Raw genomic sequence first — 103,963 nt, 5'->3', positions numbered from 1 at the left:
GTCCTTTTCTTGCATCGGATTAATGAACTGAGAAAGGTAGGTATGTGCTGTGGTGGAAATCTGAATACTGGGTGGCTAAGGTAACCCCATGCTTCAGAGGATTAACACGGGAAATGTCTAATCCTACAAGGTCTTTCATAAATTGTCCCTGGTCATTCTATGTCATGTTTTGCCTAGTCAAATACTGAGATGATAGCTCAGCCTAATAGTCCACACGTGTGACAACATCTGTGACCAAGGTGTGGAGATGCAACTGTCGCAGAGGAAAGGATGGAAGAGGGGGAAGACTATCCCAAAAATATTTGCTGGTAAGGATCCCTGCTTTATTTAGCAGAGACGAGGAAGGTATTCTCTCAGCCATTAGACAGCATGACATCGTAGCTCCTTATCATGGCCAAATTAATCAGCAGTAATGCAGTAGGGCAGAAAAGGCCAGAGCTTTATCGCTTTCAGCCAGCCTACTCACTCACACTTGCAGAAGGACCTCTCAAAAGACTCTTTACACTCAGATGTGACCACATGCAAGTTTGAAAGGCTAGTTGCTCACTAGACAGTAATAACTTATTGGTGGAGTGTGCATGGGTAGGAAAAACCAGTAGTTCTATGTTTTTGCTTTTTTATTGAGCAAGGGAAATGACATTATTCCTGAGAGTGTTTTTTGTTAGAGTTGATGACTGTGGATCAACTTGTGATATGATGGAGAACCCAAGAAGTATTAGATTAGTATCTCCAGTGAGAGCCGGGAATCCTGAAGATACTGCAGTTAATAGCACTTCCACACTGCAGTGTTTTGTTTCCTGTGTGTTTTTCATGGTTATTTTAGTCCTTTGGCAAAATACATCTCCCACCTTTTTAACTTGGAGTATCTCTAATGAAAACAGTACAAACTTGGAAGACACCTACTATTTTTTGAACCAAGTAGATGAAACAAACCCTGTTTTACTTTGTTCTTTTCAAAGGAAGCATGGTAGCAAAATAGTCTTCTGTCTGGCATTTTTGTATAATTTCTGTGGTAGTTCCCAAATAACTACCATGTGGCATAAATGAATCACAGACATGGCTGACTTTTGTGATAATGTAAGTGGTACTATTTATGAGGCCAGAATTATTTTGGATCCTGGAAACGTGAATCCTGTGGTACAGTGTGGCACGCTGCAGTTTCAGACTTACTATTTTGTGAGAAAAGATTGGAATTCCATTTTCTAAACCAATCTAATTCAGGGCAAAAATTTCTTCCAGACTGTGCATATGTGTGCATGTATGCAAAGATACTTTGCATAGCCCACAATGCCCCCAAATCCAAAATGTGGCTTAGAAGACAAAGCCGGAGTTTGTAAGTCTGGAGAGTTACAGAAAGTGGGGGTCTTTTGTGTCAAGCTGATTGTTTTTAATACCCTGCAGCAGTACCATGCTGCAGGAAGAGGCAGCTGCTTCTATATACCATTGAACAGAGGAAAAAAGGGATAAGCATTCCTTCATTCCTCCTCAGTCACTGTGCTTTGACCCAACCCAAGATAAATATTGGTTTAATTTTTGTTCTTTTAGCAGTCTAGGTGCTCAGCTCAAAGGCAGCAAGTTTGTTCTGGGCTTTGAGTCCCCAGAATGAACCCTGGTGGTCCCGCTGGTAGTATTCACAGTGAGTAAAAAGAAGCAAATTTGTAGTTCCACTCATTTTGTGATCAGGGTAATTGTGCTCTTCGCAGCATGCCTTGCACAAGAACTAAGCATTTTGGGCATGTTAAGTTCATGTTTAAAGGAAAAATAATGGTCTGCTCTCTGACTTCTGTTTCTCTTAGCCAGGTTCATATAACTCACCCTGTCAACAATACACGTAAGGCACCTTGTCACTGATGTAAACATCGCTGGCCTAAAACTTTGCATCTCAGAAAATTCTTCTTAAATGAACAAAACATGGTTTTTACTGTCCATATAAATTAGCCTCTGATCTTACGTGTATTAGTACTGAATCTGCTTTTTATACGTAGAGGTACAACACATAAATTAACAAATTTCTTCAAAGGTGGAAATTTTTATGTAAAAGGCTGATCATTCTTTGTTCTATTTTCAGCCGGTCTGGTGGTGTCACTTCCTTTCAAAGGAAACTGTCAAGTAGGCTGGTTTTGTTTATATAGGGTTTTTTTTAATACTTTCATAATATGAAGCAGCTGCTTAAAAAGTTAATGAGAAATACCTTCCTTTCCCTGCTTTGCTCTTTGGCCTTACAGGAAATTTCTATAGCTTCATAGCTGTCTAGACTGCAAGATCTATAGAGCAAGCAGCACCACCACCCTTCCTGCAGGAGCAAAAAGCAGTGAAGGGATGAAGCAGTCTGATGGGTTTTCATGCTGGTATAGCTATTCCTGTGCTGAAATATGGCAGCAGTGTGCTAAGAGGAATCCAAGATAATGTGATGCACAGCAAGAGGGCAAGGTGCACACGACAGGGACAAGACTTCGTTCCTGTTGACGGCACTGCTACAGGCATTGCTGCTTAGCCTTGTCAACATATTTTTGTCTCTATACAATAGGAGAAAATAAAAAATAAATTAATTCTGACCCTTCATCTCTTCTGTTTCAGGTGTTGTAAAACACCTGGATCAAGTCTTGGTCAGTTTAAAAATAACTGGGGTTTAACATAGAGTGGTTTCGGTTGTGGTCCTCTTGTGAGTAAAAAGAAATTAATTTGAACACTAAAGTGCAGCTTAAATACCTGCCTGGAAATTGCATCTTTAGCACACTGACATGACATTTCACTGTGCAGACTAGACTGGCATAAAATTTGGATAAAATAGTCCCAATAAAATTAATCTTTCTGTTTGAAACTTGAGAAAACTGTTCAGTAGGGTACTTTTTCCTCTGTTCTTTTTGCTTTCCTGTCCTTACAAATATACACAGCCTTAGCTACAGTATAAATATACACAGTCAATTTTATTGTAAAATAATTGCCACACTTTTTTAATTGGTACAACACTTTGACCAAAAAGGGTTATTAAATAAATACTACAAGCAAACAAACACCTGGTTTCTTCCTACCCAAAATGATTGACTTGGAGCTCCAGACTACCCACTCAGACAACACAGGCTAAAACTCGTCTATACTGGTTTATGAGAGCAGAACATGTAACCAGGGTGCCTTCTTCATTTCTCCTCTTGAAGAAAAATAATTCTCCATTAGCTGGAGAAGGAAAAAACTCATGCTTGTGGTAGCCAGAAAGCAACACTGCATTTGACTGCAGGCAAACTGGTGGGGCTGGTCACCCCGCTGGTGCTGTGCCTGCCCTTGCATTTCCAGGGTTCTGCTCTGCTCACAGTGAGATGTGGGTAAAAGCAGAGTGGCCATAACACACTCTGAGGTGGTTTGCTTGGGAAGTCTAGTGCCTGCACAGCACGGTTTCCAGACATTTCTTAAAAACAAAATAAAGAATGACCAGCTACCTAACATAAATTCTTTGTTCTATGGTGCATATGGCGGAGGCTTTTCTCCAGGCAAGAAGTAAGTCGGTGTATAGAGGGCTGGAGCATTGGGGGGAAGACCATAGCTGGAGCTGGACTGAGATGGAGGCTGAGTTTCTTCTGATAAAGAAATGTCAGTTGATGATGTTCCTGGAAAATTGCTGGCAGGCTGTATATAGACAAAGAAAAATACTATCTTCAGTAAAGGATTACAACCCCATTTGCAGCTCTGCATTAAGTGTTTGCCATGTAAGTGTTATATAATAAGCCCCATGATTAAATTTCTAATGCATTACAGCACCATCGCTTCAGTTTTAAAGCACTTGCTGAAGTGTCACAATGATGGTGCCTAGTGAGACAAGGCAGATTCCATCTGTAACCCAAGTAATTTTTAACAGACACTGCACGTGCAGCTGGGCAATAGAGCAAAACAGGAATTTCTGCAGGAAAAGACACTCTGGCTTCTGGGGTGAGGCACTGCACCTGACTGGCTGATTTGGTTACATGTAGCTGCTTGTTTCCAGGCATCGCTGTGAAATTTAAATTATCTTGGATGTAATTAATCTCAGTTATAATACTTGCATAAATGCAAGGTCTTATTCCTGTGTCAAATGCAGGCTCCTCTTAAGACAAAATTTTACAGGTAGGCATGTGTCTCCTGTAGGTCTTTTGCTTTGGCTGTCTCGGCCGTAACGGGGCTTTGGCCGAAAGAGGCAGGAAAAATAGATAGAGCTTAGGAAGCAGCCCATGTTCGGGAACAAGCAGAGTTTGTTAAAACAAAAGAATGCACGTAGGGACTAATGCTCTGGATTAAATGCTACCACTATTTTAAACCAAGTCTTGCCACTGATTTCAAGAGGGTCAGGATTTCACTCCTCCTCTCATATGCCAACACATGCCAGTCCATGGGCTTCATCAGAAGAGTTGTGCTCAGCTCTCCTCAGGTTCAGACCTAAAGTACCCAGAATGTAAAAAACAAAACAAAACAAAAAGTAGTAATCGGGGCTCTTTTTCAAGGGAAATCAAACAGCCGCACAAGCGAACGCTGCTCTCTGCTGCTTGCTAAAAAAATTAATAGTTGCCATCTAGAAGGCCAATACCAGGGCTGGCACGTGGACAATGGCATCTCAGAGCTGGCCAGGGCTGGCAGACCCCATGCCATGGTGCCTGCCTTCTCCGTGGGGCTTTGGGTCAGTGGGGACTGCTGCCCTGCATCAAACCCCCATGGCAAGGAGGAAGTTATCCCGCATTTGTACCACAGGGTGACTTAGTGAGTGCGAATGGGGCTGTCCTGATGGGAAGGTTGATTATGCCCTTCAACTCTCCAGGATGCAGTGCAGGTATAGTGACAGACCTGGTAGCTAGATCAGCTCCAAACATAGTTGTTGGGGTTTTGGGTGGTTTGGTTTTTGGTTTTGGGTTTTTTAAATTATTTATTTATTTTGGAGTTGTTGCTTCCCTCCCTGCTCAAACTGCAGCAAATGTTTCCATCTGGATGCCTGGAATTGCTTCTGTAATGAGTTCTCCTCTGGCAGGAATGACTGGCACAACCCTTACTGCTGTCATCACCACCAGTCCCTACACAGCTCATCATTTACCTGACCATTTGGCAGGCCTGTTACCAAGACTAGTTGTGACTGAACTGTACCAGTAAGGGATGAATGATTTTGTTAGCACATGCCACAGTAAACAAAAAAAATACTGGTTACATCCTTGTCAAAATGCATTCCTTTCTTTTTTGCATTTGGCTGATTTCTGCCTGTGGACAAGGAAGGATGAGGTGAACTGAGGAGCATTTACCACCGGCTCAGGTGGTGATTTTTTTTTATAAAGACTTTGTCTGCCCCTCCAGCAAGCAGATATTCAGTGAGATACTGGATTCAGCAGAGGACTAGGAATGAATCTGCTCAATGGTGGGAGCCACAGGTGAACTCAGGTCCATAGCCTTTGAGCTAATGGCTGTGGATTTCCTCTGGTTGAGGTGAGAGTTCAAACTAGAGTTATGAGTTGGTAATTGATTGCTAACTCCTTTACTTCATTAACTGGCATCAATTCACTTCCCCCCCCCAACCTCTTAGCTGAAGAGGGTCTTGTTCCTTTTGTTGTACTGAACCACCGTGTGTGACCCTGCCTCAACGGGTGGCAGGTGCAAGGCAATGTGCCATGCAAGGGCTTAGAAACAGTGTTTAGCCAAAGCTTTGGTGAGCCAAAGGGAACACTGAGAAGAGAGGTGCGTCTTGGGGCCCTTATGTGGAGCTTGGTCTATGTGGAAGCAGAGACATTACGCCTTTTGTGATGCCCAAAGGCACCCTCTGCCAGCTGCTCCAGAAATATGTGTAAGTCTCACGTAGACCTTGGCCCACATCAGCCAGCCCTGTATGGATGTCTTGAGAACATTAGGCCATCTCAGATGCCATATCTTTAGATAATGGACTTACAGCCCTAGGATACAGGGTTCAATCTCAGATTTTGATGTCTCAGTTGAAGGCTCAAGAACATAGATATCTAAGCACACAGTACAGTGACATGTAGCAACTGAATCCCACCCACTAGTCAGTGGAAAGGCCTTTAGTCTGAGATAATCCATATGTGGCTCTCTCTGCACACTCTAAAGGGTAGACCGGATCAGGCAGGGTCTCCTACACTATAGACAGCTAGAGCTCCATTCAGTTGCACACATGTAGGTGTCCAGCCCTTCTGGGATGCTATGGGATATCCCAGACATCCACACAGCTGTGACACAGGGACAACAGGACCTGGACCCTCCCAGAGTGGTACCAGGGGCCAAGTGGCTACCTGATCTTATTATCAGGCAGCACTAGGTCCCTACGTGCCAACAGCCCCTGCCTTGGGCCAGATGAATCCCAGCCACAGGGCCTGTAGTTCCCTTAAGAACTAGGACCAGCTGAGCAGGGCTTGTGAAGGCCTGAATCCAGCAGCTGGGCACTGCTCGGAGCACTTAGATGGGTCATGAAGATCTCCATGAAGCCCCAAGGATTCAGCCCACAGCTCTCAAGTAATGGGAGTGGATGATGGTCAAGCTTCTGGCTGTTCCTAATTAGGCCTGCTTCTAACATTCACCATTTGTAGCTTTAAGTAAGCTTATTATGATTTTTAACTCATATACTGATGCAGAAATCACTTCTCACCAAACTACAACATAATAAGCTCATACATGCAGGAAGGCGCCTTGCTTCTTTTTTTCCATTTTTTCCAGGAAAAGGATTAAGCACTTTCCCTTTTGGAGCCCAGTGCTTCTTGCTAACCTCTCCTGGCTTTGGGACAGCTGATGGTGTCTGCCTCTGAATGTTATGAAGGGGAGAGAAGACGAATACACTTCTTATAAAAAGTAGACATCTAGGAGAAGAATTGTGTTTATTTTGGAATGCAGTTAAGAATTTGGGGTAAATATGATGTATTTCTGTTTCTCAGTGGACAGAGGAGTGAACAGTTACAACTGACCCTCATGACTACTTACATGCATCTTTTCAGCTTAATTGCTTTCTTTCGTCTGTTTTTATCCCCTTCTCTCTCTACTCTTGGCTACGTGCTAACTGAACTCTGCAGAACAGCACAGCTTTTCAGCTAAAAGCAAACAAAAAGAGATGTTCTTTTTTTCCTCTCAACCCATGGCCTCCAAAAGTGCCTGGCCCCATTTATGTTAATAAATAAGACGTGCCAAGGACTGTTCTCTGGCTGTGAAGCCAACTGGCACAGCATGTATCACATCCCTACAGCTGAACTCTTGCCACCAAACCAGTGTGACTGTCTATATGCACAGTACCTACTAGGAATGGTCCACTGCCCTTGCTATCTTCTGACCCCTTCCTGAGCGTTGTTGGGAAACTGTTAGGTGGTCTGGGCCAAACCCATACCAGGAGCATGCTAACAATTCAGTGGTGTGGATGATCATCATGCCCCAGTACTTGTGGCTGGTAGCTTATTGGCCCTGAATAGATGTAGCTCAGGAGGCAGTGGGGAGCCAGTCCACGGCTAGTTCATGCTAAACATGCAGTGTTTTCAATTAAGAAGTATTGCAAAACTTGCGGTACCCACTGGTCTACCACTAGACAGCCAAAGTATAACAAGCCACTGGATGAAACAAAACAGTCTCACTGTGCTTTAAAAAACTCTAAAAACTCCTATGATTGCTCCAGGGTCTCGGTACATTCAGTTATTTAGCAGCTCACCCTGTGGTCTTCACCTCACTCTGGGGCAGAAAAAAAAGAAGACAAACACCATCCTCAGCAACACTCCCTGCACTTTCCAGGCCAGCTCTGGCTGGATGCAGCACAGGCTTGGAGCACGACGTGCACTTCATCCTTCTGAAGGAGACCAAGCAGCGTTGACTCAGGTCATGTTGTATTCCCTCGCACAAGGGGACAAAGCTACATCTCCAGGCCAGCTGCCTCTGGTCCTTAAGGCTCACCAACCTCTGCCAACTGCCACAGCAGCACTCGTCTCCCAGTGGTGGCCTGCAGCAGATGCTTACAGGAAGCTAAAAGAAAAAGGCTCCATCTTCTGATGAGGCCCTGTAGGTTCTTGTGGCAGGCAGCCATTTGAGGACTTGCTGGGCTGCAAGTGGCACATGAATCCCTGTACGTAACAGCAGTTGATGTTCCTAACCCCTTATTTATACTCTTCCTTGCTTTGTTTCAAACCCCCTGGAGCCAAGATCTACCACTGCAGAGTTTGTCCTGAGTAGCAGCTTATGCTTTTCTGATGGGCTAAGATGGGTGCTGGTTTTGTACTGTACCTGAAGAGGTAACGGGTAGGATGGATACGTAGAAATAGTTGCTGCAGAAGGACAGAACCCAGCGTATGTCAGGATCTGCTGGGCAGGATTGTACAGGATCTGAGGAGGAGATGCAGCACTGAAAGCAATTTGGGACAGAGGTACCTGTTGAGCACAGAAGACAAGAATATATCAGCACAGCGCAGAGGGGACTGGAGCAGGAACTGGTCCTAACACAAGCAAACAGGCAATTTAACAACTTTCTGTTTTCCAGCACAATACCAGTACTACAAAAAATCAAGCAGACAGAATGAAAGAAGGGATATCTGGAGTGAATTTTTTGACCAGAAAAAGCACAGCTATTTGAATCTTCTTCCCTTGGAAAGACTGCTGGTGCTTCCCTAGCACCAGTTACAGAAGCACTGGCAGGACTCCAGACCCAAGACACCCTGAAGAGCAGAGCCTACAGCTTTGACCACCTCTTACTCACTCCAGCACCAAACACCCAGTCCTTTGCAATTTGCTGCAGACTCTTTCCAATAGCAACTACCTGATGCCCTCATGTCTTTTCGCTCCACTTTCCTACACAGATCTACAAAGATCTCCCTTTCCAGACCACCTGCTCTTCTTTCACAGCTCCCTCTCACTTGTGAAATGGAGTTTGCTGCTGGCTGTCCATTAGTACCCCCCACGTGCATATATTGTTCCTACTGCATAAATTCCTTCATCATATCCCGTGGCTTTATTGGTATGTCTTTTAACTGTAATGTGAGATGACATTTGCAGGAAGGAGTAATAGCTCATATTAAACTTGCTAATAAAACTTGGGGGGAAAAAAAACCCAAAACAAAAAGCAAAAGCTAAACATGAAAGGGGGCTTGTGTTAAACCCTAAAATCCTGTGCTATATAACCATTTGTGAAGGACAGTAGAGATCTGTAAAAGATTTTCATGTCCCTCTGCTTTGCAAAGCAAGACAAATCCAGTGGTTTCTTTTCTCTCCTTTGTTTTTATTAGCAGATTCCTGCACATGAGAGCATGGAATTTTCATTTTACTGAAATAATAAAATATGGTGGTTGCCAGACAAATGGTGAAAGCAGCAGCCAGGATTTTTTTTTCTTTTTTGGCATTTCCTTTCAGATTTATCAGTAAGAGATATAAACCACTGCGTTGTCTCGAGATAGTGTCAAATCTCTCTGTGACTGACAATTAATGTACACACATTAGTTTTACTTGTACATGGAAAACATCGTCTAGGTCACTCATATACCACGAGGTTACCTGACAATCTAGGCCTTAGCTCTCTGGACAAGCTTAGCACCCCAGGAGCTGGCACAGAGAAAGGCTGGGGTAGAAAGCAGAGAGCCCATTTCATGGGAGAAGGCAAGTCTCTTCTTCAAGGTACGCTCCTCAGAACACCTCCTTTCTACCCACCCTGCTGGGTGGTTATGGTGGGGAGAAATGGAGAGACACTGCCTTTCAGACAGGAGTAGCAAAAAGCAGCTAAAGAGCTTGCCTTAGACCCAAAGGTTTGGTGCCAGCAACACAGCTCACCCCAGCCAGTCCTCCTTCCTTGGAGGAGGGAGGCTCTGGTGTGATCAGATCCTTCTGGCTATGAACATAAACGTGGCAAGAAACACTTTGTTTTGTCCAATGTGAAACACACATGCCTGTTCTGCATCTGTCACCAGCTTTCTGGTGTGGGTCCCTTTAGGTGCTGTTGTCCTTCTCCCAGGACCTCCTAAAATTTTTTTTTGCAATGAGGGTGGTGAAACACCGGCACAGGTTGCCCAGAGAGGCGGTAGATGCCCCATCCCTGGAAACATTCAAGGCCAGGCTGGATGGGGCTCTGAGCAACCTGGGCTGCTTGAAGCTGTCCCTGCTCACTGCAGGGGGGTTGGACTAGGTGACCTCTAAAGGGCCCTTCCAACCCAAACCACTCTATGATTCTATGATTCTAATCTCTCTAGTCCTCTTATGTTCTCTCCATCCATATCAGCAACTCTCTCCAATTGCTAAGGATGAACATCACAGCAGTCCTAGAAGACAGCTTTGGGGAGTCATCCATCCCAAATCCACTGATCAAAGCACCTTATTATCAGGCTAGCTGGTCTCAGCCTGGAGCCAGCAACGATTTGCAGGTATTAAATATGTTTAGATGCTTTTATCATGTATTCCAGTAATGACACTATGTTAAATTAGTCACATAGAATACAAGGGTAGGTGGAGACATTTTAAACTGAAACACCACCCAAGTCAAAGAGATAAGGAGCTGTGAACTAGCCAGGGAGTGCTGCCAGTGCCATGAAGGCACCTCGGGTCAGGGAGTGTGGGGAAACCAGGCTGTGGCCAGAGAGGCTGTCTGGCCACCCCCCACCCAGCCACACAAGCTGCTGCTCACTGTGCGGCCGCAGAGCAAGGCACGTCAGCTCCCTGATCTGACACGGATCACTTATTTCTGACCTATGACTATGACATTAATGTCAGGATGCACCTTTAGTTGCATGAGTGCTAAGGAATGAACCTCAGTAATTAGGGGTTCGTTTTGTTTTCCTTTTTATGTCAGGGTGAGGGAAGAGGAGAGGGGATAAGGGAATGATATTTACTCTGTTCAGATTCCTTGAGGACTCCAAGAAAGACTAATGGAAAATTAAAAAAACAAACCAGCAACCCCCTCAGGGTAGCAGTTCTGATTAATGCAACCGTAAACTCAGGGCAGGCAGATTCCTTGGCAAGGTGTGTCAGGAGAACATCTACAAGTCATCAGATGAATACCATGGCAGGGAAGGGAGTTCCTAGATTAACTCTTAGTACCAACAAGTGAAGTTTTCCATGCATTTCTTTACCTCTGCCTTCTGTAAGAAATAATCACGGTGTTTCACCATTTTGGATACTCCAAGTACATACTTCTATTTACATCTTAATCTGCTTTTTGTTAAATGTGACTTTAAGATAACTGCCTAGCTGGCATCCTATATCCAAACACACTGTAGACCTGAAAAGGAAGGTACTGCCGTAACCACTGCAGTTCCCTCAGCACCCAGCAGATCACAGAACGGCCCCACAGGTGACACAGGGGCCACTGAGACCTGACACCCTTGGGGTCAGGAGAGGATGAAAAGTTTCCCACTGAGCCAGCACAGCTTTCTGACAGGCAGCAAAACCACGGGGAGCGTGCCAGGGTCTGCAGGGAATTTGCCACAGGAAAGAAAACCCACACCAACCAAAGCAACCCTTAGGGTTGGGTTTTTTTTTCTGTCCAGGAAATTTGATGGGTTTAGAGGCAACAGCGCTGTTTTGCAAACTCTCCCCTTTGTAACAAGTTTTGGCTGCCAGTGTTCCCCAGAGATAAACAAGATGGTTTTTCTTTGTCTAGTCAGCCTGGCCCCCTCTTTTCTGGAAGTCAACCTCGGAGCAATGCCCTGAGGCGTTTCAGTGGGCTTTGCAGCTCTCCCTGCAAAATGCCAGTGAGCATTTCTGTGGGAAGGTGACATCCTGAAAGAAAGAAAATTGGTCTCCTACACATTTTGAAGGATTTTTTTTCTTATTTCAGTCCCATGCCCCTTTCTCTCCCTCTTCTGCTTGATGTTTTCTTGGCCCCCATTTCTCCCAAGAGTTACTCTTTTTGTAACGAAGGCGAGCAGCAGATTAGCAAACCAGCTCTGGTACGTCACTCAAAAGGACTCTGAAAAAGCACAGGCAGGAGCAAGGAGCGGTCACTGCATTTTGGATTGCTGCTTTAGTAACACTTTCACAAGCATACCATGGCTCTTGTGCTGAGGTAACTGACACAAACTCATTTTACCCTTAATCTAGTGAGGGATATTTCCTGTTCCTGCTGCAGAGGAGACTTTAAACAGCTTATTCAGATCAGGTTTTCAGCTGGATCCCCAACAGCCTTGCTCCAGCCAAGCCTGGGGGAAAGCTGCACGTCCACTCATGCTGCAATTTCCTTGCACAGCTTTACACCGCACAGTTAGAGGACCCAGACCTTGACCCAGGCTCTGCCTCCCAGCAAGGGAATGTGTCAGGTCATGGAGACCCCAGTTCTCCTAGGAATGTCTCCTCAGCTTGGCATCCCTCACAAGCAGTGCGGCGATGGCCTCTGTGCAGCACAGAGGTGTGCCTGGGCTGGAGCTTGCCCTGCTATGAAGCATCAGCCCAAATCCCATATAGGCCTTAGTTTGCGCAAGCCAGATTAGATGGACTCAGGCTGCCTCTTTGCACCCTTCCCCACCTCAGGGGAGCACTAGCAACTCCCACAGCTGCCCTTGGTGGAGGCACTTGCACCCATCTACTAGGCAAGCGAAAATACTTAGCAGCACTGGAAAGCTACAGTGCTCTACCAAGGACGTACTGTAGATGATGCCTGCTTTCCATTCCTCATGTAGTTGCTCTTCCCCTCATTTCCCGCTGTGGTTGTTTCTGCTCCCCTTCTGTCATTGCTCCTCTCACAGGGAAGGGATGAATTTAGCTGGGAAAGCTGCTTCCACTCCCTCCCAGGCAGCCGCAACTCTTTACTGGCTGGCTGCTATTTGTTATCAATTCCTTGCAAGAATCCCCTCACACAAAGTACAGTTCAGCTGCACATTTCTTACATGCGAAGGCTCAGTGTGCTTGTTTGCCTTCACACAGAATCACAGACTCACAGAATCACAGGTTGGAAGGGACCTCAGGGATCATCTAGTTTGACCTTTCTAGGAAGAGCACAGTCTAGACAAGATGGCCCATCTCCCTGTCCAGGTGACTCTTGAAAGTGTCCAACGTGGCCGAGTCAGCCACTTCCCTGGGGAGATTATTCCAATGGTGACTGTCCTCACTGTGAAAAATTTCCCTCTCGTGTCCAATCCGAATCTCCCCAAGAGCAACTTGTGTCCATTCCCCCTTGTCCTCTCCATGTGACTCCTTGTAAAAAGGGAGTCTCCATCTTCTTTGTAGCTACCCCTTAAGTACTGGTACATGAGGATGAGATCCCCTCTGAGCCTCCTTTTCTCAAGGCTGAACAAACCCTGTTCTCCCAGCCTATCCTCACATGGCAGGCTTCCCCGTCCTTTGATCATCTTCGCGGCCCTTCTCTGGACCCCTTCCAGCCTGTCCACATCCTTTTTGTGTGGCGGTGACCAGAACTGTACACAGTACTCTAGGTGTGGCCTAACAAGCGCTGAGTAGAGTGGGATAATGACTTCTTCAGCTAGAGACAATAATATTTCCAGCAAACATCTTGCAACTCTTAACAAAGGTGAATTTCAAGTAAATCATGTGGCCCTGCTCTGTCACATGGTTTTAAGCACCCAACACATATTGTAGATAGATAGCCTGGACATGCTTGCTAAGGGACGCAGGGTGGGGATGGCCTCCGGTCTGACTGGGTCCTTGGCTCACTGGGTGCCAGCTCTGAGCAGCCCCTTCCTTCTCGTTTGCCCCCTGGTGTACATCTCACCCATCTCTCTTGCTTTCTCTTCCCTGCTCCATCCTCTCTTCTTTCCTTTCACCTGTCTTCCTATTTAGTTTTCTCCTCTGGAATAGTCACCAGAAACATCATGGATCTAAGGTGATCTGTGCTGCTATCACGCCTCCCTTCGGCTCCTGCATTTCACCTCCACCCCCACGCCTCTGCCCATTTAGTTTGGAAGCATTTTGGGCTGGGACCATCTACTCTTCTGAGTGCCTAGTAGATCATGAGCCACTTGGATGGTCTTTAGGCACTGCTTTAGCAAACATGACCGCTGACATTGATAATCCCAGGAACAGCTACTTCACCCTTTAACATGTCAGAAAATCTAGGCAGATGAAGCACTGTATTATAGCATCCCTCCTAGCACACAGCCTCTTCTGAAGTGGTTCACATCAGCAAAACATGGTGGTGTGGCACAGGGAGCAGTTAGAGGGTGGCACACCTTAGTGAAACAAAAGAGGAGGTTAATGGTACCTGAATACAACCGTTTAAATAAAATCTTAACTGGTACTTCAGAGTTAATCCCCATTCTTGGGAAAAGAACTTCGTAAGATTAAATAGTCACACCTAGGACTTGTATTTTACGTGGTAGCTACAGCCCAGCGTCCTTGAACACTTGTGCTGGCCCACATGTTCAATGCTGAATTAGAAGGTAAAAAAGATGCCACCAAGAAAATCACCAGCACCTGTTCACACAGATGCGTGTTTTTTCCCTTCCATTCATGTATTTGACCAGGATTGACCTACTTAGCTGTGAGCAGCTGGCAACAGCTTAGCCTAAAGATATGACTCCAACCTCCCAGATCACACAGGAAATATGTGTAAAGTGCCTCTTTCATACACTTCTGCTTCCTTGGTTTTAACCCATTTGATAATGTTAACAAGCACAGAAGCCCTCACATAAGGCAAAAGACTGTGAGCCTTACCATGTCTTTAAATGCCCCAAGAATGGCTGCGGTAATAATCCCCAGAAACAACCCAATGATGTTGAGGACTGTGGAGGACCACAGCAACCGGTACAGGTGAACCACGTCCTGACAGCTGCTCACACCGAGAAATTCATAGTAGCTGGAGGACTGCTCTGAACTGAAAGGGAATGCAGAAAACATCACTGAGGTGAGAATGGTTTTGCACAAAATACAGAGCACCAGAAGATCCGAATCCCTCCTGCTTACTTTCGTTTTTGGCAAAGTAGTTCATCCACACTCCCACCAAACACTGCTCAGATGAATTGGAGAAAGCCCTACTGTAGAAAAAAAATTGGCTCTGCTAATGCCAGTATTAAAAACATAGTCCAACTAATACCAATCCTATCTTGGCTGACTGGTGGTGTGCACCAGCAGGGACTCTTCCTTTTTTTCACTCGGGTTCTCTGAACACAGGCATAGTCCTGGCACACAGATGCTGCCCTTGTCATTTAGCTACCAGCTAAAGTATGCTTAGCATTGCTTTTTTTCCTAGCTCACCTGGAAATCTGCTGGCATCTATGAAACTGGGGGAGGCAAGTTGCTTAAGCATTAATTCAACCACAGGAAGGGAGATTTTGCCAGCTGGCTACATTTGTTTATGGTGTCTGTGGTTCCAAATTAATTGATGCAACTCAGTACAGTATAATGATGTGCCTTTTCACTATGGATTGTACTATCCAGAAATCTTTGTTCATATTTCTACACTGCACTGGCTATTGTAAATCAGGCATGTTGTGAAGTTAATCCTCACTGTCTTGCCCAAAGTCAGAAATGTCCTACTACAAAATTTGAAACCAAAGTTTCCTGAAGTTCTTTCCAGTACCTGCCTTAATGCTAGACCACTAATGAGCTCCTAAAGCAGTTACTTGAGTTGGAAAGATTTTTTAAATGCCAAGTCTGTTTTTGCACTGCTAGGAAATTGCCATCAGATTATGGTGGAAACCAGAAGTGAGCAGTTTGTGCTCGCTCTTCTGTTCCTCCGTCCCCAGCACACTGGGCAGCAGTGGAGACGGTGGTTAGGGAAAGCTCTGCAGAGGAAGGTAGCAACGTGGAAAAACCCATAACATTTCTGGGAAGAACCAAGCCAAACACAGTCATACCTGGAGATGTCCAATAATTTTTTGTGGGTCATGGTTCTGGCATTGTGGATCTGCTACTGTTGAGTTCACTTGGGCCCTATAATGAGCCCAGATGTTGCTTAACTAAATAAACCTTTAGCTTCAGCTGCCAGGAGGCTGAGGAAATCTGACTTGCGATCCTGCCTGCATACCTGTATAGTGCACGGCTGACACCAAGTCACTTCATGTGACTGTGTCTCCTCCTACTTCTCTCTAACCATCCTATGAACAGGAATTGCCGAGTCTGTAGTGCAGCAAGACTGCTTCTTTACTCTGGATTAGTCCATGCTAGTGCCCTAAGACCTTGCTGTCCACTGCGGATTGCTGACAATGGCAGAACGCATGTTTAATTATATAACTGAATATTGTCACAGCAGTGATCAGTCCCAGGTGCTTAGACAAACCCAATGACTTAGAAAAATGACACTGAGGATCTCCATCTGGATGGGGAGTATTCCTGATCTCTCCTTGGTTCTACCTTATGCTTTAAGGAACAGAGTTTCAGTCACTTTACCTGGTAACTCTGAATGCTTTCACCCCTTTAAGACCCCTGTTCTTTTCTGTATTCAATTCAGTGTTAACATGCAGCAGTTAGTTGCGTACCATGGAAGAAAGCACTCTCAGTACAAACATACTGCATTGCAACTATGTTGTCCCATCATCTGTCTATCATAGAAAAGGCACTAAAGTTGTGCATACTTTACCTTTCCCATGTTATTTGTTTTGTATACTTCCATCATGCCCAGATTTAACACTTCTTACAGAAGCAAAAGACTCTATCATTCACAGGGAGATTAAATCCATTCCACAGACCTGCACTCACTTTGTGTCTCTTGTGTGCATCAGAAATACATATTGCATAGAAGACTTCCCTCTAGTGCCAAAGTTCATTTTGCTTCTCTAGTTGAGTCAGGATCTGGGCAAGAGCTACTCCTTCATGCAGAAGCTGTGTGTAGAAGCCTCACTGTATCAGCCTCATTCCCCTACACCTAAAATGTTCATGCCTGGCAGCATGCTAGCCAGAGCTTACAGAGGACTGGGGTTATTCAGGGCTGCTAGCATGTGAAAAGGAGGCAAAACCAAAATAAAACAGCAGACGTAGGAAGGAAGAAAGATGAGAAATACATAGAGGGAAAGAAGGAAGAGTGACTGGGTGAGCTGTAGCAGGTTGCAGAGGTTGCTTGCGAGTGCATGGTAAGATGATAGTGAGGTGTGCAGATGGTGAGTCAGGCAGAAGAACTGCACTGTGAAATACTCCCCAGTCTCTTGTGTGTGGCAAGACATGATGCTGCTTGCAGCTGAAATCTCTGTGTGCCAGGTGGCCAGTCAGTTGTGTTCATTTCATCTGTCTTCCACATTATAAACCCTTGGACTTTGCTGTGATATAGTTTCCTAACCACCTTTTTTACTCCTGTTACATCGCTGCATGGCAACCCTGTGCTAACCTTCAGCTGATCTTTGTAAGCATAGCTAGACTTCTTCTCTCCTATCTTCTGACATCTCACGCTTTGGTAATGGTTAAGTCAAATGGACAGCTTCAGAAAACACTCACAAGACCCTCTGTATCTAGCCTATGAGAATGTAGCAAAATCTCACGCCTACAGAGGCTGTTGCTAACAAAAGAGCTCTGCATAGGCCTACAACGTAATCTCTGCTCATGGACACCCATGTTGCTATTCATTTTGTTTCCCCCAGTGTGGTAGGGGCAAAAAAAAAGGGTTCATTAAATCTAATGGAAAAATTGCATTACAAGATCAACAGTAAATCTTGACAGGGCTATGGCTGATTTTGATCACACAACAAAGAGCTTATGGACATATTTAAAGAAAAAGAAACTGAAATAATGCCAACACTAATATGCAACCCCTGACCTCTTCTCTGCTGGCATCAGGATTTGAACCACAGAGGAACTGGATTGCTCAGCATACAAGCCTCTTGTGTGGCTTCTCCAGGCCTAAGGGCACCTCTCCCTATCGTTTAAGAGGAGGGACAAAACCCCAAGGATTCGTCGGAGGCCATTGACTGCGCACAGGTACTTACTTCTCACAGTTGTACAGGTCACAGCAATAGCATGTGTTACTCTTTACTTTCAGCTGGCACTTGCTGTTTAAGGTATAGCATGTCACCTGCCAAGAAAGAAGAGACTGACTTTTATTCTCAGTGTTTCAGTGTTGTGAGAATCATCCTATTGACTGCAAAGAAGCAGCTACTGCAGTGTCAGGTTTTATTACCTATTGTGCAGAAAGATCCTGAGATTCCAAAATCCATGACTGCAGGGCAGAAGGGCATCCCTGAGGAGTTTCATTTGGGACATCAGTCCCTGAGTCTTGGGGCATTTGCACTATGGAAACCAGAGTCCCCAGCACTGACCTGCAGCCAGGGCTGCCTGACTTTTCAAGCACTTTGCTGCACTGCCTGGTGCTATTTTGCCAAGACCCAGAGTTTGCAGCTTGAGATGCAGATCCCTATGGCTGTGATGCAGGGACCATGGGCCCTAAGAGATATACCACCGCAAGCCACTGAACTGGATAGGAATACCAGTCCATTATAGTGGGGAAATGGGCAAGGAAGCCAATTCATCTGAACAGCTTCTAATAAATGGGAGCTCTCTCCTTTCAGTAACATCCTCTTGAAGAAGAAAATAATTAGGAACAACAACAAGAAGAACAATCTCCAAACCCGCAAACAAAGCCACTCTGAAAAGATCCAGGCAGTCCAGCAAATTTTACTGTCACTTTACTGCCATTTACTGCAGGCTCTTGGACAGAAAACTGAAAAGGTTTGTTTGTGTGAGCAGCAATTGCAGGGATGGACAGATGTTAGAACAGTAAAGGTAGGCACATGTAAGCCACTCTCCATCCAGACAAGTAATAATTTTAATGACTCCTTAAGTGTGGTAAACATTAATCACTTCTATTTGGCATTACAGACCAACTGAAATATTTTATATGTAAGGCTAGTTTTTCCTGAGATTTTAATCTTATTGACTTTGAAATGCTGGAGAACTGTCAGGTTTTAAAAGTTAGCAGGTCAGAAAACACATTCTTTCTATAGTTTCTATTTTGATAGAAAAAAATGTACTGTAACCACTAAGAAGTATTTTGTTCACAAAATGCAAAAAAAATGCATTATTGAATGGAAAATTCCTCATAATGAAAAAACAGAAGGAGCATGCTTAAGAATACATGCCTGCTTTTGAAAAGCTTCTGCCAGACAGTTCGGCTTAGCCACGAATGTGTTAGTCTGCGGGATAGTCTCCACAGGAGTTGTTAAACTAGATGTTTCTCAGCTCCCCTGTTCTGGATCTGTGTATCCTCTTCAGTGTGAAAACTGCCACTGCTGTCGACTCTGTACTCCCACGTGTTTGTTCACAGCAAAAAGGAAAGCCTTGAACACACACACTCAGCACCAGAGAAAGTTCATCTTGCAGCTGGTCTCAGACTTGCCACGCTTGTCTTTACCAGGATTTGCTTGAGCAGTGGAAGTTGGGTGACAAAGCTAAAGTTAAAATGATGCCTTGGGATTTCTTTGCTGCCCAGGACAAGGCTGAACCTGTGGTTACTGTCTTACACAAATCAGCTCTTCTAATACAAAATGAAAGTTAGGTTATGAAAGGACAGTCTCAGTATAGGTTGCAATCTGGAACTGGAGCTCACAGCCTGATACAGACACATTCCACTTGTCACAAGAATATCCCACCCTGAGATAGGACCTTGCTTCATCAACCTTGTTCTATTGTGTCAGAACTTACTGGAATTTCCCATAAGGGCTTTGTTGGCCTTAAGTCATATTCAGCTGCAGCTGTCCTCAGCGTGAGCTGCAATTTACTGCAGAAGAGGAGTGCGCTGCCGTCAATAACTGCATCAGCTTAATCAAGATCCATCTCAGAAGTGACTGAAACATCACGCCTGGCTACTTCTCAAAGCAGTCAGAAAACTGATCCTGGAGCAGAGTGTGCCAATGCATCCGCAGCCATTGGCAATACACAGCCGTTTTGCGGGGATGCCCTAGTGCACTGAGCGTAACTTAAGACTTTGGTTTTGACTCCCTGTATGTAGTCAAAACGGCCTAGGACCTGCGTGGTTAAAATACCCTTTTCCCATTACACATGGATGATTGGGATTGGAGTGGGCTGCTAAAAAGGTGGATTTTTCTGATGCATGGCTTTGGGGACCACTGCTGATAGGAAATAAAAGTGGTTTTCCCCTCTCTGAGCATCAATAAGGCCAGTTTGCCCTTTTTATTGTAGATAGCTAGAAGTATTAAAGAGGGAGATTGACAAGATCTTAAACATATTTTTAGCTGCTTCTAGGCTATGAGACGTATTGTATTATTGGCCAAGGGAGTTACTGTAGTTGTCTATTTTTATCACTGCATTTTTAAAACAGGCAAAGAGCAAGACACTCCTTTTTAGGAGAACAGTGAATAAACCAAAATAAACAAATTACTGTGCGGTGTGAGCAAGGGAGGTGGATACGGGCCATTTGTGGGTATTCTGCATGTCAAGACCTATTATTTCATTTCAGTGACCAGACATTTAGCTTTTTCATGTTCTGGCTGTTTGTGTCTGTCTATCCCCTGAGCACCAACTGAAGAGATGTTCTCACCTCATGGTAATTTCAAGAAAATCAAATTATTTCTGCTTTGAGCAAAGAGAAGAACTGAAATAGGCAAACTACATGAGCTAGAGACCACTCACAGACTAGAGATGGCAATTAAAAGGAAATTTGCACTCAGTAAACAATCTGCTTTCCTAGTTAGGTGTTCACCTGGCATGCAGCACATGTCCCATGCTCACTAGCTGGCTAACTTTGGAAAAGCGAAAGCCAAGTTCAAATGCCATGGATCATTAACTCTGAATTAGCATTTGCTGACTCCAGATCAGTGGACAACCAGACAAGAACATTATTACAAACTAACTATGCTCTTAAAAGATATGGGGGTTTTGCCAGAATAGAGCAAGGAGCTCTGGGTGGCCCAACTTTAGACATTCCCAGGATCTGCAGAGCTGGGGAATCCTGTCTGGCCAGAAGCCCAAGGCTGCGGTCACCTGCTGGGTGTTGTGGTCAGTGTGACGCCAGCTACATGCTTATTACAGTAATCAGAAGCATTTCTCAGGCCATGTCTGTGTCTGAGTGTGCATACACACTTTAGAAGAGGATGGATTAAAACTTATAGGAAAGGGTATTGTCACAGATCATAAGTTTGCCTGGGTAGATCTTTAGGCACAGATGCTAATGAAATATTTTTGTCATGCATCTTCTGGAATCAATAACAGGGTGCCGGAGCAGCAAGATTTAAGCATTATTAGCTGCTTAACCTGGTAATATACTTTGCTAAGCTGTCTGGAATTATTAACGGTAACATTCCCTGTACACTTTTTCTTAGACATGGGAGGAATGGTGATGAAGGACATCTGGCTTTTTGTAAGTTATACTGCTGTTTAGCTGTTTTCAATCCTGCTCTGCTTGATTTCCTTTCACTCTCACCAATTTACCACAATAATAAAATGAAAAATAGGAAAAGAAACTAAATCTGGACTTCTCAGGAGGATAGCCATTTGGGTATGGGCACTTTTCCGAGCATGTTAATATCATTGAGGTAATAAAAAAGCTGCATTCAAACCGCTGACATTCTTGGCCTGTGCTGGATAAATACAGAGAAGATTTCAAGTCTTCTGGACAATGCAAATGGATTCATGTAGATATTTCCTATTCCACTTGAAGTCTACAAAAACCTCCTTAGGGAAAGATGCCAATGTGACAAATACATTCCAGACAGTTATATAGTATAGATGGACTAGGAATCATTCCAGTCCCAGAGGAATGTACTGGATAGAAACACTGATGATAACTCAAAACCTCACTGGTAGTAATGATCTGTAGTCATCAGAGGCTTGGACAAGTAGGGAGTCACTTGTGGGAGAAAAAACAGTAGGGTTTCTATCAACCCATGACCTACATGTACAGACATGCTCTCAAATACCGCCTCCCTCCTCCCCAGCCCCTCTAAACACAGCAGAAACAAACATATGATAAGTTTTTTTTACCTCTGTCTGGTAGGCATCATACAGGAATCCTATACCACTTGAATAAAACTGGCACCTTTTGTTATACAAAGGTCTGGGCTCCTGTAAAGAGAAAAACAGCCAAGAAAGTACTTGGTCTGGAGGAATTGCGAAGGTACCGTGTCCCATGTCCCCATGCCAGATGCTTACAGCTCTGGGGAGCTGTAGCCAATGCAGACACTTGGGTAAGCAGCTCACACACCCCCATGTTGGTTTTCTTTCCAGAATGGCTCTCATCAGGGTTACATCTTCCTTCCTTGTTCTGCCACTAAGCTATGTGAGTGTCATTTATTCTTCACTGTACAGTCACCTCTTTTAAGAAGACATCACCCCTGGCATTTAACCGCTTCCTTCCCTGACGTCAAATCGTACTGCTGTATGAGAGTGGTCCAGTCACTCTTTCTCATACAGTTTCTTACCTAGCAGAAAGAATTACTTTGCTGTTTGTCTTCAAGATACAAGACTTGCTTTTTAAAGGATTTCAACAATGTCCCTACAGAAAACAAAGTAAAATAGCTAATACTTCAAGCATTCCACTTACTGTACACTTCAAACCCCAAAAGCAAAACAAAGAATGATGAAGAAATGAAGGCATAAAGGGGAAATAATTTGCACTAAGTTTGATTTTGCGTTATTTTCCATTTATGCTTATTGCATTCACTGCTCATATTTCATATTTTGCTTGTAACAGTTCCCACAAGTTGATATAAAGGAAGAACACAATGAAATATCCTTGGCCAGATGGAAGATGTGTGTTTCCAAACTTGGCGAACGGCCACTTTAAGGCTAGAGGCTGCACACCTCGGCCAGTTTCAGGACTAGACCATAATTGCCTAGGGAGGATTTGATGACAAAAGAGTCCTCTGTGATCAGATGTCTACTCTAAAGCAAAGTGTGGGAATTAATTACATTGGCAAAGGAAGTCTTTTTTAACTTTCTGTCACTTATCTAGTCCTAGGTCATGATCTGTGCCTTCAAAAGCACTCAGATGCTCTCCAGTGTGTCAGTCGGACCACTTCCAAGAGAGAAGATTGAAACCCACTATGTGCTGTCCCCTCTTTGAATGCTAACTTACAAGCAAACGACTACTTAAGTTGTTAGCAGAAATCTGTGCTGATTAACTTTCATTGCATTTTAAAGCTTTATGACCCATCCAGGAATAACCCTGAAATTGCGAAAGATCTGCACTACTTAAGATCACTTTGAGTATCCTATGCTTGTTGGATAATGAAGTGTGAACTGTATAAATCTGCTGACCCAAAATACAGTATCAGTAAAAATGCAGAGCTAGGCAGGAATGCACATAGGTCAATGAATAAAGCTCATCCATTAGCTTCTTTGCCTTTCTGATTACCCTGGCAAACGCAAGGAATTTTAGACACCAACTCCCAAGGGTTAGGAAAAGGTTAGCTTCCTGCAGCCAAAAATATTTATATCACACAAGTAAGAAAAAATGCTTCAGTAACTCTTTTTCTCTAGAGGAAAAGCAAATACCACACGAACAGCATGCCATGTCTTGAACTAAGGCAGCATTCTTCTATAGGCCTGGGAAAGCATTAGCCTTTAGGCATAACTTCCAGGGACAGATCTGGTTGGGAGGACTAACAGGGTGGTAGTTTCTCTGCTAGCACAGCAAGTATAGGATCAGCCAAAGGCTGTGCTGCCCTTCTTTCATAGAATATCATACTCCAATGTTGATTTCATCTGTTGTATGGTGATGAAATGAGAGAAAAGGGGAGTGAGCAGTAGAAATGGCTTTTTCTATCATGAAGAGCAAATCCATGAAGAACTGATGTCCACCATATTCACAACAATAACAACTTTCAGTATGATCCTGGAAGATCCTGGAAGGAGGCAACGGTCAAGGGCACCGAGCCCAAGCAGTGTTCTCAGCCCTGCTGGTGAGGAGAAATGGCTTGAGGAGGGTTGGATGGATCCAGCAGGTCAAGAATTGGCTGTGCATCTGGAGTCAGTAACAGGAATTTGGCTTTTATGACCATGAGAGTATCTTTCATGACCAAGGACTTCGTGGAAGAGATGGGATCCACCTGGCTAATCAGGGCAAAAGCATTTTTGCCTACAATCTAGATAACTGGTGATGGGTGCTTTAAATTAGGAGCAAGAGGGGAGGGAAATGAGGACCAACAATCAAGTGAGGAAGTAGTGGACCAATGAGAGAAGTAAAGTGAACAGGGTGATGTGGACAAGAGAAATCTCATGAACAACATAACAGAGCTAAATAGGGCCCATTTCAAGTGTATGCACATTAATACGGAAGAACCCATAGGACAGCACAAGGAAAGCTCTCACCCCTTTTCTGGGAAGCTTAGCAATCTTTGAATTGTCTGTACACTAACACACAGCATGAAAAACAGTTTGAGGTTTGTGTGCAGTCACAGGCAATGATCTCATTGGGATCACAGAGATGTGGTGAGATAGCTCACAGGACTGGAGCGCTGGATGGATACAGGCTTTTTAGGAATGACATGTAGGATGATGGAAAAAGGAGTTGCTTTTTTATGACAGAAAGCAGGAAGAATGCACAGAGCTCTGCCTAGGGGCAGATGAGCCAGCTGAGAGCTTATATGTCAGTATTACAGGCCAGACCAAGGGTGTCTTCTATAGACTTCCTGATCAGGAAAAAGTAGATGAGACTTTTCAGACAACTGGAAGAAGTGTTGCGCTCACAGGCCCACGTGCTCACTGTGCTGGTTTTGGCTGAGAAGGGGTTAATTCTCCTCACTGTGGGGGTCGGCTACCTTTCCAGCTTCCCGCGCTCTGCCGCGTGGCGGGGGGGGGGCTGGGAGGGGCAGGGCCATGGTGGGGGCGGCTGACCCCGACTGGCCAATGGCAGGTTCATTCCATACCATGTGACACCGTGACCAGTATATTGAGGGGGGGCAGTGGCAGCGCGGAGGCGGCGCGGCGTCGGGTCGGCGGGCGGCTGCGGCGCGTGCGGTTTGTTCCGGCGGTTCGTTCCCCCCCTCCCCTCCTTTCCCCCTCTCTCCTCCTTCCCCCCTCCCCCGGGGCTTTGCGCATCTCGTTGTTCTCCTTTACATTGCATTTCTACTGTTGTTTCTTTTAATTTTAATTATTAAACTGTTCTTATCCCAACCCACGAGCGTTACCCTTCTGATTCTCTCCCCCATTTACCGGTGGGGAGTGAGCGAGCGACTGTGTGGGGCTGAGCTGCCGGCTACACCACGACAGTCACAGAGTACTTTAATTACTTTACTACTTCAAAGTAGTAAAGGACTTTACCCTGACATCTGGGGGAGACACAACGTATCTGCTGCAGGGACAACACAGCAGGGCACAAGTAATCCAGAAGGGTTCTGGAGAGCATTAGCAATGACTTCCTAACTTGGACGATGAAGGAGCTGACAAGGAGAGGAGCTCTGCTGGACCTCATACTTACAAACAAGGAAGGATTGGTCAGAGATGTGAAGTTCAGGGGCATCCTTGCCCCGATAATGAGACAGTGGAGCTCAGGATCTGGAGAGGTGAAAGCAGGGAAAAAAGCAGGATCCCAACCCCAGACTTCAGCAAAGGAGACTCTGGCCTATTCAGGGATCTGCTTGGAAGAATCCCATGGGATACAGTCTTGGAAAGCACTGGGGTCCAGGAGAGGTGGTTGATATTCAAAGATCACCTCCTGCAAGATTAAGATCAGTTCATCCCAACAAGCAAGAAATCAAGCAAAGGCAGCAGGAGGCCTGACTGGATGAACGAGGAGTTCCTGATATAACTCAGACACAAAAAAGAAGTGTACAAGGAGTGCAATCAGGGGCAAGTCACCAAGGAGGAAAATAGAGAAATTATATGAGGATGTAGGGATGGGGTTAGGAAAGCCAAACCCGTCTGGAGTTCAATTCAGTGAGGGCTGCAAAGGGCAACAGGAAGGGCTTCTACAGGTGTACTAGCAGCAAAAGAAAGATTAGAAAAAATATGGGCACACTACTGAATGAGGCAGATGACCTCATAACAAAATACATGGTAAAGGACAAAGTACTCAATGTCTTCTATGCCTCAGTCTTCAAAGGAGACCAGTGGGAAAATCTGGGGCAAGAAAGACCCTTGCTGGAGGAGGACCAGGTTAGGTAATGTTTAAACAGACTGGAGATACACAAGTCCATGGGACCTGACGGGATGCACCCACGAGGAGGCTCAATGTCAATGCAAAGCCACTCTCAGTTAGCTTTGAAAGGTCATGGTGTTCAGGGAAGATTTCTGAGTACTTGAAGAAAGCAAATGTCACTCCTGTTTTCAAGAACGTCAAGAAAGAGAATCCAGGGCATGAGACACTGGTGGGAAGGTGATGGCACAAATAATCCTGGAAAACATTTCCAAACACCTCAAGGACAGGAAGGTGATTGGGAGTAGTCAACATGGATTTGCAAAGGGAGAACCATGTCTGACCAACCTGTTAGCCTTCTACATGGATGTGACTGGCTTGGTGGATGAGTGGAGCTTCTGGATGTGGTTTTTCTTCACTTCAGTAAGGCCTTTGGCAGTCTCTCACAGACAAGCTGATAGAGTACAGGCTAAATAAATGGGCAGTGAGGTGGACTGAATGCTGGCAGAACTGCTGGGGTCATGGTGTTGAGATGAGTGACATGAAGTCCAGCTGGAGGCCATTCAATAGTGGTCTACCCCAGGGGTCAATACTGGTGACAATATTGTGTAACACCTTAATTACTGAACTGGATGATGGGTAGAGTGCATCCTCTGCAAGCTTGTAGATGATACAAAACTGGGAGGAGTGGCTGAAACACCAGAGGATTGTGCTATCATTCAGAAGGACCTGGGCTGGAGAAATGGCCCACAGAAACCTCAAGAAATTCAGCACAGGAAAATGCTAAATCTTGCACCTGGGGAGGAATAATCCCATGCTCCAGAAAGGGCTGGCAGCTGACCATCTGGAAAGCAGCTTTATAGAGAAGGACCTGGGCGTCTTGGTGGGCAGCAGGTTAAACATGAGCCAGCAATGCACCTTTGTGACAAGAAAGGCCCACAGTATCTTTGTGTGTATTAGGAAAAGCATCACCAGCAGGTCCAGGGAGGTGATCCTTCCTCTGCTCAGCACTGGTGAGACATATCTGGAATACTGGGTCCAGTGCTGGTCTCCCCAGTATGAGAAAGACATGGACATACTACAGTGAGTGAAGAAAATGACCATGAAGATAATTAACAGACTGGAATATCTGTTGTAAAAGAAGCCGAGAGCTGGGACTGTTCAGCCTAGAGAAGAGAAGGCTCAGGTGTACCTTATCAATGTGTATCAATAACTAATGGGGGAAGTAAAGATGGAGCCAGACTATTCTCAGTGGTGCCAAGGAAAAGGGCAAGAGGCAAAAGGCACAAAATGAAATAAAAGAAATTCCCTTCGAACATAAGAAGAAACTTTTTTACTTTATAGGTGATTAAACACTGGGAAAAGGTTTCCCAGAGTGGTTGTGGAGTCTCCATCCCTGGAGGTACCCAAAGCTCAAGTGGACACAGTTCTGAGCAAACAGCTCTAGCTGGCACTGCTCTGAGCAGTGGGGTTGGATTAGACAATCTCCAGAGGTGCCGCCCAGCCTCAGCAACTCTGTTTTCGTGAAGAGGGTCAGAGCCTACTTCAGGATATGAGCAAACTAACAAGTCCTCTCAAAGTACCACAGGTTGTCAACCTAGCAAATATACCTTTGCACCTGGAGACAGGTGCTCCCTCACCTCACCTTCCGGGAATGCATGCCCTTACTGCAGGATGCTGATGAGTGACACCACCACACCACACCAGGAGGTTGCGTATGGCCCCGAATGTTAATCCTCCCCTCGGACAACTCTGTATCTTGTTAAAGGCAGTGAGAAAGCTGTCTAACCTGCCTCTATCAAGTACAGGAGGAGCCTCAACTTGGCCCTGATCACACAGCTTTCCTGCCCTTTACAGCTCCTTCCTCTTAAAAAAGAAATTGGTCCTTTTATTGGTTTGGTCTTTTAGCACAGGCACGCTTGTGACTGGAAGCAGCACTGTTCCCTGAGGAGAGAGGTGATTGATTAATCCATACCCACTATTTTCACTTCATATTGCTGTGCAGCTAAAAGGTCAGAGCTGTGACATGGAAGCAACCACTGTGAATATAGTTAATAAGTTTGCATGCACAATCGCAGCAAACAAGTACTCTCCTTCTTGCACCTAATTCTGAAAAGCAAGCCTGCCGCACTAGTAAACCCAGCTTTCTGCATTCAGTCTGTTCTTCTAAATGCATTTGTATGTTCAATCAGTCTGGCGACCCTAAATCAAATAAGTGATGATTGAGTGTATAAAAAGAACAGAGATTAGGTAACATTGACTTTATCCAGACACCCACAGAACTCAACACCTAAAGCATGCAGCTTTTAAGTAGAGGTACATTGGGATGCTGAAAGGTTGCATTGGTAAAAGCTTCTGTTTGAATTAGATTTTCATGCCACAGAGGTGTTGTGGTCTGTCTGCCTATTAGGGTAGACAAACAGGTGTTTATATGAAACACCTTATACTAAGGTGTTTATGTGAATAAGGCACCACACAGACATTAAAAAGAGCTTAAAAATTATCCAACAGTATGTCACACTGCATTAACACCCATTGGATTTTATTGGCCTCTCTAATAACAAAGACAAATGAGATATACTTCAAAGCTATAAAAGTATTCCTGACAGACTGCTCAGAAAATACTTTATATTTTTATATTGCTCACTGCAGGCTGTGTATAGGATATATAATATAATACAAGATACCTACCAGACCTTGATTCCATTTGATTCTACTGCTTATAGAAATACTGGTAGAGACAGAGCTACTTTCACATATTATATATGTAAGTGTATATATATATTTCATCTATTATCAGGGGCTTAAAAGTATATAGCAACAATATTCTATCACCAGTTATCATTGTATAGAAAGAAGTAAGGTTATATTAAAAAACATTTTCTAAACTTAGACTGATGGCAATCTGACTGTATCTGCCCATTATACACAAACACATTCATACATAAAGTAAAAATAGCATCAGCATATAATAAGAAAGACCTGACTATGTAGACACAGAGCAGAAAAGATGACTATCACTCTTAGGCTCTGTGGTAACACAGATAACAAATAACAGCAACAATAACAAGCACAATTAGCTAAGAAATCATATTTTCCAGTGCTCAGAAGGGTTGAACGAAACCCAGCCATTTTTTCTTTATATCAGTAAACAAACTCAAGCATGCAACTACATTTTTATACAGAATTCTTCCTCTTTTTGCCAGCCCACTGGTGTTTGTGCACTGTGTATATGAGCAGAGCTCCAATGAACAGATCTTTCCCACCTGCCCATTTCCAGTTAAAGAGAGCTACTCAAAGAAGCAGAGAAGGGGAATGCACTATTTATCATATAATACTATTACAGATTAGTGGGAGGTATTGCATAGCTCTGTTCCAGTAACAATGGTTGATCCTGGAAAAATCTGATCATGTAATATGCTGTGCTGGGAAATACTTCTGAACTTGCCGCACTCAGTATGACAACTTGATGCACTGAAGTCAAAAGCAGGCTTGCTGCCGAATTCAGCAGAAAGAGATCAAGATCAGGCTACTGAAGAACATCCACAAGCTTCTGAGATTTGACTCTCATGGCTCCTACAAGACCTAACACTAGTCATACTAGACTTTGGGTTAAAATTTTCAGAGGTGTCAAAATCTGGACATCCAGTAATTCCCTTTAATTTCAGGCAAATCAGAATTGCTCAGCCTTGAATGCTACAGAATGAACTGTAGCAGTCCCTGATCTTGCATGGGTTTTATTTCAATATTTTGCTTGTATATGTATTAGAATCAGGGAGTGATGAACAGATGGCTAAGAGGGGAGGCTTTATGCCAAGAAAGAGGAGATTTGGTCCAAAAATAGACGGTTTTGGTTTGGTTGGTTGCTTTCTTTTAAGAGCATACAATAAAAAAACCACATTATCTTTGATGGTGGGAGCATTGCAATACGTTATTCATGTAAGGAAAGTATTCTTTGAACAGTATCTTTGGTGGATTTGATACAATGTCTGTAGGGGAGGAGGTTGTATGGCCCTTCACTGGGGTATGGAAAGTAGGTTTTTCTATTCCAGGTTTTGTTTCCTTGGAGAACACATATATTTTGGATAACATAAGGAAAATTCCATCTCCCTTATGTGTAAGTCCACTTTCCGAAAACTGAGATATAGCATAAACTGTACTGATTGAAATGTATGCCATACTTTACAGACACAAAACATGGCTAAAACTTTATTGAGATAATTATATAGCTAGGGCTATTTTTTCCAATTTCAGTATTTATTTAATCTTAGCTTCCATGGCTGCATCAATAGAAGTGTAGATTAATCAGTGCCAGGGAATGTTCTCAGGCCTGAAACTCAATCACCTAGCCCATTAAGTTGTTAGAACTGTGCCTGCGATGGCCTTGGCCTGGGCAAACTACTACTCTTCCAAAATAATTTCTGGGCATGTTTTGGAAACTAGCATGGGCCAAGAACCATTCCCAGTAAGTAATTTGAACATTGCCATGCTGCCTGTGACTCTAAGAGACTTTAAGAGTAAGGACGTGGGCTCCACCATGCCAGTTGGCCTGGGGACCACAGAACAGTCCTGGGCACATGTAAATGACAAATATAGATAAAATTGAGAAGTCCAAAACCAGGCTAATGTTTTTAGTGGCTCATTAATTTGAAGTTTCTAATTTTCTGTTTTCTTCCTACAATATTTTTGTAGGTCTTTTCCATCTACAGCATAGCTAGCAATGAATAGGAGAGGGAGCTGCCAAGATTTTTCAAGTTTAATCCTAAAAGCAAACCGAAACGTAACCCTTCAGTGCCAGCTCAGCCCTCTGCCAACAGCTGGGTGTTCTGGAGATTATCAGTCCCTTCAAGATCAGGCCCTCTGCTAACTTTCTGAAATCAGGCATCCAAATATGAACAAATAGATGTTATTAGCAAATAGATTTTATGCTTTTCTGGAGGGCTAGAGGAACCACAGGTATCTGTGTCTGCCTCACATTGACTGTCTTACAGCACATAGCACATGGGAGCATACGGATCTGAGAGTTTTCACACAAAAGACAGAAAAATCTCATGAAAGGAGGTGCCAACATATTAGGTGTCTGGGAAAGCAGGCAGACTGGACCACTGTCTGAAGACCTGAGCTAAAACTGATGGGATCCCACCCTTTACAAAAAATGAGCGGAAATGCTACAGATCTTTTGTCATTCCTGTGTCTGACCAAGAGCTGTTTCTCAGTCTTTTTCAAAAACATTCTCAATAAGATGGGTGTCTCCTGAGGAAGACCACTGCTAGGAGATCCCAGGGATACATAGCAGTGATTAATACAAACATCTTTTGTGCTTTCACTCATAAACAAAAAAAAAGGTGCATTTTTTAAATTTTATGAACAGCTTCCATATTGGCTGTGACAAGATGGGTATTATGGAACATCTGAGTCTAAGGTACAGGTCAGTATCCTCAATACTGTGGTGAGGGGGTATCAACTTTAAGAAACAAAACATCTTATACTTCTCTCTGCTCCCCAGCCTTGCAACTCCCACATAAAGCGTACGATTATACCTTCTGGAACCAGAAACAAGGGTGGGGTTTTTTGACAATTGTTTTGGGCTTTTACTTGTTGGCAGGTAAACATGCAATTCAGTTTTCAGTTTGTAATTTCTGGAGCAGAAGAGGCTTTCAGAAAACAATTTATTTTGTATAATTTCACTATTCTATGAAAGGAGCAGAAATAATACACCCACCCCACCCCCCCCCGAACTCCCCAATTCCAGATTTCTAAATATTGAACCCATATCAACTGATGGAAAAGAAAATAAACTAATTACAATAACCATTTTAAGCTGGCTAGTTTCTTACAGACCTACATTTTTGCTTATGCTTGATAAAGAATCTTTAACCTCCTGGTAGAACAACAGAATGCCTTACCCATAATTCATGACATGTTAAATTTTTGTACACATAGTTTACAGGTAGTTACTAAAATCTACTGCTTACATGCTTCATTGGCATTTACTTCTGTAAGTAATGGCATCATTTTAATATTCTTTGCATTTCAGAGAGCAGCTGTGAAGAGAGGCATCACTGACTAACTGCAGGAGCCTGTGGGCACAAGGGAGCATGTGCTCCCACAGGAAAAGGTGCCTCCTTGGACTGGCCAGTGCCCTGGGGCTGCCCACCACCACCACGGGGCTCAGTGGGCTCTTTTCTCTCCCATCAACATCAGGGACTGCTCTTATGGGAGTGCCAGGCATCAGCTCCTGGTCTTTGCTGCACTGGGTTGAGCAGAAGTACTCTTTCAGTCAGTGCCAGGGATGCTAAAGGGGCTGGTACTTGAAAGAGCCACTGCATCTCTGTCTCTCTCATTTATTAAGAAACTCAAAATACATAATAAATTGGCTGTAAGTATTTGGTTGACAGCAATCTGGGATGATGTGGTTGCTACAAATCCCCAGGTTTTAAAAAACTATGGCCCTGAAAGAAAGTCCAGATGATAGAAAATAAAAGTCCCAAACACTATGGAGAAATGCCTGAAAGACAGGAACTATTAAAAAAAAAAAAAAATCTGAATTTTATTTAGAATAAAGGAAGTTGGGAAAGTACAGTTATGGGAAGAAAAAGAACTGTACTGGTGGACGTGGCAGTGTTAAGTTTATGGTTGGACTTGATGACCTGAAAGGCCTTTTCCAATCTAAATGATTATTTGATAATTCCTACCTGCTTCACATTTTGACCATGCACCAAGAGAGCCTTTCCTGGGGTTATTAACAGTTTTTGTCTCATTGCCACCACGCTCACCATCAGCTTTTGAATCCAAATGCCAGTTTAGTTTTATTTTATCAAGTGGGCCTCCAAGTCTTGCTGTTTCTGCATTTCAGCAGTTTTCCTCCCCTGTGATACCAGTGTTTGTTTCCTGCTTTTTCTTCTGTGTTTTGTCCTCTTGAGACCATCACAATGACTAACAATACAGAAAGTCCCGGGACATCAGGGAGTGCACAGTGCATGCTGTCTGGGATTTGGAAGGGTGAGTGCTAAAAACAAAGAGCAAGCCATTTCTGGACTCCCACAGTCTTACTTAGGTGCACCAGCCTAGCCCTGAGGTTATCCTACTGCTAAGGGCTACAATGGACTGGAACATCAGGAATAGAATATTTTCAAATTTTTTGCCATTTTTTCAAAATTAAGCCAATAATTAGCAAACTATATTAAGAAACTATAAGCCGTAGAATTAGATTTTCACATATTCTTTTGACCTAAGCAGCAGACTTGGCTAGTGTGTGTTGATTCACCTTCTACATGTACTGCTTCTGCCTTCAAAGTCAAGGGTTCCCAAATGTACAGTTGAACAACTCTTCAAAGGGATGTAGAGTGAGACAGGGAGATGGAATGCTTCTGTCCATGCCATACCCCGACTGTAACTACAAGACCTTAGTGACCCCCTGGTGCAAATAACACATTCCCAGTTTTGTAAATACTTAGGAGGCAGTCAGGACAGTATTTGTTTACATACTTTGGGTGAGGTCATGCTGCGAATTTCACTCGACTGCAGTCACCACTTACCCTTCCTCATGCTTCTCTGTCTGCTCTGCATGAACTTAACTTATGAGCTAATCTTCCTCCAGAAATGCTGGGCTCCTGCCTAGGGACCCTGCTTGTCTCGTCTGCAACGCTGAAATAACCCAACTCCAGTGCTGAAAATAGGAAAAGCAGCTGGTGTGGCTTAAACACTTCTTCACCCTCACAAACCAGATTTACTTCACACTATGCTTTCCAGGGGCTCTTTTTAGGATTTCTATTTAATTTGAAATACTAGATCTACAGAATCCTGTTCTCTTAATGCTTGGGAACACTAGATATTTGTTTCAGCTCTTTCAAACCAGCAAATACTCAGAGTACCTGTATATTGTCAAGGCTGAAGAACATGCATACATGAATCTGTTTTACTTTGTATTTCCTCATTGATTTTTCTTCTATTTAAAATGTTTTGTAGTGGTAGCCTCAGTCTCACTCTCCCTTATTTGGGGGAGATTTCTGGGCTGGTAGTACTGCTACAGTCAAATGAAAAGCCTCCAGATGCTGTAGCTGCCCCATTGCTAGACGATGAGCACAGACAGGTCTATTCTTGATGTGGACAGACAGGCCTGTTCTCAGATGGATATAGTTCTATTAAGAGAGGTTGAATCCTCTTCAAATACCCTTTTTTCATTCAGTGACTTTTGGCTGCACTCTTCCTGGCATGAATGCAGGAGGAGAGGCCCATCAGCCTTCATTCACCGGCATACGCAGTGCAGTGGGACAAGTAAAAGAAGTGGGGGCTGACTCCTCTGCACATCCCCATGGAGGTTCAGCAGCCCCAGTGCCTTTTACCTGATGCAGGTGTAGGTGGTGGCAGGAAGAAAAGAGGTGAGCTGCTGAGTGACACCGTGCCTGTCTGCTCGGGGCTGCTGTACTACAAACCAGTATGTCATCAGTTACTCTGGCTGTACTGGGGAGTTGGGGCCACACAAGGCTCCAGCGAAGAAGCCTACTCCTGCCTTAATACCCCAGACCTCTGGCAAATCCAAGCCTGGAATATGACTGCTTTTCTTTAGTCAAGTTTTGCGAGCTAATATCTCTCAGGATGAGGCTGCAGACCTTCCCATGATACCTGCAACAGCTATTTTGCAGAGTTAAAAACTTAGATTTACCACTGGCTTTTACACAAGTTTCTAATGATGCAATTAGCCAATATTATTCAAGACTGTAATTTTAGTTATTGCTTGATGCAGTTAGAGATTTAATTGCTTATTACAGATGATTACTTACATTGATTACATTACCTTGATTATAGGGTTTGTTATATGAACTGATTGCTCTGTCTTGATTATAATGATGTTGTGCCATGTGAGTAATTAACTTTTCCACAAGAATGCAAGAACTGTTTATTCTGTTTCTGGTACTGTAACTCAAATACATGAAATACAACCCGTCTCCTCCCTTTTGCCTTAATGCTATCAGAATATGTAAGAAATATATAAGTCTCTAAGCATACTACTGCAGGAAATCTCATTTTGCCACACGCTAACCTTTACACATCTGAACTGAGTATCCTACTGACTGAAATGAGGGGTTTACATTTATAATGCTTTTTTGGATTTATTTTATGTTAAAGAGAAGGAAAAGAGGCTGAATGAAATGCATCTAGTTGAGCAGTGTATATATTGAATATCTACATATACAAATAAAATGCTGGAGGTTTAATTAATGTTGCAGTTTTGATTATAATTCTCCAGGCATGGCACACCACTGACAGGGACCTTTAAATATCCCCATTATAATCCAAGTAATGTAATAACAACTTCATGTATGAAATTTTTTGCTAGGTATTGAGTAAAAAACACAAAGAAATTAGGTGTTTATGCCCAGCAATTTGCCATCAAAGCTCCCCATCATCCCTGTAAAGGGAAGACCCTCATCAACACACATCACAGCACAACAGAGGCCAGGCTGACAGGGCTCATCCAAATGGAAGGAACTGCAGGACTAGGCCCCAAAGACAGTAAAAAGTCCATGAGAGAATCCCCAGGAAGAACAGAAAGACATGAGTTATGAAATTAAGATGGTCTAAACAATTAGTAAAATGATTCATGCATACCCTGATTGCTAAGGTGCAATAAGCGCTTCCCCGTCTCCATTGGCTTGTCATTTTGAAGCTCACATGCAATTCAGAAGATCAGAGATGTTCAAACACATGGTGTTCAGTACTCCAGAGGCAAAAAGCCACTGGATATACTGCTGGCTGGGAGTGTGGAGAGAACTGCACTGATACATACACACAAGGAAATCCTAAGTAGTTTCGGTAAAAAATTCCATTGACTATGATATCTTAAAAACATACATTTTCAAACTTGGAATTTCTCATCAAAGGCTAAATAAATATATCACAAGCGTGAACTTTCATAATCTATCAACACTGGTGCAACACATATTTTAATAAGCTCTTCACAGAGCCATAATTAATAATAATAAAAACTTTATTGAATACCTGGGAACATACTTTTCATGGACACTATTTGCAACTGAATAATCATCCGCTCACAGAGAGAGAAATTCCTGCTACATGATATTACTATTCATACTAATCATGGTTTCTTCTTAAAGGTGAAACAAATAAAACCTCTGGCTTTTTAAAAACTTTTGCTAGGGCAAAATGCAGCATACTTAAATATCCTAAAATTTTACTCTAGTAGAATTTAAGGACTTTTATGTGCTTTACTGATTGAGATCCATGTGAATAAACAGCACCTTCCCCATTTTTTTACTCAACTAGTTTCTGCACAGGGCAACTCAAAGCACTGCTTTTCCTTTGAGAAATGATAGAAAAAAATGCCAAATATTTTTGCTGTAGTCTGAAGTCTGCAGGTGGTTACTCCCTCTCCCCTCTATGTATCCATGTAGAAGCTTTCAATTTTTTTCATAGAACAGAAACATCTGTTGATAGTCTAGAAACATTTCTGAGAATAGGAAACAATGAAGGAAATTATCTTCTGCTGGCAGCACATCAGAGGGAAGTAGATTATGCTTTTCAGAGCAGACTGCAAGCCCTTTTTTTAGGATTAAACTGTAATTAACTTGCTTTGTATGCTTTGCATAAATTCCATCATGGCTAGTGCTTTGTAAAGTAAGGTTAAAGATGGAAGTAGACAGTTAATCTCCCTTGATCCGAGCTTCTATTCTACATTGCTAAACAAATTCCCCCCACCCCACCCCCAAAGTGATTTTTGGATGTATAGAAGCTACACAGATGAAGAAGTCTATAATCTATGGAAACAGATGTAGATTTTAGAAGGTCATAATCTATGTACAAATGCAGAAGACTATAATCTACGTCAACTAGAACACCAATGTCATTTTAAACATGGATCAAATCCTGCTCACTGTCTCGCATCTCATATTATGCCTTGCACAAATAATATAATTATTAAGGTGAGTAAAATGGGTAGAATTTCCCTCCATATCTCTGGAGTTCATTTACAGTATACTCAGTGGAGTCTGCACCTATTTAATTACACTGGAAGCAAAGCTAGAAGAAAATTATTTAATTTTCAGAGCCAAAGAAATTGGAAGTGCCGGATTTGTTATCACCCCAAAGCACTGAAAATTCTGCCCTGTTGTGCATTGACATTGTGCTCTCTGTGAGACAGGATGATGTAATTAAATGGCAGTGGCATTTAACCATTAACTTTCATATACTCAGATGTGTGGGTCATTCCCCTAATGTCTTCTGAGAGTTCAAACTCCTAATTCAAAATGAAAGAGCAGTCTACCTCCCACCCCATTGCATGCAGTGTAGCAAGATGCCCTTTACTGCATCTTTAAAGAATTTTTACCTCAGAACTGTATTACTGCAGCCTGAAAGACCAAACTAATGACATTAACAAGGGATCTCAATGTGAGCCATGGGAGAGAAGCCAATGGACCAATGTTTGTGTCACAGGGCTAGGGGAAGCTGGATCAGTTGTTGGTTTTGCCAAGAGTTAGGGCTTTTGTCCTACACAGTGGTGCAGATGAAGAGCCGGGAAGGCTTGAAACAGCCTTCTCTCTGCCTCTGTCCTGGGGCTGCAGAACAGCATGAGGAGACCATGTGGTAGATCTAGAGAGATGCTGTTGGGAAATGAACAGGGAATCTCTCTTTTTCCTTCCCATCTACAACTGAATTGCTCTTTGGCATCTAAACACAATGTGCGTACTGCCTAATAGTTTAGACATTTGTATTTGGCTGGTGCAATTCCAACCCTTTTCCCTCAGGAAAACAAGTCACAGCAGGGAAGAAAAAATGAATTTTAAAGAATTTGCAACTCAGCTAAACCTGAAAGGAATTTAAGTGGAAAAAAAAAAACAACCCAGAAAAAAACCAAAAAAACAAGCACCAAACAAAGAGGAGCTGTATAGCCACAGGGCTTTGTCCCTGCCAATGTGAGAGGCTCGGCAAACTGGAGTGGGGGGATCTTAAGACATTCTCCAAAAAAAGGGTTGCCATTATTTGTCTTACTGGAAAATACCTGGCAACGAAATCAAACCACCCTACCAGCTCCTCTGTAATGTTAATATATTCAGGCTGTATGCATAGTATGTACCTGTCTGGAAACAGAGGAATATCAGACTGAAGATTCTTGGGGACAAAAACCATGAAGCCATCCCCTGTCCCTCATACAGTGTAAGTTCTCTGCATTCTAGCCCAGATAACATCAGCAAAATGACAGTTTTGCTCTCAAGCCCTTAGATGCATCCAATATATTCATCATTGGGTTGTCTTGTATGTTATCCAATATCTGAGGAATAGTGTTTTGAGTAGAGATATTATTTCAGTTATGTTCATGTTAAAGATTGCATTTCCTTTACAGATTTGAAGACTAGCAAACCTGGATCAGAAATCTTGATAAATGGTTTTCAGCTGTTTTTAATTTGTAAACCCCTGTATGTTTTCCAGCAGGAGACAGGTCCTGGCACCACACTGAGAGACCTGCTGGTGAGAGGCAATAGAGTTTCCACATGACCATAAAATAGTTCACAGAACTCTTCTTTGAAGACCCTGCTCTATAATGACCTTCTGAATAACATAGGCTAAATAATTTCACCCCCAGACATCTGCATCAAGTTCATAACTTCTGGGTAAGGTTCACAAGAGCATGTAAAAAGAAGCTTGGGATTCAAATATTTCAGTGACGGAGAACCATCCATACTCTTGACAAAGCTGTTCCCATAATTCATCATTGTCAAAACTGTGTCTGCTTCATGACATTGACTTCAGCCCCCTGCACCTACTTGTGCTTTTGCACAAGAGACTAAAAGCCCTCTGTTATCAGACAACATTTGATTACGTAGATACTTTAGAGAGGCCAAGATCAATTCACCTTTCAACCTTTTCTTTGACAAACAAAATAAATCAAACTTCTGAGTACTGTTGCTAAAAGGTGCCACTTCAAATTTCAGATTTTACTTCTTTGAACTCCTTCCCAGTTGATAATGTCCTTTGCAAAGCACAAAGAAACACCAGAGCTGGAGTCAGTAATCCAGCAATGGTCCCACACGACACCTATATTGGCAAATAAAAGCCAGTCTCCAGTCTTGAGGCCACATGGTCTCATCCACAGCGCTCACACCCACACAGCCTAGTGTTATCCCTCCAGTTCAGATTTGTGTTGAAGAGCTTGTGGGGGTGGTCTGAAACTGAGCTGAAGTGGCAGCTAACCATTAGACAGAGGTCTGATGCTTGAGTTTATTCGATAGCAGCAGAGTAGACATGGCCACTAATACATTACAAAATACCTCTCATTATGGGTAACTCAGCACTCAGCTTCCTCTTGCTAGTAGACACTACTGTCCACTAATTCATTGGTTGTGTTAGCTCAATTAACTACAGTATCTCCCCAGAAGATTACTTTACATTCAGATTTTTTACCACATTGCTGTTTCATCCCTCCTTAGACTCGCTGCTTTCCAAAACACAGTGTCTCCATCCTAGAGGACATCCTAGATGTCCTTTTTCTCTACTCTGCTCCTGAAAATACTAGTGTGGCAGAAAGGTATCCAAAATCCCCTCCTTTGGCCCAGGAAGGTTCTTCTGGCAAAAACACAATAACCTACAACAGCACCAATATAACTGTAGTTACCGTGGGGGAGATATTCACCTGAAAGTGGGTGATTTTGCCAGAGCCGACAGCAAAGCAGAGCTTCCAGGCTTTGATCTAGCAGGAAGCACCAGATATCTGTAGATATCTGTAACTCATTCCAGGGCTCTCAATTATGCTGGAGACCTATCCAGTATGAGGAGCTCTTCTACCACCTGGATTGTAATGTTCAAAGAAGAGTATTCAGCCTGTGATTTAAATTATACTCAGTTGCATTTGGATGCATGAACATAACTGTTATGTGAATGTGGTCATCTTGTAGTACAAAAGAAAATTTTTAGCAGATTGGCTTAGGCTGGTTGCAAGAGTCCTCCTTTGCTCCAATCCTTAAACTAGGTCCATAAAAAAGAATTAATCCCCCCTTGTAATTAAGTGCTTCTGTAGGAATGCAGTCTGTGCTTCCCATCTCAGTGTCAGATGCAAGGTCTAATGCTAGTATTTAATCCTGCAGAATAGTTGTCCATTAGCTTCAACATGCATTGCTTGCAAACTTAAGCACTTTGTATTTAAGAAATCTGTCAAAAAACATTTTTCACCTCAGTGGACCATCAATATAAAAATCACTACCGAGCTAGTGCTAGTTTTCAGTTATGAACATTTAGTGCTCACTCTGCTTAAAAAAAAACACAACAAAACCCTTTATGGTATATGCTATTATATTAATGAGTCATACAGGACGGAAATTGAATTAAAAGTAATTAGCTGTAATTTTGCCTCATGTAACAGCATGGAGAAAGTAAAATGCATTTAGTGTTCTTCAGAGAAGCTAGCTAACTTAACCGCAGTGAGAAATTACTTATTCTTTGAGTTGCATTTTCTACCGCCAGTCATCAAGGTAACAACTTCGTTAGACATGGAATACAACTATTTGGTTTTTATCTTCAAAGGAAGGGCTGACAGGTTTCCTCAGAACATTTCAAATGGCTTTTTAGGAGATCCGGCTTGAGGCGTGCAAGGCTTTGGGGTGTGACGGCAAGCCATGTTACATGCCATGGGCTTATGAAGTCACCCTGTAGTAAAATGCAGTGGTTGTCAGTGAAGCTGCTGGGCACCCCTGTTGTAATTCTTGACTGGGTATCTGTAATCTGCACAAGCAGCTTCAAAGATGGGAAGAGGATCGACATTCTCAGCTGTTGCACATGCAGCCACCAGATGGTGGCATCAATTCTTGAGTGCTCACATGCAGCACCTGCCTCTTCTGTCCAAGGCCTGGGGAAGCAGCAGGGAACCTGCAGTTAGCTGCTGAGTGGGCATCCATCCCTGCCTGGGGTCCTGCGCTTACACTGGAACTCATCAAATCTTCATAACATTTCAGACTCTACTTCTCTGACTAACTGACGTCCCAAGCTGAGGTCTCATAATGTTTGATTGTTTCAGTCATCATTGGATTCATCACTTCTAACTTAGCTCAACACTGGATTGAAGCGGAACCAAGTGAACACTGCAGCCCCAAGAACTGGTCCTGCCTTCTCTCCAGCTTCCAGCTACCCCTCCCCACGGCTTGCCTTGGGCTGGCACCGACAGTGTGTGTCTGCCTGAGATAAAGTGGATGGGACAATCCAGCTGGCAGCCAGGCTAGCAGGGGAAGGCACACAGCGTGAGTCTTCCCTTCAGTCTGCCCTAGGAAGGCTCCTGCGCCTTAGCAGAAGAGGTGAGGCAGAAACATGAAACCTGGGAAGGAGGGTGCCACTTTTTGACAGCCACCCTTATTTAAAATCCCACAAATATTTTACTGCAGGCAGCTGACCTGTACTTTGTAACCTGTAAAACACTGAAAGCGCTGATGTTTGCTGAGGCTGATAAACCTCAGAGTGCTAATGTAGCTTCTCTATTCTCCTCAGGAGCTTCTCTCCTTGGTTGGGATGCCAGAGCACCAAGTGGTCACGGTGATTTTGCAGCGTCTTGGTCTAAAGGCATAAAACACCACATAACTAAGAGTATTTTACACATGCTTTCTGTGAGAAAAAACAGCACTCAACTCCCTGATCTCAACCTCAACTCAACACAACCTGATGTGGTATCTGTAGCACAGAAAGGTACAATGCAAAACAGCCCTGACCTAAATCGTTTGGGCAAGCTGAAAGAACCAAAACCCACACCCACTCGTTATTTTTTGCCAGGGTTGGCTGGGACTGCAGTTTTATAATGTAGTTCTTTTTTTACTGGATGGGTGTCGCCATCTTGATATTACTTAGTACGGAAGCTTTTGAGCTCTACCAACCAGAGCCCAATTTGCATCAGCATCCCCCAGATGAAAGACTATTTTCCCCTCTCTGCTTCCCAGAAGGTGAGTTTACATAATACCACTCTTATTAAAGACTTTTGAGTTAACATACATAAAGAGAAGACAAATATCTCAAGGTTAGTATCAAATTCCCAGATCTATAGGTAATTACCCAGCTGATACACTTCAGAAGTCCACAAGCACTTAAACCATGTGGGTGAAGATCCCATGCTAGGGCTAAGTGTTTTAGTGTCCTCCGTTTCAATGACAGGTTCATTTCAGGGCTCAATGTCTGATGATATGTTCTGTTTTAATTAATTCCTTAAGCCACCACTATCAAGAGGAAGAAACTAGATCAGCTGAAAATGAAGTTAAGTCCGTGTGACACAGAAGTGGCTTTGCAGAAGAGGAGAGGGATCCAAGGGACAACTTAACACTGCCTGGTTTGATGTGCATTTTAGATCTCATGATGGTCAAGCAACTCTGCCTTTCCACAGCACCCTCCTTGTCCATATACACATATCCTTCTAACACCTACATGAGTTTTAATAACTTCAGTCATCAATGTAAAGCTGGCACATAGACATAAAGTCAGAAAAAGTGCAAAATGGGAGCCCAGTGTAGAAGCCTGACCCTTTTTCTGTTCCAATTCTTGTACATATGAAGTATTAAGAACAGTTTGTGAGAATCTGCTATTGTAAATCAGAATCTAACGTGTTGTCTCTGCTTTTAGGCAGGATGGTATCTGATCCTTTGCTTCCAATGAGTGATGTCACGCCTAAGGCACCAAGAAGCCTATCCTCTATATACCTGCAGTCACATTAAAATAATTCATCTAGATGAGATCGCTTATTGTATGTATGTATATACAGTATATGATTTCAAAGACACAGCAACATGTTTTTATCCCAGAGGCACTACAGTTGGGATCGAGACTCCTTCAGTATAATGACTGTTTACAGAATTATCCTACATCACAAAAAACGTTTGGATGATCTCTTATTCCTCTGCCATTTCACTACTATGGTTCAAGACAGTCTGTAGTAAGAATAAAAAAGTCCCCAGATCTCCATAAACAAAGCAACCATTTGTGTTTGTGCTTTCTAGTGAAGATGAGCAAACCCCCAGTGATCATGGGCAGAATAATCTTATGGATAAATGATTTTTTCCTTTCTCTGGACCAGTTTTACTAACATTTAACATTCCACCACTTTCCCAGTTTCTTATTTGTGGACACTTAAGAAAATTCTTGAATGGATTAGGGTCTATGTGTATAAAAATAGAGGTCTGAAATTGCAAAACAACAGAGTAAGATGCTCTTCTCCTCAGGCTCTTGTAACATGATTTCCCTTAGCATAGTCCATTTCACGTTTCAGCTCTTAATACAGTACCTCATCATAGCATTTTCTCAAACTGCTAGTAATAAAGTAAAGAAGTAAGCCATGTCGTTGGCTACCTGTAAAAGCTAACCTGAAGTGCATCTGATTATTCTGCCAATTTGTCACTTCACCATTCAGAATCAGAAGTTGTAAGCAGTTTATAATCTTTTGGAGGGTCACCACCCAATACACTATCCAAACATTCATTCAAAGACATGTTCATTCAACCCACACAGATAAAAAACACGGAGGCTGTTTTTAAGAGGCCCCTGAAATAATTTGCTTGGAAGCACTTCTAAGACACTTTAGCTATACAGCCCTTGGCCGAGCTGTTCACTGGACATTAAAGCTCTCCATGGCAGAGGAACGCAGCTCCGAGCACAAAGGGACAGGACAGTGCATATGTGCAGCAGTTCTGATCTGTATATTTATACTGTCACTTCATTGCACCACATAAAATCAGAGTCTTTTGAAAATCCCTTCCTTTCAAAGCAAGTTCATGCCTGACCATAAACTGCATTAAAATAGAACTTCAGCTAAGAGACCGTAGCCGTAATCAATGATGAGGTATGTAAGGGTCATTATCAAAGCTTTATAAACACAGAAAATTCAGCCCAGTTCATGCTTAAAAGAAAGCCAAAAATGGTAATGAAATGGCAATTAATTTATGTTGGTTATAGAAATTTAGAAATCTAGTGCATCTTTAAAAATAGTTGAATGTGAATCCAAATTCTTTGACTGTATCTGTTAGTTTTCTACAGCATTAATGTAAAATTCTGCATCTGGGCTGGAAAAACCCCAGGCTACAGTTCAAGCTGACTAGGTAGCAGCTTGGCAAAGAAAAAAATGGATGTGTTTGTGGACAAGCAGGGTGTTTTTGCAAAAGTGATGGTCAACTGTGTACGGGGCTGCATGAGCAAACCAGCACCAGAAGGCTGGAGGAAGTGATTATTCCTTTTTGCTGAATGCTCCTGAGGCCACATCTCAGTGTGGTGTCCAATTTTAACCCCTCTCCAATGTAAGGAAGACCTCGACAAACTACAATATGACCAGCAGGGGGCTGCTAAATGATCAGAAGAATGAGGAACAGGATGTACCAGGATGGGTTGAAGGAACTGGGCTTATTCAGTGAGGAGAAAGGAAGGCTTAGGGGTATATTTATTGCTGTATTGAACTACTTGAAGAATTGTAACAGAGAAGACAAAGCAAAAAAGGTCCATAGAGAAAGGATTATGGCAACCATCCCAAGCTGCAATTTCACTGGTATGAAATTGCAGTGAGCCCTTCACTGCAATTTCTCGTGTTCTCATTGGCACTATCCCAAGCTCTTCAGCTCTGCTTTTTCTTTTTAGTGAATCTCCTTTAATAAATCTGTCCAGATGCGATCTGTGAATTCCACTCAACAAGATCAAAAAGCAGTTCTTATAGTCAAGCAGAGAGGACTTCCTCTGCCTGAGCCCTTGGTTTCTCCTAGAGCTTTCAGGCACGTCAGAGTCTCTTGTTATCACATACTTCAGGAGAATGCAACTGGCCATGTGTCAGTACCAATGTTCCATGAATCCCAGCTGGCCAAGTGAAAGGATGATGCAAAGCATTTGTCTCCACAGCTTAAAATACCTGCCCATGCTTTTGCTACCTGTCGTCTTCCTAACCTTCTAAGGAAGCTCTTGCAGGCAATGTCCTCACTTCATAACTGTATTTCTTGCTGCTGGCTATTTTTGGTTCTGTCCTGGGGGATACCTGCAAAGCTAAGGATTATGTGGCCAAGGCTTGCAGTCATGGATAGGAGGGTAATAGGTATGAATGTGTGTGAGGTGGGACAGGGGGTCTCCATGTGTCCTGAGAGGAGGCTGTTAAATGATCTCCATTAGCTGTTGCACAACTGGGCTATTCTCATCTGCTAAATAGCAAAACATCTCAAGCAAACACAAATTCGGATAATTGATTCCTATGATCACATTATTTTTCTGAAATAACATCACTGTACATGAATTCCAGCTTTGTTTTGTTTCATGTGATTCTGGCTCCTTTCTTTTTTTTTTTTTTTGAAGGTGAAAAGTGCAGCTGAAGGGACCAATGGTGAAATTAACTTTACACAGTAAATTACATTTGCATTATTTTTAAAATAAGCTACTGCTACTTTAAATCAAGCTACTTTTCCTTTAGTGTTCTTAATTTTATAAGTACTGTGCTCTAGAGCTTTCCATTAAGCAAAGTGTTTTTAAATGAGTCTTAAATAATTTAAATATCTCTTTTCTAAAATACATCCTTTTCCTGGAAGAATTTTTGTCAATTTTATGCCTTCTTGGGAAGAAAATAAAGCAGAGACAGTACTTTATTATTCTAGCCACAGTCTTGCAAGAGCAGAAAAAAAATGTGCAACAGTAATAGTCTCCATTCAACAGTAGGCACACACTAAGAAAAATCTATAATAATGTAATTTGCCTTCTTCACATCGCTACCAACTTGAATTAAGTTAAAAATAAAAGGAAAACCAGGAGACATTTCTTATTCCAAACTGATGTGAAGGAGGATGTTGTATTTGTTGTCAATCTGAAGCCTGCCTGGCTTCAGCTAGTACTTCCCCCTCCAGGAGAAAAAGGACCTGGAGCCTTGGTATCAGCAGCCTGACACTAGAGACAGAAAAGTGAACACCGCCCAACTTCTCCTCATGAAAACTTTATGGCTTCAGTGTAGACCTGGGCACCTGCTCTGACAGGCCATAAGTTTGTCCTTTCCCTGAACGAAGGACAGTTTAGTCCCATTCTCCAGCAGTTATCCCTTATAAGGCAGGGGCCAAAGTAGCAACAGCACAACACATTTCTGAAAACGGCTGGTATTGGCCTATGGGGAATGGACTGAACATGGTGTTAGTGCTCTCCCTGAAGGAAATTAGCTGTGATGCAAAGGGGATGTAATGCAGTGGCAGTGACACTGTAGCCTGCATGACACACCTTCTTTTGATAAGGCTCCACAGTTCCTGTAAATCATATTGGGAGCATACTTGAACTACCACCCCTACAGATTTCCTGAGGTGTGTTAGTCAGAGAAATTAGGTGATGTAAACCTTTATTTCACCTGATCCTATTAAGCTCCTTATGAGACACAGGACGAAAATGAGGTGAAGTGAGTGTGACCATGTTGATGTGCAAATTTTCCCACAAAAAGTATTACTAAGCATTTTTTTGTTCTGTAATATGTGAAGGAGACCAGAAGAGACAGATGTGATAAAACTTGGCCCAAGCATAAACAGCTGGAAAAGGATTTCCATGAAGTATGCCATGTCATGACTGAAGTACGTTCTTGTCATTAGGTCGCACATCTCCAGCACTCTGAGGGATGGCTGGATGGTGACCAGCCCCTTCTAGCCTCCAGCTCTGCACAGATTATGCAGTCATATCCAGTCACTGACTTAACCAGGTACAGAACTGGACCCAAGATTGTAAGATGCTTTCTTGGTTGAGTGCAATGAGTTTGTGCCTTCGTGCTCTTCTATGACAACTCACTGGCACACTCTCTCCCCAGAAAGCACTGCAACGAGCTGAATCACTTTTAGTCCATAATGACACATCAAACATGCAGCTATTTGTGCTGCAATAAAGAGGAGGTGAATATAAACTCTAGGTATTACATATGAAATCTTGTTTCTTCAGATAAAAGGGTACAATAATATTCGAATACGATATTGTTGTTTGATTTAGATGGGAAGCAGTGTTGTTTCTAGAACAGCTAAGTAATGTATGTGAAAGAAACTTAAAGCCAAGAGTGCAAACTGACAAAGGGAACAGGTAGAAAGATGACAGGGGCGATGCCTGTCTCTGTGTTTGAGATGGGGCATTACACACTGCCCTCTGACACAGTAACTCGCCTCAGAGAAGGTGAGATCATGTCTAACCTCAGCAGTGGGGGGGCTGTGGCTGCATGGCTGCATTGCAGTTAAAAGGTGTAAGACTGTACAAGTGCCATCTGAACACTTTCTAATGGTCACATCTAAGCAGGACAAAAATAAGTATGGCTCCTGGGAAATTAGGAGACAGGTCCAGTATTTGAGTAAGTAGCAATGGTTGTCTGGGGCACAACCACTGAATTTTCAGGAGCAGAAAACCTAAATAGGAATCTGCTCCTCTCCTCTTCCAAGTAGCTCCCATGGAAAAGCTCCCTGGGCTCATGCTAGTCAGAGACAGTTATACTAGGTGTCATCCAGACCAACAGCAGGGCAAATCTGAGTAAATGCAGGGTCTGTTTAGCACAAAACGTGATTACAAACCATTGTTTATTCATGCTCAAATTGCACAACTCGGCTGTTTATACCAATAGATGTCTCCTTCCTTGTGCAATGCATGTGTGAGGTTCTGAAGCCCACATTTGGTTTAAAGTCCTCTTCAATAACAGTAAAAAAGAAAGCGGTTTACAGTTTTGTGCTCCAAGTGATCCAAAGCCTTGTTATTCTGATGCATTTGCTAACCAAAAATTAACTGATGTCAGTGATGTTACGCAGCCCCTCAATGAACATAAGCATAAAGATGAACAGGCCCATGATATTTCATAGCAGTGAAGGGGTCATATACCATCATACTTGCTGTATTATGCAGCACACTACATCTGAGTTCTAGCATCTATTAAAATATATAACTAATTATTTCCTGATGCTTTGGGAAATCAAAGCTCAGCTAAAACGTTGGATTTAGATTGATTTTTAGGCATTCTATCACAAAAGATAGAACAGCAAACACATATCTAACATGTCAACTGGCAAATTCATATGACCCCACAACCCAGTTTGTCCTGTTCTTCTATCGATCCTTTTTGTCTAGTATTTTAATTTGAACTCTGTGAGCCAAAATAAAAAAAACCCTTTGTTCTAAGTTTGTCTAGCGCTTACACAAGAAGGTCATGAGAAAGACTCCTAGGCACTCACAGACAGTAATGAACTACTAGTAACGCTACTGCTGCTACAGTACTGTAAATGCCTATAAATGTTCTTTTGAAGCAGAGATGGCAATAGGTTTGGGGGAAGAAGGAGGACTGGGTTTTGAAGACCCACTGGAAATACTAGTCAGTCTGGTTAAGTGACCCACCCACCTTTTGATGACAGGCAGATGGTGAATTTTGGGTTGTTTGTCACTCAGTAGGTTCCCCCTTCACACTACCTCTAATCAAAGCCTGCCATTTCCTCTGCTGTCTTTGCTCCAACAAAATGTTCCCTTTGTGCTGTTGCAATCCACTTCCCTCTAAAGATCCCATCGAGACTTCTGGTGCTCATCACCGTCTGGTGCATTCCAAATCCTTACTGTGCCCACAAAGCCTTTGTGCAAAAGGAAACAAATGCTGATGGTGCTGAAGTGTGTTTTCTTTCCTAAGCAGGTATGCATTTTAGCATGCCTGTCATTACATCATTTTACATCACCTCTGTATTTGGAACTCCTTGAGAGATGAATAAGCAGTTGGCACCATCTCCAGGTATTGGCATGATGGGCTTTCCTGTTGATTTTTTGCTAAAAGACATTTCTCCAGCAAAAAGAACTCTCAGAAAAACTAATATGCTGCTAGACATAAACCAAAAGAAAACGCTTTCATTCTAGAAATGACATAAGTAATCAAAAATGAAAGATGACAGAAAATTACTGTACTTACTATATGTCGTGCTGCAAACACTCCATCAACTATTGCACAACAGAACGCTGCTACCACGCCAAAGCTGATAAACACGATGGAGGCTACTAACTGAGAAGAGAAAAACAGATTGATTAATGTTTTCAATAGAATTCTTTAAGTAAAACAATTTCACTAATTTTTCTAGTATTCTTAAATGGCGTTTCCCCCTGCTGTAACTCACTTTAGATCAGTGTGGCAGGATGCCAGACAGGCAGAAGAAAAAAGGCAGAAATCCTTGATGCTAGGTTGACATACCATCAAGTTTACTAGGAAAGCTTAAATCTTTCTAGAGAAAATTAGGTCATCTATAAGAGTTATTAAATTCACTGGTGATTTATTCTAAATCAACTTATTTAGTAAAACAGCAGTGGTGTCCACAGGGAGCATGGCAAAAAGCCATGTTCCTGTTGGCTCACATCAGTCTCTAGAGCTTTACTAGAGTGGTAGTAGTTCACACATACAGATAAAGACATTGTAGTAAGTTAATAACTAGCCCATGAATTCTCAGAAAGCTTTTATCATGCCAGATAGCTTGTGATACCTATGCCACAAAAAATCAGAGACTCATAGGACTGGTACCTCTGGAATGGCTGGGGTGTGCTGCTTTGGCCCCTGCCCTTACTGGGCTCCCAGCCTGCCCCTCAGTCTCAGAGTGGGCATGGCAGAGCACAGCAGGGCTCAGTACACATCCCCAGCTGCAGAGCAGACAGCAGTCTCTTTGACAGCCTACCAGCCATAGGTTCAGATCTCATTTTACCTCCCAAGATGCTTCATTCATTAAGCATTATTAATTCTTTATCAACGGGACTGTGGATGGTGTAACGCTACAGCACTGCTCTAGCACGAGTGGTAGTAGTATGGAGGGCTCAGGGGAAAAGGCTGTGCAGGTTGGGCATGCCGAGTCCCCTGCTAGCCGAACTTGCTTTATCTCAGAGGATGACTACCACTGCAGCTCTAGCAACAGCTGCAGGGCTAGCGCAATCCCAGATACTGCAAGCTCAAGGCCCAATTTACTCTGAAGAGAGCAACAGGACTCGGAAAGGCTGAGCACTGGTATGCATCTCCATCAGAGACCAGTCAGTGTGCTGCTGGCACACACTCTTGTGATGGCACTGACTTGTTTTGAGGGCATCTGAAGGATGTAGTGCTGTGAGCGAGGTGAGATGAAGTGAGTCCTGAAAGAGAAACCCTGTGTACGCCTGGCAAGGTGCTCCCCTTGGGCTCATCAGCCCCAACACCGTCAGATGAGGGAGAGGTGCTGTCACTGCTTCCTCACTGAGATTAGAGGGTTTTGTGATTTTGAGGACTCTGCACCTCGAGTTTGGATGAGTGGGTACCTGCAGGATATAAGGTGAACCTAGCATGCACTCTCTAGCTGTGTTTCTAATATAATTTGATGTACATCTCTCATCTCTCTGGCATTTCTGACATGATGTCACAAGAGGAACCCTCAGAAACATCCTATATAATAGCTTAATTTTAGTTTACAACAGTATTAAGTTATAGTAAATAACTGCAACAGATTAAAAAATTTCCTTGAAAATTGACAGAACGGCATCCTTAATTGATAGAGCACATGGACCACGGTTTCAGTTAAGAATTTGGAATCTCTTTGTTATTTACCTGTCATTAATTGCTCCTTCGCAGCATGTATTTCAGAAATGCTCAGGTATAGATTTCCAAAATTACATCCATACAGTTCATATATCCCTTTTGCCTATACAAAATTCATATCCGCATTACCTAAATACTGTTTTCACATGTGCAAAATTTGTAAGGCATCACAAACCCACTTGAAAAATGGACTCTTTATCTTAGGCTAAGAACAGTACAACGTCAATAGTGTCAACAGAGGACACAGCATTAGTGACCGCCTCAAAAACATGCATATTGGGCAGGTAAGAAATTACAGCCTTATAAGCCCACAGCATTGGACACACAAATGAAAGCAATATCAAACATTTGGAAATAAGAGCTCTCAGGGAACCAGCAAAAAGTACAACTTTAAAGCAGAAGAATCACAGCTTTCAAATGCTTTCTGATACACTCTTTTAATCTCTCATTAGGTCATGGCTCTTAGATCACATAATCAGAGGTGAGCCAGCACTGCCACAGGGATTGCTGTGTGATCCGAATCCTCAGCATGGGGAGGAAAGGGGCACATGGAAGTGGCTGAGGCTGACGGAACTGGCTGATCATGGGAACCTGCTGCATCCCCCGCTGCAGCCTGATCCATCCTGCTGTAAGGAGGCAGAAACCTTAGGAAAGCACTGTTGGCTGCATTGCCCTTCAACCTCTGCCATCCCCCAGTTCCCCAGTATGGCGGGTCATGTCTCCTGAATCTGTTTGTCTAAAGATTTTGGCATGCAACTCATCAGATCAAGATGGTTGTGGGCTCCTTATGGAGAGCTATTATCACTGCAGACCAGTGACCTGTGCTACTCTGTGGCAGCTGCATTTGCTACAGACCCTGACCTTTTTATTTGAAAAACCAGCAGCATTCAAAAGTTCAGTTCAAGTCATTATTGCCTGATACCTCTATCTTGTTTTTCAAGTCATAGCAGTCAATCAAATAATTAGTGGGCTTAGCCAGGTGTTTCCAAATTGCCTGAGCTCAGGACGAATTTACTGGAAGCTGACCTCAAGGTGGCTTTTCATTTCACACATGAGCAACTTATTGATGATCTACAACCCCCAAACCAACATTTCCCACTCATGGAGATAGCTTAAATCACCTAATGAGTACGCTGGCCAGTCCGTTTCACCGTATAGCTATAAGAGACCGCATATAAAGGTGCACAGTAAATGATAGTATAGACAGGAGCTATGGACTTGGCTTTTCACTCCTCAGTCATGTTGGTGAGCATCTACCCATTCATGGAGTTCCTTGCAAGTCAAAGGCTGTCAGCCAGTCTGCTGTTCTTATCCATGCCTACTAGCAACTATTTCAGTGAGTGGTCCCTTTGAAAGGAAGAGGACCATTTCTTGACTGAAGTAATATTCATTACAATGCTGAAGTGGAAGAAAGTGACACTTAGGGTTTCTTATGACTTAAATTTACTTCTCTATGTATTAGAATGATAAAAGGAGTAATAATACAAGAATGACGCAAAGAAATCCTTAAAATAAAATTACAGATTTACATTCTCTCTCAAACCTCCCATTGCTTATTAAGAATGTGAGAAACACATAAAGTACAAAATTAATTACTGCTAAAAATTGCAGCCAATACAGCCAAATGAAGAGCTGTTGTAAATTCAAAAGTTAATTTTCCTGAGTGGCAGGTGATTGCTGGAGTTGTGAGTTCACGAGCCTAGCACTGTCAAGAAAGAAAAGCAGTGCAGTTCATTTAAACATAGAGAATTTTTACTAATAGGTTAAAGAAATAGCACTTTTAAAAAAATACTGATCCATCACATCATCTCATCTACATTTTTAATAGCAGTATGTTTTGTCAGGAAAACTATTCATTATTTATAACAACATATTTTAACAGTTATTCAAGAAAGAGTTTTGCTCTTGCTGTTCCATTGCTCTGCAGCCAGGCTCTTCTACAGCTGTTACTATCAGAACGTGTTTACTCCTGGTTCTGGTACAGAATACAGTAGTTTGGTTATTTACAAGGGAACCATGAAGCCAGTTATTAAACAGTGAAAACTGTACTGTGTGTGCCTAACAATCAAAAGCAGAAGCCAGTTGTTTAACAGAGGTGTTTTAGCAAAAGCAGAGCAAATGAGCAGTAAGAATGAGGGACTTTTGCACATAGTATTAACTGGAGAGCTGTTATCTTCAGTCATGTCACACAAATACAAAACCACTCAAAAATGCAAACCTAGTGAAAGGCTGGACTGCTAAATTCTTGCATGCTGCCTTCGTTTGGAAGAGGCACGCATTTTATTGCAGAATTCACCTGTCTTAAACAGCCCCTTGTCCTTCAGCAGGCGTATAGCACCACTGGCTGCACTGTGTCACCCTCCCGTGCAAGAGAGCCTAGTGAAGGCAACAGAGCCAGGGGACACCCACGCCGTGGAAGTTGGTCACGGACTCTATTCAGCTGTCAGAAATGCACCTGGCACATGTACTTTACAACTGACAGTCTCCCACAATGATTCCCAGGCATGGTTTTGGAGTTCAGAGTTGGCCACAGACCAGACCCAACAGAGAGTTTGACATGACCACCCTGGCTGCAGCCACGTTCTCACATAATCACCACACCTCAGGTCCCCACACATAAGCATCTGCTTGCTACAGGTGGGAACCTTGTTGGCTGTTTCCAACATCCCTGTGAAACACCTCTATGAGGCTTGCTAGGCTCCAGGTCTCTGTTCTCGCACATACCTGGTTTCCCCATGGCTCTAATTTAGCCCTTACCTGTCTTCAGTCAAAAAGCACAACCGCTTAGACAGTGACAGTCAATTCTGGTACCAGGTGCTGTGTGAGATGCCTCCTTCTCTCAATTTAGACTAAGTAGATCTGTGACTTTGGAAAATGCATGAATTTTTGTTTTCTAAATTACCTTGGTATCAGATATAAGTAACATTACATCAAACAGACTCACTTCGTTCATGCTAAATGGATATTTTCACATTGCACAGCCTCTGATGTCTCCAAGCGTTGTGCTGATCAAGTCTCCCTGGGATTTTCTTCCAGACAGAGGAAGAATTTCAACTACCCTCATCAATGTAAATTGAGAAACACTGTCATCCAATACCTTTTGTATTGGAAGGTGAAGGCTTTGCAAAAGGCTGTGTAAATGTTATGCCACAGGTTTGTAAAGCCCTTTTTATTCCCACACAGATTCAAGCAAATATATTTGGAAAAGAAATGCATGGGGTAGTTTGTTGCAGGCTGCCCCTAACATTACATCCCCCAAAATACAATTTAATTCTCTGGGCCTTTTTACTGGTTTGGTTTCCCTGTCTCCAAGCTCTAAACATAGTATAGGCTCAGATAAATCCGCTGCATTTTTTCAGTATGCTGAGGATGAGGATGTAAGAGCAGAAGTTTACAAAAACTATGTCACAAATCCAAAACAGAGGATGACTTCCCACACCTGGTGCAATCTCAACCAGGAGCTGCATCTGTTATCACGGCACCTCAGCAGGGCTGTAGATTAATAGCACACGATACGAAGACAAACTCATTGGATTGCATTTCTGATGCTACTATTAACTAAATGCTGCCCGTGAAGTGGGATGCATAAGAGTACTTTCAATTGTGAGTTCATTTTCTCTAATTTGAAAGCCCTCTCCTGTGTGGCCCCTTCCCCTCCCACCATGGCCACTTTTTTCCCCTGCCCTTGAGACAGAAGTTTTGCTGCTGTGATGAAAATTAAGCTCAGGCAAGGCTCCTACTATGTCAGTTTTCACAACTGGGCTAATTAGGAGGTTTCTCACTACACCAGGTAATGTGCTTTACAATTTATGGCCTGCCAACCTATTCTTTACAAAGGCTGGTTCTTCAGTAATAGCACGGCTGTACTTGAGGCTCTGCTGGAAGGTTGTCACAGTGCAGGTGACAGGATTATGTCATGTTCGTTATTCATTAATGCCAATTCCAGTATAGCACTAGTTACAATGACACGAATTCATAACGATGAAAGACTTTTATAACTGGCCAACCTGCGCCTGAAGAACTATTTCCTAAGCTGGCTTCCAAATGAAAGAGCGAAGAAAAAGTAAACAATAAATGCTCTCGGTTTTAAGAGCACTGGCTTTGGTACAGCTAAGGAAGACGACGACTGGGAACCCGTGCATAAACAGATAACTTGCTCCTGAATGTAATACACCGAATAACGTAGCCAATGCCTGCAGCAGATACCTATATTACCAGGAAGGCCTTCAGACAGAGATGCTGCACACATGATGTTGTAAGGTATTTGGATAAAGTCTTGTGTTTAGATCAAGTGACCAAATTAGAAACCTACAGCCTTTCAACGGTATCATCACTGTTGGATTCAGCAAGTCCAGCCATACATTGTTGAATATTATCAGCAACAACACAGATCTTTGATTCAGGTTTTCTTCCCTCTCACTGTTGCTAATAGCACCGCAGGGCAAAGACCTGAGCCTATGTGACTGCCCACTGCCATCTGAAATGGTGTCTTGCTCTCCTGTCCTTAGTTTGGTCCCTGCTGTCCAGTCCTTTCTCCTGCTCTTTCCCCCAAAGGGGTGCATCCCTGCATACCAGCTCCTGTGCTTGGCCAAACCCACAGCGAGGCAGGGAAATACACCCACTAGGCAGAAAACTATCGGTCCCCCCAAATGAGTTAAATCAGATAACTGTAAGGAGAGATGAGCATTAGACCCAGTGGAAGTGAGAGGGTGGGACCATGTGGCCAAGACAGAAGGGAGGGAGATAGAAGTGCTGGCAGCAACAGTTATATTGTCTAATCTATTTAATGTAATTTGCACTCCTAGGGATTATCAAAATAAAAGCTAGGCTTTAGCTGTAATGAACAAATGATAAAGACTGGGGTTATTTTATTGTTTGTGGTCAAGGAGACACTTGTTTCACTGCCTGTGAATAAGTTTCCCATTTTTCAGCATTGTCAGGGATAATTAAGAAAAAAAGCAATATGAAAAGGCCAGTTGGTGTAACACAGGCAGGGGAGAGGTCCCATGAGAAATGTAAGCAACCTCACATGCATAAAAGGGCAGAATTATTTAGATAAACAAATGTTGGGAAAGAATACAGAAACCATGAGAGGTATCAATTATTATGCCAAGGAGAAAAAACAAGATCGAAATCCACTTTCAAAATAAAGGCAGCATTTTCATTCAGAGAATTTCTTTTTTTCTTGACCCATATCATGAAGGGCAGAATGGTGAAGGATAGAATTCACAATATCTTTTGTTACACCTTAGAAACTCACAGCTAATTTATATCATATGTAGGCATAGTTAATGCATATTGCTTTCTCTTTTTGTCTTCCAGTGGTGGCGATGCTAAGCTTTTGCAGATAGTTCATCAATTAGGCTGCTCACAAGGGACCACAGAAGTATCTGTGGTCAGGAAATGCAACAGGGCAACTTAACAGTCCCAGCTCTCCCCCAGCCCGAGAGGGCTTACGCAGCACAGCTCAGTAAGACAAGAAAGGGAGCACAGGCATCTGAGTCCGCTTACTCCAGCTCCTCCAGACATGCACGGAGATCTTTAGGACAGGGGCTGTTTCTTTACTGGTCAGGTAAACAGACTTCTTGAGCTACCTGGAACTTTATTTGTGCCATTTGCCATGACAGTTATAGAATTGGGGGAAATTAGCATCTGAGCTTATCGACACACGCCCAGGGCTGCGTGATAGGTGTGCTGGGTCCCACGACACAAGGTGGCTCACAGCCGAGCTCCCATGGAGGAATGTACATAATGATATAGCATGCACTGGCTGCCACACAGGCCATTATCTCTCCAAGCTCTGTGACATCTCTCAGCGGGCAGAGCTGAGCAACCCAACATGACACAACAGCCAGCGCCCAGGCTGTCATGGGTGGGGGGAGGCAGCAGTGCCACACTGCATGGTGGGAAGCATGAGATGGTGACTAGCCATCTTCTGGTCTGCTGCACGCTCCTCTCAGTACCTGAGGCCTGAGGGAACTCTGCAAATTAGCAGGTGTCCATATAGCCTTCTCCCTAAATGCATAATACTGCATAGCTGTCAGTGCACATTTACAAATACACTCTCCTGAGTCAATGGGCAGTACTGATGCTCTCTGCTTTTCTTTCTGTTCCTAGTATTAGCACTGGATTCTCTGCTGCAGATACTCTACTATGGATATCTCCATACATGCTCAATGATTTCTTCCTAGCAAATTTCCCTACAAGCTGTGACTAACTAAATGTTTAACTGGCTTTGGTTCAGTCTCACTTCGCTACACCTTTTCAAAACAAATATTTTTGTTTTGAAACTAAACAAAAAACGCATCTCAACTTCTTCCTCCATCACTTTTGGTTTTCTTAATAGCTTTTACAATCCAGCAGCCTATTCCAGAAGTGTCCATCTATTATTACTTCTGCATCCATCAGCATGTTCATTACTCTCTCCCTGCCTCTATTAGTTTTAAATTCTTGTTTTTATTTCAGAATTGTGAAAGTTTCCTTTATGGCCTATTTACATACTGCCTTGTCCAATAGGGACATAATGGTACCACCCTATATGAATCAGCCACTCCCAAGCAGCCATCTTTGCTTGCCATTTCTCTTTAGGACTTGAAAACCCATGGTTCAAAACTGCTCCTTAGTACCCTTGCTGTTAAGCTTCCCACAAGGCTTCCCCAGGCACCCACGCATACAGCATCTCTCCCATCCTCCTTCCCCCGCTCCTGACAGCTAGCAGCGGCTGTGCTGTCCTCACAGGTGTTGATTACAGCAGCTTAACTCTTTTGCAACTCTTCATCTAGAAAAGTGGCATGGAAACATTTTGCCTTAACATTTTGCTGTCCAAATAAAAACCATGTATGTTAACTCTGATAGTTCCCCGGTCTAGGTCTCTCAGTTGACTTCACCCTCTGGAAATGCTCTCTTGTGCATTAATCCTTAATTTATACCAATCCACTTTGCCCTACTCTTTCTGTGATTTATCCTATCTTTCCTTTTAACCTGGTAAAGCATTTGGAGATATAGTTTCTGTGAAAGATGCTATAAAAAATAAAGATTAATTTTCCTGTATTTTTATCTTCAAGCAATGTAAGAATGCCAGGAATTAAATCAATAGCCATTATGAAACATGAAACAAAGTTATTGGGAAGGGTTACCTGATTAATATATTCTTTCTTCTCTCATAATCTAATATTAGCTACAAAACCAGACCTAAAACAGCCAGGAAATTATTTCAAATTGTTTTATGAGCAAATCTTCACTATAATGACCTACCTACTGAATGAAATAACCTATACCAGGCAGTTTCTGTGCACTTAGACGTCAAAACTGGAGTCACTGCTACACTAGTATCCTAGAATGAATCTGATATACGTGTAAATGAACACATATTAAATTCAAGATAATTCATTCACTGATGAGTAAATGCTTGTCTTGATTCAGTTAAAATTGTCACTAGTGATGATGCACTGTCAGGTCCCCTGGGAGTCTGGGAGAGTTGCAGCTACTGGAGTCCAGCAGATATTGCTAAAACAATGTTGGAAGAAAGACTGAACTGTACTGAACATTTTCCAAGACAAGAAACAGAAGGCAACGTAAAACAGTCCCTTTTTTAAAATTTCCTGGGGCAGGGTTAATTTTATTATCAATGCTCATTAAAGCCCCCACAGTATCTGCGGACCCCTGTTCATATCCCAGTAGCCGTTAACAGACAGTTACGGATTTCCTTCTTGCAGCATCACATCTCAGCTCATTCAAACAGCACTGCTGTATCTTCTCCTAGTCTGAGCTGAAACAACCACCCTAATCATTGACCCTCTCTTGTTTGAGCAGGTGTAATACATATGCTCTGCTCCACCCATGTTTTAGCTGCTTTTAAAGAGATTTGTTTAAATAGCTGCTCTACTTTTCTTTCAGCCCATCAGATAGGGTACTGGCTACATGATTAATCCCTTCCCCTTGTTTCATCTTACTAGTAGGTAGGGGGGCACTGAGGCTTGCCAAGGGCAGTTCAGATGTAGGGTGCTTTTAAAGGCAACTCTGCTCTCTACCATCTTCTCCTGGTTTTGTGAGTCCTTGTCTCCCTATTCCAAAGTTACTGTCAGAGTTGTCACCCCCAGATTATTATTTTGTTTCAGGAGCTGTCTTTTGGCAATGTACTTTTTCATTCACTTCCATCTTTTCATGTCTGTATGATTTTTAGCTTTTCATTTCATAGGGGTGTGTTGCCATACTCTATGGCAAATCACACAAACTGATTCCAGATTACTTTTGAGACCAAAATTAGTGGAGCATTTGACTTGATTAATTTGTGCAGATATAAGTATAGACTGGGGGATACCAAAAATGGGAAGAGCATGCCTTCACAAAGCAGATGGGCCTGTATTCAGGAATCAGCTAGGTTCTGCTCAGTAGAAGTAAAAGGGAGTGAAGCCTCAATATGTATTTCTGAAAGGGAAACGTTGCAGTGCTCCATCAAAGTGAAGCAGTATTTCCTATCCACGCTGCTGGGTAGTACCAAGAGTGGGTTTTTTAATGTGGTGAAGCTGCTAAGTAAACTCTCCTGAGGGGCAGGTTTCATCATACATAAGTCCAGCTACTTAAAATATAGGTATTTGTCTCAGGTGGTTATCTGCACTCCTCTCTAGTCAACGGAGAGCCAGACACTTCCAGATACCCTCTACACCTACTGTAGAATGGGATGAATTACCTTCCAATCATATCTTTTTTTTTTCCCACTGGCTATAGAAGGAGCCTAAAAAAGGAAGTATCTGTGCTGCCAAAACCAACATCTTGTCAATACTTCTTTCATCCCCTTGATGTTGGCTGCCCTGATACTTGCTTTCTCTTTACTTCAGTCCTTTCCTTCAGTCACTTGCCTGGCTTGCAAGGGAGGGAGGGGAATAATGTAGAAAGAGAGAAGGATGCCTGGGATTTGATAAAGATGGAGTGATATTATACAGAGAAGAAAAAATAACCAGCTGGATTTCACAGCTGGACAAATGTTAATGGTTTTGGACCCAGCCTAAGCAAGCCTTAGTCCAATAAGCACTTCAAATGGGTAAGAATTGCCCTTTGCAAACATCAGCAAAAGCACTTATCTAAGAATGGTTAAAAATTATTACAGATTTAAGAGTAGCAAATACAGTCAAGAAGCAAAAACTAAATACAGCATTAAAAAGAAAGGGGACGAAAGTGAAACATAAATTGAGATTCACTGATCAGCAGTGCTGACTTTAGGGGAATCCATCACATACTTCCTTTCATGGATGCTCTTTTATTGATTCAAATGGAACAAGCTCATTTCATCACTTAAACAGAGGCAGCTGTTCAGAGCAGTATGAGAACAATAAACCAGAAATAAATAGCACACGATGTGCCATCAAAGTGTATGCTTCCTGGTAAAAAATGGTGGAACTGACATAGATCAAGACTACTACAGCTGACACTGTTTTAGTGGCAGGAACTTTTTTTACACCAAAGTGTGTTAGCATCTTTTCACATTACAGCAACTGCATTGGTTTCACACATACTCTTTATCAGAAATGCATTACAATTAAATTACAAGCTTTCATGTAGTAAAGTTATACCTGCAGAGAGCAGAAGATTCTTTCTGGCCAACAGGGATACTCACCCATTTAATTTGATCTCATTCTTCAAAAAGAGAATTGGAAAATGCCTGTCCTTTTCATAGGGCACACCCCACCTCACCTTCTGCACCTTGCACACATGAGCACTTCTCTCAGATTCCTTATCAAGACTCTTTATCCCCTGCTCCTGCTTGCTAGGGAGAGTAATCGATTTATTTATTGTTCCACAAACAAATTTCATGGGTCATAAAGTTTACTTTTGTTTTCAGCTGTGTGACACTAATGCTTTCATTACATAAACAGCACAAGAAAACAAACTGGCAGCTAAAAAGTGTCCCATTATGCACTTAGTTCTGTGTGCTGTTTCCAAGCACAGGTTTTAAAGGAACCACATCCCAAAGACTTTACTTAATAAAATGGGAGGATTTAAACTGAATTGCTGGCTTGAGGCTCTGACTCAAAAGAACAGCGCCAGCCTTTAAACACTGGAGTGTCAAAAATAGGCTGTGCTGGTGCATGCATATATTCATACACATATATCTATAGATATATATATATGTATAAAGATATGTATCTTCCTTCTGTTTTTATAGAATTTAAGCTTCCAGAGCAAACTGAAGCCATTCTGGTTGCCAAGAAAGCTCTCCAAATAGAAGCCAAAGTCTTCCTTTTGCTAAATTTTTCCCTTTTTAATCCATTTTCTGTTTCTTTCTAGTAATGGTAACAGTGAAAACGTGTTATCTGAGACTGAGCTAATGCTGTGTTGGGTCACAAGCTAGGGGACCTTGGGTGGGCAAGACCTAGGACTGATACAACCAACAGACCAGCATAGGGTTGTATGAGAGCGAAAGAACTACTGTGCTAGGCTGTAGCTGGACATACTTGGTGGCATCTCTCTAGGTATGTCAGCCAGACACAGCCCTGATGATGGAACAGAAAGACTGCTACAGACCTGACTGTATTTCTCATTACAGCTTTACTAGCGAAAACATCTTGGCAGATGGCATCTATAAAGAGGGCAAAAAGCACTTTGCACAATAAAGACAATGTCAGTGGCATAGTGGCATAGACTTTTTTGTCATTATGCCAGGTATTTGCCAGCACATGTCAGCTGTAAATACATATGTATATGTGAACATTTATTACATGTTATATATTATATGGTTCTAATATCATAGTACATTTATGTATTATAATATTTACGTATAAAAAAGTATTTGCATGACTAGGTGATAAATCTGCTCTGGTAAAATCTGAAAGCATAGACCTATAGATACATGACATGAAATGCCAATCCATAAGGAACTAGGCAGAGAAGAGCTGAAACATCCCCCACACTTCCTTTGGTAATTCACACCATGAGAGCATTTATTTTTGTCTTTGAGTCCCTGAATGTCAAAGTTCTCAAGACACTGTGAGGAAATTTATACTATTTAACTTCAGGCATTTAACTCCCTGACAGCACTTGGATGATGGTTTCACAGCATCGTGAGCTGACATAACACTTTATTCCTAGCAAAAGGGACAAGTCCTGTTCCCTCCTCCCACAGACTCTTCTCTACTCTCAGCCATGCAGCACCCACCACTTACTTCTGCTGTGTCTGATGCTCACTTGGCTATGAACCTTTTAACTCACTAATCCAGTGGAAACTATTTTTGGCTGTGGCAAGGAAGAGGAGAAGAAGGAGTCGGCAAGAAAGAGGAAGGAGGAAAGAGGAGAAAGGAAGACCTCTCTGTGTCAGTGGATATTTATATTTATTGGAAATTGGAAATCCTCACTTTAAATGCACAAGGTCAAAGAACTGCATTTTAAAAAATCCCAAATATTTTACTTGGTCCCACATTTATGGAATACATCACACTTATAACAGCAAAATGTCCCTCATAATATTATGCTAACTAAAATAAATTATAAACAACTTTTCAATTATTTACATTTTTATGGGCCATAGAATTTACTTATTTTGTTTTCACTTGCCTTCACTTTGGATGGTGCTTTCATACCCACAGACATACACCTGTCCTCCTCCTCCGCAGCTGAAACAACTGAGCCTTCAAAACATCTCCAGGTATTTGTCTTGCTTCTATCCAGGACTTTCCTGAATATCCTCCTGCATTACAAGGAATAACACAGATTTCCCAGACCTACTATGCATAGACCCCATTCAAAATCCTTCCCAAAAAGGATTAAAAGGGGGTCGCAAAGCTGATTTGTGCCAAATAAGGCAGCTAATACCCAAGACTGCACCACGTTTATAGCATAAAAGGAGATTGGACAGTCTATACATAGGCTGCTCTGCTCTGAACTCAAAACCGGGCAGAGTTATAGTATGATATCTTTCGTAATCTCCTCAGCATTGTAGAAAAGAAATATAAATATGGGGTTCTTCTTACCATATTTTAGCTGTCTAAAACTCCAGAGTCTAGTCTAAATCACCCTTCAAGGCTCTTTCCAGAATCTAAGGAGAGAACGAGATGCCTCCAAAGGGCACCACATTCCAGGGGTCTAAGAGCTAGGCACAAAAGTGCAGGAAGATGAATAAGCTCAAAGAATAAACTGCTTCATCTTCCAGCTAAGATGCTGCTGTATTTTGAAAGGAATGGACATCCTAAGAAGAGCCATGCTCGAGCTCATACAACTGTCAGTGTCAACCTGTATCTTCACATAAATCTCCTTGTCTGTTTCTAAAATGCACAGTTAGATCACACCACAAAATCTAGTGCACATTGATGACTGAAAAGGCAGTAATAGGTCTTTTCAGTTTTAATGATTATAAAGGTGCTAAACAAGACAAGGACGATTGCTAATTTGTTCCATTATTATAATTTTTATATCAGCATTAATTGTTTTTCCCTGAACTCTGTGAAATATGAGCACATAAAAATAATCACTGAAAAAAATAACTGCTGTTGACTTTCTCTGAAGCTTGAGTTCAACAGAGAAATAATACGTTGGTAATGACAGCCATTGCCTTTACATTATCTGCTTTTCCCCTGCACTACAATAAAGACTTCTTCCATTTATTTATGCAGGAACATCAAAGATAGTCTCAGGAGGTCTACAGAATGGTAATGTTTTTTCTCTTTATGTAAACAAGCTACTTTAATTAGCTTAATATGTGATATGGAATCTATCAGCAATTAGCATCTTTGATCAAAACCTGCACTAAAGCCAGTTTCTTCCAGGATATTCATATATTTGTTTTGCATGAAAAAGTAGATGAAGCACAGTATGTTTGAACAGAGCAGAGTAGGTATCCATTTCTTGTTTTGGTGTATGTATGAATAACCACCACCTTTACACAAGATGTCCAGTGGGCACTTTCTGATGGACACAATTGATTTACAAGACATATCAGGATTGAAAAGTGAAAGAGGTTTGGCACTTATAATTCTGAAAAGAGCTTTTCTTCTGGAACAGATGCAAATTCTAGTGGCAAGAAAATAATCAGAGATAATACTGAAACACTACCTCACACACATCTCAACACATGGTAGGAACACATGCACTGTCAGGGAATCCTATCAACTAAAAACAGAAGAGGAAATTATTGCTTTGTTTCTCCAAATTCTGCTATAGTTACTTTTCAGCATTTAATTTGAAATCTAATTATTGTTGACAGATATCAGGAAGCAAGCATATTAAGGCACCTAAACGTAGCATCCCTTGAGAAGTCTGAAGAAATAGCTTTGATTTTTCTGTTTGTGTGCAGAACTCCATGCTTTAACCTCCCTTATTTTTTCAAATTCCACTTTTGTCAGAAGCAATGTCTCCTCAGCTAAAATCACTACAACCATCTCTTTGAACAAGTGAAGGACCAGGTTGAGCCAGCTAAGCATTAGGTTTATATCTGAGTATGTCCTAGACATGTCAGCAAGAAAATTAGCATGAAGAAAAAACAAGCAAGACTCAGACCTGCTGCAGACAACTGTCTTCATCGTAAGTAGTACCGAGGTTTGCACTGACACCTCCTGAGGGGTCACTCCGGATTCTCTCACCCTTTCCCATCCTCTCTGTGTCCTTTATGCTCCTGCACCTCCTCCCACGCCCTTCCTGCCTTTGCCGCTCTGCTGCAGCAGCGCTGCTGTCAGGGTGACTCCCACGACCCTACCAAGGAGCTCTCGCAGGCATCACTGTGATGCTGCAAATGTTCAAAACCCTGACAGTTACTATGGTCCCCTTGCACCTCCATCACTCTTTCAGGCACCACAGTTTCAGCATGCTCATTTTCAGCCTTGTGAATGGCTTGATGAGACTGGCATTGGAAAGATGTGTGAGTGGAAACTGTGAGCCAGTGCTTGGTTTATCCATCGGGTTAGCTAAAACAACATGCATGGTGTCTTATCAACATTGCACATTTAACGAGTGCTTTATTTCTGGGTGCTAGCTCATGCCACCTCCACATTTATCTGAGATGAAACCTTTTACAGCACACCCTCAAAACTGCTTACTGGTCTCAGCTCAGCTCCGCTGCCATGAACCCCCCACAGATCCAGCCTTCCCCACCTCTGTATGCAATTTCAGCATTGCAATTTCAGCAAGCATTTCAGCTTGTTTTCTAATTGGAAATATTTTGTAGTGTAATGTGAGGAGATGGCAAGCGAGCAAACAAGCAAGGACCCTTCATGTCTTACAAACAAATCCATTTCGTTTGAGCAGTATCATATTTTCCACCCGTCTGGCTGGACTAAGTGTGCCTTTGGAACGAAACAACTTACAGCTATACTCAGTTCTTCGATCTATGACCTGCTTTGCAGGAGGCGAGAGAGGCAAAAAGGGACAGCAACACATTGTTCTTCCATTTCTTCTGTTTGCCAGTTAAAAACATCCCCAAATCAGTGCAAATCTTTAGTCAAAGGGAAATTTTGTTCCACTGTTGCAAAGTTCTGCAATAGCAGAGCCAAGCACGAATGCTAAGAGCTGAAGTGAAATCATGCTAGTCAATGAGGCAGAGCCGGCTTCTGCGGAGAGCAGTTCCTTTGAATTAAGGGTTATACCTTGGTCAGCATATTGAACCCCCACTGTGGGCCCTGGGATGCCAAGGACAAGGTCAAAGAGGTGCAACATTATTAATGTTGTGTTTTAAGAACAAACCATTGTCCATTCTGCCAAACTGTGTTTTCCTTCTCAAACCCCGTGCTTGCATTTATTGAGTGCTGGATATTTGCTGGACTAGTTCTTCTAAGCATTACATATTTTATACTACACTTCGCATTTCATCAACCATGAATAAATCTGGACTTACAGAGGATAGGTCACAAGGAAACAGAACTTCAAGACAAAAAGAGAAAAGATTTATGGAGAAAAGGTCAATTTAAAATAGATGTTTTTTTTCTAGTGTAATTGAATCTATATTAATTTTCAATTTTAAAAAAATTAAGTATTGAGTCATTACAGGGGCCAGACAACTGTCAGAGCTACACTGGGTTGAACTCAAATTATACTGCAGTAACTGCTCAAAGGAGGTCCAGTTAAAATAGAAGCAATTGAGTAAACAATTTATTTTCCTTCCCACTCCCTTTTGTCCTGCTGCAATGCACAGAATTTTTAGTTACAGGAATATGACTTTTCTGTTACATATCCGTGCTTATGTAAGTCTTTACAATCTTACTGATGGCTGCAAATTTGTTAAAGCTGCTCTAAACCCTTTCATTTGAATATACTCGGTTACACCCCAGGGAATAATTACTGCTCTCAGTTGTAGTATGACATAAACCCTTTCAATCTCATTTCTGTAACATTTGAAAACAAGCAGCTAAGCCTTAGCAAAAGAGTGTTAAAAGTCTTAGCCCAATGTGGATGGTACTCAAGGCAAGAAGCATAATTAAACGTCCTAGTTGTTTTATTGGTCTGTTCCCCAGAAATCCAATCTTTCAACAGCCAGATCATCACTAAGTGTTATTAGCAGAAAGCAGTTTTCCTTGTTCCATGCTGGGAAATGCAAACAGGCACTAATACCAAACATACTGGACACTATTTCTCCACGGTCCTTGTGTAAATGACACAACACTTTGACTATTACACGGTTTAACTGCTGCTTACCCACCTTATGTCCTTTTCAGCCATTTTACTTTCTGCTAAGGACAAGAAGCGATAGAAAACTAAGAGGCAGATTAAAGGAAAACTGAACGATAAAACAACCTAAAATGTTATGCCTGTTAGTAAAGTAGCATGAATGCTGTGGAAGTCAAAGCTATTTTTATCTGCCCACCATTGAGTCTGCAACTTGGAACCTGCTGTTCATCCTGGTCTCTGATGTGGAAATCAGGGGCAATAGTTCTTCAGAGCAAATAAGCTGGTTTGGTAGTAGCAAAATTAATGAGGCCTGGCCTGGTGCAGATTTTTGTCTCACAGGTCATGTCCCATTTGGATTCTCTAGTGTTTAATAAGAGGTGAGCTGACATTGCAGCCTGTAGCACCATGGGGGAACTAATTCATAATCCTCTCCTCTATCCACTTGTGAATTTTCAGAAAACTTGAAGGAATTGCACACCTTTGAAGTCTCTACCTCCCTGCTGAATTTGCCTGAAGTTGGTCAACATGTTGAAAAAAGTGAAATGGGGAACAGAGAAAGACACAGAAAGACATCATGGCTTTATAAATCTCATTCCTTTGGGAAACCCAGCTAGAAACAGAAGTTAAAAACAGGGGAATACTTCCAAATACATCACTCAAACTTAAAGGCAATGTAAAAACAGTGACATGAAAGAAATTTGCCTACAGTGACAACAAAAGTGAGTTTATGAAGAAGAGGAAAGCACAACAGACTACTTGTAAGTAAAGTAGTTACTTGTTAGTAAAAAGCAAAGTAAATCCACCATTTCCTCCTCTGAGCTTAACACCACTCTTCATTTATACCAGTGAAGGCTCTGCATTATTAAATTAATCATATTTCATGATGCTTGACTATAATCAGTCTACTGTAAAGTGCACATTGGGCATGCTGTTATTCAACCAAGACACACCTATTTTTTGCCAAGAGCAAGGAAAGTGTAAGACTTTCCACAAATCCAGTCCTACGCACTTTCCTTTACCCCCAAAGACTTTCTATGACTTCCTCACATAAATAAAAGCAAGGTGTTTGTAAAACCAAGCTAAATCTGAAAACAAACCATGCAGTGTCATGAAATCCTGTCTGACCTAGCCAGGGAATCTTGATAGCAAGAGCTCTGGGTTTTTCCTTCTTCTAAAACATATAGTTTCAGGAAAGCGTTCCTGACTTAAACTTCTTGTTCAGGATGAGATCACCTGTTATGGTTGATCTGACTGTGTGGCTCATTGCTGCCTAAGCTGCCACAACCTATGCATTTTGTCTCTCCTCCCATCCCCTTCCCAGTTATGTCATCTTGGCCAAACTCTGGCACTCATCTGACCCTTCCCTGGGCTGATTCAACTCATTAAACCAGCAGAAAAGTAATTCAGTAAAAAATACCAGACTGCTTCTGTCAGAAGTGAAGCCATCCCTTGCCCTGTACAGATAAAGTCACAGGCCAATTCATATTTCTCTGCAACTTCTCAGAAATGGTGAAACAAAAGACTAAAAGACTAACATTTTGAGGCAGATGCAGCAGTTTCAAGTCAACTGGAAATCACTACTTTTGGCGTTTTTAAGGCATTCTGATATGAAAAAATGAAATAAAAAGGGTTGTCGCTTACCATTTGTCTTCTGTTCTCTACCAGGTGGATGCCAACAATCCCTAGGAAAGATCCAAAGCCAAGCTAAGACGAAGAACAAAACCAACAGAAACACATGAGGTCAGCTTATTTGGTCAACATACCAAAGCATTACAGTGATATCTGAGCTGATGTATCATATAGATGGGCTAACTGGGGTAGGTCAACGGAAAGGGTAGAAGCTACTGCTGGACATAAATCATATAATGTAGTGGGGAATGACCAGAACTGCAGTTCTTCGATATTTCAGAGCAAAACTGTAATGTAGTAATTGGAAGCCTGTACAGACATACTCTTCTAGAACCTAGCTACTTTACCATAGACACATATAGTTTTACACAGCATAAAGCAAAGATTAAGCAAAGTAGGAGAAAAGAACACTTACATTTAGCCCATACATCATTATTTTGGAAAATTGCAAAGCTTTAGGCAACTTCCGACAAATGGTTTTCCTCAAAAAACGGATGTGTTGCTGCCACGCAATAGACCCCAGTTCAAACACTTAGGGCTGGGTTTGTTTGTTTTTAGTGAACTCCATCACTAAACACTATCACACATCCCAGAAAAAGTTCTTGCTAAAATGCCAAAAGGACCAGCACAGTTAGTTTCAACACACTACAGCTGCAGCACCAACAGCCACAGGAGAGAGAGGAACAAGGGATGCTGGAGTAAGCTGGCCTTACTGTTCCTACCAGTGCTGCTTCAACACCAGAATGGCAGGAAAAGCTCCCTCCTTATGATGGGCCCATGAAGGTTTTGAAAGGTAGAAACTCCTTGGGTTCATGGTTAATACCAGGTAAAGCAGCAACAGGTGAGACCAGCCTTCCATCAGACTTTCCTGGAGTCAGGACTCCCACTGGGCTCACATGGGCTTGGAGAAAAGGGGTCTCCTTGGTGCCACACACCTGAGACGTAGCTGGCCACAGACTAGGAAGCAGCCAGATCTCGAGTGCAGGTGTCAACAGGCTCTTTCCATAGAGCTCCCTCCTTGCCTTGCCTGGCCACACATTGCCCTGTGGTCACCTCAGTCTCAGTCACGCATCACTTCCATGCTCCTTGCTCCTCTCTTCACTATGGCTGACACTCCTCCCTGCTTAGACACATGCCCAGTCACCCCATCAGCTCCCACCGAACCCACCCCATGGACAGGGCATGACATTTCTGCTAAGAAATCTAAGCCCCTTTCCGGAATGAGGTCCCTGAAGCTGGTTCAGAGCTGCTCCTCCCAGCACAAGTTAAGTTTTTAAGGACTATGCGTCCCAGCCAAGGGCCTGAGCAATGTCCGTGAACTCCTTGCTGTTATGCACAACCGCTCAGAGCAGAAAGCAAATCTCCTGCAAGCACTTTACTCTCTCAGTATCACAACAGGAATCTGTCACTCTCTCTCAAGAAAGCAAATGTAGGGAAAGGAGATTTGCTTTTGAGTGCTTTGGGGAGATTTATGTGAAAGGAAGGCACAAGGACTAAAAGCAGAGACTTTGAAAGAGTACGCAAGTCCATCCATGTTGACAGCTGAATAGAAGACAGACTTGGAACCGTGAGCAAGGACACTCTGTTCAGGGGACAGCAACTTTGTAAATTAAGATAACTACATCAGAATGACACCTGGTTCCCAGCCCCATTTTTCATCCCAATGGGAACAATCCATAAAGTCCCATTTATGGCTGATGCAGGGGACACAGAGTGGGGTAATATCATCTATGTGAAGAAAAAATTAGCAAATACAGAACAATGGCAATTAAACCACAGACAGAGATCACGAGACTGGTTTGGGGTCACATGTGCTGCTTTTTTTGTCTGTTTAGACAATAGGCTATTTGGGTTGGGAACTCTGGGAGTCCAGGCCAGTATGGTGCCTGGGACAATCAGACCCTGTAGACTCCTGGTTGAAAGATTACAAAAATAGCAAATGAAAATAATACAAGTGGTAGTCATAGAGAAGTGACATCTGATATTTAAGTATAAACAATATTTATAAGGAAGTGAGGTTGAAGAATCATAGAATCTTAGAATCATTTAGGTTGGCAAAAACCTTTAAGGTCATCAAGTCTAACCATTAACCTAACACTGCCAAGTCCGCCACTAAACCATGTCCCTAAGCACCACATCTACATGTCTTTTAAATACCTCTAGGGATGGTGACTCAACCACTTCCCTGGGCAGCCTGTTCCAATGCTTGACAACCCCTCTGGTGAAAAATTTTTTCCTAATATGCAGTCTAAACCTCCCCTGGCACAACTTGAGGCCATTTCCACTGTCTAGGCCTGTCCAGATCCCTCTGCAAAGCGTTCCTACCCTCAAGCAGGTGAACAGTCCCACCCAACTTGGTGTTGTCTGCAAACTTACTTAGGATAAGAAGAAGCTCCAACTCTGGCTTTGCAGCCTGTTCTCAAAGATAGCCCTAAATCCAGACTGATGATCACGCAGTAATCTACTAAATGCAGACACCTTGCAAAGCGTAACATTAAACTAACTCATCTACACACAGAAAAATTTTATGTTAAATTACTCTGGTTGCATAAATGCAGATAATACCTACCACTATAAAGATGTATTTAGAAAAATGCTTTTTTCCAAAACAAATAACAAGTGACCACATATGCAGAGAAATTAAGACACCTAACTCTTCTTGAAGCCAATGGTAACTAAGCAGAAGCCCAGATTATACTATGGATCTAGCCCTAAAGCCCTGATCTGCAAATGCTTCTAGATGCAAGTCAGTCCATGCGAGTGGATAGTCTTATTCACATTTGTAGGTGGTTGGAAGGTAGGGCCTAATTCTACATGGCTTTTAAGACCAAAATCCCTTACCTAAGGTTGGTAGAGGTTGAGATCTCACCTACCAGCTCTGAAGTTAATATTTTACTACTGAATTCTATGAGAACTAGACCTCATTTTCAATTGTAATTAACACCGTCTGTCCTCACAATCTTTCTTTTTCTTTGAGCCCAACAGTTAAATATTAGTATCAAATTCACTCCTCTAGCATTAGGCATCTAAAAGTTTGGGACCAGTGCTACATTGGTTTTCTAAGCTCCCTCTACTGTCAGTGGAAAAGAGAAGCAGCTTTTGAGGGTTATTCAGCTATTCTGAAAGAGGTGGCTGACTTTGCACGGAGGTGGAGGAGAGGCCATCCCATAGATCATCTGCCAATGCTGCACTGGAGTCAATAACCTCTAGCAATGAGGCAGGAACACAGCAGTGCTGTCATATACCTCTGACCAGGCTTTTGGCATGATATAATGCAAGGTTTGTGTAGCACCTTTAACTCTTGCTAAGCGTTTGGGATATTTAGTGTATTGATGAAGTTTACACTGACAATTACCCATCACTCTTCCTCAGTTATTTCAATAACCCATCACGTGCACAAGAAGAATTCTGAATTTCATTAAAATTAATTACCTCCAAAAATCTTTTGAGGAGGGAAATTATTTAAAAAAAGGTTTGTTTTCAAAGTGTTCTGATAAATTCTAGCTATTCTATCTGGCTATTAACGACTCCAAGATTTAAAAAAATATTATTTAGTAGATTATATTTTTCAGCTGAGTGAATAGACATTGTGTTATTTCTAAAAGATATTAAATGCTGAAATAAACTGGTTTGTGCATGTGGGTTTATTACCTATTACACTTATTAAAGACAACAGTTTAAAAATGAAAGTTCTTTCAAGGGAATGAATGCAGCTAATACGGTCTTCTAAAAGATTTTAATTCAAATTACAGAAGAAGAAGAGACCTTGATCAGTATTAATCTATCTATTTTAGCTTAATGAAAGGAAAATTCATTCTTTTAAGGTTTTATTCTTGGAACTACTTTTTGTTCTATTTTTAAAACACCACTCCTTATAAATCATTATCCCAAAATTATCTTTCTGAAAGACCTGTTCTCAGCATGACACTAAGATGTAAGAGGCCTTGCTTAGGAGGAACAGTGCTAACTCACAAATTATTAATGGCAATGCAAAAATGTGTGCACAGTATTAAAAGATACATATCCCTTTTCTCTGGGCATTTCATTCCATAGAGAACAAGAAATAACAGTGCCTTACAACATATTTTGGTAGTGATGGAGCCACATACCTAAGCAGGTGTCTAAGTACATGAGTTTGTTTCTTTACCTTGCACCCTCTGCCTCTTCTTGGCTGGTTTGGGGAGACCAAATGGGGCATAGGAGCCTTCATCTATTTGCTGCCCGTACTCATCTGTTTTTAAAACTCAGCCCAGGATCTCAAAACACTTTTTGACTCCAGGGGTTTCCACCCTTTTGGATAAGATTGGTCTCTTCTTCTGAGATCAGAAGGGGCCATGGGGTTTGAACTGGCTGTCAGGGCTACCCTTCCCCAGAAGTCACAGAGGCACCACAGGGTGAAGCAGACACAACTTGAACCTTGTCCCTAGTGCAACAACATGTTTAAGTGGTCTGTTCCGAATGCAAAAACAAGGCTAAGGATTTCAGAAGGGGATCTTGTGCAAGAGGACTGACAGCAAGACTGCACAAGATGTTAGGTAGGCTCCAGGGAGAAGCTTCCATATGCCCATCTGCAGGGCGTTCTGGTGATGTCCATCACAGGTCCATCCCTGAGATGGACCCAGCAGAATTCCTGGCACACAGACACAAGAGTGGGGTGGCTCTTTCTGCCATCAATGTGGTAAACCTCTAAAAGGTCATTTAAAACTATCCCATGCTACTGTCCAGTCATTGATATGCCCCCATTTAACAGAGACCAGTAGGAAGCAAAGCACAGGTTCTCACATGGGCCCCTGAGTCCAGCATACAATGCAACCTTGACCCCCTTCTTCCCCCTAACAGCCTCCCCTTTGGGGCACTTCAGAAATAGAGTTTACCCCCCTACCTTGTCACACACTAGAACTAGATCAAAACAAAGGAGTATCTCTCTCCTGTGAAGTGCAACAGGACTGAATCTTTTTTCTTTCTATTTTTTTTTTAAATCAATCAGAGCTTCCCGTATCCAGCTGATAACAATTGATCTGGTTGTACCCAATAATCTAAAATAGGTTTCTTTACTCACAACGATGCCTGGGTAGTAGCCTCCCACGGTAACATTTTCTGTTCTTGTGGTAGCTGCCAGACCTATGGTCAGTATGAAAACAGACACTACCAGCAGAGCGACTGTGAACCAAAGCGAAGTCTTCTTCCTTTTTGCAAATTGTCCTGTATGGAGTGGGAAGGAAAAAAAATAGAGCTTTTCATTGCAATCATGGCACAACAAATACAAAGAAATGAATTATTTTCTTTCGTTAATCTTTTCTGTTGTTAACCCACTGTTGTTCTCCCACTAAGGAGAAGAGCTGACAGACATCAGAGGGAATCAGAAACCACAGTTAGCTAGAGCTCGGCATAGCTTAATGCATACACATTGCGTACATGTATCAGGTGCGTTTTTATTAAGCTGAACTGAAAGTCAGTGACAGTGATAATTATGCCTTGTCTTCAGTAACATTTATAATTAAGTGTTGCTCACATCCACAAATCAGACCCTACAGGTCTTACACACTTACTTACATGAAGTGTCAATTTGACTCTACCTGGACAGAACATAAAAATCTGTATTTTAAACAAGATTAGTGGAAGCTCTGCATGCTATCATGGAAAAAAACGTGCTCTTCATATTTGCTGTGGTAAGCAAACCAATCTGCATCTCTGAAGCAAAGTTGTAATACAGTTGATCAGGTAATGATATATGGGACTACCTATTTAAGCAGTAGCTGCTCAGTGAAATACATTCATCCTCACTGGGATTTGGATTCAGATACCCCAAAGTGAAAAACAGCAGGTGCATCTACTGCTTTCAGCCTGCTTCAAGCCACTTAACCTTGTTATTCTGGTGGCATATCTGAGCTACAACCACAGGTTACTAACATCAGAGCCCCAGCCCATAGCACAAACTTATGTAAGACTTATTTTAAAACAGCAATTGATACATGGCCCCAGCTAACAAAAGGCACCCAAACGAATCAAACTGTGGTCCCCCTTTCTGGTGTTTTTGCTTTGAAAGGCAAGGCAAGAGTGTGCAGGATCACCCCTGGAGCACTGGGCCATGCGATGCCGTGCTACCTGAGGCTGCAACTGGGCAGCACAGAGCTCCAGTGAGAGCACAACCTGTCCACAGCACAGGCCCAGTGTCTCTCCTCTCCATGGCCTCATGAAGCTTCCTGCGCACCCAGTCTCGGGATGAGGCAGAGGCTGTGATTTTGCACTGAATACTGGAGGCAACAGCCCTCTCCAGGAATGGGTACATGACAGGGGAAGGCAGTCTTGTGTGGGTCAGGCTCGGAGGGTGAGGCATGATGGCACTACTGTAAGCAAAAGCAAGGGAAATGCAGGGAAGTCAAAAAGCAAGCAGAAGCCATTTGCAATGAGCCACTTTTGTTATGTGGCCAATTTAAAGTCAGGCAATTTGGTTAAACGTTTACAGTTCAAAACCCAGGCTAGATTAGTGGTGTTTGCAAACCAAGTCAAATAATTTCAATGAATAAATAAATGCATTTATAGTAAAAATCTGTGTTTGCTGACATTTCTCCAGTAGAACAGAGAAAATGAGTCCAGTCTTTCAGTATGAAATGTGAGCAACTTTACTGAAGACAAATATCATCTATTGAGCTTACACAAGTCTCTTTCACCTGCATGTACAAAGTCTTCCTGCTAACGATCAAGAAATAGTTTGTAAGACTCTCCAGACATCTCCCCTCCAGCCTGTGCCCCAGCTGTCTGCCTCTGGCAATTCAACGTTAATCCATGGACGGTCACTGGGGACATGGAAACAGAGAGCTGCTTCATTATCAATCAGTTCTTCACCAAGGGTATGGGGTTAAAAGTTCTTTTAACGAAACCAGTTCACATGGCCAGGAGAGGAAAACAGACTTCAGACTTGTAACTCTGTGCGCTGGTTTTGGTTGAGAAAGTTAATTCTCGTCACTGTAGTGCCTGTAGCAGTCAGGGACCTTTCCAGCTTCCCATGCTCTGCCACGTGGGCAGGGGGCCGGGAGAGGCGGGGCCACAGCCAAGACAGCTGACCCCGACTGGCCCATGGGATGTTCATTCCATACCATGTGATGCCATGACCAGTACATTAACCAGGGCAGCTGGCGTGCGGGGGGAGCTTGCGGCTTGGGGACTGGTGGTGTTGGGTTGGCAGGTGGTGAGCAGCTGCGTCACATGCGGGTTGTTTTGGTGGTTCATTCCCCCTTGCCCTCCACCCCCAGCCTGGGTTTTGCACCCCTCTTTGTTTTCCTTTCCATTGCATTATTGTTGCCATTGTTGTTTTATTTTAATTATTAAACTGTTCTTATCAAAACCCATGAGCGCTACCCTTCTGATTCTCTCCCCCATCCCACCAGTGGGGGAGTGAGCAAGCGGCTGTGTGGGGCTGAGCTGCCGGCTAAATCACAACAGTCTCTTTTGGTGCCCAACGTGGAGCTCAGAGGGTTTGAGATAATAACAGCTGCTGGTCACAGCACCATGTTCTCGTCTTTTGCAGTTCCTGTTAAAAATTGGTGTTGGTTTGTTTAGTCTGCTGTGTTCTGCCCTGATTAGTGATGTTTTGCCTAAGAGATTTGTTATGCAAACACTGGTTTTCATCTTTATCTGGTATTCGGGGTTTTTGCTGGAGCTGTTACTGTACCTTGGATACCACCTTATTGAGGCAATTTGGAAATATACCTCCTCCTCTGAGAGATTTTATATGGAGGAAATACAGAATGGTATCTCTGCAACTTTCTTCTTCACAACTTTCTTCTATGATGCCTCCACTTTTATTGCAACAACCTTTTTGTATCTTGAACATCCTTGGGTGGTTAAGGTGCACTTATTGTTAGTTTTTGGGCATGTTGTTTTGGTTTTGAATAAAGTTAGAAAGCAACTTAAGAATATCACCAACAGATCTGCCCCAAGGCTTGATAGTTACGAGTGGCAGGGCATGTGGGATAGCATGGGCAAATACCTAGGGCAGTGGGCACCCCCAGTGTTTTGGAGCTTTACCCCTGAACAAGTGCAGAATCCTGAAAAACTAGTAGAATATTTGGAGAAAGCATGTTTTTAACCTGGGAACTCCAGAGAGACACAGATAACTGCAAGGTGCTGGGGCCTGGCCCATGTGTACCGAGCCCTGTTCAACAGTATTGAGTGCTCCCAAGGGGAAGATAAGGTCTCTGGATTGAAAGAGAAAGTGACAGGCACTGTGGTCACACCAACCCCGATGACAGTCACTGTGGCCACTCAACCCCCTAGGACAAGCACAATGGCTGCTCAAACCCCCACAACAGGCACTGGAGCTGAATCAGAGAATCAACCCGTACCAGTATCAGTCGCCCCCATACACAAGAAGAAATATTGGAAGTGGACGTCAACTCATTTAGAAAGGGATGATGAAGAAGCAGAGCCGTCACGAGGAGAAGAGGAGGAAGAAGTCATAAATGAAATGGAGATCACCCGATCCCTGTCCTTGAGTGAGTTACAAGATATGCGAAAAGATTTTGGCCATTGAGTAGGTGAGCAAATCGCCACCTGGCTGCTCCAATGCTGGGATAATGGGGCCAGTAGCCTGGAATTAGAGGGAAAGAACCCAAACAACTGGGATCCCTTTCTGGGGAAGGGGGTGTTGACAAAGCAATTGGAAAAGGAACACAAGCCCTCAGCCTCTGGACGCGACTCCTGTCTGGAGTGAAGGAAAGGTATCCCTTCAAAGAAGGTGTCGCATATCACCTACGAATATGGACGACCATGGAGAAAGGTATCTAGTATCTAAGGGAATTAGCTGTGCTTGCGGTGATTTATGGCAACTTAGACGATCAACAGTCATCCAAAGATCCAGATGAAGCCCAGTGCACATGACCCTGTGGTCGAAGTTTGTATGGAGCGCACCATCCTCGTACGCAAACTCATTGGCAGTAATGTCCTGGAGAGATGATGAGGCACCAACAGTGGTGGATGTGATTGATAGACTCCAAGATTATGAAGCACATATCTCTTCCTCCCTTGTCTTTGCTGTGGAGAAACTATCCCGAGAGGTCCAGCAACTCAAAGAAGATATGTCGTACTCCCCACCACTACAGAGTAGTGTCCCAGCTGTTAGGAATAAGTGTCCTTTTGCTCAAAGGGGAGGATACATACCACGGGCCATCCTATGGTTCTACCTGCATGACCATGGAGAGGACATGAGGAGGTGGGATGGCAAACCTACCTCAACCCTAGAGGCATGAGTGCGTGAGCTGCAAGGAAGAACAATCACTCAGGGAGGTTCTTCCAGGAAAGCTGCTGCTCCAGTTTCCAGTGAGCAGGTCCCCAGACAGAGGAGTAGAAGCGCTGATTTTATTTCTGAGCTTAATAGAGGGACTCTTGATTCACATGAGTGAGTTGCAAATGCCATGATCGGGACTAGAGGAGCCCTGCCTCCAGCCAGGTGGAAGAAAGGGACAACTAGGTTTACTGGACTGTGTGGATATGATGGCCTGGCACATCCAACCCAGAGGAATATAAAGCTCTAGTGGACACTGGTGCACAGGGCACCCTAATGCCATCAAACTATATAGGGGCAGAACCCATCAGCATTGCTGGAGTGACAGGGGGATCCCAAGAGCTAACTGTATTGGAGGCCAAAGTGAGCCTAATTGGGAATGAGCGGCAAAAGCACCCCACTGTGACTGGCCTAGAGGCTCCGTGCATCCTTGGCATAGACTACCTCAGGAGAGGGTATTTCAAGGACCCAAAAGTATACAAATTGGCTTTTGGTGTATCTACCTTGGAGACGGAGGAAATTAAACAGCTGTGTACCTTGCCTGGTCTCTCAAAGGACCCTTCTGTTGTGGGGTTGCTGAAGGTCAAAGAACAACAGGTGCCGCTCGCCACCACAGCAGTTGCCCGGCGGCAATATTGCACTGACCGAGACTTCCTGATTCCCATCAATGAGCTCATCCACCGACTGGAGAGCCAAGGAGTCATCAGTAAGACTTGCTCACCCTTTAACAGTCCCATATGGCCAGTGCAGAAGTCTAATGGAGAGTGGAGGCTAACAGTAGACTATCATGGCCTGAATGAAGTCACTCCACTGTTGAGTGCTGCTGTGCCAGACATGCTAGAACTTCAATACTAACTGGAGTCAAAGGCAGCCAAGTGGTATGCCACAATTTATACTGCTAATGCATTCTTCTCAATCCCTCTGGCAGCAGAGTGCAGGCCACAGTTTGCTTTCACATGGAGGGGCATCCAGTACACTGGAATCGACTGTCCTAAGGGTGGAAACACAGCCCTACTATTTGTCATGGACTGATTCAGACTGTACTGGAACAGGGAGAAGCTCCATAACAACTTCAATACATTGATGATATGATTGTATGGGGCAACACAGCAAAAGAAGTTTTTGAGAAAGGAGAGAAAATAGTCAAAATCCTTCTGAAAGCTGGTTTTGCAATAAAACAAAGTAAGGTCAAGGGACCCGCAAAAGAGATCCAGTTCTTAGGAATCAAATGGCAAGATGGTCGTCGTCAGATCCCAATGGATGTGATCAACAAAATAGCAGCCATGTCTCCACCAACTAGCAAAAAGGAAACACAAGCCTTTTTAGGGGTTGTGGGTTTTTGGAGAATGCATATTCCAAATTACAGTCTGATCGTAAGCCCTCTCTGTCAGGTGACCCAGAAGAAGAATGATTTCAAATGGGGCCCTGAGCAACGACAAGCCTTTGAACAGATTAAACAAGAAATAGTTCATGCAGTAGCTCTTGGGCCAGTCCGGGCAGGACAAGGTGTAATAAATGTGCTCTACACCGCAGCTGGGGAGATTGGCCCTACCTGGAGCCTCTGGCAGAAAGCACCAGGGGAGACTTGAGGTCAGCCCCTGGGGTTTTGGAGTTGTGGATACAGAGGGTCCAAAGCCCGCTATACTCCAACTGAAAAAGGGATATTGGCAGCATATGAAGGGGTCCAAGCTGCTTCAGCAGTGGTTGGTATTGAAGCACAGCTCCTCCTGGCACCCCGACTGCTGGTGCTGGGCTGGATGTTCAAAGGAAACATCCCCTCTACACACCAGTCAACTGATGCTACATAGAGTAAATGGGTTGCACTGATCACCCAGCGGGCTCGAGTAGGAAACCCCAGTTGCCCAGGAATCTTGGAAGTGATCATGGACTGGCCAGAAGGCAAAGATTTTGGATTATCATCAGAGGAGGAGGTGACACGTGCTGAAGAAGCCCCACTGTATAACAAACTAACTGCCAGAAAATGAGAAGCAATACGCCCTGTTCACTGATGGGTCCTGTCGCCTTGTGGGAAAGCACCGGAGATGGAAGGCTGCTCTATGGAGTCCTACACGACAAGTAGCAGAAACTGCTGAAGGAGAAGGTGAATCGAGCCAGTTTGCAGAGGTAAAGGCCATCCAGCTGGCATTAGACATTGCTGAATGGGAAAAGTGGCCAGTGCTCTGTCTCTGTACTGACTCCTGGATGGTGGCAAATGCCCTGTGGGGGTGGTTACAGCACTGGAAGCAGAACAACTGGCAGCGCAGAGGCAAACCCATCTGGGCTTCCACATTGTGGCAAGATATTGCTGCCCGGGTAGAGAACCTGGTTGTAAAGGTACGCATGTGGATGCTCACGTCCCCAAGAGTCGGGCCACTGAAGAACATCAAAACAACCAGCAGGTGGATCAGGCTGCTAAGATTGAAGTGGCTGAGGTGGATCTGGACTGGCAGCATAAGGGTGAACTATTTCTAGCTCGGTGGGCCCATGACACCTCAGGCCATCAAGGAAGAGATGGAACATACAGGTGGGCTCGTGATCGAGGGGTGGACTTGACCATGGACGCTATTGCACAGGTTATCCACGAATGTGAAGCATGCGCCGCAATCAAGCAAACCAAGTGGGTAAATCCTCTGTGGTATGGGGGACGATGGCTGAAATATAAATATGGGGAGGCCTGGCAGATTGACTATATCACACTCCCACAGACCCGCCAAGGCAAGCACCATGTGCTTACAATGGTGGAAGCAACGACCGGCTGGCTGGAAACATATCCCATCCCTTACGCCACTGCCCAGAACACTGTCCTGGGCCTGGAAAAACAAGTCCTGTGGCGACACGGCACCCCAGAGAGAACTGAGTCAGACAATGGGACTCAATTCTGAAATAGCCTCAGACCTGGGCCAAAGAGCATGGTACTGAGTGGGTGCATCACATCTCCTATCATGCACCAGTCTCTGGAAAAATTGAACAGTACAATGGACTGTTAAAATCTACACTGAGAGCAATGGGGAGTGGAACATTCAAACACTGGGATACACATTTAGCAAAAGCCACCTGATTAGCCAACACTTGGGGATCTGCCAATCGAGCTGGCCTTGCCTAATCAGAACCCTTAGGTACCGTGGAAGGGGATAAAGTCCCTGTAGTGCACGTAAAAAATATGCTGGGGAAGACAGTCTGGGTTCTTCCTGCCTCAGGCAAAGACAAACCCATTCGTGGGATTGCTTTTGCTCAAGGACCTGTGTGCACTTGGTAGGTGATGCAGAAGGATGGAGGAGTCTGGTGTGTGCCTCAAGGGGATTTGAACTTGGGTGAAAACAGCCAATGAACTGAATGGCATAATGCAAACTGCTATATAATATTGCATGTCATCTCTTCTGTGGTTGCTATATGCCATATCAATGATATCATAGTAAAAATTTCCCAATCCATGGAAGATGAACTTTGATGAAACAAGCCAAGTGCAGCAGTGATGGAATGAAGACTGACTTGGTATGTAGCAACCCACCACCACACACACCATCTCTCCTGCCCTGAAAGACTGATATGACAGATGGAGCCTGGAGTCATGGACTGGGTGAACTCAATGGACATTATTATGGACATTTTACAGGGAAGTAAAGGGAAGAAGTACAGGGAAGGTCCATAAACTAAGGGAAAGGTGTCTGTGTATTATGTCAAAGGATGGGAAGGGATGGGGTGGTGGTTAGTAAGGTTCTATTGGATGGTATGGGACCTGGGCATGGTGTAAATGGTATGGAATAAGGGGTGGGGAATGTGCTGGTTTTGGTTGAGAAAGTTAATTCTCGTCACTGTAGTGCCTGTAGCAGTCAGGGACCTTTCCAGCTTCCCATGCTCTGCCACGTGGGCAGGGGGCCGGGAGAGGCGGGGCCACAGCCAAGACAGCTGACCCCGACTGGCCCATGGGATGTTCATTCCATACCATGTGATGCCATGACCAGTACATTAACCAGGGCAGCTGGCGTGCGGGGGGAGCTTGCGGCTTGGGGACTGGTGGTGTTGGGTTGGCAGGTGGTGAGCAGCTGCGTCACATGCGGGTTGTTTTGGTGGTTCATTCCCCCTTGCCCTCCACCCCCAGCCTGGGTTTTGCACCCCTCTTTGTTTTTCTTTCCATTGCATTATTGTTGCCGTTATTGTTTTATTTTAATTATTAAACTGTTCTTATCAAAACCCATGAGCGCTACCCTTCTGATTCTCTCCCCCATCCCACCAGTGGGGGAGTGAGCAAGTGGCTGTGTGGGGCTGAGTTGCTGGCTAAACCACGACACTCCACAAATCAGTTTCCCTTCCCATAAACTAATATGATTCATTCAATATATCTACCAGATTTTAAAAAAAATCTGATGCCCTTGCCACCCTCTGTCATATCTGGAAAGTCATGGAGACAGCGGAATCCCCAACAAGCAAAGAAAGACAAATGCTCCACCTATCTTTAAAAAAGGTCAAAATGATGCTTTGGGGAATTACAAGCCAATCAACCTCACTTTGGTTCCTGGGAGTCTGGGACCAGAAATATGGAGCAAATCCTCTTGTAAGACATTTCTAGACACATAAGGAAAGGTGATTGACAACAGCCTGCATGGATTTACCAGAGGCAAATCATGCCTGACCAAACCGACTGCCTGCTATGACAAAATGACTGGACTTGTGGAGCAGTGGATGACGTCTACCTCAAATCTAGCAAGGCTTTTTTAACATGGTATCCCACAACATTCTTATAACCCAGTTGGGATGTCATGGCCTGGATGGGTAGACAAGCAGATGGTTAAATTGGCTGGATTGTTGGGGTTCAGAGGGGGTGGTTAATGGATTGTACTCTACCTGGAGGCCACTAACAAGTGGAGTACTGTGGGGGTCTGTCTTGAGACCTCTCCCGTTTAATGTATTCATCAATGACCTAGAGAAAGTGGTAGCATGTCTGCTCATGAAGTTGGCAGCTGATACAAAACTGATGGGGCCAGTTGATACCCTGGAGGGCAGGGCTGCTATTCAAAGGGATCTAGGCAGGCTGGAAAAATGGGTCGGCAGAAACCTTACAGAATCCAACAGACAGATGCAAAGTCCTCAGCAAAGAAAGGAATAATGCCTTGCCATGATACAAGCTGGGGACTGCCAGGCTGGGAAGCAGCTCTTTTGAAAAGGACCCAGGGGTGTTGGCAGACAATGAGCTGAACATGAACCAGCAATGTGCCCTGGCAGCAAAGGCGGCCAAGAGCATCCTGGGCTGTATTAAAAGGAGCATCATCAGTATATCAGAGGAGTAACTATACCCCTCTGTTCAGCACTTTTTAGACCACATATAATATTACATCCAGTTTTGGGCCCCCAGTACAGGAAATACATCAATTAATTGCAGTGAATTCAACAGGGGACCCCAAAGAAGGTCAGGGGGCTGGTGCACTCACTGTATGAGAAGAGGCTGAGGGAAGAGGGCTTGCTCAGCCAGGAGATGAGATGCCTTTTAGTAGGCCTAGTAGCAGTCTTCCAGTGCCTATGAAGTGGTTGTCAAAAGGACAGACTCAGGCTTTTCATAGTGGTGCACTGCAGGAGGACAAAAGACAGTGGACATACACTGAAACACAAGAAGTGTTTCAGACTTGGTATAAGGAGAAAAAATTTCAGCATTAGGACAGTTAAGCACTGGTTGGTTGCCCAAAGAGGCTGTGCTGTCTCCACCCTTGGAGGTTTTCAGGATCCTACCAGAAAAAGCCCTGAGCAACCTGGTCAGGCCTCATAGTTGACCCTGCTTTAAGCAGGAGGTTGGCCTAGCAACTTCCAGAGGTACCTTCCCACCTGAATGGGTTTTATGATAGACAAGACAGCTAGACTAAAGGTGGCTTGGGTACGTGTGCTCATATATCTGCTGTTACAAGACTGCAGCTGCAATGTAGACATACTTTAAAGGGATGTAGGAACACAAACCTTCTGATTGTCAATGGGACAGGCGCCCCTCAGCCAATTGTTTCTGAAGCCACCAAACGCCTGCTTTTATGAAAAGTGCCTTAGGAGACAAGCCTCCACATTTTTCTCAAAGTAACATGGTACAAGCAAAGGTTAATCAGATTGCATGGAGATAAACTATGGGTCCAACCTGCCCTCCAGAGTTTTGGTTATCAATAATGATGTGCAAAAAAGAAAAGACATGAGTTTGCTGGAAAATGTCTTAGGAAAAGCATGCTCTTATTTGTAAGTGGAGTAAATTGGATGTGGACTTAGTGAGATAAAACAGAAAAGAATGTCATTATTTGTAGGGTCATATTTTGGACTGGACTACATTTTAACATCAAAATGTCTATGTGCCAGAAAGCATAATCAATGTATGTACGGGATACCCTTCAATCCTCACATTTGTTGACCTATTACAAGCTGCATCTCAAATCAGATACAAATATCCAATGATATCTCTTCCTTTTCATACCCTGGTTTGGAAACTCTCGTAACTACATACAGTTAGCTATAAACTCCACCCTGAGTGGAGATGACTCACAGGCAGGAGCACAGAAAGGCCCCTTCTGGAGCAGAGACTGATGCAAGCCCTTGTTCTCAAAGACTGCCATGTGTTCAGAGAAAATGGGTAGAAATCAGGTCTAAATCGGTTTCTGCTCTGTCTGTCTGGGTTTCCTTAGTCACATCAATAAAAATCTTTGCTATATCTATCAAAATGTGTGTAATTACACATATATGTCACCAGCATATTGTGAGGCCTAAGTAATATTTGTAAAGCAGCATATTATCTTCAGACAAAAAAGGCTACAGCTGCAAAGGGTTGCTACTGTTAGCTCCCTTCTGCTATTTCGGTCATGGTGGCTCCCAAGATTTTTCAAGTCTTTGTTTACTGTTGTTTGTAGCAGTTGCCATACAGTTTTTTTGGATCTGTTTTTAATGTACCTACCAGCCGAAACTCAACGCCAGACTATTCCCTCAGGATCCCTGTCCACAGCACAGACAGCAGGGCTGGCCCAGTCTTCTTCCCTGACACTCTCTGTGGCAGGGCCTGGACCGAGGACTGACCATATACAAGAAGAACAGTTAAAGAGCAGAGGAAATGTTGCTGTCAGTATTTCTAGGTTGAATTTTCTTCCAACACTAACATTACTGCAGTGCAGGAAACAGTTAATCTAGGCTATTGATTTTCCGATTTTCTTAATACTGAAGTGACTTTCAGAATAATTTTGACATTTATTCCCTTTAATTCTTTAACAGTGATTCAGTATGAACATACGAACTCTTGGACCTTACTCCAATTTAGTTATAGCTTCAAATTCATATCTCTAGCATACCGAAAATCAAGCATGTAGAAAGAAATCTTCTTGTCCTATCTTTATTAGCATTAGCCTGAGGCCAGGGTCAACAGAGGGTGTGGACATCTTATTACCTTCTACTGACAATATTCTTCAGCAGTTTTGGCCAGCAAAGGATTAACTGAGTTTTGACACTGCAGCAATGGGTGCTACAATAAAAGTTGGGAGATAAATTAGTGGTAACGCTGCTTCTACATCACAGCTTGTGCTCTGCCTGGCTAAGACTTAAACTGTGCATGAAAAGGAACAGTTCCAGAAACACTCTCTGCTCTTCTTGCTAAACATCTGTCAGGCAATGTACCTGCTTGAGCCACTCAGCCCTGCTACCCCAATGGAAGGAAAGAGAACGCTATCAGGACAAGGAGGAAAGACACCAGACTTCTCTCTCCCTGGGACAGAGAAAGACCCGTGAGGAGAGAAATTGAGATCATCCTCCAGAGAGTACAAAGAAGTGCCTCAACTCAGCAGCTCTCCTGGACTCAGCAAAAAATTTTATCCATTCATCAGTTGCAGAAAACCAAATGATATTTAAAATGCTCTGTTCACGATGGCTGGGGAATAAATTCAGTTTGTAGGAAGGGTACGGAAAATTAATGCTTTTGTGGGGAGGGTATAGATCAGATTGGTGGTAGAATGCAAAGTGGTAGATCTATTGGTGAGCGGTAGGGTCTGGATTTGAATGAAGCAAAGGGTGAGTTTCAAAGGAGAATGAACAAATTTACGATGAAAAATGTCCATGGTACGAAATGCATCCAATGGTCAAGGGAAAGAAAGAAGAGAGTGAAACAGCATCTCTCAATGTCAGAAAACTTGCATATGACCTGCAATTTAACTCAAAAAAGCCTCTGCATTTAGACCAAGGAAACTATACTTTGCTAACTTCACCGTTCCTTTTAAAATCCAGCTCCAGACACCATAAAGCCTATTAAAAAGCATGGAATGATTTTTGGGAAGGAAAGAATCGCTGCCGGATGCAGCAGTTTGCTGGGATCATGCTCACATTTGCTGAATATTAGCACCACACAATTTCATACCTTCCTCTTTGATCTAGTTAAGGTGATCTAAATGGAAACACTTATCCCAAATAATGGCCCAGCCCAATGTCCATTAGCATTCTAATATGAGAAAAAATAAGGGAGAAAAGTTTTGTAGCAGAAGAAACAGTGCATTTTATTACCTAATGTATACTACTAAAAATTGTGACATGTTTCAGAGTGGCATTAACCATATATAATAAGATAATTTAAGCAGAAATTCACCATAGACAGAGGAATACAGTATCAAAGGTATCCACTGCTTTGCTGCTACTGAGAATATATTTAAGGGAAGATCTTTGGAGCTAAATTAATAATTTTTAATTACTGCAGTGCTCACTTCAGTGCCATCTCTCTCTTGGCTATGGTTTTCATAGTGTATTTTCAAAAATGGTTTATGCCAGTGAAATTGAATTAATCCTACATTGCCTCCCAAAATTAAATGTGATGGACTGAGATGCTTAAAAGAGATATTTGCACCTGCTATTGGTGACTACTTTCCCTTTTCTGATTAAATGCTTGACTTGTCCAGAGTGCTGAACTAATTAAACCAGATGCAACAGCATTCATTTCAAGCCACAAGATAGCAGATTTTATCAGCTATCAGTCTCTTATCTTTACTATGAGTTTGTTGAGGAAGAATCCATGAGTGTGTTATATATTCAAGACCACAGGAAACATTGCTGTGCTCTTTTACATTCTATTAAAAAAAAAAAGGCTGAAAAAAAACCACAAACCCTTCTTTGACACTATGTAGTATAGCTATAGTAAATGATATCATGCAGTGTCACTATGACTTCATTGCTTTGGCAGCAATTGTTTCCCTAATAAATAATTTAATGAGCAGCTAACCACTAGTTTAAAGCTAGCATACAGATTCTTCCTTTTCTGCTGATTACCTGAAAACATTCTTAAGTTACAGGACATCTTTCGCTGCTGCCTCTTCAACACCGATACCATTTTTCCTCCAGATTTAAGACAAAAATTAAGATCTAATACATTTTTTAACTGGCTGTCACAACCTGTATGTAGGTAGCGAAGTCTGTTTACCCCTTCAAACACTAGACAGAGCAATTCCTAGCAGTAAGTTCTGTATTTTCTCGACTTTACTGAATGTCACTAAAAGAACGAAGCATTTCTCCTTTCTTTTGCGTAGGTCTTTATTTTCCAGGACGTGCGCCGTACAAATACGAGCAGCGCACCACTTTAGCAACGAACCCCTGAATTCGTAGAAAGAGGAGGAAGAAGCCGGGCTGCCAGCCGGTGCGGATGCTGCCTGCTCAGAGGCCTGTCACCTCACGCCGTCCCGGCCACCAGCCTGCCCCACGCCAGCTCCGCACCCCGCTGACACGTCCACCTGCCCCAGCACAGCAACCGGCCATTTCCATCCAGCAGGTATGGATTAATGCTCTTGCATTAATTTTCTATTAACGTCCCGTATAAAGCTATAAATTAGCACGGTGATGCATTAAGCACGGTGGAAAGCTCAGAGGAAAATTTGATATTTTTAAACACCTGGGTGAGCGGGAGTGTGAGCGACAGCACGACCCTCGCTGGCCACCTCAGGCTGCTCCCCCCACGCCCCCCGCCGCCCCCTCGCTGCGGGACACAGCCGGGCACAGCCCCCGCCTGCGCCCTTCCAGCCCCCCAACTAAAGCGGGGAGGCCGGGGCCGCCGCACTGCCCCGGGGCAGCCCCCGGCTACCCCCCCGGCCCCCGCAGCCGGCTGCCGGCTCCCGCTCTCCCGCCCCGCCGCCGTGTCCCCGGGGCTCAAACCCTCGGCGGGGCAGGAAAGTTGCGGCGGGGCAGGTGCCGGGGCTCACCTGTGGGGTCCAGCACGGCCAGCGGACCCGACACGGCGGGGGCGGGCGGCGGCGCCATCATCATCTTCCACCCGCGGCCGCCTCCGCTCCGCTCCGCGCCTGGCCGCGCCGCGGGCGGTGGTGGCCGCGGGGTGCGGGCGGCCCGGCGGGCCCGCCCCGCGGGGGGAGAGCGGCGGGGGGCTGGGGCGGGGCGAGGCGGTTCCTAAGGCCGAACCGGCCGGTGCCGCCCCCAGCCCCGCGGCTGACGGGCGGGGGGGGAACGGGGCGGCCTCGGCTTCGGCCGGTGCCGGAGGGTCGCCTGCCATGGCCCGTGTCAAACAGAGCGGCCCAGGGCTGTACCTGTTGGCCCAGGGCCTGGAAAGGGCCAGCTCCCCCCTGGGCGGGAGGGGCGCTGGGCGTTGGGGCCCGGGGTCCCCCCGCCGCCTCTCGCCCGCCGTCCCCGGGCTCTGCCTCTGCCCCGCTCCCCGTGCGCCCCGTCTGCGCCCCATCTCCAGGCTGGCGTTTGGGCGGGGGGACGGCAGGGGTGTGGAGTAGGTCCTCATCGGCACGGCGGTCAATAATTCCATTCATTATGTGCTTTACCTGTGACCCAGGCTTGGCTGCCCTTCTTGATTTGTTCTTGGCCTATGAGGGGACCAATTTTTCCACCTGTTTCAGATCAGAATTATCAAGCTTTCCTTTCAGTTTTCCCTTTTAAAAAAAATAATCAGTATCAATCAGAAATTAAATACCACCGCAACCAGAAGTGTTAATAAAATTAATAACAAAGCCAGGCATCTCGGAGACAAAGGTTAAGGTAGGCATAGGCTAAGGCAGACAACGACAACAGTCAAGAGATGGCGTAGGGCTATTCTTTTTCTCACATGGTGTCCTACTAATTTCCCAGCCTCACTGGCGCTCTCCTTCTGTCCCGGTTTTCATTCCCACGGCAGATCCTGCCCCTTGTCCTGCTGCCACCCAAGGAGGAGCTAGCTGCTGCTTCTAGTGCTACTGGCTGCAGGGACGGGTGACTTCTGCCTGAAAGGGCCTGGGAACAACTGAGAAGAGCGAGCCAACAGCCACTGTGCTGTTCCAGTGCCTGCTGTTCCTTTTGCAAGGACTTGCCCGTAGCAGAGAACATAAGAACATTTTTTGTGGGCAATGTTTTTGATGCCAAGCGCTTTGCTTACACTACAGTGTGTTCTCCCACTTGCAACAAACGCAGCTCTATTTAACATTCCAGTTTTTCTTTTGCTCAAACCTCTAAATGTGTACATGTATACATATGTGTAACTTTTTCAGTCTTTGGCTGATTTCCCCAGAAAATGGTTAGATGGAAAGAGAGAACTTTCTCAGGTACCACACCTAGTCTATGAAGCCAAGTAAGCCAGGAGCTAAGGCCAGCCATGAAGCCACTTTTTCCTCTTCACATCCTCTAACCTGGAGGGGTTGAAGAAAAGACAAAATGAGAATAGAGGTAGTATTTGTCCTATTAATTACTAATTATTAATAGAAATTAATGACATAATAGATTGAGAAGACAGAAGAGGTGATGGTACAAATAAAACATTTCTTTGAAAGTGACCGTGGATAAGACCGATAAAAAAGCCCCAAAATCTGGTATAGAGCCTCAGATTCAGGGATGGCTATGAGTAGAGATTTCCATCAACACTAAATAACAGGGACGCCTGAGGAAGACTTTAATTCCCCAGACAGTTTGGAAAACAAATACCATATGCAGCATATATTCGTGGGTGTGATGGGCAATAAACATTTTCTACCAACAGCCACCAAGGGGAAGCTGCTGTAGAATTCTTTTCAGTAAACAAAATAAATCCTTTTTAAAGCAATTTGATTATAGAAAATAACCTTTGATGAATGACGCCTGGTTTTTACTGCAAATCTCAGGACAGTCAAAAATAGATCTGGTCCTACAGTCCTGGGGGTCAGAGGGCAAACATTAGGAAACTACAGAAAAATGATTGGTGAGGCTGCTTGGACCTAAAAACTCAAGCATTTGAGTATGGAAGAATCATGGACTCACTTTAAATCCAAAATGAAAAATCCTGTGTAGCACTTTCATCCCCTAAAAGAGGTTGGAATAGTCAAGAACAATTGTAGACCTAGTGGATAAGTAACTACCTGAAAATGGATAGTAAAGCAGTGAGCACAACTACAGGAAAGGAAACGGGCGAACTACAGTTAACAGGGTTAGAAACTACAGAACCAGAGAGAAAGAATGGATAAAAATCTAGCTGAGCCAGATGTTACAAAGAACGGGGCAACAGATAACAAAGAATTCTTCAACTATATAAACAAAAACGATTCAGAGAAGGAAGACATATGGTCAGTAAATGCTGGGAATGGGATGAAGAAGAGTGAGGCTGCTCCAAATCTTGAATTAATACACTGCCTCAGTTTTCAGTTAAAGAATTGTTTACATGAGGGTATTGGCAGAGAACCTAAAGCAAGTGAGGATATTGGAAATTATTACATTAGCAGATGTGAAAAGGAAGCATAACTTTGGCTGTTTCTTGTGACAGGCCCAGAAAAATTGCACCCCAAATGTTGAAAGAATTGGTAGTTACCTTTTCAAGTCCTGAGCAAGGTTTTCAGTGAATCAGCCAAGTTGCAGGTGAAGCACTGTTACTGAAGAATAGGAAACCTCTCATAAAAAGGCAGAGGGGGTGAGGGGAACCGCAACTCCATGCCCCATTAATTTGACTGGGCAAAGTCTTAGAGGTTAGTGAGAAATGGGTTCAACTACAGTATGGTTCATCAAAGTTAGATCGTGTCAGACTAACAAGATCTTTGATAAGGTAAGTGATTCCTGAGGCAAAAGCAATGCAGTGAAGCAAATCTGTCTGAATAATGCTACACACAATAGAGTCCTTCAGAGAAAGTGACTTAATGTGGAGCAGACAGCTGCAAGTGTGGGTCACCATCAGGTATGGAGATTGCTAAAGGGAAGCCAAGATACTGAAAGAGGCAGGCGGTTGGAGGTGCCCCTCAGGGACCAGTCTGGAGGCAAGATCACTGGTGTTGTCAGGTTAAAAGAATGTATGTGTGGTTATGAAGCGGGTGACCATCACCAAGCTGGTAGACAATGCTCTTACTGAGGCCTACAGGAGCAGGAGCACACTAGCATATTAGAAATAGGTTGAGGTGGAACTTACACACTTAAAAACTAGCATAGAGAGCTTTTAGTGCAACTTTGGATTCCCCCCAGTCCAGTGAAATTGACGAGGGATCTGTGTACTACCAACAGTGCTTGCACAATGCCAATGCAAAGACTGCTAAACAGGTGTGATCTAGGATGCATTATTAATTAATACTTGTTAATTAGTTCAATGCATTGTAAGTGTGGCAGAACTTCATTTTATATTTATGTTGCTGGCTGTCTCTAAAGTTAAATGATTTTTTTTCACCATTTTGATGTGTAACTCGGACCTAAATTTTCTTAATTAATATTTTTAAGGTCTTTGTTTCTCAGATGCCTGGCTCAGGTACCTTGCTTATATGTCAAAATTAAATAATTTGCTAGAATTGTGCCCAGAAAGAGTCCCCAGATTCCAAGGTTAGGCTGGCAAGGCTGTTAAGAGTTCTTCTAATGTGTGTGCTGCATAGAACATTGCCTATATTTCAGGATAATCTTTGCATTCTGACTTTAAAAGTACCCTGTTAGCACTGGGCCTGAAGGCCTCCATGATGCCCTTGGTCCTTTCATGTGGCACACTACAGCTTTGAAGGTTTTTGTCTTTTGTCCTGTAGGTCATCATTATGCTGGTGAATGCTTTGGAGCTGAGGTTGGTTACACATGAAATTTGAATCCTGGGTGTCCCTGAAGTCTTTTCATCTTTATTTTAAACAAGGCCAATCTATTTGATCTTTCCTCACCGGCCATGTTTTCGAGGCTAGTGGACATTCCCATTGCTTCCCTCTAGTCTCTGTGTCATCACACTCTGTGTGGGCCACACCTTTTTAAGGGTGATGCCCAACGGCTGGGCAATATTCAAAATAGTTTTGAATGCTAAGTCTGTCTACCAGCATACTTCCTCCAATATACTGAACAGTTTCTTCCAACCTCATGTCATCTGCAACTTTAGTATACCTTATACCCCAAGGCCACCAGTAACCATATTGAATAGTACCAGACAATGGAAGCACCTCAGTACTTTTCGTCTTCCAGTACCATTGATAGGTGTGACTCTCCAGCTACTTTTCTCATCCTTTCGGTTGCATTGCCATTTATACTCTTTCTCTGTAAAAGGATCTGGTCTGGGACTAAGTCCTGTTATGTTGGATTCATTCTCTTGCAAGAGTTATTTTCTCAGTAACCCCATTTGGAAATCCATTGTGGGCTTTTGGTGGTGGTGGTGTTGTCTTTAGGGGAAGGTTGTTTAGGGTTTTTTTAGTAAAATTCAAAGAAAAAAAACCATTCCTTCCAGCCTTCTTCCAAGGCTCTTGCTCTCCGCAGGGGTTTGTTTCCCAGGCTCAGGCTCAGAGATCCAGTCACAGATACTGCCTGTGTAAAGCAGTTTAAATGACCCCAATGCTCTTAACTCTTCACCATAGTACTCAGACTGATTTTGTATTCCTCAGAAAGTTTGGGGCCTGTCTCCTCCTCCCATTATTTGAACCCCCAACAGAAAGGTAAGCCACTCATCGCTAAGGCTAAACTCAGGGTTCTTAATAAGCCAGTTTGCCCAGTCACACAGGGTCATGACAATGAGGTAAGTGGATTTCCTTTGTTCATAATTTATAAATAGTATTTATTGGCATGGTTACTGGTACAATCCCTCTAGGAATACATTGCCTTAGTTCAGCTGGGCAGTATAAGGAAATCATGCAGGAAGTAAAAGGGACAAGAGAAGTAGCCATGAGGTTGAGGTTAACGGCCATTGACTATTTGACTAAAATAGTCACTGGCTATTAAAAGACAATTGCTGGACAATTCACTTAAAAAATTTTGCTTCCTGGCACCAGCCAGTTTCCAAGGTGTGGTGCGGTGTGGTTTTATTAGCAGAAGATTTAAAAGACTCTGTCTGCTAGCTTAAAAAGGGGCTTGAGAATGTACAGCAATTCATAACATTGTTCAGAGGCATCTGAGGTAAGTGAATGACACACAGGTACATGTTTGTCAAAAGCGGTTTAAAGTCTTTAACAGCCTTCAGTAGACTTTTCACCCATTAGTATGTGCAGTCAGTTTTTGAGCTGTATAAACTTCCAGCGCTGACAACGTATTGTGACAAGGAGCTCCACTGGTATCTGTGTGCAATGTGAAGAAGTGGGATATCCCAGTGGGAGCAAGAAGCAAACTGAGAAGAGCAAGATAAAAGTCAAGTTAAATGTCAGGTATATTTAGAGTCATAAGGGAATGTACCTGAGGAAAGGTACATTGCCCTTACAAAAAAACATTTGCTGCATGATACCAAAAGTCATTATTGTTACGTACCTCTCAATAAAGCTGGATAATGAGAAGTCATATGTATGGAGACCATTCTTGTGGTGTAGCTCATAACCATATCAAGCCAACAGTATTGTGAGAAGTGGACTTGACTTTGCTGAAGACTAACAGCTGTCTCTTAGCTGGGCTGATGACAAAGCTGCTTCCTTCAGGAAAATCTTATCACTCAGTGAAAGAAGGGAATTAATCTAATTCAAAGGATTTAAGAAAGGAAGACAAAACCAAATGCAAGGGGTAACCAAAAGGCAGAGATTAAGGTATTTTGCGGTAGTTTGGAGACAGGCATAACTGTCCAAGATGCTAAATATGACATATTCAGAGTCATCATAATTATATGTCCCCATTAACACAGACCATGAAGACACAAAATATCAGAAGACATACAGCCCATGATATGAATATGCTACTATGAAAATGAAACATGCTAAGGATTTGCATAAATCTATAACAACAAAATGAAGTCGCTGCACCCTAATCTTACTTCATGGAATAGTCAGCATGATTTCAGTAAAATATGAGAATATCTTCTCTTTCAGGTGCCTTCCGAAGGATTGACTCAATACAGAAATAAAATCTTTGAAAATTGAACTCTTCCTTTGATAGATTAAAGTGACTTTCTCTGGGTGGTTGTAGGTCAATGAATGTTGAAGGTCAACATTCTGTACCTCTCAGTATGAGAGAGGTACAGAAATAACATACCAGACCTTTGTCAGGAAATTCCTATTGGTAGGAATAATCCAGTGTTACAGTGAACACTGCACAACAGAAAGCCTTTTTATTGGAAAAAAATCTCTGAAAACTAAAGTTAAAAAAGGTTTTCAGAAAAGTACCTGTTTTTGAAATATTCTTATATTGATAGAGCCTAAGTTTATATAAGCTGGATATGTACCTCTGCAAGATGATTAATAAAGGTAGTTTGAAATGCACGGATGTGTGTGACAACAAAAAAAAACTCCTTAGTTTGTGTTGTGAACTGTTGCATTAATTTGTACATAGGTAAGAATGTATATACAGAGGTATTTATACCAGTCCAAACAGGAACAGATCATCAATTTTTGGAATGCCTGAGGACACTCCTCCAGAAAATGCAGCTTAAATTTCAAAAATGTGCCATCACCAAAAGAATAAATCAATCTGAAATACACATGTGGTAATGATATTTTTATAACAGGCATAATTTCAATTACACTTCTAGGCAGTAAACATAACGTTTGATTAATTATTTTGCCCATCTCAAGGCATGTTCAGAAATTCCTTGAATAGCTCAGTGAAATACACTATCCATTCACATTTTTTTTTTAAAGCCCCAAAGTAAGTGAGGCATCCTGTACCTTTTCTCATATCTGCTGGTGTCTAATTTAGTGAGGTGCCCTTCATGTCTGCTATAGCAGGCACTGTTAAAGTCAAGGACAATAGAGAATACAGTCTCAGTGAGGGAGAATAGCTCCTTGCACCTCCCTCTTGCCATGCAGGGTTGTTCCTCAGTATATTCTGAACGGCTTTGCTCAGTTCAGTTTTAAAGTCTCAGTTATGAGGTTCTCCTCCTTTCCCTTGACAGGCTGTTTTACAGTTTAATGGAAACTGGGGAGAGGCAAGGGCCAAGTTTCACACTGAGAACCCCCTCGAGAGTTGCAACCTACTGCAACGTTTGTCAGAGTGATCTCCTATTTGTTTTACTGATGTACTCCCTAAACTTGAATAACTCAGTACTCTTCAGAAACTCTGGGCAGTTAAATATGAAGTTAGAGTAATATACAGACATGCACTGAAATGTCTTAGGAGATCAGTGAAGTTTGGAGCATGTGGTAGTGTGGCTCAACTGGGAAGAAGACAGCAGAGGGAGACGTGAGCAGACACGAGTGGGTCAGCCTTCAAATCTCACTCAAGAAGGAAATGCACATCTGTGGAGAGGTATCCCAGTAATGTAGAGTGGGTCTCTTTCTCCCTCCCAAAGGGTCTTTGGGAACCACTTGGGTATTTAGAGGGGGATAAGGTGGTGGGCTTTTATTGTAGTCAAGTGTCTCAGCATTTTTACAGTGCTTACATCCATTGAAAAGGTGACAAGTGCAGCATTTTATTTCACACAGGAGAAAAGCAGCTTGCCAATTCTTAAAAGCTTGTGTTTAGGATTTAATAAAGACGTGAGAGAAAGAAGGCCACAGAACCTCACCTATAGGCTGGGCCCTTCCGCAGGACGTTGTGTGACACTGGAGAGATGAGGATTCCTGGCTACTTGGCAGAATAAGGCAGGGAACGGGGTGGATCACATTTAGCTGGAGACAGTGCAGGATATGCAAGCAGCAAGTGAGTTCTGGGTGTCAGAGTCGAGGTGGCTCTCCAACAGTCTCACTAGTTAGCAGAGTGACTTACAGTGGCCGTTGCTTTAGCTCAGCTGAGCCTTTCAGACCTGAAGGGGCTGCCTTCACACCATCCCACTTGTGGCTGTATCCATGCTGGCTCCAAAGCAGCTGGGGAACTTGGCCTTTAATTTTAAAAGGGAGGACGATGCTCCATTCCCTGTTGTCACCTCTGTGGGGAAGAAATTCTTCAATTAAAAGTTAAAATGTCAGCACTTTGTCTTCCAGATTCCTAGCTTTGTTCATTATGGCAGCACAAAGGAAAGGCTACAGCCTGGTTTATTTCTTCTGCTTGATTTGAAAGTAACAGAATTAATGGTGCATGTGGTGACATGGTCTGCTTGTGGAGATAAAGGAGAGATGTAGGGTTGAAATAAAAAAAGGTGACAGGTTTTAAAATGCATTCTCTACCTTCAGGGCCAAGACACTTTCAGCAGCGGTTTAGAGTCTTCCAGGCACTTTGTTTTCTAAAATGATAAATTGTCAATATGGGAAAAAGAGTTAAAAGTACCTGGTGGACCATGACTTGCTGCTGGGGAGGTTTAACTATCCTGGAGATGGACTATGGCTTGCTGCCATGGAGGTTTAGACATCCAAGTAGAGGGCAAAAGGCGCAGAGCCATTGCAGCCCAAAGCCTTTCACAAAGGAAAAAATGCATAGAAAAAAACAACATTCAAAGATTTTTAAAAGTGTTTTCCTTTCTCCCTCCCTCTTTTTTTCAGCTTTGAAGCCCTCATATTTAGAGTGGTTAAGGGGACCACATTACATGTCTTCCTCTTTTTCCCTCCGACCTCGTTGTCCAAAGTGTTCTGTGAAGTCATCATATTCTGATGCTAAAAATAGCAATAAATTCAGTCTAGGAAGCATACATCACTTCAAGGCTTCTTCTGTCCCTAATTTTTGTTTCCTTCAGTTGTCAGTCATAGACATTTCTCCTGATCTCAAAGCTGTCACTTAAGCAGCAGAGCCCCTGTGCCTTATGTCATTAGACCACAAGAACAATATTTTCCACAGTGCAGGACAGCACCCACAAGAACTCCAGAGGAACCTCTCTAGGCTGGAAAGATTTAAGCCATGAATAAATGTTGAAACTTGATTAGGACGACCATGAGTCAGACTGGTATTTGTAAGGCCTGCATCCCCAGTAATAAATCTCCATCTTTTCTGTCTGTGGACCCCCACAGACGGAGCCCTCAAGTTGCTGGATGCAACGGGTTGTGCAGAGGTGAAGACGGTGATCCTGAAAGAGTAGGACAAAACCAAAGCCCTTCTGTCTTGCTTGCTTTCCTTCATGCAGAACTGCCTGCTAGCCTGGAAGAAAGCCCTGCTGGTGTTGGCAGTGGTACAGGGGAGTTGGAGGATGACAGCCCAGGGAGGCAGTTCAGAAAGTGACAAAATGTAGCTGCTCAGAAGGAGTTTCTGAAGACAGATACCTTTTAATTAGCTGTTGTATTCCTCCTCAGCAAACAAGCTACAGCATTGCATAGCGAAACAAGAGACATTCTTTGCCTATGCACAGGTGAAAGTCAGATAGACAAGAGAGCTAGAATGTGAGCAGGAAACCAGTCTCCTCATCATGCACTTTTTCAGTGCCAGTAAAAAAATGGTCATTGAAATATGGGTGGGGAAAAAAATAGAGACTTGAAGTGAATCAGCTTGTGTGGGCTGGATGCACTGAAACACCTATGGAGGTAGGTGTTGAAATGATATACAGTATCACTCTTGATTTCATAGACTTTTAAAGGAAAAAATAGGTTATATTTGGAGATGCACTGACTGTTCATAGTAAAGAGATACCTTGATAAATGAGGCCGTCCTTTTGCCTCACTGATTATGAATGATGGTCTACACCTGATATTACATTAACTTTGTCCACTCATGTGACTGTTTATTTGAACAAATGTAAACTTAAGGTGGTAAGTAGCTATTATGGGTTTGCCTCCAAGGCCCCTTTCAGTTCCTTCCCAAATTTTGATCAAGGCATCATTTTTCAGGTTGCTCCCTTCAGCAACAGCATCTGCTTGGTTCCAGCATACATGCAACAGCAATAGATGATTCACAGATTTCTGGCCCTTTTTCCTGAGGATCAACAAGAGTGTGTTCAGTTATCTGCACACTGAGCTTTTGTTTATGTTGATAAGATAAAGGTGTAATAAACCTAATTTTTTCATAAATCATCTTCAAGCATCTTTTTTTTTTTCAGTGCCTCTATTGTGCAAATAATGCAAGGACCTTTTAGAAAAATATGCTGGCCGCTTCCAACAAGAATACAATATTGAGTGTTTATTTATGCTAATATTTATGTCTTTTTCCCTTTCCAAGAACAACCTTGATATGATCCATTTATTATGTCACAAATGCCATTAAAGAGCATGTCAACAGCATGTCTTTATTATTATGTTTTGCTTTATCTCCCCATCTTCTGTAAAACTTTGAGTCCATAAAACAGAGAATATCTCTTAGCACAATTCTGTAACATCTTAATTTCCTATATATTTCCTATATATTTTTCATCTGAAAGTGTTTTTTTTTAAATTATTGCTGTTACTGATAAAGCCATTCAAATAGATACTGAAAACCTTGATCCAGCAACCTAGTAGGCATCTGCTTAACATCCTGCCCTACAGTTCATCTCTTTGGCTTCCATGGACACCCCCTGCACCTGTGTTGTGGTCCTGCTGTGAAGAAGGCAGATCCTGCAAACCCACAGGAAAATTTTTCTGACTTCAGCCTGGCCCATGGGCTTCTGCAGGTCTCTAAGACATACAAATGCCCTTTGCACACAAGACAGTGCACGACTGGGTCCTCTAAACTTATAAGCTTATATTTTTCCAATACATAGAGAAAGACCTGATAGAAATGCAGTAGTAAAGATTTATTAGCATGACTGAGCAAATGCCTGAGCAACTGGTATATGGTAAAAGCCTGAAGGTTTTAGAAAGGCCAACCCTAACACGTACCACCTCCAAGCAGTACCGAAAGGGTACAGACCAGTCTTAGAAAAACTACTGTAGGTACTTCTTTGCAAAGATACTTAGAAACTATGCTGCTGACAGTTTTCACATGACTCTCTAGCCATCTGCCTTAGTACAGAGGTACAAGACTCAAAAAAGCGTGAGAAGCTAAGTGGTAAGTTTCTGAATTCTCTGACAATAATTTAAAACTGCTTTTCCATGTGCAATACCACCTCAGTTTTAGGAGCTGGGCCATCTGTCAGAAGATCATCTAAAAGGTGGGAATCTCTACTTCAGTTTGCACAAAGCCTTCAATCCTGGCTTTGCTGCTTGTTGAGATTTCAAGTCTTAGGTCTGACTGTTTCAGGAAAGGATGTGACATTGCCTCACTGCCTGGGTCACTGGGAAAGATGGGGAAGGGCGTGAGGACAGGCAGAAAAGCACTATGGAGACAGAGTTGGCAAAAGATCCATCTTCTTAAAGGGAACAATTGCTGAGAGCTCATGCTAGTGGGAGGGCATCACTTGTTCAGCCTCTGTGGCAACAGCAGTTTGAAAGTGTCAGGGATTTATAGGGTGCAAACTGGGCCCAAAGGATACAGGTTAGTGGGACATGGTGCAGGCGAGGCCTTAAAAATGCCTAGAGAATGAAATATAATTGCATATAGCTAAAGCTATCACACTGTCATAACTCTATTATATAGGCATATCTATTTCTATTTAAATATGTATACAGATATGCTCATGCATCCCATTAAAATGTGTTAGATTCATAAAAACATGAGTTCTTAGTGGTGCTCAGAGCCAGTAGGATTTTTTTTCCAGCTAATTGTAAATCTTTAAATTTACTTTGACTCTCTTTGTGAATTGAACCTAAGCTCTGCACATATATTTCTTGCCATAATTAATCCTGAGGACAAAATTTAGTATGAGAAATAAGCCATTCACTTGATCTGTTCATTGTTTCTCTCTTTTTATTGTGTGCGATCAGTCATCTACCTCCAAGGCTTGCCTATGGTCATAGCATGGGATTGCCCCAGAAGGAAGGAATGAAGGATTTCCCCTCAGAATACTCCCTTGGTGGTGTTGTACACCCTCAGGCTTGCATTATGCCCGCCGAGGTGCAAGGAGACATCAGACTTCCTCACCGTGCTGGGGGGAGTCCTATGGCTCCCAAACCCATAGTTTCAGCCCTCATAGCACAAACATACCTGCACTTGTCCCAGTGCGTCTGCACCTTGCTTAGGAAAACAAACCTTTTAAGATTAATTTTAATAAGAATTTGACATACCCCCTATACTACTGTTTGCTCATCAGTATATGTGTTTATACATAGAATAGCTGTTTCTTGAGCATCTATGCAAATGAAAAATCTCACCCACACAAAGGTTATGAACAACATGTAACAGAAGTTACACATTTAGAAGTTTTAAAGAAGAAATGTTTGTGAATTTAGTTTAGTACTGGGCTCATTCTAGTGAAAACAAACCACCAGACCTTGAAACTGGGAATTTGTAGTAAACCTGAATTAAATCAACAGTCACAAAAGAGAGCTCTGACTTTGGGGAAGGGGGTGGTTTTGTGGTTCCCTGTATTTGCTGGGCTGTGCCAGACACAAAGGAGACAGAGGACCTAGTTTAAAATAGCTGCCTTCTGCATTTTAATAACCAGCTCTTCACATGCTATGTATGTCTTTTATTTTAAATAATACTTACCCCAAGGTCCAAATGAGTCAGTAGATGTGATCACAGCTACTAGTATATAGCAGCTTATTTCAAGTGCTGCAGGTACTTTCTGCTTTATCCTTTAATAAAACTTTCAAAAGGGCCTTCATTTGGCTCCTAAATTTTGATTCAGGTTCTTTCAAGTAAAGGCATTCTTCTCTCAACATAACTCCTTTAGTAGTAACTAAGTTTAGTGATCCATTTGGCTATTGTCCCTGGAAGGCTTTCTGAGCAGAGCTTATAGATGTATATTTCCAAAGTCACTTTTTAGTCACTTGAGAGCATTTACATCCTAAACCAAGTCTGCTTTTTATGGACCTTGATTTTGCATCTGCTTTTTATGCAAGTTCCCGCTAAGCACGATGCCAGCCTGGCATGCGGAGAGAGAAGTGGCATCAGACCCAAGGGCTCCCTGCCCTGACAGAACACTTAGGATAATTTAAGATTCTGAGTCTGGCCCCTTCTACATCTGTACTGAAGCTTTTGTACATGATGTCAGAATTTGGCACAATTCAGGTGAGCAAAGTCAAATGAGCTAAGCCTGAAGTCACAATCTTTGGAAACCAGAACTTCACACAGTTTAGAATAGAACAAGGGAAGTACTGATGGTATTCGGGGTTCAAACTGAACACAGGTTTCCTGAACACACTCAGAGAGAACTAAGCAGGAACACCAACAGAAGCCACTCGTAAACTACCATATGACTGTGAGAGTTATTTAAGATCAACATATAGGACAGAGTGTTTTTAAAGACCTGGTTTTGGAAAAGCTTCTTTTGCCAGGCATCATTTCATACCTCCATGTTGACTCTCTCTGCAAGTTGCTGGCAATCATTCCCCCAAATCTTATGCTTATCTTGTTAGCAGCTGAGTGTCACAGGGCTATGGTTTGTACTCAACATTAACGGTGGGCACACTGTTAATTCAGGTCCTCAGTAGCCCTTGACTACAGTGGGATGGAGAAATAGATGAACTTCTTTCTCCTAAATGCCTTTGGAACATGTTGCCAGCACAATCATCCCCAGGCAGAAACTCAGCCCCATTTTGGTTTGTTTGTAGTACAAGGCAGGGGAAACACCACTGGGGTTGTTCTGTGTTACAGCTGAGACTGTGACTGCAAAATCCAACATACAAAGCCAAATTCTTTCTGTTCCTTTGGCCATTTTATGTTGGTCTGGAGTGTTTATACTCAGTATGAAATGCCATAGTCTTTTAGTGTGAGAAGACACAGCTGAAGGGTTGGAACTGAAACTACATTGAGGCTAGTTGGTGGCCAAAGCTGTGACCTAAAAAGCCCACAGGGAGCTGCCAGGTAATGCCAGAGACATGTCCCTGCTTGACTCCAGCAGAAGCATGCCACCTCTGCTCACCCCCGGGGCCGTTCCTGGCCTGAGCAGCTCAGCACCTCTCCTCAGCCCAAGTGCCTTTTAAAAATATGGTGATGACCACATTTTATTTAATAGTTTTGTCACAACAGTGCTCACTCGGGGAGTGGGAAGACTCTGAGGACAGCCTGTGTTCACTAGGCCAACTAGTACTTTGGGAGGACTACATTTGCTACTACTTACATTTCCTAATGAAGGTGGACCATCATTACTTCCTTGGTCAGCAAGGAGGCACTGATTTTGTTTCTTATCCAGCCGGTATTTAATGAAAAATGCACAAATAGCTCCTGGCATATGGGCCACAACTGCCCTACGTCAGGCGAGTATGCTCACCACTAAAATACAGTGTCCTGCTGCAACATACTCCATCTCTTCCACAGTCTCCATGTGTTCAGCCACTGATGCTTTGGAAACAAAGGTCAGGAATTTTTGCCCTATAAAGGAGACTAAATGGACAGAGGCATCTGCCTGCAGCCTTTTGGGATGTATCTGAATCTTGGAGTATAGGATTGCTATAAACTGCTCTTCATGGTCCCTCCTCAGTTTACGCAGCATTTAGAATGCCACATGAGAAGGCCTAACTCCATACACTCTGCATGGCAGTCCCTGGGCTGCCTCTGTTTCAGAGGTCTGAATTCAATTTGGGCAGAACTGGTAGGATCTTCAGCTTATGGGCAAACACCCATTTTACTATGGCTTGGGGTACAGTTTAGATTTTATATATATCAGATTCCTGCCTTGCCCATGTGCATGGTTTTTATCCACGATAAACTAAAGGCCACTTTCTACCTCAGTGGAAAAAAAGACATGTAATTTGAAAAATTATAATAAAGCAGCATAAACAATGGGAATAAAACAAGAGCTGGGACCAAGATTCCTGCTATAATGCAAGCAACTTTTGAAAGAAGTCAACTAAAACAACACATCATTCTAATTTCTGATGTATTTAGGTTATTCTTTCTGAACACAAACATTTAAAAATTTTAATTACTACAGAATCCTCATAAATCTAGAGGAGTTCCATACAGATGACCAAAACTGCCTTCATCAGTCTGGAAGATTATGGGCACCTGTTGACAACAAAGCTTAATCTAACCCAGCCTTCAGAGACTTCCAGCTATCAGCAGACAATTCATGTGAATGCATGTGGGTGTTCAGCTCTGCTTCGAACATAAATGCCTACCATTTCTTTTGCCCTTTCAACTACAGTGCACCGTAAATAAACACAAAGCATTTCCTTCCTAGAGCACTTTGTTCCATTTTTGACTTCTTGTTCAGACTTTTGAGTTTTTTAAGTAGATGCTACTTGTAGATTTACAATCTGCAATTTTCTTATTGTGTTAAAAATTTCTTGGTATACGGCATCCTACACTTCCCCTACCAAGCAAGGATGCCAGATCTTTAATCTTAATATTACCTCCTCATCTATTTATATTTGACAGTTGTTCGTGGAAACTTCTATCCTTTTCATTTTGATGAAGGACACCTTTAGGAGAATGCATATAGCTAGAAGGACTGGTGCCTGCTGTACAAAGAGAAATGAAAAGAAAGCAAATGAGACACGAAAATCTTAACAGGGTTGGAGGTTGGCCATGTCTGGCTTACTCAGGAGGCTTTTGTTTTGATTTTCTCCTCTGGAAATGTGGCTGAAACAGTCATTCTGCCTGCAAGTGTTTTTTGGGAGGTGTCTCACTAACAACTTTTGAACCCTGGCCAAAGGGGCACTCCTGGACTTCAGCTCAAAGCAGACAACACAAGTGGCTGGACACCCTCTGAGGTGTTCAGGGTGTATAAATGTGGGGACAGGCACAGAGGGACACATTGTGAGGGACAGAAAGTCATATGGGACCAAGAGGCCAAGGCAAAGCAAAGGAAGGAGAATGCCAGAGGAAGGATTTAGTGAGAGCCAGGAGGGAGACAGATAATAAATGCTGCAGCATTTTAACTCCTCAAATAATGACTGTGCTTTCAGCATGACATAAATTGACCCCAACCTTATGGTGACCTTACAAATAAAAGATAACTTTTTAATTAATTGCACAGTGAACAAGAGAGAAATTAAGGCTTCTTTTCTATAGTTATGATGTGCATTTGGTCATGTTCTCCTGCTGCCTAAATAAATGGTAGGCAGAGTGTTGTGGTGTTCTGGCAGCACTTCTGGGATTGGATTATCTCCCCTCCTTCTCTTGGCATCACAGAACAGTCAGTCTTAATTGTGCCTTCGATCTGATTATTAACCACTGCTTCTGATCATGCTCCATCTCTTCCCTCATCTGCTTTTCATCTTTTGCATTGCCTCTCTATAATTGCAGACAGACCTGCCTCAAGGCCCTGAATTATTTCTTATCATCTTTGGGTGCGACAGATTGTTTTGGGGATTTTTACAGCTCCACTTGTCTTAGAGCTGTTCATCTCTCGCCTGAAGCTCTGTCTTGTTGGGTTCTGACATTGGCCAAGAACAGGAGCAGTTCCTACAGGCACTGGTGATCTGAACCCTACCTCAGGGACAAAGACCCCGAACCAGCGTGACCTGTGTGTGGTCGCAGTCTTCAAATAGCTCGGCAGGCCCAACAGTGAAAGTACTGTGGGGTACAAAATGGAAATCAGTTTTGGTACCACACTGCCCTGCCTGTCTCCAACAGAGCAAACAAAGTGTAGTGGTGGCTGCCAGCCTGCAGAGGTTAGGTGAAGCAGTGATTTTGCATCATGGTCCAGAGGCACTGGCATAGTATAAGCAATGCATGGCACATGTTGCAAGATACATTCATAAGAAATGTTTCATATATGCAGTCATTGCCTTCCAAAAATCCTCTCGCCAACCCTCCATGCGGCCAGACAGGAGTTGCTTCAAAGTCAGTGAAGTAAATAATTTTTTAAAAAAATTCTAGGAGACAGCCAGACCTCCTTGCTAGGAAGATGATTAGGCCATCACTTGGAGGCTGAAGCAGAGGAAAGGAATAAATGAAAGTGATAATATGTCCATTTATTCATATTACAGATCATGAAAGGGGAAAAACTGGCAAGCACCTGGCA

General features: G+C 43.1%; 1 protein-coding gene across 1 annotated transcript; it reads right to left on the bottom strand.

Moving 5' to 3' along the window:
• Positions 1–2,909: 2,909 nt before the first annotated feature.
• On the bottom strand, positions 2,910–87,166 carry TMEM255B (transmembrane protein 255B). The gene is made up of 9 exons (XM_075081932.1): positions 87,066–87,166; positions 72,664–72,806; positions 67,617–67,679; positions 48,756–48,845; positions 21,778–21,858; positions 17,769–17,854; positions 14,569–14,728; positions 8,209–8,352; positions 2,910–3,621 (listed from the first exon to the last, which is right to left on the bottom strand). Exons 1-9 carry the CDS (start codon positions 87,127–87,129, stop codon positions 3,454–3,456), a joined length of 999 nt encoding a protein of 332 aa, XP_074938033.1. The 5' UTR covers positions 87,130–87,166; the 3' UTR covers positions 2,910–3,453.
• Positions 87,167–103,963: the final 16,797 nt, after the last annotated feature.

This window comes from Phalacrocorax aristotelis, chromosome 1, assembly GCF_949628215.1.
Source record: "Phalacrocorax aristotelis chromosome 1, bGulAri2.1, whole genome shotgun sequence".
Taxonomy (NCBI): Eukaryota; Metazoa; Chordata; class Aves; order Suliformes; family Phalacrocoracidae; genus Phalacrocorax; species Phalacrocorax aristotelis.
This window is presented reverse-complemented; position numbering and strand designations above follow the sequence as displayed.

Coding starts and splice junctions, on each gene's coding strand:
- TMEM255B (XM_075081932.1), bottom strand. CDS start 87,129: ATGATGATGGCGCCGCCGCCCGCCCCCGCCGTGTCGGGTCCGCTGGCC. Junction 48,846..67,616: donor TAGAGAACAGAAGACAAATG/GTAAGCGACAAC, acceptor TTCTCTTCTCAG/TTAGTAGCCTCCATCGTGTT. Junction 17,855..21,777: donor ATGATGCCTACCAGACAGAG/GTAAAAAAAACT, acceptor CTTTCTTGGCAG/GTGACATGCTATACCTTAAA.